The 144,179-nt window shown below is 41.2% G+C and overlaps 3 protein-coding genes and 1 pseudogene across 4 annotated transcripts in view; 1 reads left to right on the top strand and 3 right to left on the bottom strand.

Moving 5' to 3' along the window:
* Pgm5 (phosphoglucomutase 5) overlaps positions 1 to 48,445 on the bottom strand; it is a 167,183-nt gene extending 118,738 nt beyond the window's left edge. Inside the window, exons 1-6 of the mRNA XM_087908023.1 lie at positions 48,136 to 48,445; positions 26,787 to 26,949; positions 23,069 to 23,215; positions 18,116 to 18,241; positions 16,497 to 16,687; positions 15,786 to 15,940 (exon numbers count right to left, since the gene is read on the bottom strand). Coding sequence (XP_087764149.1) covers positions 15,786 to 15,940; positions 16,497 to 16,687; positions 18,116 to 18,241; positions 23,069 to 23,215; positions 26,787 to 26,949; positions 48,136 to 48,396 — 1,043 coding nt within the window. The 5' untranslated portion in view covers positions 48,397 to 48,445. The remainder of the gene's footprint in view (positions 1 to 15,785; positions 15,941 to 16,496; positions 16,688 to 18,115; positions 18,242 to 23,068; positions 23,216 to 26,786; positions 26,950 to 48,135) is intronic.
* A 32,988-nt stretch (positions 48,446 to 81,433) lies between these two features.
* LOC148121351 (forkhead box protein D4-like) lies at positions 81,434 to 83,475 on the bottom strand. The gene has a single exon (XM_087907581.1). It carries the CDS (start codon positions 83,312 to 83,314, stop codon positions 81,980 to 81,982), a length of 1,335 nt encoding a protein of 444 aa, XP_087763707.1. The 5' UTR covers positions 83,315 to 83,475; the 3' UTR covers positions 81,434 to 81,979.
* Positions 83,476 to 89,513: 6,038 nt separating this feature from the next.
* Positions 89,514 to 90,498, top strand: LOC148121350 (oligosaccharyltransferase complex subunit OSTC pseudogene; annotated as a pseudogene).
* Positions 90,499 to 92,157: 1,659 nt separating this feature from the next.
* Positions 92,158 to 137,024, bottom strand: LOC125403423 (zinc-regulated GTPase metalloprotein activator 1). Of its 2 annotated transcripts, none has more exons than XM_048438735.3 (15): positions 136,785 to 137,024; positions 133,548 to 133,634; positions 128,906 to 129,002; positions 126,636 to 126,727; positions 121,805 to 121,864; positions 120,658 to 120,695; positions 116,152 to 116,198; positions 114,347 to 114,433; positions 111,698 to 111,742; positions 105,956 to 106,012; positions 102,645 to 102,693; positions 95,320 to 95,388; positions 95,153 to 95,218; positions 93,546 to 93,675; positions 92,158 to 93,229 (listed from the first exon to the last, which is right to left on the bottom strand). In XM_048438735.3, the coding sequence occupies exons 1-15, from the start codon at positions 136,930 to 136,932 to the stop codon at positions 93,120 to 93,122; spliced, it is 1,182 nt and encodes a 393-aa protein (XP_048294692.3). In that variant the 5' UTR covers positions 136,933 to 137,024; the 3' UTR covers positions 92,158 to 93,119. The 2 variants fall into 2 exon arrangements, with proteins under 2 accessions (XP_048294692.3, XP_048294693.3); XM_048438736.3 differs by lacking the exon at positions 136,785 to 137,024 and adding an exon at positions 136,679 to 136,736.
* Positions 137,025 to 144,179: the final 7,155 nt, after the last annotated feature.

Below are 144,179 nucleotides of genomic sequence, written 5' to 3'. Positions count from 1 at the left end.
CCCATGTGAAGCAACTTATTTATTTCTGAAAGAAGGAATTTATCCCTTTATCCTTTGGACTCTGAGTTACTACATTCTAACAGCCTGAAATCTCTTCTCCGCAAGATATTCCTCCTCGTTCCTCCCTCTTCTTCCCATCATTATCTTTATTATTTATTAGTACTGCCAACATCATAGCTTATGTCCTCCTCTGGAGTCCTTTAAGGGGAACCTCTAAGCGAAAACCAGCTATTTTTTTTATCTCCACCAACCACACTTTTCTACAAAGAATGTTGAAGGCACTGTTGAAAGCTACAGCAGAGACTGCCCTGTGCCCCCTCTGACGATCTCCCCCACTTTCATCACAAGAACATCCAACTTCGGCTGTGCACACGTGAACACTCAGTATGATGACTACGTTTCTCAACCCCAAAAGTTCTCAGCCCTGGACTCTGATCATGTGTGTCTGTCCATGTCTGTGAGCCATCTGAAAAGTTGTGTATCCTTGGCCCTTCTTTATCCTCCCCTGTTCCTAAGACATGAATATGGTACTCGCAGTTTCTACTGCCTTGAGCCCTGAGAAGGAAGAAGTGGTGCGGGGCGGGGGGGGGGGGGCTGGCAGAGGTAGCACAGCTATTTCCCCTGGCAGAGTTTAAGTGTAGCTTAATTGTTGAACTGTGTCCCTTGAGGGCCCATGTAGTGAAAAGCCTGGATACCAAGATGGTAGAACCATTGGGATGTGGGGCCTAGTAGTGGGTATTTGGGCTATTCAGGGTACACTCATAAAAGGGGTATAGGTTCCCATGTGTCTCTGTCTTTCCAACAATCCGCCTGCCAAGATTAAGCACTTTGACACACACACCTCTGCCATGATGTGACTACCACCAGAAGAATTTTCAGCAGGACTCAAACCATGCTATACCCTTGAACCCTCAAAACTATGATTCAAACAAACCTTTTCTTTTCCTAACATTAGATGCCTCAGGGATTTTGTTGTAGCAATAATTCAGTGACTTTAACTTAGTCATGTCCAGTCAGAGCTCCAATCCAGCCTGTGCCCCCCAAAATGTCAGTAGATGAGAGGTTTCTCTAGAAATCGCTAAGACCTTGTCTAACTTACCCATTATCTTCAAGTTTCTAGTGCTTCTGGCCCCACTTGACTTGATAAGATGCCCTTAAAGAATTTCTGTATGAGAGGCTGAATACTGCCTCTTCCATATCCCAAGTCTGTCTGTAAGGCATCAGGAGACTCAACTGTGGCTTCGCATAGAAAGGGGTAAAGTTACTATAAAGTCAGAAAGCAAACACTAGCATAGCCATAAATTGAGGGTGACTGCTGTTTGGAAATTACAGAGCAACAAAGAAATCCATTCTCCCAAATCTCTCTGTGAACAAGTTTATCGCAAAACAGTTCATTATGGTGTTCCTTGTATTTTATTTTTGTAGTTTTTGGCTGAACTACTGACCAGATTAGGAAATGGGCAAATGCTTACAACATGTACACAGTTCACATATGTTTTAGTGGGATGTCTGTAAGATACAGTCAAAACCTATCATCACAATTAATGGGAGAGATAAATGTTCAGGGGATTTAATGGATTTTGGCCGGCATACAGACAGACACAGATGTGTCTTAAAAGAAAAACAAAACAACAACAAAAATCCTCCCACCAACCAAATTTTCCAAAGAGCTAGGCTTGTGGCGTCCAACATATCTCTATGAGAGTACCTAATAGAGGGAACAAAGAACACAGAATTTTTCATTTGTCCTAACTTTATACAATGTTAATTAAAAGATGGATCAAAAGGCAATAGACCAAGTCCTGGGTCACTAACTAAAAGCTTGATGTTCATACAAAGAAGACCTAAAGAAAATCAGCAATCATTAATTGGCAGGTAAGCAGAAAACCTGTTGATAGGTGACGCTCACACGGCAGTCTTCCTAAAGCCTTGCTGTGTTGTGTTGTGTACAGAGCTCACAGCAAGGAGCCTCATAGTCTACATGGAAGACAAAGAGGCCACCAAGCCACTGGCCTTTAAAGGTTAAATCCTGATGTGGGATTCCCCTCTGTATGTTGTGAATATCATTGGTTAATAAAGGAACTGCTTTGGGCCTATAGCAAGCTATAGGGGAACAGAGGCAGGCAGGGAAAACTAAACTGAAGGCTGGGAGAAGGAAGACGGAGTCAGAGAGAAGCCATGGAGCCCCACCAGAGACAGACTCCGGTTGGAATCTTGCTGGTAAGAGAAAGCTATGTGGCAATTCACAGATTACTAGAAATGGGTTAAATTAAGATGTAAGAGTTAGCCAATAAGGCCAGGCGGTGGTGGTGCACACCTTTAATCCCAGCACTCAGGAGGCAGAGGCAGGCAGATCTCTATGAGTTCGAGTTTAGCCTGATCTACAAGAGCTAGTTCCAGGACAGGCTCCAAAGCTACAGAGAAACCCTGTCTTGAAAAACAAACAAAAAAGAAAGAAAGAAAGAAAGAAAACAGAAAATAAAGAAAAAAGAGTTAGCCAATAAGAAGTTAGAGCTAATGGGTCAAGCAGTGTTTTACATAATATAGTTTCTGTGTGGTTATTTTGGTTCTGGGCAGCCAGGACGAACAAGCAGCCTCCTCCTACAAAATCTTAAATATGAGTTGTATTTTTATTTTATTTTATTTTTTATCTTTCTCAAGACAGGGTTTCTATTTGTAACTGACTGTCCTGGAACTCACTCTGCAGACCAGGCTGGCCTCGAACTCACAGAGCTCTGCCTGCCTCTGCTTCTCAAATGCTGGGATGAAAGAAGTGCACCACCACAGCCCAGACTGTGAGCTGTGTTTTGATGTGTTCGAACACTTGCCCTCCAGCTGATGGAACTGTTTGAGCAGGTTGTGACACACAGAGCTGATGGAGACTCCCCAGAGGACGTGGGTCGCTGGGGTGAGTGTTGAGGTTCTACTGCCCAGTCATGCTCCCTGTTCTCACCCTGCTGCCTGACCACAGCTATGCCTGACCTCCTGGGCCCCTGCTGTGATGGAATGACCCCCTGGAACTGTAAGCTCGGATAAACCCTGCTTCCTGTCAGTATTTGTTCATAGCAATGAGAAAAGTAACTAACACAATATGGAGCTGAGACCCATCACACCACTAGTCTACCATGCCTCAGCTCGATGCCTGTAAAACATCTGAGAGAAACCGCCCACCTTCCCTGAGCTCCTACCGTGGACAATGCTGCTCTACGCAAGTCCGTGTATTTCCCCATCTTCTACTCATGAAGGAGAGTGCTTTCACCATCCTCATTTAGGGAAGTCGAGCAGAAGAATCAGGTATCCCAGGCCAAGCATCGGAGTCAGAGTTCAAACCCAGGTAGTCCATACACAGATTCCAGGGTAGCACAAAGGAGATCACACCCCAGTTTCTGCAGAAGCCTAAATACCAGGGCAGCTCTGCTCAAATTGTGTTGCCTTCCCCCTCCCTCTTCTGGCCCCTAGAGAAGATCTTTAAAGACAAAGGGTGCCTTGTCCTCCTGATTTCAGAACACTTTCCTTGTCTGTTCTTGAGTTTCAGACAGACAGCCCTTAGCCCTCTCTGAATCTGGTCAAACTGAGGAAGAGAGAGTGTAGAGGGAAAGATCAGAGCCAGAAGTAATATGCTGAACCAAGCAGTGGGTCAGGAACCCAAGAAAGGCTCAAATGGTTTTGCTTGTTTGATTGTTTGTTTTGAAAAATGAAAAAAAAAATGAAGGTAGGTAAGGAAAGAAGGATGAAACAGAGTAAAGGAAATAATGGAGAGATGGAAGAAGGAGGGAGAGGAAAGGGTAAGAGAGGAAGAAAGGGGTCAAGGTGGTACAGATAGGAGAGGACAAGGACGGTGTGACCATGAATCTGTAAAGGCTATGAACAAAACAAAAGACCAAAGACCAGAGGCAAAAAAACAACAAAAAACAAAGTCATGAGCAAGCACTACCATTCTCAGTGACTAGCATAGTAGATGATTCGCAGGGGCAAAATAAAAGGAAGTAAAGGAAGGGGACTCTGAATTCCCTTCTGAAACTGTACTCCTATACACTTACATACTTCACAGCCCAAAGCAGCTGCAATTACTGCTTTCGGCGAGCAAAAAGAAGAAAGGCATCCACTAGTCACCATTTGGTCTGAGAAGGGACGACTCTCATCCTGACCCTATTTACGGAGGGGAGAAGCATAAGGCTGTCCACCCATCCCACTGGCTAAGGCCCTGGTGAAAACTCCAACCAGGGTCAGGACTCAAGGAAATGTGCTCTGTTTCTTTGTCTCTCAGCCTCCTAAGCAGAGCGCTGCAGGGTATGCGGTTTAGAAATCCTGCAGGCATTTGTTATAACAACCATGCACTAGAGAGACAGAAGAAGGAGCCTGAAGATGTGAGTGACACCCTCCAAGGGAGAGCAGAAAGGGGAATAATCGGGTCAGTGAGTTTCTGGGTCAAGGTTCACCTGAGGTTAACCTGTGCTTTGGTGGGCCAAGCACTGCTTAACTATTTAGGTCCCGTTTCATCTAGTTTCTCTCCTGTTCTGTGCAAAGACCATGACAGATACCATCTGAGTCGTGGATAGAGATCTTGCTGTCTCAAATGCAGGTCTGAACTCACCAAAGGGTTGTCCTCAGTGCGGGGATAGAAACCACTGATGGAATTGAACTTATGGACAGGAGACTCTAAAAGAATCCATAAATCCAAATGACACAGTCACACCTCAGGTAGACACCAAATCTGAGACGCGATGAAGGATGCTCAGGCCTGGCCTCCACCCTCACCTGTGCAGAGTTAGACAGGCAGAGATGCCTAGCATCGTTTTTATTAAAGGCACGGGTATCTGACACGCAACTGCTTGCATGTTCCCTACCTGAAGAAACTCACCACGCTTAATCAATGCCACTATGTTTTGGGTCACCAGTGTTGTTTGTCTTGGATTTAAAACTCTCAGAAAGAAGAAATCTTATCTGCTTACCCTACTTGCAATGAAGGCAACCTGGCAAAGCCGCTGAAACCAGATCAACACCCTCAGCACAGCCGCTCACGCTGATATTGCAGCTGGGGTTTGGGTGTCCGTTCAAACTTTACCTTGAACTCCTGTCAATGTTTTCCTGGAAGTCTCAAGTTAAAGCCAGGAGCAGCTTCCTCTCAGGCTTGACTAACAAGAGGGGCACGCTCATAAAACAAAAGAACAAAAACCAGAATCAAACTTAAAAGGCATTTTGTGTTAAAATTATTTATGCGTATCTGGGGTCACCCACCACCATTTGGGCAATATGTCTCTCCTGCCACCATGGTCTCCAGGCAACCAACACAGTGACATCCATTCATATTCCAGGCAGAGCTTTGGTTGTTCCCAACAGCAGGAACAAAGAAACAACAAGAGGCAGACAATCTGATGGTTGCAGCCTTGATGGCATTTTTGTAATATGACCTTAGACAAGTTATGCAACCTCTTGGCGTCATATATTTTCTATAAATGCCACGTCCGCACTACAGCCTGCTCCGAATATTTCTGGGGGTTGTGTGACAGATGGCACACTTACACTAGAGCTCGCTGGAGATAAAAATGCAACCATTCAGGGAGCTTCTGAATCCCCCTGCGTGCCTCCCTCACATCACATTCCCCTCTCAAGTAAAACCAACATTTAGCAAGCATTGGAGCCCTGTGACAAACCAGCTTACCCTGATCCTGGGAGGTTAGCACTTACAAGTCATTAATTTTTTGTTGTTAGTTAAAGTTACAAAAAGCATTTCAAAATAGAAGCACATGCAAAAATCACAACACTCTCATGTCCTGGAAAATGCAGAGGGCCTGAGATGGCTTCCTCACTCTCTTTTATGTAAAAGCAATTCTACACGTCAGTGCATGCATCAGAGTTACACAGCACTCTCGGGATTCTCTGTATCTTTTTTGTGGTCAATAAATTTGACAACTGATCTTCAAATCTTAAAAACTTCTAGGCCTAAATAAAAGGAAAGTCTTTGTCAAAGAAGACCAGATAGCTCAGAACACATACATGTTTTGATGTGACACCAAGAGAAAAAAATCCAGAGGTCTCTCCTGTCTCCTGACTCCAACCAACATTTTCAGAAGGTCTCCATATGAAATCCCCCATAATTATAAGGGGAGACACCCACAGGGAGATGGTTCCTGATGCTGGTCATAGAGGAAGGATCCATAGAAATACTCTCTTCAATTTTACATAAGTGGGTTTGATTCTTTTGTTGTTCTTCTTAAAGTATTATTTAAAATACTCCCCCTTTTATTTTAATAGTGTGTGGGTTGTATAAACGTTGTATAACTGCCACCATTATCAAGACACCAAGCATCCTGATCTGCCCGGTTACCTCATTGCTCATCACAATAAGCAACAGGATTGCTTTCTAAACCATGAAGCCGTCTCTCCAGCCCTTAGATTGCTTTCCACAATAGACAAATACTTTAAGTCATGAAGATTGAAAAGAGATTATTGAAGCAAGCACCCCCTCCCACAAACCATAATAAAGCTACAAATAACGGCATACCCCTGATTTACTGGCAATCTCTGAAACCCTGCTTTAGTCTTAAACCCAGTCAATATCATGATGATGCTAAGGGGAGTCACTCGATATGGCTAAATCTGTCGGTGGTCAATATGATTTGCCAAAGGCTAAGGAGACCGAATCAGTAAAAGGGCTGAAGATGGGGTGTCCAAAACCCCATCTTTACTGATCTCAGTGCCCATCCAGGACAGGATCAGGAATGACAAAGAAACCTCAAGAACACAGCAGACCAGAGAGAGGAGACTTCAAAAGTCATTCATCTTTCCATTCCCATGGAAAGGAAGGGACTACAAATTTTGGAACACAGATCGCCTGATGGCCAGTCAACAGCAACAGTGGTTTTCTGACAATCTCATGGAGCAGAAACCCAAGTCGACTCTTAAGACTTGAAGGAAAGATGGTTTACCCAATGTCTTCGAAGTCAGGAACCTTCTTTCAGAAATATTTGCTTACTCCTCTTCCCGTAGCCACATACACAAACGCCCTCCACTAAACCACGGTCCCTCCTGATACCTACATGCAGAAATACTGGATATCAGGTACAAAACACCTCAGCATCCTTCTCAGGAGGCAAACACAAAATCCACACAGGAGAGGGTGTTTGACCTTCTCTAAACCAGCAGTTCTCAGCCCATGGGTTGCAACCCCTTTGGGGAGGTCAAACAACCCTTTCATAGGGGTCACACCGCAGATATTTAAATTATGATCCATAACAGTACCAAAATTCCAGTTATAAAGTAGCAAGGAAAATAATTCTATGGTTGGGGGTCACTGCAATATGAGGAACTGTGTTCAAGGATCGCAGCATTAGGAAGGCTGAGGACCACTGCTCTAAATATCCTAGTAGTGAGCTCACCACTCCTCTCATTTACCAAGCCATGCAGCCGACCATCCTGAGCTGAAGTCCGGCTTGGGGCAGATTTGAATTATTAACTAGAAAGTGACTGTGTCATCTCCTCTCACATGACGTCACACATGACATGGGCTTCAGTTCTCACCTGCCATTATTAAATGCCAACTAATGAACATGAAAACCACAAATCAAGCACAGTTTATTACACCCAGATAGGGTCCTCAGGCATCCCTCACTTTCTTCTTATCACTTGGGCTATATTTCCTCATATCCGAGTAGTAGCATCACTAAATTTATGTTGGTACAAAAGTCAAAAGAGGCCTCTTGGCAGAGCGCAGAAATCTTTCAGAATTGTGTGTATCAATGCGTGGTGTTCTGCAAACCACTTTTCCAAAATATTAAGTACCAAAAAGTGAAGAAATGTCACTCATTTGTTTAATAAGTATATACCAAAAACATGTACTGTGCCAATTTATGAAGGAAAAAATACAGTGTTTGTAGTTCCAGTTACTACAGCGACGTAAAATCCATGAAGTTAAGTCTCCTACTTTGCTATAAGGCGGAGGGATTACGACACTAAAGATTCGCGGCGAAGGGAAAGCTAGACTCCAGACTTAAAAGGAAAAGAACGAGCTAAGCAACAGGCAAAGACAGCACACTTCGCGCAGGGAAGCCCCTGGAAGGGCACCGAAGAGGCCATGGACGAGCGCAACTGTAAGCAGCCCATGTGTAGAAGGCTGAAGATGTCATAACAGGGTGTGGGTGGGATCCCCTTATAAAGGCACGAGAGGCCGCCAGTCCATTTTCAGAAAGGAGAGAGGTGTGATTTTGTGCTTTAGGACAAGGTCCTTGGGAGAATCCAGACTAGGATGAAGAGGAGCAGGAGATCAGTTTATCCATTATCTCAGTAGCAGAAGGAAGAAGGCGCTTGGGAACCAGAAGCAATAAAGGCAAGACTGGAAAGGAGAGACTGAGTCAGAAACACAACGGGACACTCAGGCTTACCACTGTGGTCTGCGGTGGAGCAGCCAATTAGAGAAAACACAAATATTGGATTTGTTTAAGTGATAAGAAATAAGCCCTGCAGGCTAGACCAGCACTTTGCCCAGCATGTGCAAGGCCCTATGCTTGAGCACCGGCACCAAAAATTAATTTATGTAAGAAACCAATTCTTAAAAAAGGAAAGGTTTTCTCAATGGACCAATTATGAAAAGATGGGTATGACCAACTTCTCTGTCTGAGTCTGAGGTCCCCCAAAGGAGAGAAACTGGAAGTATTGGAGCAAGTTGAAAGATCCAGAAGGGCTGGTGTGCCGGTTGCCCTGATGATACTTTGGTTGCCCCCTCCCATTCCTTGATCCCCACTTCACTTAGTGTCCTGCTCTCCTTCCTAAGAGGAACCCCCAGTTCCCTTCTGGGTTAATCAATAGGAGGCACCAGCAGGAGACTGGGGGTCAGAGGGCAAAGATCCTTATCTCTCCCTCCCTGGAGTTCAGCCCCCCTCTGACAGCTGGCTCTACAGCTCCAGAGCCCAAGTGGAGGTTTCACTGATCCTTGCTTGCCCTTGACCCCCCCCCCCCAGTCCTAAGGGATCCTCATTGCTACTCACATTGGCCTCCTTGTTCTTTTCTGGACTTGGGAGGTTTCCTTAACTTCATTTATATCTCCCAAGACTATTAGATTCTTTGGTAAGCCTCTTGTTTTTTAGGTGAAATTTTAATAATGTGTATGCAAATATGTTTGTATGGGGGTATAGGCATGTGAGTGGAGGGCAAAAGAAGGCATCAGATTCCCTGGAGCTCGAGCTATAGGCAGTTGAGAACTGACCAATGTGGTTGCTGAACCCGGGGATCTCCACAAGAGCATCTCATTTGAGAGCACTGTCTCTTTCTTTCCTTCATCCTGAGGGACGAGAAGCGTTTCACGGCAATCTATGATAAAGGCTTTCTCAAATTTTCTCTCTGCTGTCTCAGTACAGAAGACAAAGCCATATTTATCTGCCGAGGCAAAATGCTTCCATCATTCTGATGCAAAGGCAACGTATGGCAGCTGAGCGATCAGGCCCTAACTCTTCCCTGTGCTTCTCCTTGCCGTGTACATCATGACTGACGCAGGAGATGAAGGAGCACAGAGCTGTGGATGTGACAGGGGTCAAGGTCACCATACATCAGTAGAAACTTGCATACTTGCAGGATTAACACTGTCTGAATTCCAGGAACCAGCTGAGCATGATCAAGATAAGCTACAGTCCGTATTTTAGACTGGGGGTTGGCAGCAAACCACGGTAAACCACAGCCTCGGGGGTAAGTGGTTTCATATGCATTGTATGGGACTTCTCATCCTAGCCTGCAGCCAGGCCTGCGCTGAATGCGTCTGATGGCCCACAACCTATCGGTGACCTCAGAGAGTCTTTCTGTAACAACCCTCTCTAAGCAAGACGGCCCCTCCTCACCAAGTTTTGAGTGTACCAATTTCACATCCCAATACCTTATATTACAATTTGTGGTCTATGTTTTCGCTTTACATGTTATTTTCCGCGTTTCCTGTTAGATAGTGAGTTCTGCCAGAGGAGGGGACCACATCTAGGGCATAGAAAGTGCTTAGGAAACATTCTCTAGTGATACTAAATACACAGGTGGCACCCAAAGTAAAGAAAAGGTTGAAGGGCGCTAATGGGTCACTAGCCCGTATGGACATTTGTGGCCTTGTTTGTAGTCAAAACATGGTTCTCATAGCTGGGTCCTCTGGATGCCTTCAAGGAGAATTCCACTCTAGTGAGTAGAGCTTGAGGCTGCATGTTTGACTTGCTTTATACAGCCTTCGGCACAGTCCCAAGCACAGATGGGAGCTTCATAAATATTACTGAGTGATGATGACACCAAGAATTATTTAATACCTCCATGTGGGTGGAGACGGACCTTGGGCCACAAATATATTTTGAATGTGCGTTGCTTCTCAAGTCATCTGTACCAGAGTGTTTTCAACAACGTAACTCATCTGTGCCACAAATCAGACACATTGAGATGACAGAGTTCCCAAAGAATGCCACTTTCCAAACGGAAACTTTAATATTCAGGAGTAAATGCAATCTTCGCTTTGGTGACACTGTGAGAATAGAAATCAGGGACAACAAAAGTCTCTTTTGGGGAAGCACCAGTTTTATCTGTGAATGGTGAAAATTTGGATAATTCCTCAGTTCCAGAGATGCCCACCCATTCTGAAGTACCGGGAGTTATGTAGGCCTTCGGATAAAGTTCAAGCATTCAACTGTTACCCTGGCATTTGTGGATACAATCCCACAGTTCTGTTCATTTAAAATAATATTAATAAGTCATTTGAGAAACCACAAGAAGACAGACTTTTGAACTGCATTTGTTCGCCGGGAAGAAAGAGGCGTATAAAGTGTCCATCACGGGGATCCAGAGGGAGCGACCCAGCAGATCAAATACCCAAAACAAATCAGCACGTCAGAGCCTCACGGAATTCTGAATCCCAACCAGCAAGCATGAATAATCCTTTGAAACGGTCCCTCACATATCAGAACAGGCCCTTTGTGCATCCCTAGGCAAGGCCTCTGGTTTCTGACTGAAGGGAGGTTTTCTTGGTAAAGTGGATGAAGGGCAATCAAGAGCTACTGGGACATTTCCACAAGAAAAGAGGACAAACGGTTTCCGTTGTCAGAATGAAACTTCCCACTCCTGGCCATGGCTACCTCACAGGAGAGCTGGGCAATGTTTTTAGGGATATTGGCTGGGTCTCTCTGGATCCCTGAGAAGCTGCAACAGTAACCTGCATCAAAAGACACGGGGTCAAATCCTGCCAGTTTCTGGTTAGCTGTGGGACCCAGTACAAGGCTCTTAACTTTCCTGGTGACTGGATAATATGAAGAGAGGAATAACTGGCACAATTTCCTCCAAAACTATTGCCAATTTAAGTAAGCTATATAAAAATTCTGCCTAAATTATAAAATCAGGTTTAAGTAGAATCCTGTAACATCAAATAAGTTGCATAGTGCCCAGGATCCTTTCCTTGGCCACCTGTGCCATATGACATTCACATGTACACATAAATAAAAATAAAAAATAATAAAATTCTTTAAAAAAATTATTCCACGTACAACAGGATCAAAATATGGAAACAAACAAATTTAATAAAAACCATGAAACATCTGCATGAAAAATCAAGTTTGTATGGAAGAGAAATCACAGGAAACCTATTTAGAAATTCATCCACATATTAGAAGATCCAACATTATTAAAATGTAATCCTCCTCAAATGGCTTCATAGATTCAACAGGATCGCAATCAAGGTCCCAAACGGTTCTGGTGTGAACTGACACATCAATTCTAAAATGTATGCAGTAATGGAAAAAGCCTAGTAAATATTATGCATTAGCTAGACAAAGAATGAAAATTATTGGATGGTTGAAATCAGTGTAGCATCTATGTAAAAGTCAGTAAAATAGATGGAATAGGATAAAGAGTCCAGGTAGATCTACATATACATATGATCAGTCGAATTTTAACAAAGAAATCAATCCTATTCAGTGGAAAGAAAAAATTCCTCCAATACTTAGAGGCGGGGCCACAGAATATGGAGGAAAATGATCCTCTTTGTTACCCCACAGTACACATTAAAATGAACTAGAAATGGAAAGCACAAATGTAAATGCTAGGACTGTAGTTATCCACAGGAAAAACACAGGGGAAATATCTTTCTGCTCTAAAGAATGTTGTGCCGCAATTTCCTCCGAGAACCATCCATCTTGGAGGGAATCTCATTAAGGTCAGGAAGTAAGTCAGGCAGTGGTGGCACACGTCTTTAATCCCAGCCCTTTGGAGACAGAGGCAGGGGGGATCTTTGTGAGTTTGAGGCCTGCCTGGCCCAAGGAAGTAAACAACTGAAGGGCTTCAGGAAGCCCCTGAAACTGGCCAGGTACACTAGGGTCCTCTTTCCCCACACATATCTAAGCTGTAAGGACTGTTGAGAGACTGAGATAAGGCGGACCCCTTGGGTGAAGCTCATACCAGTGAGCTACCCGAAGAGGCTCAGACCATCTCAGGAGCTGGAAAGGACACTCGCCAACCTTTCGAGCTGCTGCAGGCTGTGCAGTGCTCCAGAGCTCCAACTCTGATGAGCTGTCACCCATGCTGAAGGGAGGGTTTGGTGATGCAACCGTCTTGGAGGCACTTCTGCTCCTGGGAGGAACCCCTTTCCCCAAATTCCTTTAAGCAACACCAAGAAAACTTGGTTCACCAAGTTGGAATTTGCTGGTATCCTTCAGTTCCTTATCTGGGGTGAGTAGATGCTGGCTCGTGTCTCCCAGGAAGAGTATCACACAACAAGAGTAAACAAATATTCCTCATAGACGTCAAAAGCATTTATAGTAACAATATAATTAGTGAAGCATAAGAAAAAAATTAGCGAACTGGATTTCATAAAAATTTAGAAGCTTTGCCCATCCAAAAACACTAATTAGAAAATGAAAAGTGGATACAATTCAGTCAGTAAAGCACTTGCCTTGGATTTAATTCCCAAAATCCAGATTAGATAGCCGGGTATGGTGGCAGACTGGTGATCCCAGCCCCGGGGAGGCAGAGACACACAGATCCCTCAACCATGTGATGATTTCCAGGCCAGTGAGAGACCCTATCTCATAACTGAAATGTGACCAACATCTGAGGAATGATATGTGCGGTTGACTCCCAGCCTCCATATGCCCACGCACGTGAGCGTGCACACACACACACACACACACACACACACACACACACACACACAGAGCGGAGACAAGCTACAGGCAGGGAAAAAATAGGCAATACTATATTTGACAAAAGTCTGATCCAACAAATATGAGAAAAAAAATCAGTAACAAAAACCATAGTAACCCTACTGTAAGTACATGCAAACACCCTTTCATGAATATATAATGAAAGAACGTAACAAGTAGCTGAGAAGTATATGATATAATTCAAAATCATCAATTATTGGATGGTGAAAATTTAAACTATGATAAAATGGTATCTAGCACACAATAGCATGTCTTAAGTTAAAAGTCTATCCCGACCCCCAAATATTGGTGAGGATATGAAGCAACCACAAACTCCCACGCTGCTGAGAAACATGTAAGAGAGAAAACAGTTTGTGTGCTTTCTGGATGTACAGCTACCCTAAAATCAACATTTATTCTTAGACATTTACCCAGGAGTAATTGAAATGTGTCAACAACAAAACCTTTAAATAGCTTCCAGCTACAGAGAGCCCAGATGTCTATCAATGAGAAACTGGAAAAAACAAAGGTGAGAGCCTCACTTATTAATAATACACTGCATGACAGGGAGAGACGTGCCTCTGGCATAGGCAACGATAAGGATAAATCAAAAACAAGGAGGATGACACGGCAGAGGATCCCACTGTGTCTAGTTGAAACAGGCAGGCCTCGATGGTGATATAAATTACGGCAAGGCTGTAGAGACCGGAAGAGCTGGGGAAATGGGGGGAGCTATGGGAATAACCCACACCTTTATTCGAGTGTTGGTTAAGCGCATGCTTACACTCTCAAAACTCATTGATTTAAACTCTCAAATGTATAAACTTCACAGTATACAACTTTTACTTTAGGAATGATTGAACAAATAACACCACAAGAAAATAATCTGGAAGGTGGAATTCTATAGGACAACTGACCAGATCTCTCTAAAGTCACTGCCAAAGGGCAAAGGTTTTGCTAGATAAAGAAAGACCACAGGACATAACCAGACCTGATGGATGGGATGGGATTTTTTTTTAGCATATTATTCTTTTAGTGTCTTTTTTAAAATTGATTTTTATTGAGCTCTACATTTTTCTCTGCTCCCCTTCCTGCCTCTCCCCTCCCCCTTCAACCCTCGGACAAGGTCCCCATGCTCCCAATTTACTCAGGAGATCTTGTCTTTTTCTACTTCCCATGTAGATTAGATCTATGTAAGTCTCTCTTAGTGTCCTCATTGTTGTCTAAGTTCTCTGGGATTGTGGTTTATAGGCTGCTTTTCTTTGCTTTATGTTTTAAAACCACCTATGAGTGAGTACATGAGATAATTTTCATGGGATGTGGTCTTACTGCAGGAAAACAAACCTTCAAAATGTTTTTGGGGATGTTCAAGGAGAATCTAAATATAAAGTTGGTTTCAAATGATTAAGAAAAACTTTAATAAAAGAAAATTAAAGATTAGAAATTGATAAGAAAAAAAGCACAGTAGTGCGGACTTTCTAGTCTTTTCAGTACTATGTATCATTCACAGATATTGTGTATATTGTCTTACACATTTTAATTATATCTGTACAATACATACACAGAACAAGACTCGGGACAGTTAAAAATCCACCTATCGCCACGGGTAACTCTGAGAATGGTATGCCACTTCTGTCTTCTCATTTGTCAGTGTTTCTAACTTCTCCAGTGCACATGCTCTACTCCCTTAATACTGAAAACATCGGATGCAGGAACAAGAATGTAGCTCACTGGCAGAGTGCATCTAGCATGTCCGAGGCTCTGGGTTTGAGCAAATCCAGGTCCCACTAACAAGGGCCTCCAGAGTGGGCCTCCTGTTGGGTGCTCTCTGCCCACCGTCTCTTCGTTCTTACAACCTGTGATGTAGCATCCCTGCTTCTACTCACTTATGAACGTGAAAGCCGAGTCTTGTATATAATATGATCTGACCTCAAGATCCATGCTTTTTTCATTTTACTCATATATTCCCTCAGGTTGGGGAAGACTACACAGTTATGAGCTATTCACTATGTTTCAATTAAATGCATATGGATGAACAAAACAAGATTAAATGATACAAGCCAACAACAAAGAAACCCATAGAAGAGGATTCTACTTATGTGACTTTTGGAACAAGTAAGTGCCTATGATGGCAGGAAGCGTGACCTTGATAGGGGAGTTCAGCCAATCACATTCTGTTTGTGGGGCGTGTCGCCTTTAGGCTAAAGCTTGCCTATAAACCTGGCAAGTGCGCTTCTGCTAGCTCTCTCGCCTGGCTCCTGCGCCCGGACGGATCGTTTGGATTCTGGTGTAAGCTGGTGTAAGTCTTACTTCTGTTTATTAAAGATGTATATTTTGTATTAAGATAGTCTGGGGACTTTTCATTACCGATCGCCCTGCGGCATCATGACCTCATCCATACCTCCCCACAATCTATGTAAGGATGGCACTGTTAGCATCCCCATATTACAGATAAGAAAAGACATAGAAATCAAACAAGAAAGAAGAATCCAGCTCCGGCCACCTGCTTCTCACACTGCTGCACCACACCATATCCCTAAGTCCCCAGGCTGTCACCCTGCTTGCAGTGGAGCAGGGAGAATGAGTGCCAGCTACCAACAAAGGTCCATCACACGGTGTCACAGTAGCATCTTTGCTTACCTGTCCAGAGCCATGCTGGTTGGCATACTCCTCCCGAACCCTCGAACCCCGATCTGACGGAAATACGGAATGCAAGAGAGGTTGGCGGCGATGACAGCAAGGGAGTCCGAGGGACTCACAAAGAAGCCATTTTGGCCAAGAATCATATAACGGTCCTGTGGGAAGGAATGTGTGAAAATTAATAGGGAGAAGCATCTGTTCTTCATACCCAGTTCCCATCACCAGCGCAAGCCACTTTCCTGCTGTTTAAACAACCTAAAACAATTTGATAGACCAAAAGATGCATGGGAACCCATATAAATTCCTTAGGGGCCCAGAGTCCTGGTAGAGCTGAAATGTGTTCCACCTGCCGAGATGTGGGCACAGCTACTCCATGCCTCTGTGGCCTCCACAGCCTTAGCCCCTCTCCTCCCCCACATAGACTGGAGAACTGTAGCAACTGATGAATAGCTGCCTCTTTCGTATGAGGCTTTCAACAAAGCTAGCAATGAACGGAAACTGATTGCCTGACTATTTTTTTAAAGAAATAATTTCTCAAGAACATACATCAATCTGAAACTGAGAAAAGCTAAGGCTGGTTCGTGGTGCTCTCTAGCCCTGAACAGCAGAGCAGAGACACGTCCCACGCACGTGCACTCCAGACTCTCTGGCCTCTGGTACGTCTTCCATCACATGGGGAGCAGGTCGCAGACTGGGAGCCCTCCCCCTTACCCCATCAGCATCAAATGCAGCTCCAAATCCATACTCTCCTCCTTTCATGGCTTCCAGGAGGGTGGTTGCATATGTCAGGTTTGGGTCTGGGTGCTGCCCTCCGAAGTCTTCCAGTGGGACACAGTTTATAGCCGAGTTGGCTGGGGCCCCCAGTTCATCACACAGAACTTTTCTCACATAGGGTCCCATAACTACAAAAAGATAGAAGAGAATGTAAAATCACCTGGGGGGAGTGCTCTTCCCTAGGTATTTTCTTCTGGTTAGAAAAAGACAAAAATAACTCACTTAATAGCCCGGAAGAAGAAAAGAAATTATACTGTCATTTTTTAGGACACAACATAGAATAATAATCCTATCAATTATCACGTATTGAGCATCTACCACGTGTCAGGGACTCTGTTAAGCAGAGAAAGGATGTCAATCATCCAACGAGGTGAATTTTTTTTCCTTGTGGTTTTCTAAAACACTGCCTTACGGATATCAACTCTATAATAATGATTTATTACCTGCTGGTTTTCATGTAGTAAGCACTTCAACTGAGTATATCAAAAGCACTAAGGGGCACAGGTAATTCTCTCTGCACAACTGTTGTAGCATTGCCAAGTTAAGTGTCAAAATCTCAGAAGCTTCATAGAAAACAGAGGACCCCTTGCAAAACAACGAATGCAATGCAGTAAGAGCCATTGTGTGGACCAGGGGACCTAGCATTGAACCCTAATGTTAAGAACTGAAAGGATCTGATTAAATTAAAGAGGGTGAGGTGTCCGAGTCTTACATTCCTGGGCCTTTATCTAATAGTGAGACAAGCCAAATCTGCAGATGAGTGAAGAGGTGAGACAAAAGGGGGAGCTATCTAGTGGGGCTCCACGACTTAGAAAAGCAATACCTAAAGTGAGACTTCCTAGAGAAAGCAGTCTTTTGAGTAGGGCTTGAAGGAAGAATACGGACTTGAAAGGGATGGTAGACAAACCATGATACATCAAGATAGCGGGATACTGCTCAGCGGAAACAAAGAGCAAGAAGAGCCACACGCACCATGAGCATCATTTTAAAGAACAGTGCTGAATGCAATGTGAAGCAAAAGACTCCGGAATTTATTCTCCCGTTAATATCCCCTTCTAGAAAAGGCAAAACAAGGAAAGTAGAAGAAAGATAACTGGCTGCCAGGGGCTGCTGAGAGCGATAGAGAGTTGACCATAGAAGTTCAGTAAGATGCCCATAGTCTTCAAAAAATGAACAATTAATAAAAAGTTGTGTGTTTGTGCTATTCAAAACAAGGCAATGAATACTTTTAAAATTCACTAGAGGAACTAAAAAAGGTTGACACTGGAAAGTAGGGTATTGACTGCAGAAAGGCGTTGGGCACCCATGTTTTTCATAATTTATTCAGTTGTTTGAATTACAGAAGATAACATTTTAAAGTCAATAAATAGGTAGTCTGAATCTATTCCACACTCACATGGTACAGTCCCAAATCTACTTGTTCAATTTTTGTTTTCATTTACATCAAAAGAAAGTAACTGGAGTCCTGAAATTTTCTAGAACATTCCACATAACTGGACACATAGCGGTCTCCTTAATCGTTCTCTGCCTCTGCTCTCAGAAAGGCACAAGCTCACCTCCATGCATGGCATCAACTCGGATCTTCAGCTGGCTAGGCCCAGTCAGCAAACTCTTGATGGCATTAAAGTCAAAGATGGTCCGAAGCAGGTTGAGATAGATGTCAACGGGGTCCACGATCTCCACTGAGGCCGGGAAGAAGGGAGGGAATGTCAGTGAGCCTATCTGGAAATCATCTTTCGGGGCACGAAAAATTTACTACCCTAAGGGTGCAAAATGCTGATCCAAATCCCATCTAACTGTGTGCTACGTGGGCAGGGAAGAGTCCATTTACAAACAAAGACTCAAATCACAGCACAGCCAAAGTGTGACATACTCCAGATAAGTAATGGTACAAAGACTATTCTCCTTTCTTCTTGCAAGGGAAAATTAACCACTAGAAGAATTTAGGATACAAATATGGTCATCCCTGGCCACACCTCCCCAGCGCCTTCCTCCCCCAGCTGCACATACACCATTGCTAACAAGCATCCCACATGTGAGGTGGTCTTTCCTGTGAGTTTACCCAAGAATGACTCAGCTGGTGGGAAACACATAAAGAAGCTGTGGCCTCAGCTGTGGCCCTCATTTTCCAAGTGCTGTTATACACACTGGATCCAAGCACAGAGCTGGTGATGTGGGGTGAATTCTGACTTTGCAGAAACCCTCTCTCACACCCAGCTCACGACCTAACTTCCAGGGGAATGTCAAACACCTGCCGCTCCACAGGAAACACAATAGCTCTCCAGTGTGTTACTGGGAATCCCCCCGCAAACCTTTTTATTTAATTAGTGAAACCCATTACACAGAACTTGGCACCGCTTTCAAAGATCTACCTGGACATAGTTAGTGCTCAGAAAGTACTCTTCCTAGGAAAAGTAAATACTTGAGTTTGGGGGAATTAAACTTTTGTCTAGAAGAAAAATCTTTTTAGATTTGTAGCTACATCTCTTTATCTCTTTTTGTGTCTGTGCTCACACACGTGTGCCTGAGTATGGGGGGAGTGTACACACACATTTGGTTGGGTATGTGCACGAATGCAGGTAGCCGCAGATGCCAGAGGCATTGGATCCCTTGAAGCTGGAGTTATGGATAGTTATGAACTGCCTGGCTGCTGGGAACTAAACTTGGTTCTCTGGGAGAATAGCAGATGCTCATAGCTAGTAAGCCATTTTTCCAGCTAACTATAATTAAATTTTTAAAGTTATACATCTATTACCTTTCAATGTCTATGGAGCTGAAATACTTAGGCCTACATTAAAGATGTTATCAATGAATAATTTTTCAGTACATCCAGGTTCAATATTTAATATGTGATATAAATTACTCTTTATCTGTCTATAAAAGCATATCTCAAAATATTTCCCTTAATTTAACTTCATTTAAATTATATATTTAATTTATATATAACATATTATATATAAATATAATATATATATATTAAATATATTAAATATATTTAATTTATATTCATTTAAAGGAAATGAATATTTCCCTTCATTTAAACTGAAATATGAATATCCACTCAAATTTAATTACTTTTTAAGGAGCACAGACTATATTTAATCATCCTCTGAAACGAGGAGAATATTAATTCAGAAAATAATTAAAAACCACTGTCTGTAAACTATACATCTGAAAATGCTTGATATTTTGCTTCAAATGCTTCAGACATTTTACTTACTCTATAACATAAGATATTTTTGGAAATTTCGTTCTGGTTTTTCAACTCTTGAAAGATTTACCTAAAGATATTTGATAGTCACAAGGGACAGTTCAAGGAAGCAAGGCATTCAGAAAAATCACATACTCTTATTATCAATACATGCTTTTGGCACCACTAGATGAGACACCAAGGACAATTTGATTTCAATTAATTCAGGCTTTGCTCATCACGTAAAACAGTAAGAATATAGCACATAAATTACCTCAAAGGATTATCTCCAAATTACTTTGGGGGAAACAGAGGAACATCCACCTACTTCTAGACATTCCCCAGCGCTTTACAGAAACCACCCAAGGAACAATGTGGCTGCAGTAATGAGTTCCCCAAAGACTCAAGTCTCAGAAAGTATAAAATCATAAATATACCCTAAACAATTAAAATGCATATGACTTCTTCCTGATGTTAATGTTTGATAGTTCTCATCTCTCTTATGGCCTTAGTCTTTTTAATCATATATAGTCAGACATATTTACATTATGTTGTTAGATATAACATAATTGTAATTACCTAGAAAATCCATGAGTACATTTTTTTATATGTGCATCTCTAACTAGATCAATAAAAATACACTTTTCAGTCAGGTGGTAGTAGTGCACACCTTTATTCCAGCACTTGGGAGGTAGAGGCAGGTAGAGGCCAGCCTGGTTTATAGATTGAGTTCCAGGACTACCAGAGCTACATAGAGAAATCCTGTCTTGAAAAAAGAAAAAGGTAGACACTTTTCACTGGTGCAATAGTGGCATGGAGGTTACAGTGATAACCAATTGCTTTTGCATTGGATTTGAGGTCTGCTCTGTAGGACAGAATTAATATCTGATACTATAAACCTAGTCAAAATTCATAATCTAGGAGATCATAGGCTCTAGGGGGAAATATACTACTGTTATCTTGCTAAATTGAAATGCTACCAACTGCCAAATATTTATATTTATATTTATACCCACAGATTAGTGCTGCTTTCAATGTTGTCTCCAGAAGCTTCTTCTGCAGTGAAAAATAGTTAATGTAAAACTCATAACTGGTACAATTGCTGATAAGTAATTATTGAGTGCTCAACCCTAAATAGGACATTTTTATCAGTCCTCTTCCCTCTCAAGGTACAGAGGAGGGAACATAGAGAATATAAGAGCTAGAGGATGTGGAAGAGAGCTGTTGAATACTGTCTTCTATGTATAGCATTGCCATTGTACTTAAGTGTCGCCAGAGGTTTCTGCCTCAACCAGTCCTACAGCCATTCAGTCCCAAAGAAACATATAGAGGCCTACACTAATTATAAACTGGTTGGCCTATTAGTTAAGGCTTATTATTAACTAACTCTTACATCTTAAATTAACCCATAATTCTTGTCTGTGTTAGCCACATAGCTTAGTACCTTTTCAGTAACGAATTCTCATCTTGCTTCCTTTGTATCTGGGTGACAATTGTCTTTCCTCTTCCCCAGAATTCCCCTATTCTGGTCACTGTGCCTATACTTCCTGCCTGACTGCTGGTCAATCAGTGTTTTATTAAAAAAAATACAAATGACAAATCTTTACAGGGCACAAGACCTGTACATTGTACATTTACAGGGTACATTGTCCCACAGTACTTAAGAATTCACTGCATCTATAGTTACTCATGCAAGATCAAAGAAACAAGATCAATCAACAGGGAAGCATAAAGTAGCCTCAGTGGATGAAAAATAAACAAGACCAACAAAACAATACCAAAAGAGAAGAGAACATAAAGACCAAAGGAGGGCAGATATGTTGGGGCAAAGGGTGAAACATGTGGGAGTGCTTGGAGGTGTTACGATCAAGATAAATTGTTTACATGTGTGAAAATATTGAAGAATAAATAAATGATACTATATTTTTTAAAGTGGGCACTGTTTTCTTCTAGTGACTATTACATGACTTTCAGTAAATTCTCCCTATCTGAACAAATGATCAACTCAAAACTCTCCCAGAAAGTCTTGGTATCAGTAGCCCAGTGCTATTACCACCACCCAGTCTATCTTAAGGTTTCTATGACTTTAAAAATCATGTGCCTCGGTTGGGAGGGTAAATCCAGAAGAACTGATGAGGAGGAGGATGGGGTGGATGAATATGATCAAAGTGCATTGTATGGATTATATGCATTGTATTAATTCTTAAAGAATTAATAATATTATATTTTTAAAAATCGCATGCTAATGACAGTTCATCTTTTCAGTCTAGTTGAATTTTTGGAAGATGAGGACACCACTGCGACACAAACTGCGCCCAATCTTGTAGAGGCCCTAGAAGGACAACATATGGTGGCTTTATTGTTTCCTACATGCCTTCTATACAATTTTAACTGATACAAGGGTAAGGTCAGCATATTCATGGCGTGAATGTTGCTACAGTATTCATAATGAATGGGTAAAACAACAAATTGTGCTCTTAGTTCTTCAAAAGTTTCACTCATTCTGGTTGTCTTTCTTTCTTTCCTTCCTTCCTTCCATCCCTCCCTCCCTCCCTTCTTTCTCCTTTCTTTCTTTCTTCCTTTCTTTCTTTCTTTCTTTCTTTCTCAGACAAGGTCTCTCTCTGCAGCCTTGGCTGGTTTCCAACTTATGACCATGATCCTGCTTCCTTAGTCTCCCAAGTTCTGTGGTTATATTGTGTGCCACTGTGCCAGGCTTGGGTATTTAATTCTTGAACCACTTACTAAATACATTTGACAATTATTGAATTTCTTTTCAAAATCTCTGGACACAGTGCTTGGTATAGAGCAGGTAGTCAACCATGATGTGTATAGTTAAGCAGAACTGCATGACTTTGGTCTGGCAAAGAAACTCCAACCTTCCACGGGAAGTTTAATGACCCGCTGACTTTTTAGCTCTTAACTTAAAGTTTCCCACATTTTCACCTTAATTGCTTAGAACTTATTCAAAGACAAGTTTGGCAATCCACAGTCTATTCCTCCTATACTATGATGGAGTCAGCTACAAACCCTTTCCTATGTGGAAAACGATACGGTTTGGATAGTGGCTTTTAAAAGTATCAAAATGTAAAGACAGATTTCTCCAGTCTCTTTCCTCATTGCATCTACTTTCTAACCACTCACCAAGGCCTCTCTCAGATGACTAATTCAGTATTTTCACCAGAATCCTTCCTACAGAAACCACTGATCACCAACAAGGACTGCCCCAGCTTCATGCACTCCTAGACTCCATCATATGCGCCCCTCCTGGAAAGCTGCCCCACGCATTGAATTTTTCTGACGTCTTCAAACTATCCATTACCTCTGAATGGTTTGAACTTGTTTTCCAGGTCAAACTCTTGTCTTCCTAGTCGAGACAAGTCGATTCGAAGGTCAGGACATATGGCATATTCCTCAATTGTTTTGCTGATCTGGTAGATTTTGTCTGAGACAACATCTGGCGCAGGACCTAAAATGTGACATCCAAAGTGTGCTTATTTTAAAGCCCTCGGAATCTCAATCAGAGAAACATTATCGGCCTCCTACACCAGAGAGAAGAGACTCATCTGGTCTCTACACAATGAACAAAGACCCACAGCTCAATTAGACCAGGTATTTCCTAGGTTATATTCATTCACCATGGAGGATACTTGATCAGCCCTGCCTGTTTGTTTTAATCTCCTTCTAAGCAATGACACATATAGTCTAAAAAGAGTTTTGCACCTGCTGGGGATACCCGGTTATGTAATCAGCTTTCTTCGGGCTGTGACACACAAACAGGACATGCCTTCCACAGGCGTGAAGACTTCCAGATCTCAGCCACTGCTCCCCAAGTGCACCTGAAAAGAATCATTTCTGCCTCTCACAATTGTCTCATTCACATGTGAGCTTTTCCAGAGAAGTCAATTGTTTTCTCCAGCACAACTAAGCTTGAAAATGAGGGGTAACTAAAAATACTTGATTTATTTCCTCAGAAGGTCAAGTTGGCAACCGTGGTAGAGAAAGATTTTAAAATGAGTTGGCTATGAAATCAGTTGTTGGTTTCCTCCTCTTTTAAAACACATGTATCTTCACACAAGGCTTCATTGGGTTTTGTTTGATATTGGAGAATGTTAGGGGTTGAATAAATAAATATACTGAATAGTCTTAAATATAAAAGTCAGCTAGGTAGTTTTGAGTGTGCATCATAGCTGATGACTACATTATAACTCCCTACTGGACAGAGATTGTATCTAGATTCATCTCATTTCCTGCTCCATAGGACTATACTATCTAATACAATGACCAGTCACCATATTTAGCAACTGAGTACCGGAACTATCACTAGTCAAGCTGAAATTATAAATTGCTACAATTGTAAAGTGTATATCAAAATTTTAAGTTAGTACAAACAACCATATAACAGGTGATATTAACATTTTACATTTATATATTGAAATATTTGAATATAATATGTTAAATAAATTATATTACCTAGACATTCTCTTTTGCATTTTTAATACAGCTATTAAAAAATTTTAAATAATATATATGGCTGATAATACATTTGTATTGAACAAAGTTACCTTCTTAGAATAAGAAACAATAACTATAAGAAGGAATGGCAATAGCCCCACTCCAGCAGGTAGGGCAGAAGGCAGCCTCATTGGTTACTTCAACCGCTATCTTGCATGGGATGAGTGAAAATCGCAAACAAATACACAGAAGGGCTTGGGAGATGAATCAATCAGTAATGTTCTTTCCTTACAATCATGAAGACCTGAGCTTGGATCCTCAGCAATCACATAAAGTAAAAAGGCAGGCACGGCAATTTATGCCTATAACCCTAGTGCTGGGGACAAGGATAGAAAAATAGAATTCTAGGAGCTCACTGGCACGCTAGTTTAGCCAATCAGTGAACTCCTAGTTCAGTAAGAGAGATCTTGTCTCAAAAGACAAGGTGGACAATGACAGAGGAAGTCACCTGATGTTAACCTCTGGTCTTCACATATACGTATAACTACACACACATTCATATGTAGGTACAGACATACACACACACACACACACACACACACAAGGAAATGCAAATCCTTTTTCTTTTGTCATGTAAAAAATGCTTTTAAATTATTTTTTTTTATTATTTTTAATTGTGTGTGCATGGTGTGTGTGTGTGTGTGTGTGTGTGTGTGTGTGTGTGTGTGTGTGTGTGTGTGTAGGTATATTCACATGAGTGCAAGTGTCCACAGAGGCCAGGGGTATTGGATCCACTGGAGCTGGAGTTACAGGCAATTGTGAATCATGTGACATGTGTGCTGGAAATCAGACTTGGATCCTGTCTCAAAGTGGGGAGGGGGGAAGAGATGGGGAACTTAGGTCATTTAGTTAGTTTTCGTTTGTCTTTTAAATAAATTTTATTATGTATATTTAAGGTTTTCAACATGACTTTTGTGGGAGATATATATATATATATATATATATATATATATATATATATATCTTCCAGAAATATCTTCTGTCCCTTCCTTTTCATATTTTCATAAAGCTTCAAAGAGTCAATTACAGGCAACAAGGAGGTGGCTCTATTCTGTACTCATTCACTCTACATATTTTAATTGAAGATATCAATTTATTTACATTCTAGGGCATTACTCATAAGCACCACCCCCCCACATTTAGAGCTAGCTGACTGCTCTCTGATTGTTTCCTAGGCTATTTGTTATTGTCTTCCACTTTTTGTGTCTACTTTTGTGACTTGGTGATTTTCTATACTATTAAGTTTTGATTACTTCCTGAGGTATAGACCTGAGGTATAGACATGTTCTAGCTTTTCCTTGTAATGTGTGTGTGTGTGTGTTTAACATTTAACATGACTTGTTTAGGAATAGTTTATTCTTTAAATAATGTGCAAAATGGCTACATGGAAAGAAAAATAATAAATTCTTCTTTGCAATGTAGCTTATGCTCCCATATGCAAATATGTTTGATATTCTAGATTAAAAGAGACTGAAGAGTCTTAGCAAACAAATGTACAGTTCTGAGATGCATCTTTTTTTAATGAAATAGCTGTAAATAACATTTTGATAGTCACTGCGAGGAAAGGCAGCTGGAGATTAGATTTCAAATGGTGTTATAGGATTAGTGCTACTTTTGTTAGGTATGTGTGATGACTAATCTTTATTGCCTACTCAACTGGATTTGGAGTCAATTAGGAGACACACCTATTGAGGTGGTTTCCACAGAGGTTTAATTGAGGAGGGAAGGTTCACCCCGAGTGTGGGTGGCACCATTCTGTGGGCTGAGGCTTCACAATGGAGGCACCAGCTTTTCCTCCCTTCCCCCCACGTTTTCTCTTCCCACATTAGCAGCCTTGCTACACCTTCCCTTCCATGATAGACTGTATCCCCTCAAACTGTGAGCCAAAACCAACCCTTGCATCCTTCCTCAAGTTGCTTCACATCAGGAGTTCATCACAAGAAAAGCAAATAGCCCAACATGTTACTCTAGTTGTGTGGAAATGTGTCTTTTCTTTTAAGAAATGAACACAAAAGTATTTAGGTACAGAATGTCTTCATGCTGAATTTTGCCTTAAAATACCTCAGGGGTTAAAATGATTACTGAAATGAGGAAAGCCCAGCAATGGGTACCTGGAGTCCATTTATTACTCTCCCTACTTTTTGGCACATTCTGTTTTTAAAGGAGTTCATCTCACCGCTCACCAGGACTCCAGAGTGTACATTTCTATAAATTTAAAAATAATTTAAATAACTCTATGTATGTAGTGAGAAAAAATATATATATATGTATATTCTAACTTTAAAATCCAGAGTCCTCCTGTATCGGTTAAGAATCAGTCTTTCACCTAGCTGACACACACAGGAGATCCATAGATAGCCCTGAGCATCCAAGAGACCATGTGTTACTTCCTTGGGAGCACATCGCCTTGGGTCCCTCACTGAATTTTTCTGAGCTGATTTCTCTCCACTTTGCCTACTTACCATCATAGAGTATAATAATACATGAGGAAAGAAATCAGGTAAGGCATATTCAGAGCCACATACCTCCATTAGCAACATTAAACTTCACTCCAAACTCTCCCCCTGGTCCTCCAGGACAGTGGCTGGCCGTGAGGATGATTCCACCAGCTGCCTTGATCTTCCTGATAATGCAGGAGACTGCGGGTGTTGACAAGATGCCATTCTGCCCAATAATCAGCCGTCCAATCTAAACCATCCGGGAAAAACAAATCAGCCCAAGGTTCATGGAAGTAAAGGCATTTCAACCAAGCTCTTTTAAGGGGTAACCAATCTCCTATGTAAATGAATTGAGCAGGTTTTATGTTAGGAAAGTTGAATAAAAGGAATTCCAGCATTGTCTGTCCTACCCAAAGTCTCCTAGTACGTTTGAGCTGCTGATACCTAGTTGTCCACTAGTAACCAATAAGTACTTAAGGACCACTGATCTCTGGTGGTTTGAAATATCTACTTTTGATGACCCACAGGTTTGCTAAGCCCACATAAATTCTCAGTTTGTTTCTGACTCAGGAACTATAATGGTGAAGGTGTTAGAAAGGACAAAGAAAAAGAAAAGGACTGCTTCCTACTTCTCTCGCCTTTCCTGTGTGATACTTGAATCTTGATTGCCACATTGATGTGATTTAGAGTTACCATGGAAACAAATCTCCAGGTATTTCTTGAGGGATGATCTAAATGAGGCTAGCTGAGGGAGGAAGCCCTGCCTTAAATGTCTACACCATTTTATGGGCTGTGGGAGGAAGCCCTGTCTTAAATGTCTGCACCATTCTATGGGCTGTGGTCTTGTACCAGATGAAAAGATGAGGAGCAGCATACATAACTCTCTGCTTCCTGTTTGCACACGCAGTGTGACCAGTCACAACCCACTCTTGAGGCCACGCCTTTGGGTTCTTCTCAAATGTGTGAGAGAGACACCATGATAGCCCTATGAAAGGCAGTATTCACAGTCCCTACCTTGAATTGTTTTCTATTTATCCTGAAAACATTTCCTGTCTCATATAGTATCACCTAATAGTTTCCATATTATTTATCTGCCCACTGTGTATAACCCCCAAGAACTACTTATTTCACTGTTTTTAAATAACATAGAACAAACCTGCCAGACAGTAACTGTGTCGCAAATATCTGTGAATAGCAGTCAATATCTGTGAATTTGCTAGCATTGAAACTAATGAATAAAATACCAGGAGAGATGGCTCAAAGGTTCAGAGCACTGACAATTCTTCCAGAGGACCTGGGTTCAACTCCCAGCACTCACATGGTGACTCACAACTGTAGCATGTAGGGCCGGCTTGTTGGGGTTTCTGTCCCACCCGGTACCCCACAGCCGGCATATCCCAAAGAAAATCACACGGAGGACTCCATAAGATTATAAACTGATTGGCCCATTAGGTCAGGTTACTTATTAGCTCTTATAACTTATGTTACCCCATTATCCTTATCTACTTTAGCCACACGGCTCAGTACCTTTCTCAGCTGGGCAAGTTACATGCTGCCTCTTTGGTGGTCTGCGCAGGAATGGCAGAGGAAGCTTCCTGCTTTCCAGAATTCTCCTGTTCTCATTGCATCACCTCTACTTCCTGTCTGGTTTTCCTGCCTATACTTCCTGCCTGGCCAATCAGCGTTTTATTAAAATACATGATTGACAGAATACAGATAATTCTTCCACACCACACAACCATCTATAATGAGACTTGGTGCCCTCTTCTGACATGCAGGCAGAACACTGTATACATACATAAAGAAAGAAAGAAAAGAAAAATACATTGGGAAAGGGGAAGATGGCAGATGATACCCATGAGGGTAATGGTTACCTTTGTCAACTTGACACAATCTAGAACCACCTAGAAAGTCTCAATAAGATGTTGATTATACTGAATTGACCTATGGGCATCCCTGTGGGGGAACTGTCTTAATTACCAGATAAGGGAAGGCCTAGCCCACTGTGGGCAGCACCATTCCCTAGGCAAGATCCTGAACTGTGTAAGACAGGAGAAACCAAGGTGAGAAGAATCAAGCAAGCATGTATGTATTCATTTCTCTCTGTTCTTGACTGTGGGTAAGATGTGACTATCTGTTTAAAGTGTCTGGCTTGACTTCCTTACAATGATGGGTTGTCGCTGGAACTGTACATGGCTTTTGTTGGGGTATTTTATCACAGTCACAGAAAAGAAACTAGGACACACAGACAGCTAGACTGCAGTGGAGGGGAGGGGTGGCAGGGATACTTGGACATAAGCTATCCTAATAGAAGAATGGAAGAAGAAAAACTAATCTAAGTAGCAAAGATAGGAAACTTAGGAAAGCAGAGGAGGTGCAAAAATCCAGGGTGCACTCTAAAGGACTCAGCCTCAGCTGTGAACGCTCTCCTCCCAGCGCTAGTCAGGGCAACAGCAGGGTTTGAAGCACAGTTTCAGACAAGGTGTGAATCCCATATTTTCAGCAATAGAACATTTAAGAGCACTGAGGACAGGTGATAAAAGCCACATCAAAGGCAGTTGCACTGGCAGAGGATGCTGGGAAATCTTCTCTTCCCAACACTGGACCAGAGCAGTGGCAAGAAGTCATTATGAAGGTAATGGGAAAGGGTACAGATAATCAAAATATATTAAAACTTGTATATAAATGCCATAATTAAATATGTTAAATCTATTCATTATTCATAAATGAGATAATAAATAATATTTATTAAACAATACTAATCAACTTTGAAATGAAAATTAAAAGACTCCCACTGTGCATACTCACTCTGGGAATTCAGGGAAACATAGGATATTTGAAGGAATCTTATACACTAAGGAGACAGACAAACATGTCCATGAGGCCCCAGGAAAGAATAGACCATAGTAGAGCAGTAAGTGAATAAGGACCAGGAACATACTAGATACTGCCAAAACAACAAGAATTTAATTCACTGCGTAATGATGAATGGAACAAGTCACAATTGCAAAATGATATAAACGAAACATTGACATAACCAATTCTATAACACAAGGATAAATAATATTTGACGTAATAGTACAGACTGACCTCAATACAGTTATGGGGGTGACTTTAATGTCACTCTCACCAGCTGACAGGGCACCCAGACCGCCAAGAAACAGCCAAGTTAAATAACTCTGATGAGGTCAAAAGGGCTTAATAGACATCTACAGACTATTCTACCCAAATACTGCAGCACGTACATTCTTCTCAGCAAGCCATGGAGACTTCTCCAGAAAAGACCATATTTTAGAACACAAATATCAACAAATATAAGAAATCTGAAGTAATTTCTTCTACCTAATCACAATGTCATACACTAGGTATCAAAAGTAAGAGATCATAGAATGTACAAGCCCATGGAGATCAAATGACATGGTACTGAATGATGAACAGGTCCTCAAGAAAATTATGAGCAGATTTTTAAAATTCTTAAAACCAAAGAACACAACATACCAGAGTATATGGTGTATGATATAAAGGAAGTTTAGAGCTATAAATATCTACTTTTTAAAAAAATTAATAAAAAGATCAGAAAATAAACAAAAATATCTTAATGATGAACTCCAATGTCCTAGAAAAATAGAAACAGGACAAAATAAGTAGATGAAAAGAAATCCTAAGATAACAGTAGAAAATAAATGATTAACAGACTATACAAAGAATCAAAGAAACAAAGAGTTGATTCTCTGATGAGATAAATATGGTTGCTAAACTCCTAAGTAAACTGAGACAGACAGACAGACCAACAGAGACAGAAACAAAGAAAAAGCCCAAATTAAATCTTAGGAACATGCACACCAAGAAAGAAATCAGTAATTCAATCCATTTTACGAGAGCTTCAGAAAACTGAGTTAAGCTCAGTGGTGGTGCACGCCTTTAGTTCCGGCGCTTGGGGGGCAGAGGCAGGCGGATTGGCCTGTGAGTTTGAGGCCAGCCTGGTCTACAGAGCAAATGCCAGGACAGGCTCCAAAGCTACACAAAGAAACCGTGTCTCGAAAAACAAAAATAAAAACCCTAAGTTAAAAGGCTAGGAGTAAACTACCTACTGAGGAAAGGAAAGATTGTTATGATGAAAATTTTAAAGCACTGAAAAGGTAATTTGAGGAAGTCACCATTGATAAGCGGCAGTGGCTGTTATTAAAATCTATTTAACGCAGTCTCCACTGAAGTTCCAATGACATTCTTCGCAGAAATAGGAAGGTACTCCTAAAATTCATGTGGAAACACAAGGAACCACAAACAGCCTTAAAAAAAAAAAGAAGAATGCTCGAGGTATCGCCACACCCAACTTCATGTTACATGAACCACAGAACCACAGGAACAAAAATAGCAGGGAACTGGTACAAAAATTGCCACATGCTCGAAAGAACAAATGGAAGACCCAGGCATATACCTCCACATGGTACAGCCTCCTGAGTTTTGACAAAAGTCTCAATAAATAGCGCTGGGGAAAGTGGGTATCAATGTATGCAGAAACAAGAAACTAGATCCCTACCTCTCACCCTGGAAGGAGACTGACAGGACATGGGGAGGGGAGATGTGGGGGACAATAAGGTCAAAGTGCACAATATACTTGAGAGAAACTGTCTTTGTGAAACCAGGACTGTGTACAATGACTAAAAACCAACACGAGAGGGAGGGAGAGAATGGGAGAGAAGCAGGAAGAATAGGGGAAAGACATTGAGTAGGGAGGAGAGCAGAGGATGAAGACCAGGTTAGAAGCTATCCGGGTCTATTTCAGCTAAAGGTTTCCTAAACTGGGCAGAGACTGTGGAAATAGAGAGTTGCCCAGTTTGTGAAAGGTTTCTAATGGACAGAACATGCAATCGGGATGAAGTATGGAAGGGAGATGCTGTGGCAGTTAGTCTCCACACAGCCTCCAGGGGGGCTTGTTTCTGACAATGGTGCCTCTGTTCTGTTCCCAAACAGTGCCAATGAAGACGATCAATACAATCCCACCAGCTACTTCCACAGTGGGACTGAGAATGATGCCAGCACTCTTGGCTTGCTCTCTTGGACTGCTGATTCGTGAAGCCTCTGGCAGTGCTGTGTTCTGAAGACTTCAAGGCCCCTGCAGAGAGGCCTCTGTGCAGAGAAACCACTGCCTTCCATCAGCAACCCGCACCACGTGGCAGCCTCCAGAGTAAGTCACTTGCAGGAGATCCTCAGGCCTCTACTGAGTCTTCATATGACAAAACTCCTACCAGTACCTGACAACAACCTCATGAGAATCCCCAGGCAGAGTGATACGCCTCCTGTCTGACCAAAGCCAAAGAGAGTGAATCCATACTATTATATAAGCCAGCAGGTTATGCTCAGTTTTTAATCAGTAAGTAAGACTTTGGCTCTGCAGAGGCAGGAAGGAATAATGCCTGGTTTTCTACTATTAATAACTCAATGCACAGTAGTATTACTGACCATGACAGGGAGGACAGAGGATGGTAGAGGCATCTCATTATTATTCGGGGCCACAACAAAGCATCTTCCATACACTCCCACTAAAATTCTCACTGTCGTTCAACTCACGGGAATGACATTATCTACTATGACATTACTGATTACCTGCCATGAAGCAAGCAGTGTGCAAACAGGGACACACACAACCGCTACCCTCCAAGATATCTGTAAAGTGCTAATGATGTCCATTCGTAACTGTCTGTCATCCCCATAGCTTGGACGTATTTTGAAAGAAGTAAGTTTTTAACTGGTCGACCGAAGGCTGAGGTAGAGCTCAGTGACCGAGCATTTGCTGAGTATGCCTCATGAAGTCGTGGAGTTCATCCCTGACACAATTAAGCTAACTAGTTAATGAATAAGTTAATAAAACTGGAAAAGGTATAATCATGTAGATATGTCTTGTGGTACATTTATTTTAAAACAAAAATTTGAAAACAATCTTATCCAGCAGTGAAGAACCAATTAGACAAAATAATGCAAAAAAATTACAGAATACTACTTAGCTATATAAAAGTAATGAGTTCTTAATTGCCCAGATGTGGCAAACATAGTTAGCAGCCCTCCAAAGTTCAGTAGAGGGCCACAGGAGAGTCACAGACACTAGAAGTGAGCTTCTGTTCTAGTTAGGTTTCTGCTGCTGGGATAAAGCTGTGACCAAAACCAACCTAAGGGGAAAAGGGGTTATCTCAGCTTACAACTAGGAACTTTCCTTCACTGAAGGAAGTCAGGGCAGGAACTCAAGGCAGGAACCTGGAGTCAGGAGCTGAAATGGAGGCCTTGGAGAAATGGTGCTTACTGGCTGTTCCTCTTTATTATATGACTCATGCCCACCCGACAAAGGGATGGCACTGCCCTTAGTAGGCTGGGCCCTACTACATCAATTAGCAATAAGGGGAAAGTCTCCGCCGATACCTCCACAGGCCAATCCGAGGGAGGCAATTCTTCTGTTGACATTCTCTCTTCCTAGGAGAGCCTAGCTTGTGTCAAGGTGACCAAAACTACTCAGTACAATAATCAAGGTGTGAGGGCCCATTCTATGAGTCCCCAACAGACTCTTTCCCTATCCACTCCTGTCTTAGTCCAAGAACTCATGAGGAAAGTGACCACACTGGTAAAGATGTATGGATGAGCTCAGAAACCTGAGTTTCTGTTCAGCTAGCTTGACCCGCCCTCCTCTCCTGCCGACTGTCCCATCTGCCAACGGTAAAGATCAACCCCAAGCTCAATACGTCTGCATTCCCCTGAGGTGGTCATCCAGACAGTGGACTCACTCATCCGGGGCAGTTCCAGGATGGAAGGTCAGCATATTACACTAACATGGACACACAGAGGGGAAGACACCCAGAGAGAAGGTGAAGACAGAGGCCAAGATGACCATGGCTGAGCAATGTGGCCACAAGCCCAGAAAGCCAAGGAATGCCACCACCAGAAGCTAGAAGAGCCACGGAACAGATCCTTCCAGAGAGTCTCCAGGGAGCCCGGCCCTGCCAAGGCCTTCGTTTCAACTTCTGGGCTCCAGATCTGTGAGAAAATGAACTGCTGTTGTTTTAAGCTAAGTGGGTTCATTTGTTATGGTAGACTTAACAAATTAGTGCAAAATCCGCAAACTAATATAAAACCAGTACCCTTCCCTACGGGCTGCCACAACGAACTGCCAACAGCCAAGTGGCTAAAACAAGAACATGTTGGCTTCTTGTAGCTCTGAAGACCTGAAGTACACGACCAAGGGGCCAGCAAGACCACCCATCCTCAGATGGCCCCGGGAGAGAGGCCTCCAGCACCGCTCTGGTTTCTCATAGCTACCCATTACTCTGGTCTCGGCCCTCCCATCTTCTCCTCCTCTGCATGTCTCTAGTATTCTCTTTTCTGATAACCTGCCCTTTCCCAGTTAACCCAAGACAAACATCGTCAGAAAAGCCAGTGTTCAACATCTAGCAGTTGTTAAGATGAAGGCACGTCTGAGACTTACCGAGTTAAAGGAAGGCACCCAATTTGAAACTACATATGAATCTTGTGCCCTGGCCTAGTACTGTTTCTATTGCTACGATAAAACACCAATGAACAAAAGCAACTTGTGAATGGGTGGGTAAAATGTTTATGTCAGCTTATGAGTCAGGGCAGGGACTCAAGGAAGGGTCCTGGAGTCAGGAGCTGAAGCAAATGCTTTACAAGCTGTTCCTCTTCACTCGTTCCACTGCCTTTGCTACACAGCCCAGGCCCACGGCACTGCTGTTAGAAGGCTGGGCCCTCCTACATCAATTAGCAACCAGGGAAATGTCTCCACAGATGCAGGAGCTGAAGCAGAAGCCATGGAGGAACATGGCTTACTAGCTGTTTCCCCATGACTTGTTCATCCTGCTTTCTTACACCTCCCAGGACCACCTGCCCAGAGCTGCTACCGCCCACAGTGGGGTGGGCCCTCTCAGCTGTGCCCACAGGTAAATAGGGTGAAGGCAACTACTCCACTGAGGTCCCACTTTCCAGCTACATCTGACTTATGTCAAGTTGGGAGTGGAAAACAAAACAGGACCAGGACATACCATTGAATCCCTCTGAGCTTAAAGCCAAAGAAACGTGAGGCCTTTTAAAGACCTCTTTTCAAGTTAGACATGACCCAATTAAATACAAATGTCTTTCCCAAACCCTGCACTTCTTAAAAGTGATGTTTTTCTAGAAGATTCTCTTTTAATCTATTGTTTCACTTTCTGGGAAAGTCCTAAAACTACCATCCTCTGCCAATGGAGCAGACAGTTGTCTTGCAAAAAAAACATGGCCTGCTTACCTAACTGGCTTTGATTTTGAGTACAGCCCTGAAGGACATCTGCCTTGTGTTTCTGGGGTATGCTGGTATTCTGAAGTCCTTGCCATAAACCTCCCGCTACACGGCTTTGGCTGGATCTAAGGGTGACCCCCACCCAGTCCTGCAGAACCAGACCCCACAGGAGGGTCGTTATTGCCACTACAAAATACTTCAGCTCCAGCTCAGAAAGAAGGTGAGACAACCCCTAGTTCCCTGACACTTCACAGCACAGAAGGAAGCCAGGCAGAGGCAATCCCGCGCAAGAGAGACATTATCACACAGGTCTCTGCAGATATGTAAGTAGGGCACGTGTCTTCCCAGATTCAGAGCTACGTAGGGAGATGAGTCAACTGGCTCGCAGTCAGCTGGAACTTTAAACGCTGGAGCAAAGGGACATCGTGAGGGATCCTAATGCTGCTCCGAGTTTGTTCTCCTAACAACACCAAGGCCCCCCATCAACCCTTAAGTCTCACCTGCTTGTATCGGTATTGTCTTCACCCAAGAAGGTACATGGCTAGTACTGAGGGAAATAAAATGCCCCTCAACTGGTCCCAGACCAGGTGGAAACAGTACCCAAAGGCTTTTTCCTCACCATTTCCGTTCCTTTACATCATGTTTATACTAACTTATTATTTTATTCATATTTTCCTTTTCTTTCAGAATGCTAACTGTCCTTTTAAATTAGATTTAGTGTGAGTTCATTTTCTAATTAGTTCCAATTGAAGTCCTTGAGAGCAGAGATGTACAATTTCCACACTGAGGCTGAAATCTGAGAGTACATACAGAACCTCAATGCCAATCGAGTTCTCCAGTAACATAACACTAATAAGAGCACATAGGTCTCACGTGCGAACTCTTTCAAGCCAAATGCCCCGCTGCAACTCCCTTTTAGCTTTTAGTAAGTCATTTATTAAAGGGGAAAGGAAAGGTAAGTAGGACATCCCTCAGTGTCTCCCACAACCTGGGTCACGGCCCTAAAACGCAAATCACATCACTTTAATGGGATCACATCCCAGAATGAATCAAAGAAAGTAGAGAGAACAATAGACAAACACTTCCTCATGGTCCACAGAGTGTTCTACAGGACCACACGGATGTCACCATGTCCACCCATTAAGTGTTATAACTAGTAATACATAAAATATCTGTTTCCTGTCCTCTTTGTTCACACGTACACACACACACACACACACACACACACACACACACACACACACAAAGCCCAAAGCCAAGCTGCCATGAAAATGAACACTAAGCCTTCAGATTTTAAGTCCCAGCTGTCAAGAGAGATGCCAATCCTTAAGGAGTGCTATGCGGGTAAGGAGATGGATGGCTTAGTGGAATTTAGAGAAATAACAGACCCGGGGCCAGGCATGGATGTGGTTACCCAAACATCAAGGGACTTCTCCATTTGCACATGGCTAATTGTCAGCTATGTGCTTTCTTACATGGGGACCAGATGGGAACAACCGGATACATCTCCAGCTTCCTGGACCCTTGGAAGGCATTATATACACTCCGGAGCTGGAAGGAGAAACGAGGGTGCATCTGAAGCAAACCAGCACGGGTTTCTCGTGCAATTCCCCGTGTCTGAGCATGTGAAGAAGGTTCAAAGGCATATAGAAGTCTGGCCCCAGTTACGTTGTTCAATCAGCCCATTATGAAAATCTCCCTGAAATGGGAAATCTAATTGTCTTCAGCTGCAAAATGGAGTAAAACCTGGAAGTTGTGCCCCTCCCCGCAATCAGGTTATTAAGTTCTTGGAGAACGCTCTGCAACCTTGTCCTTGAACCTGACTCAGAAACTGCTAACATTCTGTGAGGTATCATCACCCCAGTACACCAAGGGTAAAACCTGCCGATGTCCGCTGCGTCTCCCTGAGGGAAGAAGGCGGAAGGGAGTCAGCAAGCCGTCCAAGCTGGTACCCAACTGAAAATTCTATTAACACAGATCTTGCTCCCTGCCTCTGTGTCTTTGGCCCCTCTGCACCTCGGTTTTGTTATCTAAAAGATCTAAACGATTACATGATGAGAGCCTAGAAGGCAAAACAGCAAAGCTCCAGGTCACGGTGCCCAGTACCCAGCAATCCTTGGGCACATCCCACCGCCCTTCTCTAGCTGGTAATGCTTCTTAACGATGGATGAAGGTGTCAGCGTCACCAGGCGCTAACTTGAAATCTTTTTCTCCTATGTTTACTTTTGTCAAACATTTATAAAGTACATAATAACAAAATAAAAATCATATGTAATCCTTCCACCTACAACGACTGTCAACATTTCCAGGCACAGCCTTGGTCTGTGGGTTTCAGTTGTCTTCACACATTGTTACAAAAGAGATTGTTGTGTGGCCTACATTATTCACTTAGTCTGTCCTCTCTGTCTCTCTCTCTCTCTCTCTCTCTCTCTCTCTCTCTCTCTCTCGTGTGTGTGTGTGTGTGTGTGTGTAAGCTTACAGCTTATAAAATAGTTGGTTTTCATATGCCTTTATCAAACGTCCTTAGTGTTAATCATCCTTCCCCATCTGTTCTTTCCTTCACCCCCCACTCACTGAATTCCACCCATCACTCCCTTTTCCCCCTTCATGCCACCACGTCCTGAAAATCTTTCCCCCATTCCCCTACTCTACAAATACTCCAAGTGAACCCCTCAAATCTAAAGCCTTGGAGCTAGGACATACCTATGTCCTAGAGAGGACATAGGAGAGGACATGCACCATGTGTCCTTCTGGGCAAGTCTAGCTTTCTATCTTTTTATGACACTGAAGAAGTTTCTCAACATAATTTTAAAAGATGTATAATCTTCCATTTTTTAAATGAACTTTTATTGACTGGTGAATATCAAAGTGTTTTACCTCAAGTTTCTATTTGTAAAATGGTTACATGTTTGAAGACTGAAACCATCTCAAGGTGTAACTTAAACTGGATATTATTGGCCAATAATTACAAAGCACTTCAGTCCACAGAATGTGTCTATAGCTAGCTAGTGTCTTTTAAGCCACCAAACCTGCCCACTAAGAAGCTGCCAAAGTCTATGGGAGGGAATGACAGCCCTACATCAGCCAACTCTTCTTATATTGTCCCGTCTAAGCGTCTCACTGCCCCGTCCACTTGCATGTACCAGACTGGGCTGCTTGTTCATCACTGACATTGAGCTCAGCTCCAAAGTCATCCTCGTGAGAGAGAGAGGCCTGTCTAGACCCATCAGATTCATACATCTTACAGTCTTGCTCTCACTCCATCACCAGGTCTACTGAATGTTCTAGAAACACAGATCAGTAGGAAGATTTGGGTATGTCGTCAAACATTTCTGACATTTGGAATCTTATTCTACCCTCTGTGATAGTGTTTTTTGTCAACTTAACTCTAGAAATATTTGGAGAGGGCTCACCTCAGGGGGAGGAGAGATTGTCTTATTTACAATAAGACTCATCTTAATTGTGGATCAGGTCATTCCTTGGGCAGGGAATCCTGGCCTGTATAAAGCAGAGGGAGAGACACTCTATCTTGCATGCGTTCAGCCCTGTCTGTTGCCTGATTTGAAACTCAGTGTGACCAGATACGTCAAGCTCCTGCCATGACTTCCCTGCCGGGACGGACTGCACCTTGACCTCTGAGATACAATGAACCCTTTCTCCTTTAAACTGTTTCAATCATTGCTGCTTATACAGCAACAGAAAAAAGAAATAAAGACTCCTCTTAAACATACTCAAGGGAAAAATACAGCTCTGGAGGGGTGGGTAAGGAGAATGGGGTCCCGGGCATATGCTACAGAACACACACACACACACACACACACACACACATACACACGTATCCACACCCACCAGTTGGGCAGCTTTTACATGAAGGATTGTATGTAAGATTTTAAAAATCTCTTTAAACTTACATATTTTCTCTGAGTAGTTATCACAATCAATTTTAAAATTCATTTTTGCGTGTTTTTAAGTGACTCTTCTCAGACCAATTTCTGCCTGACTGGAAATAATAACTGCCCATTTTTCTAAGCGGCCCCACCCTCTATCCTATGTTCCAGTGAACTGGTGAACTAAAGACCTCTGCAGTCAGATTTACAACTCAGTAGGATTAAACAGTTTGCTATTATTTATGACAGCCATTCTAGGCCTTCCGTGTCTGCATCTGTCACTGTACATTTGTGAGATCCTCCCAAAAAAAGAATAGCATGCCTCCTAACCAAACACTGAGCAAAGCTGCAGGCACAGGCGCCTGACAAGCATCCTAACCAAGGGCCCGAAAGTGAGGCGAGCTTCCACAGCTGCGGATTTTCAGACTCCTGGCCGATTAGTGAGATTAGCGTGGAGTCTCCCAGCTTCTGCTGGGCCTGTTCCTCCCAATGAGCTCTCACATGACCTAGCCCGTTAGGTCAGGAAATCTTCGTGAAATGAGTAGATTAAGGGCTGGCTTCAGGAAAGGGTAGTGGGGTAAGCCTGGAGGCCAGGCTTGGTGTCTCCTCAAAGACTGAGGAGCAGAAAGGTTAAATACGGGAAAACATGGTGTTGCCCCAACTAGCTCCCTTCAGGAGACAACACGCAGACTGTCCCAGGAAAAATCCTTTGGGTTGAGTCACTCTGTGGGACCAACTGCCACCACCTCAAGGGCCATTCGGAGGAGTGCATGTGTGTGCAGGCACAGCTGGGAAGGGAGGGGATGGGGTCTTCAGCAGTTGCCCCCCAGCTTGCCGGCAGCATGGAGAAATGCCAAAAGTCAAGAGGAAGACATGGGAAGCAGCTGTTAGTCTAACAGTTAGTCACCAGACTAACACGAGCCTCTGGTTAGAAAAGCCAGGGTTAACAAATGAACACACTCTGCTTCCTTCTCATCCAACAAAGTGTTTCTGTAATAATTGTGTCATACGAGTATGCAAAAATAATTCTTAATAATTCATTACATTAAGCCGCTGAGCAACCTAGAAAACATGGAGGCAAGTCTCACTGCTCTCTCCGTGGTTATAAACCAACCCCAAGGCTGTGGGGTTTCCCCTGACCACGCAGGTTGTAAGCAACAACACTATAGGTAAACTTCAGAGCTTTCCCTGGTTTTATTTTGTTTATTAAATGCTACTTGTTGGTGGTGATATGTTAGTTTGTGTGTGTGTGTGTGTGTGTTTGTTTGGCTGGTTAGTTGGTTACTGAGCTAGAGGGCAGCTTGTATTGCCCAGGTTGGCCCTGTAAGTTTATACAATCCTCTAGCCCAACTTCCATGTACCTGGTTATTAATGTCTTTAATTATGAAATCAATGAATACGCGTATGTATAACTGTTTTAATTAGAAAAGTATGTAAAGTAGGAAGGAAAGGGGTTCTCCTCCCGCCCCACCACAGACACACAAAGATGTGCCCAGTGTAACCTTGGAAGTTAAGTCCTATTTGCTGACCTTGTATACAAAAAGTGGGATCACACATTCCCAGGGAATACTTTTCCAGCTAGCAAACTGTCATTCACATCTTTCTCAGACCATGTTCCCACTTCCTCCATGTTCAGATTTTAATAGTACCGTTGTGTAACCGTGTCGTAAGTGCCTCTTCTCCGCTATGGGTACAGATGGTTTTATGATGTCCCCTTAGCAGAATGCTACAGTGGGCATTCTGGAATACAGGCTTGCACATTTATACTAAAACATCTACGGAACTCATTCATAGATTACCATACTCCTGGGTTGTTGTATAAAGGTTGTTGTAGTTAAGATACATACTGAGAAACCGACAGACCAAAATGTTGCATCTATTAACAATATGTAATATAACATAGTATAATATAGCATATGTGATGTAACAAATGTAATGTGACATATAATATTTATCATCAACAATATGTAATATAAACATGATGATTTTCCCATAGCCACACCAACTCTTGAGTATTTTCAATTTTTTGACATACTAATTATTTTTATTTAGACTCATCTAGTTACCATGAGGTTGTTTATCTTTTTGTGTGTTTTGTTGGTGACAATTTTTGTTTTAAATTGTTTGGGTTATCTTCTTGATTTGGAAGGGTGTATTCTGTATTGAAGATATGAACGGTTAGTTTTAAAACTCTCCTCTCAGTATTTTTTGAGATCTTTTATTGGATAAACTAAACCCTGTACCTCTGATTTCAGTTGTTCCCTCCACCACTATGGAAATCCTAAATATAAAACTAGATAGCACTAGCTAGAAACCAGGAATCTTATTAAAGGAAAACAATAGAAAGGCAATAGCTTAATGTTTATACAAAATGCTTCTCAGTAAAGACTTGGAAAGGGAAAAGTCAAAAACTTCCATGGTTCCAGACCAAGGAAAAGATCTTCCCTGACGGTTGATTGTCCCTGAATTATTTTCTCTTCATACGAATACAGACATTGCTCCAAAAGTTGGTGTCACTAAAACCATACAAGGTATATGATATTTAACGACTCAGAAAATGGGGAATCTTCACTTTTAAAAGTCGTGTGCATATTACAGATAGGCTTTCATTCGTAACTAGCATGGCGAAATCAGATGAGAGGATTGAAAATGCCCCTTTGGCTGTGTGAACACATACTGGCCAGTCTTGAATGTTTTAGATCTACTTACAAGGCTAGCATTGCATGCCTGACCTTGAAGCCCTAGCTCTCTTCATTGCTATATTCCTGGGATAATCAGATCCATTTTCTCCTGTGTATTATTCCCAAGTAATCTTGCTAAAAATTCTACTCAAGCCTTATTTATATTGCTGTTCTCTAACAACAGGCGGGACCCTAAAATGCCAACTACGATCGATGGATTCAATACCTGTGTTTGGGCTGCTCCAAAAGTTGACCCTAAATTCTGGTCCTCAAGTCTTTGAAGACAGTGACACACTTCCAGAGTTCACAGAGGGTCTATCCAAGCAGACTTTTCGTCAAAAATGATTCCTTGGGCAAGTTTTACACATAATGCTACGGATGCGTGTCTGCCTTTTCAATAAACATCATCCTATTTAGTCACAAGATTTAGCACAGCAGCTTAGTTCAAGATGCCATCTGGGCCTCTGGACACATTAACCAAAGCTTAAAATAACCTCCCAGCAGCTGGGAGAGCCCAGCTGTTCTCAAGACTCTCCCACTCCTTCAGCGTCCCCATAAAAAGTGAATGAAGACCAGAGGCTGAAAGTGTCCACCAAACACTGGTCACACAGGGAGATGGGGGCAGCCGCGGGCTCCTGAAGAGTGTTGTTGCTCCCAGGAAACTTGCCTGTTCTGTGCTCAGGTGTGGAGCTCCAGAAAAGACAGTGAGGCAAAGTGATCAAAAGCCTCTTCATGTTTCTCCTGAGTGTACCATGAGCCTGCTTTTCCTAATGTCCGAACTGTCCACCAGTTCTACAATAAACACCAGCTACAAATATGAAGCAATCACTCTTCCGCTAGAGGCAGGATCCTGGGCCACCCAACCCGTTTTCAGCTCTAATGCAGGGAAGAGGCCCCTAGGTGTTGAAGCACAGGGGAGAGTCTTGCTTCCTTCTTTGCATGCCCACCCACTACCAGCAGAGCCTACTTTGTTTCAACTTCTAGTCTGTGTTAGTCCTCTTGGGAACCATACCAAGATCCACTCCCCTGACAGTTGTAACACCAAAACAATTATGTTCTCATTTTCAGGAACAACCAGCTTTTCATGGACAATGGGGATCATGCAACTTGTGGGGGAGCACCTGTCTGGAGGACAGTCTCAAATCTCTAGCTGACCCAACTTTTCTCAGGTGACTGAAATTCCGCTTCCACCTCCAAAAGGTCTCGCTGGCATTGACCAAGGTTTGCAGCGTCATGAACATTCTTCACCCTTTGTTCATCATTGCTGGCCATCCTGTTGTCAGTACAGCCCATACTTCACCAGCAAATGGATTTCCTCTTGGCTACAATGTACAACAGAGCTGTTCAGCTTTTGTCAAGGGACCCACGGCAGGCTTTGTTCAGTACATATGGTTACATTATAATTATCTACATTCAGTTGGCCACAACAATACTTCTTTCTTTTTTGCTAAAACTGTTACAGTCTGAAGCTGAGATGTCTCCCAGAGGCACACATGCAGAGAGAATGAGCTGTGGGTTGATGGACTTTGGGAGAAATGTTCGAGTTCTGGGGTGTCCACCTTCTTGGGATTAAGCCCGTTAGCTGTGTAAAGGTGTGTTACTTACATTTATGCTGCGTTTGTTTAATTAGGAAATGATGGGCTGCATTTTTTTCACCTTGCCTGCCTATGGCATCTGATTGGTCTAATAAAGAACTGAATGGCCAATAGCTGGGCAGGAGAAAGGACAGGTGAAGTTGTTAGGCAGAGAGAATAAATAGGAGGAGAAACTTAGCATGAGAAAGGAAATGTGGGAGGAAGAAGGAGAGAGAGAATAAGATCAACACCTGGGGCAAGAAGCCAGGCAGTTACTGTCAGCCAGAGAGATATGAGAAGCAATGAAAGTTAACACATATAGAAAGAAAGTAAAAAGCCCTGGGGCAAAAGGTTGATAAAGTGAAACAGGGTAACTTAAGTTAGGGAAGCTAGCCAGAGACAAGCAGAAGCCAGACCGAGCCGAAAACTAACTTGTTCCAGTTGTCATGAAGTTCCATTGTGGATATGGGCTATTTCTTTAAATCCCTACTCCAAAGTTGGAGGTGTGAAAAGAAAGAAACAGAGTGTCTCCTTTCCAGGAGCAGAAACTAAGAAACCCAGTCCTGAGGACAACATCCAGTTCATAAAAGAATGCCCCCAAAGCTGGGGAGAGGACACAACGTAAGTGCTTGCGCTGCAAACATGAACACCTGAGCTCAACCCCAGTATCCCTGTGAAAATCCAGGAATGGATAAGGGGCTGAGGAATGGATAAGCAGGTAAAGGTATCTGCTGCCAAACCTGACATCTTGAATTCCATTGCCAGGACCCATATGGCAGCAGAGCACCAACTCCTAAAAGTGGTCCTCTGACCTAACACATGCGATGGCATACATCTCACACACACACACACACACACACACACACACACACTAACACTATTTTGAAACCGCCAACAAACTAGTTTAAGAGACGATCATTAGTGATCGTAAAGCCACTGGGTAAAGGCTGATAAGAAACCAAACACGCGCATAGTCTAAAGTTGAGCCCGCAGCTGACCAGAACTGAGGAAGGAACGATGTGAGGAAGGAACAGAAACAGTGACCACCGGGACTCCACAGTCCTTCGAATGCCACTAATGCTGAGACTATGCAGCTTGTACTTCACATGACGCATATAATTCAGAACCCGCTCCCCAAAGTGTTGATTGTTGCATTTGATGTGCTGCTGGGTTGGGGTGAGGGGTGAGAGTGAGGAGACTGAGTAAAACGACCAAAAGGTGACTCCACCTGTAGAGCATGGAAGAAGGAGCAGAGGAAAAATCTAGAGTTTGGAAAAATGAAGTCACTGAATTAACTATGGCTTTTCTTGCTTTACCAAGTGGACATCAAACTCATAATCCTCTTACCAGAGATGGTATCAGAGGCATGCATGGCCACACCAAGCTTTGAAATACTCTTATTAAAAAATAAATTAAAACTGAACCAACTGAGTTTGCAAAAGGGTTGGATGCTCATATCCCCAAAATTCATGCATCAAAAGCCTAAGCCCAAGGTGACAGTTGGAGGTAAGGCATCCAGGAAGGGTTTAGGTGGTGAGGATGGCATTTAGTGTCCTTAATAAAAGAGAGCTCAAGAAATAGCAAGGCCCTCCTACAACATAAAGCCACAGTAAGAAAGCACAATTCAGTGAGCCAGAAACTGGGCCCTCACCAGACACCAAGATAACCAGAGCCCTGACCTTGGACTTTCAGCCTCTTGAACTGCTTTAAATGAGTTTCTGTTGTGTACACACTACAGCTCATGGCATTTCATTACAGCAATGACCATGGACTAAGACAGGTCTTCAGAGCCAACTTCTAGTCAACACGAAAAGCAAGGGATAGAACAAAAAGTAACATGGCACCCTAAAAATACACTTGAAGAGCCCACAAGAAACAGTCTACAAAGCAACTGGTCTGAGTCTTTGGCAAATCAGTTTCATAGCCAGATGGGCAGACACACAGGCAAGCCGGAGACAGTATTTTATAGGTTAAAAATTGACCTAAGTTACCAAATGCAATGTTTATTCCTTGATTAGGAGAACTTGGTTTGAATAAATCTCCCATAAAAGAATTTCAAAACAACAGAATGAACTTAACCCAAGTGCAGAGTTATAACTATGTGGAAAGGGGTCCTTATTTTTTAAAAGATCCATACTGAAGATTCATACATACAAATGCTAGTTTTCTTAAGAAAATTTAAACATTGAAGCCAAAAAGAATGACACAAATATAACAAGGTCCTATGACTGTTGATAAATTCTGTCTTGACTTTTCTGAAAGCTGGAAATTTTCATAAATTTTAAAATTTTTTATTAAAGTTTATTTTTATATACATATGTGTATGTGTGCGGTGTGGATGTGTGAGAACACAGGCATGCACTATCCCAACCGTAATTTTTAATTTTTACACTTATTTATCATACATGTGTGTGCACACATGTACACACATATATCACAATTCACACGTGGAAGTCAGAGGACAATTTGCAGTAGTTTGTTCTCTTCTGCCACGTGAGTTCCAGTTATCAGAGGCAAGAACCTTTACCCGCTGAGCCATCTTTCTGACTCCACACTCATAATTTTATCCAAGAAATGTTCAAATCCCAAATTATACACTTACTAGTGTGAAATATGTCAGTTTGAAGCTTGATGAACTAGTAAAATATATCTAATATGTTCACCATTTAGGAATTGCATACTTCTGTTCTTCTCCAGCAAGTATATTACCAAATACCAAGTACAGGTTTTCTCAGAAAAGTTCCTAAGAAATGTAACTGTCTCAGTCAGTGTTCTATTGCTGTGAAGAGACACCCATGACTGTGGCAACTCTTATCAAAGAAAGTATTTAATTGGGGGCTTGCTTACAGTTTCAGAGGCTTAGTCCCTTGTCAGCATAGCGGGGAGCTTGGAGGTAATACAGGCAGACATGGTGCTGGAAAGTCGTGAGCATCAACATCCTAATCTACAGGCAGCAGAGAGAGAGAGACTGGACCTGACCTAGGCTTTTGAAACCTCAAATCCCACCCCAGTGACACACTTCCTCCAACAAGGCCACAACTTCTGATCCTTCTCAAACAATGCCACTTCCAGATGACGGAACATTCAAATACAGGAGCCTATGGGGACCATTCTTATTCAAACCACCACATTAACTTTTCAATCAGAACCAGACTTTTTCAGATGCAGGAATGACAGGCCACTTGATAATCAGATTTCCCCATTTGGCAAGAATAAATGCTGATCTCTGTTATTTTTTGTATCCTGTTTATGAATGTCCAGTCAGGAATCTGTTTAAAGGTTTTAGGACTCCAGGCTGGTCACCCTCTCAGCCTAACACAGCATGCAGGTTAGAAGACAAGTGAGTTCCCCAACCACATTCAACCACACAAGGACTTACAGTGCTTTTGATTTTCTACCCCTGCCAAGCTACATTTCTTCCAGAGTCAGCCATCTGACTATTCACTTCAGAACAAGTCTCCCAGAAGATGAGAAAAATGAAGAGGAGGCTGCTTTAAGTCAGTGCTTGAAATGCAAATCAACAACTCTCTTAACAAATATTCTGGCCCACAGTAAATACTGGATAGGCTTCTCCTACCCCCTGACAAACTAGAGCATGGAGGGGGGTGAATGCTGTCAGAGCTCTCTCGGGGCTCATTACCTCCCATCATTCCCAGGAATAACTTTGTCAGACAAGAGGGAAGGAGCATTTGTCAACCTCTCGCCAACCCCAGACTCCAGCCAAGATTCATCAATCGTAGGTGAAGAGCCAAAGACAAATGCCAGTCTGGAATTTATCTGGTCCCATTTCCCCAAAATGTTTTTTGGATATTAAACACACACACACACACACACACACACACACACACACACACACACAAAGCAACAACAACAACAAAAATCTCACAAAGCATCTTTTTCCTCCCTATTCCAAGGCTAAAATACTGAGAAGAGACAGTCACAGTAGAGAACCTGAAGCATGCTCATCTTTAAAGAAACAGTAGAAAGAATTGAGCGCACAGGGAGCTGTGGGATGGTCAGAATCCACACGTCAGGTAATTATCTAGTTTCACTTTTAAGGATGTTTAACTCTGTACATTTGCAAGGGATTCCACTCAAGGGAAAGTCTCACTGTTGTGAATCTGGTCGTGTTTAATCCGGGTCAGATAATATTTTAAAGCCATGTTTCCTATGGATAATTCAAAGGCCCCTAAAGTTTGGTAGTTCCAAGTTTTGGTAGCTGTATTTGAGGGTAAGGTGGAAAGAAGTGGGGAGAGCAGAGAGAATTTACCGGAATGTGCTTCTGTCTGTAGGATAAGAAAGAGGGAGCAGAAGGCAAGAAACTCAGTCTGTCAAATCAAGTTGCAGAAGAAACGGCAGAGATCTTGGGAGAAGGAAGAGAAAACGAAGGTGCCGATGAGTTGGAAGAGGCCTGCCTTGTCAAATGCCAAAAGTATCTTCCGAGAGAAGTTGGGAATTGCGATACTCTTTGGAGATATGTCTCCTGGGAACTGAGAGGCCAGGTTGCAATGCTCCCAAGCCATTCACCCCATTCCTGTACCAAAGTAGTCACTAAAGGACCACGGAGCTAAAGTAATTTGCCACCCTCAGGCAAATAGCTCACCAGTTCAACGTGCGTGCAGTTATTTGTTAAGTTTGACAGCTAAGATTTGGAAGAGGATCGTGGATGATGATGATGATGATAATAATAATAATAATAATGAAAACACCGGGGTGGGAAGTAATGTTGACAGACATGTCTATGAGGCAAGGAAGGCTACTAACTTGTTGGGAGAATACGGGAAACCCAGAGCTAGGATGGAGTGGAAAATGGGCGAGGAAGGAAATACAGAAGAAAGTGGAACAGGTGCGGGAGAAATCTAAGGTTCCAGCCCCAGGACTTTCAGAACAGCCCCCTTTAAGGCCAGTGTCCCAAGTGTGCCTAGTGGCTGCCAGTGCGCTGGTGTAGGAAGCTGAATAGAGCACTAGGGAGGTGGCCCGGGCGCGGGGACCGCAAAACGGGGCGTGAGAGTCACTCACCCCGTTGGCGGCAGCCATCTGCACCACGATCTCGGTGGCCGTCTTGCTGAAGTACCTGCCGTCGCTGCCCACCACCATAGTACAACCCTGGCGGTCGCGCAGGTCGATGGACGACAGCACACTTTGGATGAAGTTGGGCAGGTAGTTGCGCTGACCCTCGAAAAGCACCGTGGGTCGCCGCAGCCCGCCACCGCCGGTTGGCCGCTGGTCCTCGTAGGGTGCCGTGGGCACTGTCAGCACCGGGATGGGGCTCCCCTCCATGGCGCCGCTGGCCGGTCCTGCAGCGGCTGCGGGAGCCTCGGGGATCTGCCGCCCGCCCGGCCCCCACCGCCTAGACTCACTCCGGGCTCCGCCTCGCTCCCTCCCCGCCCCTCCCCGCCCTCCCACCGCTGCTCCCTGCGGGTCCCCTCAATGCCCCGGAATGGAGTCTGCCTCCACTTTCAGATAAAGTTTTCTGCGGCCCAGCTTCTTCCCAGAGGATCGCCCAGCTGTCCTCGGTTTCTTTCCCCAGCTGGCCTGACTTTCCTAGTGTCCCAAAAGCCAGCCACTGCGTCCCCAACTACACCTTCCAGCTGCTCCCGATCTAAGCACACCCTCTATAAGATAGCCTAAGACTGGAGTCCGGTCTAGCCCAGGTCCCCTCCTGCCGTTAGCCCTCTCTCCCCACACCCTGAGCGGCAGCTTAGCTCAAGCACCAGTTTCTCTCCCTAGTAAGGACAGAGCAGGAGGTGGGAGGGGGCTGAAACCTTTTGCCATCAGAACAGTCCTCGCCAAAAATAACCCTGGAAAGGAGAGCTGAGAATTGTTAGGCTCTGCCAGAGGTGAAACTGGAGGCTGGGCAGTGTGTGTGTGTGTGTGTGTGTGTGTGTGTGTGTGTGTGTGTGTGTTTCTGCGTGCGCCCGCACTCAGCAGAAACATTTGTTGTGGGGAATCACAACATGTCAGGCCCTTCAGTCCTCAGGACTTACCCCGGCAGCCACTTTTGTCGCTTTTCTTTTCGTTTCATTGTTGTAATTGAAACAAACACATTGCTTTCTTAGTCTTGTCTTGCTTGTCCTCCCTACACATCTGCTTAGGACCCGGCTCCCTCTGCACTGCATCTGTCCACACTATTGAACTTTTCTTTGGAAAAAAGCACCTCCAATCGGAGATTAAAGCGCATTTAATGTCATCCAGAAAGGATGGACAAAGCCAAGGGAAACAAACGCGAAGTGCAACCCTCTGTGCTGAGTATGTTTGCCCGAACCCTTTCCTTCCGCAGAACCTGGGGTGTTCTGCCTTCTCTCTATAAAATCTGCCTCAAATCCCAAACCAGGAAAATCCTCAGTATGGAGAGGAGTGAAGAACAAGGGAACTAAAAGGAGAAAAAAAGACTGATCCTGGCAACACAGCTGTAACCCCAGAGCCCAGGAGGTGGAGACAGAGTCAAAGCCAGCTTCGGTTACTGCTTTCCTTCCCAAAATATTAGCCACTTTTGGGGAGTACAACTGACGCGCTGCTGGGAGTGTATAGTGTTTGGTTTTAGTGGTGTAACTAAGAAGTGGTTCGCACACAACCTAAAGGCTGCACATCTGTCCCACCCCACCCCCAAGGCTAAAAACAACCGAAAGGGGTAGGGATGATGTTCACACCGGCCCACCTTATAGATGAGGGAAAAAAGAACCTTTTGTGAGGTCAAGGAAATGGCCAGCCCCAATTCTCCTAATGCCCCTCCTTGTCGCTAATGTTCTTGAACTGTGACGGAGCAGTCAGTGGAACTATCAACTGAAATCCACAAAGACCTCTCCACTTCTTCTTTTTTTTCCCATGAGATGGTTATTTATTTGGGGAATTTATAAAACAAGGTATTAAAAACATGCTCTTCTAAATAAACAAAGTAAAAGAGACAAATTATGGGCACCAAGATTACAGACTGTGGAAGAATGGATAAACAATAGATATATGTACATAAACAAAACATTTTTGTGAAAATACACACTTCAGATATGATAATATACATAAGTGACCACAAAAATTCTACCAGGGAACTCCTACAGCTGATAACCTTCAGTAATGTGGCAGGATATAAGATTAACTTAAAAAAAAATCAGTAGCCCTACTATCAGAGAAACACCACCCTTTACAATAGGCACAAATATTGTAAAATCTCTTGGAGTAACTCTAACCAAACAAAGGAAAGACCTGTATGACAAGAACTTTAAGTCTTTGAAGAAAGAAATTGAAGAAGATATCAGAAAATGGAAAGATCTCCCATGCTCTTAGATAGATAGGACCAACATAGAAAAGACACACTTCACACTAATAATCTTTCACCCTACATGCCTTTTTTAACCTTTTTCTCTTAATTTTCATTTAATGCTAACAGATTTATTGGACTATGAAATTATGTTCATTTGGGTTTTCTATGGTTAGAGTTATGTTAAAGCTTTGTGGTATATGTATGTATGTATGTATGGGTCCACTAATATTAAGGCACACATATTGAGGTCCAAGGACAACTGGATACATGTTTGCTAACTGCATCAACACATTTATGTACAAAGAACCTTCACAGACTTAAAGCAGTATTACCTTAAAAAATACCCCAAAGCAATGCTGAGAGGCATGGATGGTAAAGGTATGGGTGGCACTTGATGTTAAATCTGACATCCCTGAGTTCAGTTCCCAGAATCCTCATGGTGGAAGGAGAGAACTGATTCCTGCAAGTTGTCCTTTGATCTCTCCATTTCTGAAACAGTAAGGAACGGGGCCGTTATAGAGTAGGTGAAGAGGCAGGTCAAAGCACAGAAGCTTCACCTACTTGGGACTCGTGTGTTTTCTAAGATCCACTGCACCACATGTGAGAACAAGGAAAGGAAGCCAGGCTAGCTTTGTGAGTAGAGCTGGTGACACCTCCTCCCACCTAGGACCCATCAGGGACAAAACCTGATCTTATCCTCAAGGCTGGTTGTTCCTCTATGCTGAGCTCAGAGCCATTCTGCAAGGCGAGTCACAATGAGTGTGAGGCTCCCAGGCCTAGAGATGTCTCTCAGCCTCCTCTGAGTCCCCAGAGGTTAGCGCCACACAGAAGACCTGGCGTGAAACTGGAGCTCCTGGTGTCAGCTTTCTTCCTCAATATCCCTTTGCCATCAGACAGCACCAACCACATCTTCACACACAGCGGACAATAGTCAGCAAGACCTGCCTTTCCCCAGTGAGTGCTGACAGCCTCGCAGGTCCAGAGAGCCTGTCAGTGTGGTGGAGACATGGGAGGCTCTGCAGAAAAGAGCTTGCTTTAACTTCCAACTTTTGCTTAACCATGAGGTTCTTTTCTAAAACACCAGTGAGCAGATCAAAGGCAAGAGGGTTCCATGAGTTGCTTTACATCTCCACGTCCTTCCCAATTACATTGCTCTGATTTCTTTCTTTCTTTTTTTCTTTTCTGAAGCGTTAAGACATTAATCTTATCTGTATTCCAATTAAGAACTTGTCAAAGTATAGGAAACGTAACTGCCAGGTTAAAACCAGAATCTGGCTGTGGTTCTGCATGCCTATGATCGCAGATGAAGGCAGGAGAATAGGAGGCAGGGGTTCGCTCCTTGGTAATAACTGTTACTGTGTGTCCATGGCCCTGTTGTCTGCTAAGAGTGACTTTCTCCTGAAAATAGAGCCACCTTAAGAAGAAGCATACAGAAATGTGTGTGTGTATAGATGTGTGTGTGTGTACACATTTCTGTATGGGTATTTTGCCTCCACGTATATCTGTGTACCACTTGCATACCTGGTGCCAGCAGAGACCACAAAAACGTACCAGATCCCCTGGAACTGTGGTTACAAATGGTTGTAAGCTGCTATGTGGGTGCTGAGAATCAAACCCGGGTCCTCTGGAAAAGCAGACAGTGCTCTTAACCACTGAGCCATTTCTCTAGGCCCCTGGCATGCTTTAGTGTTCATTCAACACTTCTTTTGAACAAATGTTTCGTTTCTTTCGATGTTTTCTATTGTCTTATGTTTGGGTGACATGAAGAGATGTTTACACATGGTTGGATTTTATAAATCTTGTGATGTATTTGATATGATAATGATATAGTGAGTTATGATTTGTTATTATGTTTTTAAAATGACAATAGCAACAAAAACACCAAGACGTTTCTTATAATCTTCTTACAGGAAAGTTGATTCTTTGTTGATTGTTTTGATCATTTATTACCTTTCAAAAATATGTATTATAGCACCAGGCAGTGGTGGCGCACACCTTTTATCCCAGCACTCAGAAGGCAGAGGCAGGCAGATCTTTGTGAGTTCGAGGACAGCCTGGTCTACAGAGCAAGTTCCAGAACAACCAAGGTTATACAGTTAAACCCTATCTTGAAAAACAAAAAACAAACAAAACACCAACAACAAAAAACAAGTATCACAAAGAAAGACCCTAGGTTACCAGACAAATTCAGGAATTCCTAAGAATTCTCAGAAAGTGAGAGGCCCCATTAGTGAAGGTCTGAAGCCAAAGGGATAAGAAATAGTGAAACTGGGAACATCTTCTACAAACAGCTGGATTAACAAAGAAGCACGGTGAGTCGTTCTCACTAAGGACCACCCTGGTGAACGCTGAGCCATTCTAAGGACCACAGAAGCCACCTGTGCTGAGAGGATCTGAGAATCACAAAACATTATTCACTGTTGTTAAGAACGTTCTACAAGTGGTTGTAAGAATCAGTCTTGTGACAAAAAGTAACCACTTTTCTGAGAAACGACTCTCATTTTCTGAATTCAAAGGAAAGACCAACACTGCACAGTGAAATTCCAAGTCTTTGGAAGCTCTTGGGGAAGCCTGGCCGTGGCAGCACACACCTTTGACCCCGGCACTCGGGATATGGGGCAGGTAGATCTCCGTGAGCGAACAGTTTGAAGAACTGCAGACAGAGTTTTCCATCTAGACCGCCCAATCAGCTCTGTTCCACCAGCTGCTCCCTAAATAACCAAAGACATATTATTAATTATAAATGCTCAGCCAATAGCCTAGGCTTGTGTCCAGCCACCTCTTACAACTTAAATTAACACATTTCTATCAACCTATGTGCTGACCCAAGTCTTGTTTACCTCACCTATGAATTCCCATGTTGCTTTTTCCGTATCTAACTTGACTCTAGTGACTCTCTGACTCTGCCTTTTCTTCTCCCCAGCATTCTCTTTGCCCCAAAAGTCCTGCCTAGCTATCGGTCAACCAGCCTTTATTAAAAATGAGAGCGACACATCTTCATAGTGTACAGAAGGATTATTCCACGGCAGGGAACAGATTCCCTTGGATTAGAATATGAATTCTCTTGTGTATGAAGAATTTGATGAGACTATTTCTGAAATTTTAAAATCATCTTCCTCTGTGTTGTTGATGTTTCTTTCTGTCCAGGACAGTGTGGGAATCAATCTTTGTCCTTAGGAGGATGAAAGCCTCATCTCTTTATAAACAACTGAATTAAAATGAAACCATTTGCTTTACGCAGATCTTAATTTTCTCAACACACTTAATTAACACTAAAGGTTTTTCACATTGGGCCGAGAGCAGATAGAAGTGGGAAATCATACCTACAGTAATTTTCCTCATTGACTTCTTGTGTTGGGCTCTAAAGACTTATGAAAGCACTTAAATATTCTATGTATCTGTGGCTATCTCCAAAAACGACTGCTAGAGAATTTATTAAATAACACAAGTTTATTTATTTCATTGTGCATGTGTTGCATGCATGCATGCATGTGCCACAGCACACATGTGGAGGTCAGAGGACAACTTGCCGGAATCTAGTCACTCCTTCCACCATGTGTATTTGGAGATCAACTTTGGTGTCCAGGCTTAGCAACAAACGTCTTTACCTGCTAAACCGTCTTGCTAACCCCCCGAATTTCTTTTAATACTTTGGGCTGGTAGCTCATTATGTATATTTATTTAGAGACCATATACGAATCAGTAAAAATGCTTTTTCCATCATTAACACTAATTTTCTAATTTATGTTATTGTCCTTGATACCAGGCTAAAAGCTTAAACTGATGTCCACTCAAAACCAGAACTCTTTGATACAAAGACCAAGAATCATTATTATAGCAATGGGAAAGGTCTGTTAACCACTATTTTTTAGTAATACTAACCAAGCAATGGTAATGATCACAGTAGTAATCAGACTTCTTTTATAACAGTAAAAACAGCAAACCAGGCGCTGTGCAGGCTCTTTACATCAGGCTACCAACTCTAACCGGTAGGGAGCGCTGTGTGTACTTGGACGACGTAGAAACTGAGCCTCTGATGACCAGTTTGTTCAAGGCCACATGTTGCGGATGAAGAAATGAAGCCCAGAATGTAAGGACACTGAGCCAGGTGCGCCAGCGTTTTCAGGTATATGTGTGAAACTCACCTTTTTATTTCTTAGCACTCACCTTGTGACCTCACCATGAAGGGCTTGAGGAGGCTGTGAGTTCTATTGGAATCTCCCTAGACTATTTTATTTATTGGGAAAAAGAAGGCTTGGTGGAAGGTGGTAATTTAGATGTTGCTTGAAATATATATATATACAATGTTCCCCCAAAAAAGCGTTCAGGCAGGCTAGGAAAGGAATGCTGACTTCTTGGAGGACTGCCCTGTGGCATTTTCCGCTCACTTTTCTGCCTCCTCTTGCCCTGTGCTCTTGGCATTTCTCTGTCCTCAGAGTCAGTGCGTCAGCGGCATGTTTTTAGCGTTCCCTGGGTGTACAGAAGGGGCCAGTGACTCAGTGGGGAATATCTAACTCCTGTGGGTCAAACACATCTGGGTTTCCCTGAGCCAGGGGAGCGCCGAGGGCAGCATGGGAGAAAAGAATGTCAACTTCAAAACCTCACACGTTTATGTATTATGTATATATGTATGTATGCCCTCCCTACCCTAACCACAAACCCAATCCCTATCTGAGCTAGCTCATACCAGGGTCTCTCATATAAGCTTTGCTAGGAAAACCCTATCATAGAACTAGACCCCAAGGGTATCCCCCTTTCCCAGACACAGGATACCAGCTTTACTTTTTTTAACCTAAATATATTTAGTTTGCTTTAAAAAAAGAGTCAGGCTAGCTTTGTGGCTAAGGCTAGTAATTCCTCTCTCGTCCCCAGTGGGCAGGGGTGAACCCTAATTCTGATCTCAGGAGCTAATTACTCTTCTACATCCACCCTGGTTCCCAGCCACAGGGACCTCAACCTTCAACTCCACCTGTAAGTGGAGTCAGTGGAGGTAGGTCATCAAATCAAGAGCACCCTCTAAAGTGGCTACTGGGTGTTTCTTAATTCTCACAAACAGTAAGGCTCGTATTAATAAACAATAAGTCATTTTCCTTTGTCTCAACTGATTTTCCTCAAAATTCAGAATCCCAAATAAATTAAAATGCCAGGTAGGAACTCCTAAATAGTAACACTTTTCCTTTTGTTCTTTTAAAAAAGAAATGTGTTTTCCTTCTCCTCTCTAGTTCTTCTCTGTTCCCACGCAGTCTTCACCTGCTCAGGGGCCCAGTTCACAGACCTCCTCCGCAATATCCCCAGTTCATTGGGGAAGGCTCTGGTTAAGGTGACCCTGCTACGCCATCCTACATCCCTGACCATATGCAGGGGTAACTCAGGGAAGGATTCCTGGCTGAATTGGATTTTCTCACTGATCTCAGGAATTTGAAGATTGGGACCCAGGCATGCAGAAGCTGGGACCATTGTGGTTTATCCATGCCAACAATGAGGACAAGAGAATTAAATCTCAGCTAACTGCTTTTCAGGTCCCTGGAGCAGCCCCCAGCTGCCTTCCCTAGTCATGAAGTGTTGAAGCAATGTTCCGCTGAATCCCTCTGCAGTTCAAACCAGCAGGATTACCTTCTGTTGTTTTCAATCAAAAGAACCCTAGTCAATGTTCATTATTCCACCGCCCTGATTCCTTCCATTTTGCCTTACTGGCTTCTAAAAGTGGCATGTGAGACCATTTATGTAAATATGCAGAAACACACAAAAGAATACTCTGTATGGCTTCTCGAGCACACACGTGCAGTGTGGGTGGCAGTCACATAAAGTGTACCAAGAGTGTGGTTGCCATGGTTGCCTTGATGTAATGAGCATTCGTGTTCAAATTATGATGCCTTGCTGGGAAGAGGAAACATGGCCTAGAAAGAGGCATGGGGAGACCCACCAGTCACAGCACTGCCTACTTCTAGGGGACTGTGCAGCCTGGTTTAAGTTTGTTATCCCACATATTAATCAAAAGCACCCAAAGTATGCATGCATATACACACAGGTACTCATACTCTAAAAATAAAAAAGAGATGATATATTCCTAGACACTTAAAATCTACCAAGGGGACTGGAGTGGTGATTCAGCATTTAAGAGCACGGCCTGCTCTTCCAGAGGATGAGAGTTCAACTTCTAGCACCCATTTGGAAGGTTACCGCCATCTGTACCTACAGCTCCAGAGGATTGGATGCCTCCTGGATTGCTATATGCATATGGTGCAATAAGTAGAAGTGCAGGCAAAACACCCATACACATGAATTTTTTTTAATCTTAAAAAGAACTGACTGGGACTTAATTGTCAATAAATAACAAGTCTGAACAGACCAATAAATGGGTGAGGAGATCGATTAAGTAAAAGAATGCCCCCCACACACATCTAAGAAAAGAGCAGGACCTGAGAGTTTCATGATTAAATTCTACCAAAAATTTAAAGTAATATTTCTCAAACTTCTAAAAATAGCCCGGAGGCCAAATGAAGACACTCACAAGAAATGAAAATGACAGGACGGTATTATAGATAAATATAGACTGAAAAAAATTTCTAATCAAACACTCACAAATCAAGTTTAACAGTATGTAAAAAGAATCACTGCAATCAAGTGGGATTTATCCCTGGAATGCAAGGACAGCTTAACATATACAAAGCAATAAACTTGATATACCACATCAATAAAATGAAAGATGAAAATCATATGACCACTTTGACACATGAAGAAAAAGCATTTAGTATTCCCTTGTGATGAAAACTCTCAACAGATTAAGCATAAAAAAATATACCTCAACAAAAAAGAATTTAAAACACATAGTTAGCATCATAGTCAATGATGAAAAATTGGCAGTTTTCCCTCAGCTTGATTAAGACAAGGATGACTACTCCTGCCATTTTACTTAACAGACTACCTCACATGAGCAACTAGTGGAAAGGGGGAGAGGAAGGAAAGAAGGAAGTAAGAAAAGAAAGAGAGAAGAAAGGAGGGAAGGAAGGAAGGAAGGAAGGAAGGAAGGAAGGAAGGAAGGAAGGAAAGAAAGAAAGAGGGAAGGAGGGAGGAAGGAAGGAACAAAAAAAGGAGGGAGGGAAGAAAGAAGGAAGGAAAGAAGGAGGGAAGGAGGGAAGGAAGGAAGAAAAAAAGGAAGGAAGAAAAAAGGAGAGGAAGGAAGGAAGGAAGGAAGGAAGAAAGAAAGGAAGTAGAGGAAGGAAGGAAGAGAGGGAGGGAGGGAGGGAGGAAGGAAAGAAGGAAGGAAGGAAAGAAGGAAGAAAGAAAGGAAGGAAGGAAAAGAGGATCCATATGGGAAAAGTGAAATTGTCTCTATTGAGGGCATGGCTATTGTATGGGTGTTTTACTTGCATGTATGTCTGTGCACCACATTTGTGCAGTGCCCCAGGGGAGCCAGAAGAGGTATCAGACCCTCTAGGACTAGTGGTAAAGAGGGTTACAAACTGTCATGTGGGTGCCGGAAATTGAACTGGGGTTCTCTGGAAGAACAACCAGTGCTCTGAACCATCCCTATAACCTTAGTAGTGTCATGGTTTTGTTACACATAGAAAACATAAAAGAAGCTGTACACACACACACACACACACACACACACACACACACCATTAGAATTGATCAAATCAGTAAAATTACAGGCCATAAAATAAATACACGGGGGCTGGAGAGATGGCTCAGAGGTTAAGAGCACTGACTGCTCTTCCAGAGGTCCTGAGTTCAATTCCCAGCAACCACATGGTGATTCACAGCCATCTATAATGAGATCTGGTGCCCTCTTCTGGCATGCAAGCATACATGGAAGGAATGTTGTATATATAATAAATAAATAAATCTTAAAAACTAAAATCAATACACAAAACCTTCATGATAACGGCATTCAGCTGTTTTACACAACTGTCCCAGAGGTGGGAGGGATTCAGAGGAAACCTGTACATAATTCACTCAGGAACTACAAGCCAAACTGTGCCGGGGTCCGAACATGCTGTGTCACTCCCTGGAGTTCGTCTGGAGAGCCAACAGGGTGTTTATTCAAAACTTAAAAACTGACAGTCTGGAGGGGAAACAAGGGTGAGGCCTTACCTTAGAAAAGGCTGGTGATTAACTCAGAGCAGTATTCAATATCTGTTCCTGAGCCAACGACTTGTCTAATGACTTGAATATTCCATACACAACCAGAGAAATCTGTCACCAGTGGAGAAAATGTGCGGCTGTGCTGGGGCTCGGCTAGCCAACAAGAGAAGGTAATATTTTCAGTGCACATAAGGGTGGCTGTTTGTCTTGGCTTATGATTATGAAGTCCACAGCCTCTCAATAGTGTTGAAGTGCAAGACATACCCGCGGCTACCCCCATATTTCCCAAAGGATTTCAGCTGCATGAAGTTCTGCTGGAATCTGGTTTTCCAGAGAGGACTACCCCGAGACAGAAGGCACAGATCGGAGGCCTTCCTCCCAGAGAAGCTTCAGTGTAACTTGAAAAGTCTCACACCAGGGCCCTAATGGCTAACTCTGAGCCAGCAGGCCTCCCCGTAAGCAAGAGTCTTCACGCTCCCTCAGTTCTCTATGCGACCCACAGGTTGCTTGCTGAGAAATGGAAGCCTGCAGGGAGAGCAACGCTCCACCATCCTCTGGTGACATTTTCCTGTCCTTCCCCGAAACAGCTGCACATATCTTTCTCTTCTCTAGGGGTAACACATATCAAATTCTAATTGCTCAATCTCCTAATTTAAAAGTCTAATTCACCTCACTGGGATGTTGAGGAAGCCGAATATACGGGGTCACTTCCCCATAACGCCACACAAAAGCTACCGCGTCTTTATTCTGAAAAAAATAGTAGCACAAATATGGCTTCAAGAGGTGCCAGATCAGTTCAGTCCTCTCAGTAGTGCCACAGGATGTTGGCTGCGGGCACCAGGGGGAAGGGGAGGAAGTCTGTCAAGTTACATCGTCCCCTCTTCTCACCCCTCTGGGAAAGACAGTAATGACAAGCCCAATGTCACCGACTGCTTTGAAATAGCAGTGCAAAATTAAAGAGGGCCACATTTGAGCTGAGTTTTGTGCTGTGCTGTTTTGAGACGGGGTGTCACTGGAGTTCAGGCGATCGATTCTGCTTTAGCCTCCCAAGGGCTGGTACTGCTGCTATATGCCACTATGCCTGACAGAAATCCCAACTTCAAGAGTGGCATCCCTTCCCTCAGCAGTGAGCTCTGAGAGGTGCTGCATTTCTGTTGCCAACCCCACTGTCTTAGGGTTTTTGTCGCTGTGAAGAGACCTCATGACCACAGCAACTCTAATAAAGAAAATGTTTAATTGGGGTGGCTGGCTTACAGTTTCAGGGGTTCAGATTATTATCATCACGGCAGGAACACGGCAGCGTGCAAGCAGATGGTAGCTGAGAGTCCCACATCTTGCAGGCAACAGGAAGTCAGCTGAGATACTCAGCAGTATCCTGAACATAGGAAACCTCAAAGCCCACCCACACAGTAACAGGCTTCCTCCAAGGCCACACCCACCCCAACAAAGCCACACCTCCTAAAGGTGCCACTCCCTATGAGATTATGGGGCCAATTACATTCAAACTATCACACCCACCTAGAGCCAGGGTCCTGACATTCAACTGTCTTGTAGTATTCTGGAATTAAATGATAGTTAAATATATATATTAATATTTCATATATTTCATATATATTATATATGAAATATATATTATATATGAAATATTATAATATTTCATATATAATATATATTATAATATATAATATATAATATAAATATATATTATGTATATGAAATATATATTTAAAAAACAACAAATAAAAGAGCCTTCCAAAAGGCTGACAGCTTTAGGAAGAAGACCATGAGAAGAAGAAATAGATCATTTTGCTGACTGTAAAAGAAAAAGATGAACAACTACATGGAACTGTGAATGCATACATACATAATACACATATACATAGATGTGAATTCAAAATTAAATTAAAATTTAATTTAAATTTAATCTTAGTTTATGGCCATCATTGTGCATGTAACAGCCCATGATAGAGTCTCCTGATAACTCCTCAAGGCAAAAGCCAGGCCCCTCCTTCAAGCTTATTTTATATGTAAATAATCAGCCCAAACCGTGTGTTTTGTAGATCTCCTCATACTGTAGCAAGTCTTTCTCTGTCTCACCAGCCAGCTCCCAAATAACTACACAGACACTTGTTAATTATGAAAGCTTGGCCTTAGCTTAGTCTTGTCCCTCTGCTCTTATAACCTAAATTAACCATTTAAATTAATCTATGTTTTGTTCATAGTTCTTTACCTTTCTTTCATTCTGTATGTCCCACTCCCTCCATGTCTCATTGGTGTCTCCCTGAACCTCAATTATCTCCTCCTCCTACTTCTCCTGTCTGTGACCAGAAATCCCACCTATACCTCCTGCTTAGCCATCGACTTTTCACAGTAATACCTTTGCACACAGCGTACAAATATCCCACAACACCATTCTACCCCTTCACTATCCATCTATGCTTTTTATTGATACTATAGTTGGTTTTAATAAAAAGTAAAATACAATCATTAGATCAACCATAACGACTTATAAAAGCCAAAATGTAAACGCTATCTTTAGCTCTAAGGATTCCATACACAAATTAAAAATTTGGTACCTGTCAGTTGCTGCCACTGCTGCCTGGCACCCACAGACCCACCAACTTCAAACAGATCAACAACGTCACAGGTAGCTCTACATCATTCAGAAGGCTTTATTTGCTTTGCATCTGAGGGGGGCCTCACGCTTGAAACCCAGAAAAAGCACAGAAAGAATACAGAAAGTCTGTACTCGGTGTGGAGAGCATCGTGTGAAAAAGTGGATTCTGTCAATATCAGACCATTCCTCGGACATCACGCCAAGCAATGGAGAAAATGGTCAAACAGCGCCACCTAAAGCAGAAGGCAAGAAGTGCAACTGAGCTATATGCCCTCGAAAAGAAATCAGCTGGTACCCACGCATGCCCCTCGTCCCCAGTATCTGCAGACAGTGTGATGTCGACAGGAAGGCTGTGTGATTAGCTTGTCATCACTTGAGAGGAATACAGATTCTAGCATATATTAGGAAGGAAATATTACTCTACTAAACAATGGGAAGAAACTCCATGTTAAAAAAGTATTTTTTTTTCCCATTCAAGATTCCTGACATCTGAAATAACAGCCTAGAAAATTTTGCCTTACATCTGGAGTAATAAATGAAGCATTTCTTCTTTGTAATCAAGGTTCCCAACAAAACTCAACCCCAGTCTTTAGGCTGCCTCTTTTTATTCATAACTAGCTTCTTTTCAGGGTCTTTCGATTAAAGGGGAACATAACACAAAGACACAACTTTCTGGGCAGAATCTCTCCCGCAGGGGGCAGCACTGCCCTCGGCCTCCCCAGCTTCTCTTTGGACCCTTCATGGTTAGCACCTCTACCCTCTCTGCCGATGCAGCCTTGGCCAGGCGCCCTTCCTTTAAGCTGCCTGCCAAAGGATCTAAGCCAGCCAAAGTGGGCACATTCACGCAGTCACCTCAATACCCCGTCACTACCCCACCACACAAAATCAATAAAGAAATTTAGAAATTTTTTTATAGAAAAAGAAACAGCCTGTGTGTTTCCTCTTCTTAAAACTCACTCCTTATATCGCGGCACGGTCGATATCTGTACAAAGCCCTCTACTGCTCTATCTCACTTCCCCACACTGACCCATGGGCTACCTCTCCAATTCACTCCATCTATGTCCTCAAGTATGTCCACATCTCTGGAGACATGGAGAGGGCTGTTCACGTGGGGGTGGGGCCTTACATCACATAATGGCGCCACATAGTTACCGTCCCCGCTGCCTGTGGCCCTCCACCCCAACTGAGCCGTGCGGAAGTCCTTGGAGTCCGTCTGGCCCTCATGCTGAATAAGCTGCTTGTGTCTGACACCGGGTGCTGGGTCCCTCTTAGGACTGTGACTGAGTCCTTTCTGCTGTGTTTGGGCATCACCGGTATCTTTGAGAAGAAAAAGATGGGGTCCCTCCGTCTCTTCCTCCTCCTCCTCCTCCTCCTCATTCTCCTCCTATTCTCTCCCTCCTCATTCAGCACCCTGCTTTCTCTCCTCCTTTCGGATTTTGTTTTTACCATGGCGTTCTTACCAAAAGAACCGGGTCAGACTCCTCCAGGGAATCTCTCTAAGACCTGTTATTGCTTAGAAACATTTTGGCCCACGGAAGAGTAATTTTTAAAAAATACAGTTATCTCAGTCTCAGACTAGAGGAGGTTTCTTAACAAAATGGGGAAAACATAGCTCATTCCGTTATCAGAGAGCATGCTGGTCTTAATCCTTCTACACAGATGTGGGTAATAAATCAAAGCCACAGCCCACGAAGAGGGAGCTTGGCTCGCATAGTAATCCTTAATTGAAACGTATGCTGTTCGTACGCACATGAGATAAAAAAGAATGCATCGTCAAGCTTGTTACCCTGCCTTTCAAATGTTAAATGGCGTTTCTTTTGGTAAAAAGAACTCTGCTTCACCATATTAAATACAAGGTACCAAGAGACCACGTGTAAATGATGCCCTCCTTGGCTTAGGAGTTCTGGATGAGTTCGTCATAGATTTGCAGTAACAAAACATTGGAGCAATCAGCACCCACTAGGTGTTGCCAGGCTGCGTACTACATCACCAGGTAAGCTCTCCCGCTCTCCCGTTTAATCCTCAGAAGCCCGGAACATGGGTCCTCTCTGTTTCAGAGGCGAAAGCTTGAAACCGAGATAAAACAAAGGGGCAACCATAATCTCTTCAAGACCAGCCCATTCCCCACCCCAGACAGCGAAGGGGTTTGCATTACCACCCTCCTCCAGCTGTTTCCTCCCAAGCTCCAGTCCTCCCTTTTCTTCCCTTCCTAGCTGGTCTTCGGACAGCTGAAAGGCTCCATCTGCCATCACTCCTACTTTTCCCCCTCCTCCCTTCTCCCCTCAGCCCTCCCAGGGCAGTGAAATGGAAAACCATTTCCTCAGCCAGCTCCAGGTGGCAAAGGCTCTAGGCTCTGGACTGCCCCCTCCTCCCCTTCAGACACTCTCTGGAAACCTCTCAAAACTTCTCTGCAGCAAACACTCGCTCTTTTTCTTCCCTCCCAGGGATTGCTGGGTCGCTCGGCTGAGAAGAGCCCGCCATCTGCCTTGGCCTCTCCCTTAGCCTTAACCAGTGTCCTCTGAGCCCTCCAGCCCCAGAGTTCCACACATGGAGCTGATCCCCCTCCCACAGCATAGCACCCTAGCCCCCACTAGTGGGGTTATCACTGGTGCCCTCTAAGGACCCAGGCGCTGCCTGCTACATGACTGCCCTTAGTGACCATTGTTAGTGTGAGCAACTAACCTCAGGGTCTTTCTTTACAAAACATTCATCTATAGCATCCTTTCTCTGTGTATCATTCTCTTATTAAAAATATTTTATTGGCATGTTTTAATTACACATAGTATTAGGTTTCATTATATTTTCATGTATGGATATAATGTGTTTTGCCATGGTCATCTCCTGCTACTCTTGTCCCCCTCCAGCCCTCACGGTGCTGCTCCATCCTCTTCTCGACCATTCTACTTCCATGTCGTTTACTAATGACTCCGTGAGTTTCCTTAGGGTTGCCTGTAAGAATACAAGTGAGAGGTTATTTACAGTAGCATGGGCGCCTCACCAGTGGCTCAACACAGAAGAAAATGTCTCCTCCTCTCCACGACTCATTAGCTACATAGAAATCCCCAGGGATGGGTGGGGCCTCCTGAGCCCTTCCCACCTCCAGGACAAGTTGTTAGCAGGCCTAGTCTTATGCAGGTCTTGGGCAGATCATCAGAGAAGCTATCGTAGTCACTTTTCTGTTGCTGTGCAGACACCATGACCAAGGCAGTTAGCTCATAAAAGGGTTTATTAGGGTTCACAGTTCCAGATCAGTAGGGTGTGGGGAGCACGGCAGCAGGCAGGTGCTGGTACAGTAGCTGAGAGCTTACATCTTGTCCATAAACACTAGACAGATAGAGAACTCACTGGGAATGGGTGTCTGCTTTTGAAACCTCAAAACCCACCCCTAGTGACAAACCTCCTCCAGCAAGACACACCTCCTAATCCTTCCCAAACAGTCCCATCAATTATATGAACCTTACAGGGGCCATTCTCACCCATCCGCTCCAGATGCTGTGACTTCAAGAGTGAGACAGCCATAGCTTCTGCAGAGGTAAGCATCCAATATCACTCCTTGTCCATCTTCTGGTGCTTGCTTTCTTTCCGCCACTTCTTCGACAATGTTCCCACTCCAAGAAGAATCTTCTCTGGCAAAAACACACAATAACGCTAATATATGGGCACAAATGTGCTTATTTGCAAGCGAATCTTATGAAGATATGATACCCATTTAGCAAAATAGTTATAGCTTCCCCACTAGGGCCTATGACTTCCCTAGCCATGGGCTGTTGACCAGGTTTATAGTATAATGAGTTCCCTCCTGTGGTGCAGGCCTCAAACCCAATGTGAAAGCAGTTAGTCACCCTTATAACAGATACGCGGCTATTGCGCCAGTGTAGCTGAAAATCTTATCTCTGTCCCACCTGATCCCGCTGGAACAGTTTCTCTCCCACCAGCTGGTCCCTGCAACCACTTATAAAATAATCATTCAGAGGCTTAATATTGATTATAATTGTTTGCCCAATAGCTCAGGCTTATTACTGGCTAGCTCTTACATTTAAATTAACTCATTTCTATTAATGCATTGCCACGCAGCTTGTGCCTTACCAGTAATACTCTAGCATCTTACTCCTTTGGTGGCTGCTGCCATCTCTCTCGACACTGCCTTTCTTCACCCATATCTCTCTTGGATTTCCCACCTATATTCTGCCCTGCCATAGGCCAAATCAGCTTTATTCATCAACCAATAAAAGCAACACATATTCACATCATACAGAATGAAATCCCAGATCACACCAGTAAGTACATATTGCCTGGCCAGTTAGTAGGGTCCATAGCTGGGTCAGATTATTGATGAAAACTCTTCAGCAGTGACCTGCATTGCATCTTTCCCAGCACTATGAGTGCTGGCTAGAAGGGAAGAAACTTCCAGACCAGCTCCAACTTGAGCTCTCTGTGTCTTGCAACTGAAGTACATGATTTCTTCAGCAATGGATACTTACTATCTAGTTTCAGTGGGCAATTGTTGTAGTTTGAATGTAATTGACCTCCATAAGCTCACAGGGAGTGGTCCTATTAGGAGGCATAGCTTTCTTGGTGGAGGTACGGTCTTGTTGGAAGAAATGTGTCACTGTGGAAGTGGGCTTTGATGATAATGCACCCATTTTCCTACAAATTCTATCATTTCATTTTTTTCTTTATAAATAGATTTTCTTTATAAAAAACTATTTTCTAAATCAAATTCCTTTGTATGTATTGTAACATTTTCATTATCCATTCATTAATTGATGTGTATGTTGGCTGATTCCATCTCATTGCTACTGTGAAAAGGTATCTTGGTCTGTAATTCTTGATAGCTGCCCACAAAGAACAAACATTTCTTCCAGTCTGCCATTAGGCCCTGTTGTAGAAAGGAGAGGTCCCTTTGTTTGTCCTGGCCCCCCGGCTAGCTTACACCCAAAACAATCACACAGAAACTACATTCATTTAAACACTGCCTGGCCCATTAGCTCTAACTTCTTATTGGCTAATTTTTACATCTTAATTTAATCCATTTCTATTGATCTGTGTGTCGCCATATGACTGTGGCTTACCAGCAAGATTCTAACCAGTGTCTGTCTCAGGCAGGAGACCCATGGTGTCTGCCATTCTGCCCTTTTTCCCAGCATTCAGTTCTGTCTACTCCACCTACCTAAGTTTTGCCCTATCAAAAGGTCAAGGCAATTTCTTTATTCAACCAATAAAAGCAACACATAAACAGAAAAAACCTCCTCTGCCAAGGCCCCACACTATGCTTTATTCTTCTCTCATCCCGAAACACCCTGGAGCAAATCCTACAGTGTTTCTGTGTGGTTTAGTGTAGTAGTTACACATGCTGAACAAATTAGAAAAAAAGTTACATACCAATATTGTTGTTATTATTAGTGGGTTTATTTTGTATCTCTTGAGTATGACATCCTGCAACGGTGGCAAAAAGGGACAAGGCGGTCCCAAGAAAGCAAGGAAAGAAAACCCAGTTATCTTTCTTAATTAGTGCAAAGACAGCTCTATTAAAAAAATTAATTTTAGGGGACCAGGTGGGAGCAGGATAAAGTGGAGGGTATAGACACCCAGTTTATACAGAAAGCTGTTCATGGGCGCTTTCAAGGTGCCTTGGCAGATGAAGACACTTGCCGCCAAGCCTGATGACCTGAGCTGCAGGCCCAGGGCTTGCTTACATGTTGGAAAGAAAGAGTTAACTCCTGCCATTAGTCCTCTGGCCTACACACACACACACACACACACACATACACACACACACACACACACACACACACATACACACACACACACATACACACACACACACATACACACACACACACACACAAACACGCACACATACACGCACACACACACACACACACAATGTCATGCCTGCTAGGACACACACACACTCACATACATACACAGATAATAAATTCATGTCTTAAAACCCTTTGTACATGAGTTCTTAAAGTAGCATTAATTTTGGCATCAGTAATCGCTGTAGGTGAAAATCATAGGCACAAAGTGATTAGAGAACATCCAATCCATAATGATATTGTTGATAAAGCAAAAGCAAAAATCCATAACCAGCAAATAGGTGCATGGCCTTGAAGTTTGCAGGTGGATGAACAGATTATCCGGCAGTTGTCTACAGAATCATCTCCCTGTACACCCTTCACCTCCACACTTTCAGTGCGTTTGGGAATAAGCCCCAGGGTGTAGCTTCATCGCTGCACCCCAACGCCGGAATGGAACAGGAAACCAGGGGCCGGCTGGTGGCCCTCTTCAAGCCCATCCGCTGGCTTGGGTAGACTGAGAGAGGTCAATGAATAAGCATGACCTCAAGATGAAGGCTGTATTGTTTTTTATTGGTCCTTCTTTGTAGCATAGGTTATGTGTCCACTCTCCCTACCAATTCTGCTGTGACACACGTAAAAACCAGCGTCCTGACGTCCCCACAATGCTGAACATGTCACCACACCCTGATCTCCACTTCCCTCACTCTTCTTACAGAGCCAGACTGTTCGCCTCTAATTTTCTGCCTCTCTCTTTTCCCCTTACCCTCCTCCTACCACGCTAGTATCAGCACCTCTACCTGGGTCTCTGCGTTTCAGAATTTATGACCCCATCCCCTCTCCTTGTGTGATTTCTTATAGGATAGAGCTTGTTGAAGAAACAGAAGTTCACTGCTCACTCGCTCTCTCTGTGGTGTGTGTGTGTGTGTGTGTGTGTGTGTGTGTGTGTGTGTACGTACACGTGCCTGGATATGGTGGAGGGTGTGGGGTTTAAATTTAGAAATTCATGATTTTTATCATTTATACTTATCCTAATGATAATATGTACAGCAACTAACATGCCTGAAGACCCGGTAACTTTGTCCGCTTTGTGAATGGTGTTGTAAGACAGGGACCGGAGACCATTAAAGTTGAGTGTGTATGTACATGTGTGGGTGTGTTATGTGAGTGTATGAGTGTGTGCACGTTCCAGCATACGGGCATGTGAGTGCTGTGGTGTGCATGTAGAGATCAGAGGCAACCCTAAGGTGTCAGTCCTCGGTTTCCCACCTCGCTTGAAGAAAGGTGTCTTCGATACTGCACTGAGCCAGGATAACTAGACCATGAGCTCCCGGGTAATTTCCTGTCTCAGCTACCCTGCCAGGGGCACTGGGATTACAGCCATATCAGCTACCATGTCAGGCTTTTACCTGAGTTCTGCGGATGCAAACTCAGGCTGTCACTAGCCACTTCCCCAGCCTACGGGAAATTCAACCTGATGTTCTTCAAGCCTACCCTTCCAGCTGGGCCCTTCCCGACTCCACAGGGGACACGTGAACGACTGGATATGGTCTCAAAACTTCAGAGCTGTGATGTGTGACCCTTTTTCCACTACTCAAGCAAAACCATTAGGTACAAGGACTCTGATGAGAACGTGTCACCCTCAACAGCTTCGAAAGGAGAAGAAAGTGTTAAGAAAAGAATCAGATAAGGGCTGCAGAAACAACTCGGTCAGCAAAATGCTGGCCTTGAAAACACAAGGACCTGAATGTGATCCCCAGAATCCATGGAAGAAAAGGGATGCAGCTGAAAAATGGCTTGGTGGGTAAGAACAGCTGCTACGCACACATAGGGCCCAAGCTTGAATCCCCGGCACCATTAAAAATAGGACATGCCTGCATGTGTCCCTCACCTCAATATTGGGGAGTGGAGACAGGAGGATCGCAGCAGCTGACTCTCCAGCCAGCCTAGCTGAAGCAGCAAACTTTAATCTCGGTGAGAGAACTTGTCTTAAAGGTGTTGGAAAGCAACTTGTCTTAAGGTATAAGATGGAAAGCAATAGATGAAGACGTTTACGTCCTCCTCTGGTCTCCCACATATCCAGGTGAATGCCCCACACACCGAGAGAAAAAAGAGTGTGACGGAATGACGTACTTGTATTTGCAGCCTGGGGATGGCAGGGAAAGGAATACGGGGCTTCCCTCTGGCCTTCCAGAACAGTTTTTAGGTTGATGAAATGGTGCCCCCGAGGTGCCATCTGTCAGCTTGAGCAGGTTGCCCCCCTCCCGGTTCCCATGGTCAGAGCCCTTACCTAATCTTCTACCCACAGCCCATTCCCCAAGCTGTTGTTGCAACTGCTCGCCCGGACAACTGCTCTTGATTTACTTGCTGGCTGCCTTCGGCATTCCCAGAGCGGTGTGCCGTCACGATCCACCCCGCTAGACCACTGCTTCCTCCTTCCCCATCCACATCTGCACCTGCACACGTCCCTCCCTCTCCCTCCCTCTAGGTCCATGACTGACACACCCACCTGCACTCAGACCCCAGTCCCTTGGGAGCTGGCACCATCAACCACTCGCCTTCTGCCTCGACCCTTTGACCTCCCCCATCCCTAGGGCCCTTTAACATATCCAGCACAGAAAGATGCTCAAACTTCTTCCACCTTGAAAACAAAAGCTGCCTTTAACCCTTCAGTCTGTGATCATTCTTGCCCTTATTTGCCTCGCGTATCAGTTTGAACAGCGCCCCTGTGCATACAATCTATGTCTTTCCAAGAAACCCCTTTATTTGTAAATAGAGGCATTATGGATACAGGTAAGTATAAGCCCTTAATCTGCTGAGATTAATGCCATAAGAAAAGAGGCACAGACATGCACACAGGGAAAATTCCTTGATGGGGGCAGAGACGGAAGCAAAGCAGCAGCCATGATAGCTGAAGATGGCCATGGAGCAGCTTTCAGGTGGAGTGGTCCAAGGATGGAGTGACGGAAGCCTTCCCAGCCTGGCAAGCCACACTGGAAACCAAGAGACGTGCAATAGACCCTTCCTTGCAGCCTTCAGAGACTACATGGAGCTATCAACATTTTGGATTTCTAGCTTCCAGAACTATGAGACAATTGTTTTAAGCCACCCAGTTTCTGGTGCTTTGTTTTGGCATAGTCATGAAATGGATACGCCCCTTAGGTCCCATCAATCTTCCTCCTGGATCTAAGATTCCTTTACATATAAACTGCTGCAGCAAATCCAGCCTGCATTCTGTGTGGCCCTCTGAGTCACACTGTGTTTCTAAAGAGCTGCTTGCGAGTTCTCGTGGGTAGGCAAGGAGAACCGCCTCAAATGCAGGTGGCTCTCATCTCTTCTGTTTAGATGCAGACACCACCTGCACTAGGCAGGAGGAAGCAGTGTAAATGGTGCCCTCTAGTGGTACAATCCTGGTACAAGCCACAGGCAGGAATACTCGGCCCTTGGAATCAGCTTGTGGTCTGGGGTCTGAGACCTTCGACCCTAAGGACTTGACATTTCTCTAGTGTAGCAACCAGGGCTCTCATCTGACTCCATCCTATCCTATCCTATCCTATCCTATCCTATCCTATCCTATCCTATCCTATCCTATCCTATCCTATCCTATCCTATCCTATCCTATCCTATCCTATCCTATCCTATCCTATCCTATCCTATCCTATCCTATCCTATCCTAGAGAGCCTCCCTTGTCATCTCTCTCCTTCACCTCCCTTCTTCCTGCCTGGCTGCTCCAGAACGGCTCAGCTGAGTGAGAAAAGCCAGATGCTTTGCGGATTTCACAACCTGGCCTACTGATTGCGTAGGTATAGCTCTGACTTTCTTCTCCGTCTGCTAGTGCCACTTCTGTCCCCACCGCTCTGCTGTCTCTCCTGCCTCTTCATGCTCCCAGCTCAGTCCGCAAAACTAGAAGTCGATAAGAAAATCTCAGGTTCCAACACCAGGGCAGGCGGCAGCACAGGACAGTGTTTTCTACCTCTTCACTTCTGAGCCCTCGGGGTTCGCCGCCAGCCGCAGAAGGGCTGTATAGACCAGTCACAACCAGTTGTCTGGGCCAATTACCTTGCCTCTTGAGCACCAATCAGAGTTATTGAGGCTTACATTTTGGACCAACCACACAGCCACACAGCCCTCTAATGGACCTCAAGAAGAATCCCACTCTGGCAAAGGTGGAAATGTCCCCAGGGGCTTGTGATAAGCGGAGGTCTGATTTCAAGCAGCCCTGGCCAATGCGGGGCCCCAGGGCCCACGGCAAAGCAGCTACACGTAGTTTTGGCATAGTTATCTCAAGGCATCTGTGGTATACTCAAGACAGCTGGTCCCAGAACAAGGGTAGTTCAGCCAGCTGTTAGACAGAGAGCCCTTTTGCTCAAAAGAGCCAAGAGAGCAAGAAAGAGTCCAAATGCGAATTGAGTCAGTTTCTCCAACCTACACCATCTTTGCTTATTTACAGGGAAATGAACATTGGGAGGGCTTTCCACGGAGACGTAAAGTCATTGCCCAAACACTGACTTTAAGAGAATTTTTTAAAGGATTTCTTTTAATTGTGTATATGTGGTTGGGGGAGGTGCATGGCAGTGCCTGCCGAGGCCAGAAGAGGGCACTGGGTCCCCAGGACCTGCAGTTACAAGCAGTTGCGAGCTATGAACAGTGGAAGCCTGGACCCAAACTCAGCTTCTCTGCCAGCACAGTAACATTCTTAACCACTGAGCCATCTCTCTCCAGCCCCATTTAACAGATTCATCGCTGTCCAGTGCCCAGGGGGAGAGCCACTGGTCCTTTCTTAGCCCTCACGGATGTTCTTCTTCCTCATCTTTCTCAGTCTCTCTGCTTCTCCCAGATCTCAACTCCCAGCTCCCTCCTAAGTTTCAACGGTCCTCAGTTTATCCCTGCTTTTTCGTTCTATGGTGCTATGCTGTGATCTCATCTCACCATCGGCTCCCCTGCTAGCTACACCCCAGACTCCCAAAACCTGGTTCTGACCACCCCCACACTATCTTCCAGAATGTACCTAAAACTTGTTCCCATCTCAAGTACTGCATGGATGAAATGGGAGCAATGATCTAGAGCCACGCTGACTGTAAATACCACCATGCCGCCTAGACTCTGACAAAGAAGGATGCCAGACAGCAACACCTCAGCCACAGAGGCGCACACATGCACGCCCAGCTGGAACTTAATAGCAAAGAGTGACATCCGATGGAGCAGTGGACTCGGCCATGAAGACACGTCTGTAAACATCCACAACAACCTGTCCCCGGTGCACTGTGCTGTCCCCCAGCGTTTAGACATCACAGAGGCTGTCTGTGAGTGCATTTTCCAGTTCTTGCACAAATTTCTTTGGTGGCGAAGCTTAACCTGGAGCCAACTGGAGAGAGATTCTGGGGAACGTGGTGTTCTGGCTAGCTGTACTGAGATAATATGAAGTCATCAGAGAGAGAAAAGACTTGGAACTGGGAGAAATAGGAATAAAACAATATAAATAAAACACAGTAGAGCTCCCATCTGAGGCTCCAGCACCCTGGAGGAGAGTAACGCTGGGGTGGGGGCAGGAAGCTGTCTAATGAAATGTGAGCAAGGCTAGGAAGGGTGTGCAGGATTTGGCAGAGTTGGAATAGTTTGGCACTTGGTCCTGGAGGAGGGGGATTGGTATGGCAGTGCTGGGACCACCAGTGAGAGGACTTGGCTGACCAGAAACATAGTGAAAGGCTGTGCTGTGAAACACACATTGTTACTAAAAGTTAGGATGATGAACACTGTGCGTCCAGCTGCTTGAAGCAATGCAAGGAGGAGGCTGTGCCCCGAAACGGAGAGAGTAAAAATTAGCAGTCGGTTCTTCATCCTCTCGGGTTCCAAATATGTGGATTTGGCTCAAGATGGACAGAAATTACTCAGGATGAGAAGGGTGTGGACTATAATAACACATGGGATTCTTGTTGTTGTTGTTATTCCCTGAACAAAACAGTATATCAAACATTTATGGAAAAGCATACTATATTCAGTTTGATGCATATTCAGACACCATTTAAAGTATGTGGGAGGATATGCATAGTTTGTTGTATGACACCATTTCGTAGAAAGGTTTTGAGCGTGTGCAATCTGAGTAGCTTTTGAGAACCTAGAGCCAAGCATCACAGAGCTGTGTGTGTGTGTGTGTGTGTGTGTGTGTGTGTGTGTGTGTTTATGGTTCATGATAAATCCAATGGGATAGAGATTTTTGGTTTTGATTTTGGTTTTAAAACCTCTTGAGGAAATGGGAAATTAAAAAAAAAAAAAAGTCTGCCCTTTGGTCTAGATCCCCAACAAACCCAGGGAGCTATAGGACAGAAGAAAGGAGGGAGAGCGGTGGAGAGCAACAGGCAGCTGAGGATGCTCTATACTAGTGTCACCGGCTGGGAGGACAACAGTTCACCACCCACAGAAATGGGTGTTCAAGTCCCAGGATACCACAGGAGAAGGCACATTGGCAGCAGGCCCAATTAGCATAGGGTGGGGGGACAGAAAATGCCCATGTGGGAAGAACTGGTTGGCAGAATGAAAGGGAGCAAGGACATGAAGGACAGAAAGAGGTGGCAGCAGGGAGCAGGGACCATAATCTGCTTTTCTTCTCATTGTCTCACGCTCTTCAAACCTCATCTTGTCTCACAGTCCAGTTGCCTTTGAGCTGTACTGATCCCAGGTGTTCCATCTTCTAGAACTTTCTTTTTACACAACTATTCATTCAGGTCATAGATCACAGGTTTGTGATGAGCTCTATGCCAGGCACTAAGATACCAAGAGCCAAGATGGCGTTTCCCAGGGGGTGGCAGAGATCTGCAAACAGGTGCAGCAGTCGACTGTACTTGGGGGAAACTCTCTAGTCTCTCCCTGTCCCTTTAATTTATGTGCTCAGGGTAGTCACCCCTCTCTCCCCATCCATGCTTTCCTTATGACTCTAAAAAATAGGGTAAGAACTATTGGGGGCAGAATATAGGTTTCCAGGTAACTAAAGAGGGTTTGTTAGCTTTATTTGCATGATAGAGTCTGGGAAGTCCAACAATGTCTGTCTCACACTTGGAAAGGCAGAGAACCCTTTAGTTGCAACTTTTCTTTGGGCCTCCAACCAGCTCCCAAATAAGGGCATGGAGATTTATTATTGATTATAAATGTACACTAACAAATAAAGCTTGCCTAAAGATCAGAGGGCGGAGCTAGCCACTGGTTAACCATAGAGGTCTGGAGGTCTGTACAGATAGACAGGAAGTGATATGGCTGGGCAGAGAGAGGAATATAAGTCAGGAGGAGACAGGCGGTCAGCCTCTTTGCAGAGGCTTTCGCAGAGGTAGGAAGGAAGGAAGGAAGGAAGGAAGGAAGGAAGGAAGGAAGGAAGGAAGGAAGGAAGGAAAAAAGAAAGGAAGGAAGCTACAATGTGAAGACTGACCGGGAGGAGATCAGGCAAGCTTCTACCAGCAGTGAGACCCAAACCACGGTTATAATTATGAAGTCATTGCTTTCATTCCCGGAGCATCTGTACATGGCACCAACGTGAGCACGTCCCCACAGTGACGTCACAAGACCTAAACTATTGCTATTATATAACTCAGGAAATTAATGCTCAGAGAGGTTAAGTTGCTCGTCTCAGGTCCCAGAGAGACTGAAGAACAGGAGAGTTGGAGAAAACACAGTTTTCACACACTGATCCAATTCCTCTCAAGGGCCTAGCCTTGAAAATTGAACTAGTACCCAAGAAAACAGAGTCTAAGCTTGATTTCAACAGAAAAATGGTATATCTTTACAGTAAGCATCTAAATAACTTAATTTTAAATGTATACTCTATCCAGGATTAAGGATTCAAAACTATCGAATATGTTTATTTATTTATGAAATATATTTATTTGCACATATTTGTGATATATGATATGGCACTAACTGCCAAAGGTAGTGAATCAGAAAGTATAAGCAAATGAAACAACAGTCAGCATTATATGAAATTATATGAAATACCAGCTGCTTACCAAGTGCATCTAAAATGATTAGGAAATGAGAACTGTTAAACACTGAAGAGCTGGCATATGCCTTTAAACCCAGCACTCAGGAGGCAGGAGCAGGAAGATAGCTGAGCCTGGTCTACAGAGCAAGTTCCAGGAAAGCCAGGGCTGTTACACAGAGAAACCCTGTGTCTTAGCTCGGGATTCAGTTGCTTGAAGAGACCATAACCATGACAACTCTAATAAAGGAAAACATTTAATTGGGTGGCTTACAGTTTCATAAGTTTAGCCCATTATCATCATGGCAGGACATGGTGGCATGCATGCAGACATGGGGAAGGAGCTAAGAGTTAACAAGTCTTGATCAGCAGGCAACAGGAAGTGGACTGAGACACTGGACATGACTTGAGCATATATGAGACCTCAAAGCCCACCTCCACAGTGACACACTTTCTCCAACAAGGCCATACCTGCTTTAACAAAGCCACACCTCCTAATAACACCACTCTCAGTGAACTTATGGGGATAATTACATTCAAACTACCACACCCTGTCTTGAAAAAAATTAAAGTGAGATTTTTTTTCTTTTACATAACAAGCTAGCCTTTCCCATTTGCTCTAGGTGAATAATATTTTTTAAACAAAAATATCGGCCATTTGAACAATACTTATATCCAATTAAATTTAAGTTTTACATCACTCAAATGCACACTTGCCATTTTTACAAATGCAGTAGATTTCAATTAGTCAGCATATGCATTTTCAACAATGTGCCAGGGTTGTTTTGAAATAAATAAAACATGTTTTGATTCCTTCCTTCCCGGAGACTCTGTGGGCACTGAAACCTGTGCAAATACCTGAAAAATGTGTGTAAGTGAATCACAGAAGCCAGTGTCTACTGAAGAATGAAAATGGAAGTTTGATTTAGTTTGCAAACTCATTCATAAGAAGCGAAAGTAGTTAGCTACCTTCAGATTTTATTAAACTTGCTTCTTACATGCAAGTGACTGCTTTTCCGTGCAATCTGCTTTCTTTTTTATCCCAATTCTCTTTCATTTGGGGTTACTTGAAAATGAATCTTTCTACAAATCCAGAATTTGTGTACTTAACTTTTCATGACACTCACTGAGATTTTAGCTGAAGTATGAGGGCCGGCTTGTTGGGGTTTCTGTCCCACCCAGTACCCCAACAAGTCAGCAAGTCCCAAGGAAAATCACACAGAGTCTACATTAGGTTATAAACTGATTGGCCCTTAGCTCTGGCTACTTATTAGCTCTTATAACTTATGTTACCCCATTATCCTTATCTACATTAGCCACATGGGCTCAGTACCTTTCTCAGTGTGACAGCTTACATGTTGCCTCTTCAGTGGTCTGCGTAGGAATGCCAGAGGAACCTCCCTGCTTCCCAGAATTCTCCTGTTCTCATTGCATCACCTCCACTTCCTGTCTGGTTTTCCCGCCTATACTGCCTGCCTGGCCAATCAGTGTTTTATTAAAATATGATTGACAAAATACAGACAATTCTCCCACACCATTTAGCATTTACCCCCTACAGCACAACACAACATAAAATATAAATGTTAAAACAAAAAATGTAAAGAAATAAAGGTCTTTATTCTCACAAATAAAACTCAATTTAAATTGTAGATGATGTGTTTGATTAATACTTTTATTTGTCTGTAAATGCACCCCAAATGACAATCAATTTTTAAAAATATAAGAAACATTTAAGAAGAATTAACATAAGTTTTTCAAGCCCCATGCTTGGGAATATCCAGATGTCTTCAGAAGAGGCCAGGGAGTGTAGGTGTGAGCCTTTACTTCCAGGTCTCAGGAGGCACAACTCTGTGATTTCAAGACCAGCCTGGTCTACACAGAGTTCCAGGTTAGTCAGGGGCATGTAGGGAGACTGTAGGAGGAGTTTTTTTTTGTTTGTTTGTTTCATTTTGTTGTTGCTATTGTAAAGTCTGTAGGAACAGCATTGTCACTGGGTATATTTTGCCATGAAAATATCATCTATGAGCAGAAAAATCTGAAATGCTAGATGTCCAGTTACTTTCTCCAGCTGCTCCTAAGCCCCTGGGGGCAATGGAAGCTGGTGGGACAACCTACAAGAAAGCTAAGAGACTAACCAATCAGATGTTAGCACCTGGTCGTCACTGTTCAGATTAACCAATCAGATGTTAGCACCTGATCATCACTGTTCAGATTAACCAAACAGGCTTTTTTGTCCCATTTTGTGTTTTCCTCTATTTTGTTTAGCGTCTGTTTTTGTTTTGTGATGCAGGGTGTCACTACTGCACCTTGCCTGGCCTGGAACTTACAGAGTTCTTCCCCGCTGGAACTTACAGAGTTCTTCCCCTGGAACTTACAGAGTTCTTCCCCTGGAACTTACAGAGTTCTTCCCCGCTCTGCCTCCCTGATGTCTGCACCACCATAGTCTGCTCAAACTAACAGAATCTTTAAAGCTTTCTTTTGAGACAATTGAGGAGATTTAATATTACCTAGATAAATGGATGGTCAGTGGATTATTTTGGTGTGAGGATAATAATAAGGTTACATTGATGAAATTCTTGCCTTTTCAGAAATACTCAAAAAATATTTATGGAGGAAAGGACAGGATCTAAGAGGGGCGAGAACAATAAGATGGTAAAGATGAAGTGAGTTAGTTATGACAGAATTACTACAAATAATCACCGCAGAGGCGAGTTACAATGTTCTCTCTATGAAATGGAATAAATTAGCATTTGAAAAATGGCACACTACTCGGTGTGGTGGCATACACCTTTAATCCCAGCACTCAGGAATCAGAGGCAAGAGGATTTCTGTGAGTTTCAGGACGGCCTATTCTATACATCAAGTTCATGGACAGTCTGAACTACATAGTGAGAACCTGTCTCAAAAAAAAAAAGAGAGAGAGAAAGAAAGGAAGGAAGGAAAGAAGAGAGGGAGGAAAGGAGGGAGGGAGGGAAGGAGGGGAAAGGAAGATAGAAAAGAAAGAAAGAAAAAAGGACAAAGGCACAGATAGTAATAACAGTCACCATAACTTATACCTCATGGGAAAGAAGTACCGTCTTAAATAGACTCACAGCTATGCACAGAAAATGCATAGCTTTCGGCTTCCTTTAATCTCATTTTTTTTTAAAGCTGACTCGGGAACAGATATTGAGTCACTGTAAGGAAGTCAACTGTCCTAAAACTTTCTTAGTTACTGACTGCAGTAGACACGTGCCTGGACCCTATGGAAAAGGAGCTGGGGTTTACATCCCTTGTCCTGACCAGGTACCCTAAGGGAGCTTAGCAGAGGGAACCAAGGTGAAGGTGAATTTCACACTGTGGTCTCAAATGCTTGCTCTTTTCCTACTTGGAAGTTTTTCTTTCCTGGGAGGTCAAATTTGGTAGGATTAGCTGTCACCTGCAGGGATTTGTTTCAGTGCCTGGACATATGAAGTCAACCAAGCTTAACATTAGCAACTCAAACATTTCCGTGTAGATTGTAATCATATGTTGATGTCAGAAAATTTCCCTGAATATTCTCTGTAAATGCTGAACAGTCTCCCACAGGTCCCATTTTAGAAGACACCATTCATTTCAGCTCGCAGCCAGTCTTAACTCTGTTGAAGCCAGTGTTTGTCCCTCGTTTTTTGGTGCGGCTGTAGGCTGTCTACCATCTGTCACAGACCCAGAGGAGTATTGGTGCCTGAGTTCTGTGTCTAGAGATGAAAGCCTTTCAGGATCCTAAGCTAAGTTCAGTAGATATGCAGGGGCCCGCTGATTCCCAGTTTCAAACTTCTTCCTGGCACTTTTTAAAATCATTCTTTATCTTTTTTATTACTTTATAAATAATACCAATAAAAATTCTCATTTACTCCCCACTTCCCTCCCGCTCCCCCACACCCTCACCCCCCTCCAGTTCTAAGAGAGGGCAAGGCACTCTGTCCTGTGGAGAGTTCAACACACACACACACACACACACACACATACACACACACACACACACAGGCACCCCGTCCTGAGCAGCAAGTAGCAGGTGGGAGAGCAAATGACTTTGGGGACTGCTCCAAGGGCCCAAGACGGGAGGAGGTGACTCTGGGCATGTGGGTTGGATGTGGGGGGAACCTCTCCTTCTCCAGGGGGCCAGGTTCTTTGGAGGAACCAGAGCAAAAATCTTTCAGGAGGAACGAACTCCTTGACTTCTTTCCTGGTTCCTTCCTAGCTATTTTGGTTCTAGTGACCTGGTGGGCTCCTGGTCTTGACCTTGAGCCCCCCCTCCCCCCCCCCCCCCCACGGAAGGTCTGGGGCCCTGACGCTGCCTGTCTCCTTAGGAGGCTATTTCTCCTAGTTGAAAAAGTTCTCCTCTGCAAACGTGTGTTCTATGGTGAGTGTTTCTCGGTGAATATTAGAGGCACCACCGTGAGTTCAGTGCCTGGTGCACTAGGTGTAGGGGGCCGAGAGCAACCAGTGATATATTGCATTCATTCCTAGAAGGCAGAAACTCTGACAGTCGCCTCCAGCTCCCTGTGGCGGCTGGTGGGAATGGTCCGCACTTGATTCTGGACACATCCAGTCTGTAGCATGTAGGGACGGCTTGTTGGGGTTTCTGTCCCACCCGGTACCCCATAGCCGGCATATCCCAAACTAATAAGTAGCCTGACCTAATGGGCCAATCAGTTTATAATCTTATGGAGTCCTGTGTGTAATTTTCTTTGAGGCTTGCGGGCTGTGGGGTACTGGGTGGGACAGAAACCCCAACAAGCCAGCCCTCATGCTACACCAGTCAGTTCTGTCCCCAGAAGATTCTCCAACCTTCGCGGTCTCAGAAGCCACTTGGTTTTTAAAGCCCAGCCCAAGACGCCCACCGGTGCTACCTGTTAACCCAGAACCGACGGCTGAGGCTCCGCGTGGACCTGGAGGAGGCGGTGCGGTGACCAGACTGAGCACACTGCGTCCCAGCCACGCGCCCCGGAGTGTTCCAAGGATTTGGCGTTGTGGGGACGCCCGGTCTGTCGGAGTCGGCTGCTGGCGCGCGGGGCTTCTTGCGCGTTCGCGGGGTTCCTGCGGGTTCTCAGGAGCGGACACCACAGCAGCACGGTTCCCTCTGCCAACTGGCCGCTCGCGGTGCAAGTCGCACCCAGAGGAGGTCCGCGCTATCCCAGTCCTCAGGGCGCTCTGACCTAGTGGACCCCTGGGACGACCTTCATCACACCCGCAACCCCAGCAATGGTCTCAGTGCTAAGATTTCAATAGAGAAGCATTACAATTTAGGGACCGGCCTGGGCCAGGCTCTGGCGGCTCGTCCTCATGTTGGGCTGGGTTCGGGCGCTGAAGAAATGGGAATTCGGCGCGCTGGAGCCCAGCCAGGAATCATTCCTGTCCAGGGGTCGTCTACAACACGAGCGGGGTGTGGGGGGTGTGGGGGGATTGGGATTGAGAGGGGGCGTTGGGGACTGTGTTAACTGAATATCTGAAGGTGACCAGACTTAAGACATCTTTGCAAGAAAGAGTAAAACGGGACATCGGAGAAGTGGAAAGAAGAAGGACCCTTATCTTTTTGATCTGCTTCTAAACTCTCAGACTGCTGCTGGCCACCGAAGGTGTGGTATTTTGAGGACCGAGGGGCCGGGGACCGGAGGCCAAGTGGAGGAGAGCTGCCTGCTTGAATGCTCAAAACTACCAAGGTCTGAGTTTAGGAAGGTCCCACAAAGCACTCAAGTCGGAAAGGGTGGGTGAACTGTGGGAGTTCTGGGCTCCGGAGTGTCAGCAATGAGATGTGGACTTCCTTCCAAAGGATGGGGAGTACAGACGGTTTCCTTCACTCAGAGTCGCTTTCCCCCAAAGCCTCGAATTACAGAACCCACTTCCCATTGACCCAACCTCTAAAATCCCGCCTTTTCTGACAGTCGTAGGCCGTGGGCATCATCTTGTTTTCTTTGCACCCTGAAGCTGAATCACTGTTGCAAAGTCCTCTTGGAAATTGTTTTTCAAGGAAAGGGCCATGAAAACGCTAGTATTTTAAATATACCTGAGAGCCGTTTATTTTCCAAGAGTAGACGCTCTTTGTTTCAAATTGCTCTCCACTCATCCTTCTGTTTATCTCAGAAAACTAATCAACTTTAGAAAAATAGCGAATAAACTAGGCATAACGCTGCATGCTAGGAATTCTGGAGGCGGAAATAGGAAGATCGCTGGTTCCAGGCCACGAAGATCTACCCCACGGAAATTATCCAAGAAAAAAGAGAGAGAGAGAGAGAGAGAGAGAGAGAGAGAGAGAGAGAGAGAGAGAGAGAGAGAAGGAAGAAAGGATGGATGGGGGTGAGAGAGAATGGAGGTTGTATTAATTCCTCTATTTTCCTTCTAGAAGTTTCGTATCTATTAAAGTATTTTATAAGATAAATTTTCAACCACAAATATTTGGAATTTTTAAGACCCATACTTAAAATGTCATTCCTGGAATCTATAATGGATATAAAGCATTAAAACGAATTGTGAGTTAAGAATGTAATTTTCAAAGAAATTCCATTTATGAAAAGGAATAATGAGACATAATAGGAAACAAGCGATGTAGTATCCTGATTTAGTATTTTATTCAATCTACACGTCTAGGCTTAATTTTAACACTCCCCACTGGAATAGGGCTTGTCACATATACAAGAAATAAATGTTTCAGAATTATTCTATTTATATTACATACAGATTTGGGGGATCAGAGCGTGTATGCATTCTGCATTTGACTGGGGACCACTTGCAGTCCCTAGGGAATGAAGATGGGGTGTTTTCTGATGCCAGCTTTTCTGTTTTTTATTAACAACAAAACATCGCACTCACGTTCATAGTTCATAGGTCCCTGGGAAGTATGCAAATCGGAAACGCCATGGAAGCCACAACTGAAGAGGACAAGACAAGGCGAGACCTGAAGCTCCCAGATTTCCCTGCATTCGGGTCATCAAGAGAGCAGAACACAGAAGTAGTAATAGTTTGGAGGGACTTACTGCATGCTCCGCTGCTGGTTTTCCACGCACAAGTCTAGCAGGTGAGTGGTGTAAACCTAGACAGCGGAGTGGTTCCGCCCTACCTCTTGACTCCAGGTGTGTGCCAGGGTGAATCAGTCTGGAGGCTGAGCGTGGACATTGTTTAAAATGCAGGCAAGGTCCCCTCTCTGCCCGAAAGAGCGGCCAGAGGTGTCAGTCTGCAGTCCTCGGCGGCAGGTTGATGCTTCAGCAGCGCAGCAACGGCCGACAGGTGCCGGCCCAGCCTCGCGCCTTTACCTGGAGCGCAGCTCCTGGAACAGTGCTGCTGCTGCTGCTGCTGCTGCTCCTGCTGAGGCTGCGGCTGCAACATTGTCCGGGCGGCGGCGGACACTTGCAGCAAAGGGGAAACGGCTTGGGGGTGCAGCAGGCACGCTGGGTGCTGCAGCAGGTGGCAGTAGCTCCACGGAACCGAGGGCGGACTCTGCACAGCCCCAGTTCCTCCTCCTCTGACCCCCTGCATGATGCTCTCGATGGTGAACGAGGTACACCCTCGTCCGGGCCGAGATCTCGCGTCCTCGTCTCCGCTCCAAGGCTGGGAACCCAGTGCAGGTGACAGTGCGGGGATGGCACGGGGTGCGGCCGGGTCCGCATCTACGGCTTTTCTAGGCGCTTCGGCATAGGCGGGGGTGGAGAGTAGCAGGTAGCGGAGAGGATGCGGGTGCAGCGGCATGCCGGGGCGGCTCCCAGGCGAGGCGGTGGGACGGGTTCCGAGGCCGGGTTGCGGCGGGGCAGAGTAGCGGAGCAGGAGGCTTGGGTGGGAGACATGCAGGGTTGAGGGCACAGCGGGTGGAGTAAAGGGACAGTGCGGGTGGCCTCCCGGGGGCGGGTGGTGGCGCTTGAAGCGCTTCCTGCGCCGGAGGAAGCTACCATTGTCAAACATGTCCTGGGAGGCGGGGTCCAGGCTCCAGTAGTTGCCCTTGCCCGGGTGGCCCGGCTCGCGGGGGATCTTGACGAAGCAGTCGTTGAGCGACAGGTTGTGGCGGATGCTATTCTGCCAGGCGGGGAACTTGCGGCGGTAATAGGGAAAGCGACCGCTGATGAAGGCGCAGATGCCACTGAGTGTCAGGCGCTTGTGCGGGCTCTGCAGGATGGCCATGGTGATGAGCGCAATGTAGGAGTACGGGGGCTTGGCGGGCTGCGGACCGTCAGTGGCGGCGGTCGCGGCTGTCCGCGGCGCTCGGAACTTGCGGACGATCCCGGAGGAGTTGCTCAGGTCGCCGCGGTCCCCCGTGCTCCTCCGGGGAAGCGAGCGGGCCCCGGATCCCGGCAACTGTGGCTCCAGGCACATCTGGCTTATCTCCACCTTCTCTTCCTCATCCTCCGTCTGGTCTCCATCGTCCTCCTCTGCCAGCACGTCGATCTCAGCCTCATCCCGGTTGGAGCTTAGGGGACTGGGCTGCGGAGTGGAGCAAAGGCGCCCAGCTCTTGCCAAGTTCATGGAGGATGGGAGGGAGAGGAGGGATGGACGTGGTGGCAGCTCACCTGGTTTGGGGTGGGTGGGTTAACTGGGACGCGTCTGCCAAGAAGATGGAGGCCTCCTTAGTTAGACTTTCTTGTTCCTTCTGTTTCTTCTTTACAACACCGCGTGACAAGGTGCACTTAGTGTTCTAAGTTTCTCTGAGACGTATGCGGTGGACTCTTCGCTATATATCCCCCTTCCCGTTCCCGAGTGGGACTGCTTCCTCCTGACGCGGTCCAATGGTGAGGGTCCTCGGATCACCCTTCATACCCACCCACAACCAAGGAAAGATGCTCTTGGTTTAACCAGCCAGAGTGCTCTGGCGTTGTCTGGGCTCAGTTAATTTTGCTCTAAGACTGCACAAGTAAGCTTCAGGGAGGAAAATCTGAAACCCAAAGACCTGTCACCACATCGATATTCAGACCGACTGGCTCTGGCGCGGGAGAGGGTAAAGGAATGTATTTCAAACAGAATGGTTCACTGATTTAATGCTATATGCCCCGTTCAGGAGAAATGGCCCCTGGCCTCCACGCAAGTGTCTCCAAATGTTCTCCCTAACTCGATTTCCCAAAAGATGAAAATACCCTAGCATTAAGCTGTGGAAGTTCAGAGTGGATTTTAAAAGGTCAAAAACAACAAAAAAGATAATATTTCCTTAGTTTCTTTACAGTCCCAATTCACCAAGTTTTTAATATTTACCCAGAGAAACAAAGGTGCATACAAACAGATAAGCCTAGAAGAGACTTCTTCTGAAAGCAATATACTTGCACCCCAGTGACAGCTGATAATTTTCTTTTTTCCTAATAGTCTTGATCATCTACACTGAGTTCACCATTTAAATACTATTTTACCAAAGTAGTCCTATAACTAAAGGAATGCCCTCAGTGTATGGGTGTATTTGCCTACCTGCCAGTCCTTATCCCTACCTACGACCCCCAACATCCCTACGACCCCCAACATCCATCCAGAAACAGGACCGGCTTTTACTGTAGTAATAGAGCTTGAAACTTGAAACTAAACTGGGGAAGGGCTGGACTTCAGCATCCCTGCTACTAGATACAACTGAGACCATCCACAAGCATCCACACTGCAGGGCAGGACGGCAGCCCCAGGACCCTCCTGAAGGCTTTTGGAGTATCTAAACTTTTAGATTGTTTTCATGTAAATTAACCTAGCAACTAAAGTAGCAATGTGGTAGGATGTGTTTGTTAAGTAAATAGAGATTGAGGGTAAAATACACCACCATGGTGCATACGGGGGAATCCCTGGGGTGGAAACTAACAAAACACAGTATGAAAAGATGTTTCTCTTTTTGGAGAACAGCTCCCTTCCAAGCCTTTGAGTTAAGCTTTATGCTCTGTGGAGGTTTTTACCCTCCGAGCTCTCTATTTTGTGCAGCTTGAGGCAGAACAAACGAACAGATTTGGGCTTGACAGATTTGCTTTTGAATTCAAAACTGACCAAGGACTATTTGTGTGATTCTAAACTGCAGGAGGGCAGGGCAGGTGTCTCATTCAATCTGACTCGCCCAGAAGCTGCCCTCACTGCTGCTGGAGGAATGCAGTGCCCTCTTCCAGATTACCTGAGAGAAAGAGTATTGTTAGTTTTCCTAAAGTCAGCCTCTGTGGGGAATTGGGTTATTTACAAATGAAAGGGTGTAAGGATGTACTCAAAAACAAAACAAAACCCCCACAATCTGGGTGAATCTCAAATGTGACCCAAGAGTCAAAGCTGGGGCAATCTGTGCAGTCACAGCAGCTGGGTTATAACTCAATGTCTAAAATATGTTTGTGTGTCCACATTGCTAAAAATAAATGATTAAATAAATAAATCTCTCTTGCAGAATTTCTAATGACTTGCATAGCTTTTCAAGATGGAGCCTAATTCTCAGCTACTTTTATGTGTGAACTGCCCATGTGATTTTCTCCCAAAAAAGTACAGTAGAAAGAGGGAAGGGGTAGTCTTTCTTGTGGAGAAATCTAATCAAAACCTCAGTCAGGGGATGTCCAGTGGTCACGCCTGTGAGAGATTGTCTTGACTGGTCACTCACTGGGGCAGGGAGGTGGGCCTGGACTGTGTAAGAAAGCAAACGTAAGCATAAGCCAGCCAGCGTTGCTCCACCGTGGTTTCTGCTCCAAGCTTCTGCATGGACTTCCTGCCCTGACTTCACTCACTGATAGATTATTACCTGGAAGGTAAATTGAAATAAACCGCTTCCTCCCCTAAGTCACTTCTGGTCAATGATTTAACACAGCAAACTAGAACATCGTGCAAGGGACCTATAAACAGAAGGACCTAAAAACCCAAGTATCTGTCAGTTGATCATATAGAGTATGATGCAACCATACAATGGAATATTCTGTTCCATATTGTTCAGCAATACGGAAAGAAGTACTCCTACATATTCATCCAAGTGGGTCTCGAAGAAACATGCTTAGTTAAAGGAGTTTGAATACACAACTCTTCAGAGATTAGTGTAACAGACATGGGAAATACTTGCTAAGGGACATGGGTTTCTTTAGTTGTTAATTATAATGTTCTGCAATTAGCTATCAGTAATAGCTAACTGTGGACTGTTTACTTTAGTAAAGGTGTCAATTGTATGGGACTATGAATTGAATAAAACAAAGAGCTATAGCAATGAAAACTAAGTTGAATGTCCTGGGGAAAGTCCATTGTGGTTCCTCATTCTGAAGAACAAAACTAAAGACTCTCACTGCTCCACCTCATTGATGTTGCTTAAGCTTAGAGTCTTCCTTTCCTTTCCCTTTTCTTAGCTCCTAGACATTGGAAGTGATCCTAGGACAGTGGGCATCCAACAGAGCTTGGGGATCAACACCCCAGAACAACGGTGATCAACTCTTCAAAGATTAAACAACTTTGCTGTCATTGTTTTTTCTTCAGAACAAATACTAGTTTAAAAAAGTCTCATTCAGAGAAAACAACAGCATTTTAAGACAGACTTCAATGTTTTCAACATCATGCCCACAAATATAAGGCATTCTAAATATGGAAAAGTCCTTTCAAAGCAATCTAAATATACAATTCTTCCACCTAGACTGGTAAGCTAAAGGTAGGAATTACCCAGTTCACAGATCGCCACCAAGCCCTACTATCATTGAGTATTGGTCATCATTGCTTTAGAAACCTTTAGTTTGTTAATTACCTTCAATTTAGTCTAGGGATTAAAGACATAAATTTTTTATTTTTTGTTTAAATAATTTTTGGTGCTGGAGATTGAACCACATATGCTCTACTATGGAGCTATATCCTCAAACCCAAAAAGATTTTAAAATCTTTTTATATTTCGTATATATTACATATATTTTATATATTATAAATATCTACTTATATAAGTAGATATTAATATATTATATACTGTCATATAATATAAATATATAAATGTGTTATTTATTTTATTTATAGGTTGTATCATATCTAACCTATATTAATATATTACATAGTATTATATAACATTAAATATATAAAATATTTATAAGTCTTTCATAAATAAATAATTTATTTTATAAGTCTTAGGTAAACCATATCTAAACCTTGATCACCATTATCAGAATATCCTGCAAGTCTCCCATAGCAAAGAGTGGCCCACATTATTTTTATATGTAGGTATTTTTTAGTTTATTAAGAATTAATAAACACTACAGGAGTTCCAGGACAGGTTCCACAGTTTCAGAGACTCCCTGTCTCAACCCTCCCCCCAAAGAATTAATAAACAGCTTATTAAGAATAAAGCCCTCTCTTGCATAGACCTCAGAGCCTTTAGGAGAGGGGTGTGACAGACATCCCACTTATGGCTGAGCACTCCAAATTCTCTTTCTCTTTACGTGTTGTTCATCTAATTGTCTGTGTCAATTATCATCTACTGCAAGAAACTTCTCTGGTGAGGGTTGATAGATATACTATCTATGCATATAGCAAATGACACCAGGAGTTATTGTTATGTTTCTTTAGAATAGTAGTAGTAGTATGTTTTCCCCTAAGGCACAGGACCTCTCTAGTCTCAGGTTCTTGGTCTCATTAAAAGTATCAGGTATGGGTTCCAACTCATGAAATGGGCCTTGAATAAAAAAAACTGGTCCTCCAATAAAATTTGTGCCACTATTGCACTGGTCTGTCTTATAGGCAGGTCATTATAGCAATCAGGGTTCATAGTTGGGTGAAACTGACAACTCCCCTTCTTCGCTGGTAGCATGCACAGAACCTTCCAGCACTGTAAGTGCTAGCCAGTAGGGAGGGAAGCACCAGCTTGGTTTTTCTATGTTCTGTGTCCTCAGCAGTAGGGCCTTACCATCAGGTTGTGCAGAGTAACCAGAAGCATTTCCAATAGTCTGTGATGTTTGGGGATCTATAGGACCACTTCGGTGGACCACATTATTGATGCATTACAAAAAACAAACAAAAGCCCAACTCCTTAGAATAGCTAAAGCAAGGTACGAGTCTCCAGAAGGTACAGTTAAAAATAAGACTCTGATCACTGGGAAATCCTTCATTGTGGGAAAAATTAAAAGAAAAAAAAAAGCAGAACAATATACCAAGTAATAAAAATAATATGCAGTACAAAATAAAACGGTGATATGCTTGTTCCCTTAGATCAACAAACGCTGAAATACGGTTTTATTGTATTTAGGAAAATAGGGACTTTCATACATTAGTGAATGAAAGGGAAAGATAAAGATTTGGAAGGGCAATTAATCAGTATCTACTGAAAATTTAAATGTGCAAATCCTACACAGTAGTGACTTCCCACAGATACTCTAGAGAAACATTCATACAGAGGTGGCAGCTGCTTGACTTCACCTCTCAGCTCCCATGCTCTAGCTGCACCCAGTGTCTTTAGAGTAATCCGAGGACCCATGAGATGACCCAGGGAATAAAGCCAACGACCTGAGTGCCACACCAGGAACTCATGTGAAGGAGAAAGATGATCAATCCCATAAAGCTGTCCTCAGATCTTTACACGTGTGCCACAGTCATAGTTCCCACCCATCCAAATAGCCACTTTTTAAAGTATAATCTTGGCATAGTGACATGCCTTTAATTCCAGCACTTGGGGATAGAGTCAAGCATGCTTGAGGCCAGCATGATCTAAATAGCAAGTTTCAGCCCACCCTGGGCTATACAGTGAGACCCTACCTCAAAAAAAAAAATCCAAACGTTTATTTTTGCCCCACAAAGAACAGCAAACTTGGCCGTTCTGTATTATGCCCTTGCTTTTTAACATTCAGCCACCCTTGCCTCAAACCACACAGCTCCTATTCTCTTATTTATGTTCGCCTTTCCACCAGACAACATGGTTTGAGAACTTGGCTTTATTCATTGTGTGCCATTATTGCCCAAGCACAGATACCAAGCAAATTTGAGAGCATTTGAGAAACTGTTGAAGCATGAATGTATTCTATGTTGTACTCTGAATTTATATGAATCAGTTAAAGAACAAAGTTTATTTGGAGCGTCACAGAAATGTCATAAACTGCACTATCACATATGCTTTAATTAACACAGAAATGATAAATCTTCAGGCTATCTGTGTCAAGTTTTAAAAAAAAAGTACTTTAGACTATGACTCTGATTTCTGGAAAATTATTCACCTTGGAAACACAATGCATAAGCAAAAAGACTTCTGAGTGACCGGGATGGAAAGGGGGGGCCCATAGTTTTAAACCAGTGTATGTGTGCAATCCCTGTGCAGTGAGAAACACTTGAAGGCAAAGCACACACATGCGTCTTACAGAGATAGGCTGTTAAGCGCATCACCAGCTGGAGAGCACACTTGTTCTTGCACAGGACCTGATGTGGGCTCCCAGCACCCACATCCAGCAGCTATCAGGGATCCTGGACCTGGCAGCATGGGGCAGTGCACTCATAAATGTGCATTCCCACACACGATACACACATATACAAAAATAAAACTAAAAGTACATTTTTAAAAAGCATAGAGTACTATTTTATGCATTTTCCCCCACAAGATATACAAGCTACAAGTTTCTTTTCATGTTCCAGAACACGTATGTTTAAAAACTTATTTGCCAAGCAATATTATTATGGCGTTTAAAACATAATTTTTATAAATAAACTTAAAAGCCCAGACCTGCCTGAAATATTAGCTAGCTTTCTACTGAAAAACTCATTGTCATAAAATAAATGTATTTTCTAAAACATGAACTACGAGAAAGGATTTCAGAGACAAGTGAGTGCCAAGAAAAACTTTAAAAATGACAGTAATGCTAAGGAAGGCCAGGCTCTCCCTCACTGATAGGCCCGTAAGAAAACAACAGCAAAACCCAATCTGAGATCTTAATGAATTAGCCTCCCCTTTGCAGCCAGTATAACCATTCAGTGTTTGGGAGGCTGAGGCAGGAAGGTCAGGAGTTCCAGGTTTCTCTAGCTAACACGGTGAGACCCTTTCTCAAAAGTAATTAATTAAGCTAATTAATTAATTAAATTCTGGGGGTGGGTGATCCCTAAAGTCATTTTAATAGCATTCTTTAGTATTCAACTAATAGTCTGGGAAAGCTCTTCATGATATGCCACCTGTACAATCTGATCAGTTAATGCTGGCTTGGCTTTTAGTCAGAATAGGAGAAAACTGAGTTATTGCATGCGCGCACACACACACACACAAATCATTAACTATCAAAAGTTATCTGAGAGGTTGGAGGGCTTGCTAGACAATTAAGAACTCTTATTGTTAGGCTAGGGCCACAGCACTGACCCTGCCACCACCAACATGGAGACTCTACCCTCTACCAATTCTAGTTCTTCCTGCTCGAATGCCCCCACCTGAAGCTAAAGAAGCCATCTGGGCTGTACATGCCACTGGCCATGATGGTGTATGCCCTGGCGGGGTCTTTATTACAAGTCACAGGAAGAATAATCTATGATTTTATTACTGAGTCTCCAAAGACAGACTCAGTGTCTGATAAACACAGACACCAGAGGTCATTGAGTAAGCAGACAATATATTATGAAAGGACATAGGTGGCTTAGGTTAGGACCTGGATCTCAATGCACCAAATATTCCAAAGCTCAATAGGATTTTTCTTCTCTTAGTTGGCTATGTCTGTGACATGTTACATTTTTTCATGACTACTGTATTCATGAGAACGAAATTGCCAGATTATCTGGTGGGCAAATGCTTTTAAGGAATCAGTGGATCCTGAATTTATTCCTATTAACGAGGTTTTAGAGGCGGAACTATTTCCCTGTGCAATGTGGAAAAGAGTGAAGAGCACAGTAAAAACAGCACTGAATGACACCCTAGCGGGCTCATTAAGGTTCAGACTGGAACCCCTTGGTATCAGAGCTCCTTGCAGCACTTTTCCTGCTGATCTAGTCTGTACCAGCTACCATGGCATCCACTACACTAACAGCATTTTCTAAAACTATAATATTGAATAAAGTGATTGGTTTTTTTGTTTTACAACCCCTTTGTGATGGTTAATTTTGTTTGTCAACATGACTACATCTGAGTCAACTAAAACCCAAGCTGTTGGGTATGCCTGTGAAGGGTTTTTCTTGATTGGATCCTTTGAGATCAGAAGATTCATCCTAAATCTGGGCCACCTCTTCTCTTGGCAGTCCAAATAAAGGACACGGAAGAAGCTTTTGTTGTTTGCCAGCTTGGCCTCATTTTCTCTGGCAAGCTCATCTACCCTGATGCTGAGACATTCCTTTGCTGGTATTAGAACCGACTTCTTTGGGATCCCCAAAATATATTAAAGACCAACTGAGAATCCAGCCGTGTGGACTGAACGACTGCAGGATTCTTCCTATCAGGGGATAACCATTGTTGGCATTCTATCAGTTCTGTGCCTCTAGAGCAGTGGTTCTCAACCTGTGGATTGCAACCAAATGGAGAAGTCAAATGATTCTTGTACAGAGGTGGCTTATCAGATATCCTGTACACCAGATATTTACATTATGATTCATAACAGTAACAAAATTACAGTTACGGTTAGGGGTCACCACAACATGAGGAACTGTATTAAAGAATGGCACCGTTAGGAAGGTTGAGAACCACTGTTCTAGAGAACCTTAACTAACATACCCCTAGCCATTTTTTGGACAAGGTATTTCAGATTTTCAGAATTAATGTAAATTGAGAAGATTCTGAGGTCTGAGATGTTTGGGCAGCTGGTTAGTTCCTCCAGTGGTCCTTCACTTTTAAACAATCTGTGTGGTATTAAGCAATTCAGAAACATGCAAGAATGTTTCCTGGACAATAAGATGCATGAAAAGAGCATAAATAATTTTTTTCTAATTAGAAAAAAAATCTCTTACCATTCATGTACAGAAGACCTGAATTCAGTTGCCAGCGTGCACAGCAACGCACAACTGTATGTTACTCCAGTTTGAGGAGGTCTTGATGCTTTTTTTCAGGTCTCCACAGAACCAATACACATGTTCACATATGTGAACATACATATATATATAAATTCTAGAAATCTTTTTTTAAAGTTATCTGTAAGGCCAGCAAGATGGCTAAGCTACAGGTAAAAGCACATGCCATAAACCTTTGGTAACTAGAATTCAGACTTCTTTTGAGTTTATAATCCCAGCTCTGGCAAGTCCACAGTGAGCCGGGAGACAGGGAGTTGGCTGCAAGTTCCAAAGGCTGGTGTGCACAGCACAGTAACAGAAAGAAGTCTCAAAACAAGGTGGAGGGAGAGAACTGATTCAAAAGTTGTTCTCTGATCTACACGTGTTTATTTACGTGCGAGCGCGCGCACACACACACACACACACAGTTATCTGCAGTTATGGTACGACTACTTCTCGGATTATACAGAAAACTAACACAATTCAAAATAGGCAAGATAAATTTAATGCCAGCAATAAAGCTACAGTTTAACATTCCACAATTATAATCTTCTAAGCATAATACAGGGAGGGAACAAAGAGCCAAAGTATCATTACACTATCAGTACGGTTTGGCACTGATTCTAAGAGACAGTTTAATTTCTTCGACTCAGATTTTCTCCTCTTTAAGTCTTTAGGAACACTAGAGATTCAGTCCATTAAAAACATTAAAAACTACAGGGCTGGAGAGACGGCCCAATGGTTAATGCTGGCTGCTCTTCCAGAGGACCTTCCAGTCCCAGAGGATCCAGCGCCCTCTTCCGGACTCCTCAGGCAATAGGTGCACACGGTGCACAGACACACATGCAGGCAAAGCACCCATCCACATAACAAAAATAAAGGGTAAGCTGAGCTGTGGTGGCACACGTCTTTTACCTCAGCACTTGGGAGGAAGAGACAGGTAGACCTTTGTGAGTTCAAGGCTAACTTGGTCTACAGAGCAAGTTCCAGGACAGGGTCCAAAGCTACAGAGAAACCCTGTCTCAAAAAACAAACAAAACAAAACAAACAAAAAAAGATTAAATATTTTTAAAAATACAATGACAGCATTTGTTACTTTTGTTACTATCAATACAAGGAAAATTAAAATGTTAAAGTTTGCCACATTTTTACAAATATAAGGAAGCATAAGTTGTCAGTATTCATGCTTAAACTTGAAAGAAAATTCTGGAATTGTTGTGAAATATTGTCTCAAAATAACCGTTCAGAGGATATATTTTATTATATGAATATCAAATATTTTATAATGATTTACTAAAACCTCATGTATTTTATAAAATAAATACTATCATAAAGTACACTCCTAACTCCTAACAGAGGTAATGAAAGAATTCAGGATTGAAATGCATCCAGTAGGAAACTGATTCTTGTTTTTCTTATCAGTTCTTTTGGTAAGAAATGGCTTCTAGTGTGATGGACAAACTTGATCTTTGCCAGGTGCTGTCCTCTGCTCTTCTGTTTCTGCCACAGCAGTGAGGAAGAGTTCCTTAAGAACTTCCTTATCTAAATTCTTGCCTGAGAATAAAACAAAACAGTGATTACACGAGGCTTACTAAAACAACATCTTGATTTCCAGAGTGTTTAAATACACGGTGTTCTCAGTAACTGCATGATTCCTTCTACAGCTTTCTAGTTAAGCCTCAAATCCAAGTTAGCATTTGAAGTAACCACTTTTCTAAGTCATCTGAAGAACAAAGTTCTAGCAAAATCTTACATTATCTGTGATTCAGACAAATACACAAGCTTATTTAGTTAATACTGGTTCAATAGCACATTATATCTCCTACAAGCCTATCTCTGTGTATTTTTCTTTAGATATTTTGTTACTTACCAATAAAGACCAGTTGACTTCTTCTCTCAGCATCATCCTTCCAGCTTACAAGGCTCTCTTCCAGGTCATACAGTTCATGGATGCCTTGCACAATCATTTGCTGTGGTTTGTCTTTGATGGATACTAGTCCCTGCTCAAAGAACAATGATCACTCAGTTCTATCTCAAATTTGCAAGCAGAAATAATACAGCAAATTTGAAAATATTGTTTTTCAAAAGATAATCTCATAATAAAGGTAGGAATACCTGATTCAATTATTTGCTTATTTTAAGTTTTTAAAAGTTCTAATAATTTTGAGTATACTGACCTCCCCTCCCCAAGACAAGATTTTTCTGTGTCATTGTGGCTCTCCTGCAACTCCCTCTGTTGACCAAGCTGGCTTCAAACACAGAAATCTGCTTGTCTTTACCTCTTGAGTGCTGGGATTAAAGGCGTGCACCACCACACCTGTCTACTTCTTCTCTTTTCTGTTTTGTTGTCTTGCTTTATTGAGATAGGGAATTGCTCTGAAGCCCCAGGTGGCTTGAAACTCACTATGCAGGCCAGGCTGGCCTCGAACTTACAGAAATTCACTTTCCTGACTGTACATCATGCCTAACAATGATAACTTTTCTAATGTTAAAATTAGTATACTAGGATATTTTCAATGTTATTTATCACAACAAAAAACTGAAAGTGACCAAATCTGTTATTGCACCACATCACACTAACTTCTCTGCCTTAAAGGTCTCATACTTCTTTCACAAATGTAACAAGAAAATTTGAGAAATTAAGGTATTCTGTTGGTGAATCTGTTTTGGAAATGTATTATAATAAACTTAGGTAGTGATCAAATTGAAAGCTATTATATTCATCTGTAGCTCAATGTGGGGGTAGCAAGGTAGCTGACTCAGAGGGTAAACACACCTAAAACATGACAAATTGAGTCGGATTCCCAGAACCCACAGAAGGAGAGACCTGACTCCCACAAAGTTATCTTCTGATCTCCACCTGCACACTGTGTTATATGTTCATCCATTCAGACAAACAAACACAAACACACACATCCAAATGTCATGTAATATGAATGGCTTTCCAAACTGAACAAGAATTCCAGTGTTTTGTACCTCTGTATAAAATATGACAAATGTTTATAGTGTCTGCTAAATGCATCAAGTAATATAAGACTCGGCAGTGCAGAATTTTCAACATTACTTTTCTGTTAAATGAAGCTCTCTTGTAAAAATAAAGCATTTCTCTAAGTGACCAATCTGTGCAAAAAAGAACAGTTTTGACAGTGTCAAGCTTATAAGCCAGATAACCGCGGGAACACCTGGCAGAGGAGATCTGGCTAATGAGCCAAGGTACACAGGTTATTTGAGGTGCAGCACTAAATGAAGCTATGCAAATAACCATGATTTTGTTGTTGATGTTCTGTTTTGTTATTGTTGTTTTAACAGTGATTTCTAAAGCTCCTTTTCAGCAATGGAAATTATTAAAATGAAGGCAGACAAAGGTTATTTGTACTAAAAATAGTGTTTCTGTTTAAAACCAAGTATGGTTTTTACATAACAGCCAAGAAAAGGATTCTCTCTGCCAAGTCTGTGAGGGAAAACTGCATACTACACCTTCAGCCGTATGACCTCCATGCAGTGGCCGTCCTTGTTTTGTACGTTCTTTTCCCACAGGAGATTCTGTATTGGGCGACACAATTTCATAAGACCAACCACTGCAAATGCAACAACTATGCAACAAAACAGCTCATGAATCATTAATCAGTTAAAATTGCATTCACCTGGATAAATACATTTAGACACTCTTCCTTTGCACTTCCTGGTACTTCAAATGTGACTGTAATAATACTCTGCAAATCAAGAGAATAATCCGTAAGTTTTATTGAATCATCCACCTATTTTTAAAACTATAACCAATTTGAAAATGAAAAGAGAAAAGAGCTATACTTATGGAGCTTTAGCTGACTAATATTATTAATCATTATTTTCCTCTTTGGGAATTATCAATTCTACAAAGTAGATCAATAGTATTTAAAAACAGAAACAAACAAACAAAAACTCTTTCATGTAAGGAGGGTGCATACATTGTGTGCATTCTTCCAGGGTCATCGATGGCATCTTTTCCTTTGCTCATCACAGCAATCCTGGGAAGTGGGGACTATTTCACTTCATAAGTTGGGCAAATGAAGCTCAGAAGAATAAACTACCCTGATGCAGAAGCACCGCTCAAAACAAAGGTGTGATTCTGCTCTTAGAAAGAAAGGCATGTATGGTCCCTGAATGAGCCGGCACTGTGATGAGTGAAAGGAGTTATCAGCAAGGCTGGCAGCAGTGGCGTTTCTGGCTTAGGTCCTTGGAGCATAGCTTACAGAATTCAGATCTATGCTTCCTCCTGATCTCAAAAGATCTGTCTTCTCTAAAGAAGCTTAAAGTTTCCTCTAACTGGTTACATAATTAAAATTCAGACCTCCCTTTGACATCAACATAACACCAAACCTCCATCCCAACAATGGAAATACACAAAGCTAAGCACATTATTAAAGCAACACCCCCACCCTGGGCAGTGAGATTGCAAGTCAAGCTCAGAAATTTGTAAAAGGAAGACAGAGGCCGTGAGTCTGTGTAACATCTTAGAAATGCTCATCTCCCCAAGCATTTTAGAAGACCACTTAAAAGACTGCAGAAGAAAACATAAAAATGCCTGAGTTGTTTTCTTTAATTTTGTTTCATTGGTTTTGAAACAGGGTCTTGCTATGTATTTCAAATTTGCTTTGAACTCATAATCCCTGTTTCAAGCTTAGCATGCTGGGGCTTCAGGTGTGCATCAGCGTGCCCACCAGCTTCAGAATTGTTTTTTATGCAAACTTAGAGCTAAAAGCATTAAAGATCAGTGCAGGGCAATCAATATGCTAACACTTAATCCTCTGATATTGCCAATAAGCAAAACAGAATGCTTTCTTACTCAAACATCAGAAGTAAAGTCATTTTTAAAAAAGCATGTTGGACTTTAAAATGTAAGGCATATAAAAGCACTTCCCTTTATCTGTGGGACATACAATACACTAGTAATTGTCTGAAACTACAGGTAATACTGAGACACAAGCTAATGCCTTTTCAGTTTTAACTAAGCACTTACATGCTGTGGTTATAACTTCCAGGTTTAAATCCAACTGTAAAATTAGCACAAGTTTCTTTTTCTTCCTCCACAATGTCACAGATAGTAAATTAATTCTGAGCAGATATCTTACCAGTCTCAATATATGATTTCCCCCCTTTCTTATTAAATCACCTTTTCACATAAAGGAAGCACTCTACAGCTTCTCTTTGACACACTGTATTGTCAACATCATTAGTCTTGGTTTTGGGATGTGATTCTGAACACAAGGATCACATGAACATAAGCATTATGATATTGCTACAGTAGATCTGGCAACAGAGATGCCAACTCAGTGAGTGATGGTATCGAATTCAGCATGGATCCAGCAGACAATGGGATGATTCACACAACAATCAGGACACAGCAGAATGGTGAGATGATTCATAATGCTACTCAGAACAGAATGCAGTTTTACACTGATGAGTTATTTCTGGAATTTTTCCACTTAGTATTTTGGACTTCAGTTGGCTACATAGAATGGAAACCATAGAGTGTGAGGGCTCTACCCATATTTTGTTACAATAATTAAATCAAAAGCTAGAAATTATTTCAATGCTCACCTACAAGTAAGGTTTTTTAAAAGTGATATATACATACAATGGATTATTATTTGGTCTCAGGAAGGAAGAAAATCCTGCCATATAGTAAAATGTGAATTAACCTGGAGGATGCTATGCTAGATGAAATGAGCCAGCAGTAGAACAAATATTGTACACTCGCATTAAGTGGTTAAAATAGTTAAACTTACAGAAATCAGAAAATAAAATGGCAGCTACTCGGGGCTGTGAGGGCAGCACTGAGGAGCTGCTGTCCAGTGAGTCCATTTGAGTCCCACAAGACATAAAGCTCTGCTGTACAACACACACACCACAAACACTGCATACCTAGAATTTCTTTAGAAGACAGAGATCAACTTAAGGAGTTGTTGTTTTTGCTTTTTTTCCACAATACAAAGGACTTATTTTAAGATCTTAATAAACATATCCTACTTTAAAACTATTTGGGTTTTTCTGTTTAAAGTAATATTATGCATTTAAATTAAATGGTAATTTTTTCCTCATTAAAGAGATCACTCACTATAAGTGCCTAAAATCCTATATCTAGCTAAATTGTAAAAGCTCCCCAAATGAAGCACATGTCAGATTCAAAAGAAAATAATTTGTCTTCAAAAACATATAAGTGTATTTCATTCAAATTGAATAACTTAGCTTTATTACTAAGAATGTCTCAACATAGAACTCAGTACACTTGCTGCTTTATTGTCAGTTTAAGTCTTATATAAGCATTTTTTTTCTTTTGCAAGTTACTGATATGACTTTGTTCAGTTATTTATTGTTTTCTGAGACTGTCTCAAGTAACCTAGGCTGGTTTTGAACTGTTGATACTCCTCCATTTACCTCCCCAGAACTGGGAATACAGGTATTAGAGACAGGCAACACAACACCTTGCTATTACCTACTTATTTTAAAGGGGTATAATTAACTCCAGAAATAGGCACAAATGAGTCTTGAAATTAAGACAATACCTAATAGGGTTCAAGGTGGACGCCTCTACTTTGGAACTGTTGCTTTTCATACTAGTTAAAGTCTTTTCATATAAGGAAAACTCAAAGACGATGAAAGCTATAAATTGTGGTAAAAACTCAGAATTCAGAATTGCCTCTATAAATAAAACTAACCATAGGCTGTCACTTGGGCGTTCTCATTTATATTTCTATGCCAGCTCACCTTTTTAGGATTAAACAAGGAATAATGCAAAATTTAAAAAAGGTGAATTACAGTAAATACTTCTCAGGAATAAAACATCAATAACACACATATAGCCCATCCCAGGTATTACCACTCTCAGACTAGATTTTGAAATTTATTTCTGCTTTGAATCTAAAACTGTCTCTTCTCATGGCTAGTAACACAAAAGCAGAAAAATGAGGCAATAATTCAGAACAACTAAAGTCTAATAAAGAAATTCTCTAAAATAAAATTAACAGTAACTCTGATTTGTTGACTTGGCTTATTTTCCCAGTTAACTCACTAGATTATCAGTAAAATAACTTTTACACAATTTCTTTATCTGGAAAACCAAGCTCAGTAATGCAGTCAAATTCCTCTGTCTCCAACGCTCCAGCCCTTTACTGTTCTCTGCCTCTGTGGTATCTTCTGCCTCCAAATGCCCGTTTGAGCACGTGGCATTCTCACTCAAATCTCTGTCCTCCAGGTGCTCCTCTAGTTAGTCTACATTTCCCACCACTCCTCCTCTCTTACCAATCCATACACAGAGATCCCGTTTACCCCGCTTCTACTGCAGGTATTCGTTCCATGGTATAACATCTTCATGCTTGGTCTCTAGATCCCAAAGACAAGTCCTGCTTCTCAAACACTGACACACATCAGTGCGAGCCTTCTTTGCCTTACGCGTTATACCTCGATGCCTTAAAACAAATTTCCAGTTCCAGTCATCTAAAAAGACTTCTGCACTAAAAGCCTGCTTCTCTGGGACTATGTTCTCACTTTCCAACATCAGGACTGTCTTTCTCCTTCTGCTGTATCTACTAAAACAAACAAACCCGTCAATCAGTCAACAAAACCCTAACTAGTTCAAAATTCTCTTTAGTATTTAAGTCAAAATGGTAACTGTCCATTCTCTGACCAGAAGGTGCATACAGAACTTCTATACATTTTTAGATACACTTATTATATTGATCTGAGTGGATCTGTACACATGGACAAATGTGTGTGTGTACACAAATAATGTTGAATTACACATTAAAACCTGAATTGTTTACTTTATATGAAAAATACTCTTTCCTAAAGCTTTTGATGAGGTTGAGGTTAGATGTGACAGCTAACCTTCAGTTATTTGACTAGACTTAGAAACACGTGTTCTAAGTGTTTCTTAGAACAGCCCCAGTGTGGAGGGGCTGGAGAGCTGGATCCGTGCTTAAGAGCACTGGTTGTTGTTCCAAAAGACCTGGGCTCAATTCCTAGCACTGATGTGGCAGCTCAATACTTTCTGTGGCTCTAGTACCAGGGATCTGACACCTTCACACAGATAAACACGCAGACAAAACACCAATGCACAAAAATAAAAGTAAATTTTAAAAACTTATGGAAATAATTAAGCATATTTCCAGAAAGGTTTAAGTGGTGAAAGACCCACCCTGAATATGCCAGTACTTCTCCACAGGCGTCTTAAATGGAAGAAAAGAGATAGAACAACCTGAGCATCAGCATCCATCTCTCTGCATTTCCTGACTGCAGATGCAATGTGACCAGTTACTGCAGGCTCCCGCTGCCAAGACTTCCATACCTCAAACTGTAAGCCAAACCAATCCTTCCTTAAGTTGCCCAGGTCAGGTGTTTTGTTAAAGCAACAAGAAAAGTAACCAGTACAATATTCTAGATCAAAATGTAGCACTTTGGCATTTGAGAAACAAAAGCAGGAAAACCAGCTCACCCACTCTACCCACCCCCACCTTTTTCCCTTTTCTCTGAAACAGGCCATAAACATAGGACTGCTTTTCTGTGCTTTCCCTGTAACAGATCTTAAGATACTCATGTGAGAAGTACCAAGAAAAGAGCAACCTTATTTGTAGTGAATATGTGTTATTGACATACGCACAGCTATGTCAAGGTATAGCCTCAGGTTCCGATGAATGGCAAAGCCTTCTTTGGGGGACCAAGTGTAAGTGTTGACAGTATACGCAGAGAATATATACCACTAGCCAGATATTTATGGTCTCAAGTCTGCTTCCCTACAGAGATCATGCCTACCAAAATTAGCTAAACATGTCTCCTTGGTCATGCTATATACCATAAATTCTGTTCAACTCTATAAAATAAACCCTGTGCTTCTCACCTGCTGAAGTTTTTTCAGCCAAGAGCCCAGACCACCCAATCTCAGCTTTTCTGTGTTTCTTTCTGACTGTGTCTGTCTTTTCTTCATTCCCTCACTACCCCAGTAAGATTCAAATCCCTGGAGCAATGGATAGATACTTATATCTGAAGATAAAGTCACAAAGAAGATTCTAAACAAAGAAACTTTTGCTAAACTTTCCAATTTAGTATTGTTAGGCCATACCATCCCCCTGTCTTAGCTCTCTACAATTCTGTTTTTAACCAAACCTAACACAGAAACATTCAGGTTTAATCAATTCTTAATGATTTCATTCTGAAGGCTTCCTTATCATAAAAACTAACAAGTTAAAAATTGTATGCTTTCTTCTTGCTAATCTGTCTTGTGCTGAAGTCTTCAGCCCTGAACTTGTCAATGAGTGAAGAAGAGATGCAGTTCCTTCTCTATAACTCTGATCCATTAAACCAACAAAAAGGTTCATGCTTGAATCCTAGATCCCTTTCTCTGGAATATTCCTTTGCCCTATGTTTATGCATTTAAAGCAGGGCAGTATATCAGAAACTCACATTGGGTTTTAATGAAAACAGACATGCCCTATTTACTGGAGAAATGACGTAACGTCTGGGATTTGCTTTAACATGCTGTAGCAGGGGTCGTAAGTCTGTACAGGTTCTTTATGCCATTCTACTTTTATATATGTCTGAAATTTACTATTTAAAAATATACATTTCGAACTTCAGCAAAGGAATGTTGGGAAGATGGATGAATTAAAATTGGCAAAACGTTGATAACTTTTAAACTGATGTCTAAAGAGACCCATTTTGGTCTCCTTCCTTTTGCAAAGCACTGAAAATATTCATAATAAAAAGTTAAGCTATGATTAATATTCATGTTTCTAAGCCTCACTTCTGGAGGAACTATGGAGTATCTGAATTCAGACAGCAAGAAGGGAAGAAAGGTAGGAAGGCAAGATGCTCTGTAAGTGATTCTGAATCACATCACTGTTGGAGCATCTCAGCTTTCCATTCCCTAGACAAATATTCGCTGAGATGCTACTACATATCAAATCCTATGCTATGCAATGAACAATTATTTTCAAGGGGGAAGCGTTTCAAATCACATTGCATGATGTTACAAATACCATGATGGGGTGCATTCAGGACACCATGAACATAGAAACTGGCAATCATAAAGGTTCTTATGAAGACTCCATTTTCTTCATCTTTAAATCCCAGATTCCTAATGTAAGATCTTGAACCCAGAGAAGTTCAGTAATATGTGCTTAAACCTCATCCTAGGACAGCTACTTAATTTCCCCTAAAATTCCACTGCCAAGGACTTACTATTTCTCTCACTTACTCATTTTAGAGGTAATGAATGCCATATTCTCTGAGAACTATGCCATGCACATGATAGTACAGCCCCCTAGGAACATGAGCCAAAATGAAGACAAACGTACAACTGGCTGTGCTATCCTGGCCCCATGACAAGTGATAAAGACCTGAGAAGTCAGTCAGCTTCCAGACAGAGGAGCCAGGCACACAGTTCACAAGTCCTCTCGCTGCTTAAAAGGAAATCAAAAAGTTACCCTAAAGTTCTGCCCTCCAGGACTTGCTTAGGAGAAACATGGTTTAAAGAAAACATACTTACTTTGTTCCTAGCATCTTAAATATCACCCTCGGGAAACACACACACACACACAAAAACAAACAAACAAACAAACAAAACAACTAGAGTTCAAATTTACAGTGCTACTGAAAGTAAATTCAAGCCATCCTTTATTGTCCCCTAATCAATTAGTTAAATATAGTTTAAGCAGAAACCAGAAAGAATCTCCAGATTTCATTTAGGTAGAAATTCTCCTCAAAATAAGTTTAAATACAGAATTTTATAAAATATCAGGAAACACGAGGATTAGAATGTTTCTTAACACAGAACAAATTCTCATGCTAAACTAGACTACATACCGCCAAAGACATGTAAAACTATCAAAATGGCTAACCTAAGCTATAAATAGTATTTTAGAAAGAGAACTAACAAGAAGTATCCTAAGTAGAACCGACTCAGCTGAAGAAACACTTTAAATTTTAATTTTACCTGATCAAGGTGGGGTGCTGTTGGCATGTGCTGAAGCTTTTTCTGTAAACTAAGAACAACCAATTACAGATTCAAAGATCAGCATATTTCCAATTTAATATTATCCACTACTCAGAGACACAAGGCCAATTAAGGAACAAACATTTCATAATTAAATCTATCACAAAGTTCCAATTTACCAACTCTTCGTATATTCTAAATTTATACATATATGTAATATTTGTATACAACAATTGAGAGATCTAAGATATATGTAGAGAAAAGTTGACAGATCTAAGATATAAAAAAGTTTTAAATGCACACCCAATCACATCTTAAGTATGATTCAATGAAGGGAAAAACTAATATTTTAGCAATATTCTGTTGCTAAATATGTCAGTAGATTTCTTTATAATTCTAGTAGGTTAATTCAGTAATTTCAACAGGGTTGGGAACACAGGCATGGTCATTCTGTAGTTCTCCAAAATATGTTGGTAGCTTTAAAAAGAAATGTAAACTTTCCTTTGTTAAGGGTTTCCATTGGATATACATATACATTATTAAAAGACAAAAAGAATCCAACTACAAATTTCCTATACAATCAGTTACCAGTTAAGAAAAAAATGAAGCCAGGCATAGTGATGTACACTGTTAATCTAGCACTCAGGAGCCAGAGTTGGAAGCCAGCCTGGTCTACACAGTGAGTTTCAGGACAGTCAAGAGTTACACAGTGAGACCCTGACTTTAAAAAAAAAAAAAAAAAAAAAGGCAGTCAGAATCTTAAGAATGCTCTGCTCTGTTATGGCAAGAGCCAGAAGATTGCAGAACAAATTACTACCATAACAACTGGAGCACACATTTAGGCGGTGATGGTGACAGGGCAGAGGAAGGGGAGGGACTTACAGTCTTGCAGATGTTCTGTCTTGAAGCACAGTGAGGGGTGAATTAGTAACAGCAAGTCTAGGCTGTAGGAACCATTGTCAAAGGAATGACTCACACTGAGGGGGTCTTAGTAGGGAAAGTTTCAAATTAAATCCTTCCCAGCTGGTTGCTTAGGGCTGAATTCTCCTACTGAAACAGTTCAGCACAAAGAAAGCCATGCAAAGGTCTCATCTACAATTGGAAAGGTCTCATCGACAATTGGAGGACAACAATACATACACACTCCTTTTGGTATTGCTAAAATATTATAACTGCTCTTAATCAAAAGTCGAATGAGATCAGAAAATTGTAGGAAAATCACCTTTCAGTATTGCCAGATAGTGAGTACACACAACTTCACATCCAAGCAAAAATCAAAAAGATTAACAAGGAACCTTTAGGGTTAGTTCCTAGTAAGTCTCAGAATTGTCTGCCTTAATAAAAAGAAAAGATATCATACTCTAGTATAGCAGACAAGCATATACTACTAAAACCCAAAATTCATTATCAGAATCTTTTGTGTGAAAAATAGAATCACACAGAAAAAAAAAACAGAATCTTTTGTGTCAATGCAATTCCTAATGATTTTCATATCCCATATGCACTCATCATTAAGTATAAAACTCTTGAGTACTCAAAATGTACAGCAGGAAAATGGGCCAGGAAAAATTCACCCTCGGGTGCTCTGATCATACCATCTACACAGGAATGTATATAAATGAACATACATTCTAAGTGATTCACATGCACCAAACACTCCTATCTACCTACGGACTAGACCAAGAAAGCGAACACAGATTGATTCACAGCAGTAGTCATTTTCATTTGTTCCTGAGTTACTAAAGTCCAACACCAGAAGCAGTGAGTGAAAACAGCTCTTTACTAAAGACTTAACTTCGAGAATGGCTAATTCTAGCCCTTGATTTAAGAGATGAAAAATCTACCTCTTTGGATTTTAATTTAAAACATGAGGAAATAGTTGTCTTGCAAATTCCACACTTCTAGGCACTAAAGTAGTTTCACTTTTAAAAATCACAGTAAATGGGAATTAAAATTCTCTGTAAGACAAAGAGGTGCATTAAGACACCATGTCATATCCTCATGGGTTACTTCAGAAGCTGTTTCAAAGGGTGCACAACACTAAAGACACAGTGGACGGGATGCCTATCTGGAGCTCACAGGTACCGAGCCACTCACTATGCCTACTCATAAGAATGACAGCCTTACTAATTAAAAGTACTCAGAGAACATCCATTTTCATGATATTGAGTAGACACAAAAAGATATATAAGCATTGCTTACAAGAGCTAAAATGTGGAAACAAATGTTTATTTTTGGATGAACAAATAAATGTGTGCTCTTTGTGTATATGCATGTCTGTGTATATGTAAGTGCACTTTAAAAAGAGTCCATGCAGGCTTCTGCCCTTGGGTCTCTCTAATGAACTCTGATTTCATTTTTTTGTCTTGAATCACCAAGGGGAATTTTATAGTTTTGTTTTAACCTTCCAATGGTGAAATTGAACCCACACAAAAGGGGTGGGGGAAGTCCTGTCCTGTCATTGAAGGACAAAATAGCATAACCCACAGAAGCAGGCACTTGAATAGATTGGTTTCCAGGAAGGAAAGATAAGGACCTGCCATTCAACGAGTTTTACAAGTTTGTGTTATATATCATCATGCCTAAAGTTAACAATCCCATATTATAATTAAAAAAAAGTGCTATGAAAGATCTTATGTTATATATCCTTAGTTCAATTAGAAAAGTAAATAAATGAGTTGAATGCATTGGCACATGCCTCCAATTCCAGTACTCCAAAGGCAGAAGCAGGCAGATCTATGCAAGTTCAGGCCAGTTGGTCTGGTCTATATAGCAAATTCCAGGCCAGCCAAAGCTATGTAGCAAAATCCCGTCTCAAAACAAAATAAAACAACAAGAACAAAACACTGATGTCTAAGAATAAACTTTTTCCATCTCTTATTATAAAGATCCCTCCAAAAGGAGATAGAAAACTGATCTATTACTAAAGGGAAAGAAGTAGTCTATGAGAGCACCCAGTTAGATTTTTCTCTGTATTTTACAATTTTTTTTAGAGTGTTATAATGGGCAGCACAGAAATACTAGTGACTTCCAGGCTACATTACCATTTACATTATAATTATATAGAGCCAGCGTCCATGATCATAATTAGAAATGGTCTTTTGAGCCAACTGTGTTGGTGCACGTCTGTATCTTAGAAGTTGGGAGGCTAAGGCAGAGGATCACAAGGTTAAAGGCTTAAGCTACAAAGTAAGACTTTCTTTTTATTCAGAAAGTAAAAAAGCAAACTTGTATGTCTAAGAAATGGCATCTAAATAATGGGAAACAATAAAAAAGTTTACATAAAAATAACCAAAATATTAAAAACATACCTTATTCCAGAGAGACTATCATAGGCATGAAGATCTAATATATTTGAGAGATGAACTCTAAAAGGAAGAAAATGCATTTAAATAGTAGAAAATTTTCTAAAATACATCCAATTGATCAAGAATAAAATTTCAAATTGGGCAACAGTATTTAGGAGTTAGATAAAAGGAACAGAAACTCAAGAACATCGTTGGCTACAATAGTGAGTTCAAGGCTTGGGCTATATGAGTCCCTGTCTCAAAAAGAAAACTCTCTAAGGACTTTTTATCAAAATATGCAAGCATAGAAACTAATCAGCCTTGGGGGTTGCAGAGAGCTAAATGGTTAAAGCATTTGCTGCTCTTACAGAGGACCTAGGTTTGTATCTCAGCACCTTCTTGGTGGCTCAGAACTGCCTGGAACTCCAGTTTCAGGAGTTCTAATGCCCTCTTCAGACTTCCATGGGTATTAGGCACAAACATGGTACACATATATACATGCAGGCAAAACGATCAAACACACAAAATAAAAATAAATCTTTTTAAAAACTACATATTATACTTAGGGAGATACACTAAATGACAGAAAAGAAAAAAAGAGATATGGTAAAAAGAAGTCTACCTAAAATTTCTAAAAGTAGCTGAATGGTAAAGATCAGACAAAACAAACAAACAAACAACAACAAAAAAAACGTGCTACTGCTCCAAAAAAAGTTTCCTTTTCACTTTTGATTGTCCTTCAGTTATAACTCTATATGCTTTAAAATACTTTCAGAATTAAAAAATATCTAAATAACCTTTTCTAAGCAGCTATTACCCCAAATGTGAAATAAAAGTAACAAAGGGACAATAGTTTACACACATTTCAAAAGCCTTTGGGATTTTCCTAATTCTTTTACAACTTCTCTATGTTAAATAGGTAATACAAAAATACTAGGGCTGGAGAGAGTTAATATAAAAATATGAGGCTCAGCAGTTAAGGACACTGGCCGCTCTTCTAGAGGACATAGGTTCAATTACCAGCACCCACATGGCAGCTCACAACTATCCGTACCGCCGTTCTAGAGCATCCAACACCCTTACCCAAATATACATGCAGACGAAGCATCGATGTACATAAAATACAAAGCAAAGAAGACCAGTCTACAGTCCACAACCCCAGAGAACCTAGACAACAAAGACCTTAGAGAGACATACATGGATCTTCAAAGGAAGGTGAAAAAGACAGGATCTTCTGAGTAAATTGGGAGCGTGGGGGTAAGAGGAGAGGGTAGAAGAGGAGAGGAGTGGAGAAAAATGTATAGCTCAAAAAAAATTAAAAAAAGAAAGAAAAAACACTAATGTATATAAAATAAAAAGTAAATTATAAAAAAAATACTAGAACTCTAAAGCTGAGCATGGTGGTACACACCTTTAATCCCAGCATTTGGGAGGCAAAAGCATGTGTATCTCTGTGACTTTGAGGCCAGCCTGGCCTACATAATGAATTTTAGGACAGCTACATTGTGAGACTGTCTGGTGGGGGTTGGGGATGTTAGAACTCTGGGACTGGAAGAGCAGCACTTTGACAATGCATGTGTAAGGCTCTGGAATCAATCTTAGGTATCAACAAAATAAAAATATATAAATAAAACCAAAAGGAGTCAAACCACCAGGATGTGAATTAATATTAGCTCCCTCTGGAGCCACATGTTTGATTTTACTTGTTCAGAATGAGGGCTCAAGTAGAATGAAGCTTTCTAGTTCACAATGCTGTCAGAACAAATGTTTTCTCTGAAAATTATTGATGACTGAACCTTATTATGAATGCAGCAATCCAAATCACTAAGAATCAACCACAATCCACATTTGGTTTGGTTTAAATATATAGAAGTAAATTTGCAAAAATGGATGACTGATTTTCCGTTTTAACATAAGTACACGGAAGAGCAGAGAACAGTGACTTTATAATTAAACTAAAATGAAGGGAATATTTAAAAGAACACAAAACTACAATCAAAAGTACAATTACATTTCAACACTAGACTCAAGCTGCTTGTCAGACATTTCTACATGGAAAACAAAGTTCATTAGACACATTCAAGATGTTTGATTAAGCATACAAATGTAAGATAAAATACTTCCTTTAGTGCAGAACTGGCCAGCTGTGCAAACAACCACACACTCAGGACAGTGCACGACAAGGTTATGAAAGCTTATCTTGGCATAGACAAAATTCCCATCTTATTAAACAATAAATACCACTACTCTATGTTAACATACTACATCAATACTTCAAATATGGGACATGCTGGATCTGAGCCAGGAAAATGATCAGACAAGGAAGCAAATATTCTGAGAATGAAGAAATTTTTGAGTATCAATTTACACTAAGGGATCAAAATCCTAGCATTAAATATACTTCCTTTTCCATTAACAGTTAAATATTTATAAAGACAGGTTAAAACCACCCAAGATTATCATCTCCACTTCAGCAAATAGTTTCAAGGAAAGTTTGTATGTGCCAATTCTGTGAATATGCAGTTCTATGTAAAAAAAAAAAAAAACCTTCGAAATGCACCACTGCCCCACTGTGACAGTGTCCTTGAAAACACTATCATTTAGAGAATTCTGCTTTATAGCAGATCCTTTAGATACTTACTTCTAAGAATGAAAGGACCAACAACAGAATAATAATAAAGTATCAGAGTCTCAGCAAATTCTCAATGGTCAGTATAAGGGGATAAGGCATAAGCTTCCACACTTAAGTTTTATGAACTTTTCCCCAAACTAGCACTGCTTTGGAAAAGAAAGTCTACTCATTTAAAACATGTCTAGAAAAATTTTCATGGTGCTAAATCTGTTCATTTAATTTCTTCCTTCAGAAATAAAAGCATCAGATATTTTCCCAGACATTCAAACAGTAAGATCAAAAGACCACCATCATTTTAAATTAAATAGAAAAATAAATCAAAGGGAAAAGATCTTCAAAAGTTCATTCGTCTATTGTCTTTCACAGCCTGAAGCTGTGGGAAAACTTTAGGGACACTGCCTAAAGGCCACCTTTCCAAATTCAGCGAGTCTCTCCACAAGGTTCAGCTTATTTCCAAAAGCTTGGAGCTAAACTCTAGCACTAAGTTTCCAAATGTTCTCATTACTTTTTCTAAGCCCACACCCATCCCACTCCACCCAAGTTTTTCTAATCTTTCTGTATGCCCTAAACTTCAGTGGCCAGACCATAGAGAGTCCACCCCTCAAGAGTCTCTTACTTTTAAATCTTTCAGGGCCTCCTTCTTGCCACCAGGAGAAAAATCCTATGTATCATGGCATTCATGGTCTTTGTGGAAGATTGACATACCTTTCCTCTTAGCTACATGCAGCCATGTGTCCTAGTCATGCTAAAATATCATCCCTGAAATTCTGTACACCTGGAAAAAAAATCACCTGTACTGCAGGTGATCTGGAAAAAAAATCCATTCATGGTTTAAGACTCTAATCAAATCATTTTCCTAAACAAGTTTTCCTGACTCTTCATCAAGAAAATTTGGTCATTTCTCTGCCTTCATATTCTTACAGAACTCTGTGCGGTCAATATTTCTATTGTGACATAGTAAGAAGATATCTAAGGTGTTGTTTTTTGCTTGTTCATTTCTTAGTTTTTCCCAAATGACTGATCCACCCAGTGTCTTAAAAGTACTTTTGTCTTCTCTGTGGCTTAGTTCTTGAACCTACCCTAATGTGCCTGGAATCAATGGAAAGCTGAAATGGTTAACTTATTATTGACCAACTGCATTTTGATGTTCCTCTGTCCAATTCACTTGAATCTCTAAAAAATTTTGAAAAGTACAGAAAGATAAGAATGCATGCCTTCTATCTGCTCCTACTTCAGAAGTCTACACAGTCATCAGAACTTGGACTTGCTGGCCAATCCGCTTAAACACTAATAAGAAAGCACCATACATGATTTTGACTTCATTCCACAAAGTCAAGGTGAGCCTTTGCTTATGCATGCTTATAGCACTTTCACTTCTGCCGGCTTTTGTCAACCTCAAAATACTAATGGGATTAAAATGCTAAAACAAAACAAAACAAAACAAAACCCCAAAAAAACCCACTCCAATTATTTTGTAAGAATTAAATCTCTAGCTTCTAAATTGGGAAACCCAAGTTTTGTTTGTCTCAAGAAATTTGAGGGAAATACTTAATGTAAGATTCATGACCCAATAATAAGACTCCTATTTACAGCTGATCGTCATGGAAAAGGTCTCTAACTCAACTCCAGTGTTCCCAGAAAGGACAAAGTCTCAGATCCACTGCCAATAAGCAGATCATGAAGAGTGAGAAGATAAAGATTTTCTTCACTTGCACCCTCATCCTTAAGTAATAAACACTGCATGACTAATATTTTTATAAGGAAGCAAATTCTAAAAATACACGATGAATGAAGCCATTACATAATAAGCTAATTGAGAGGGAACTTTATTTAGAATACAGATCATCTCGAAGTGGAAATAAAGAAAATACGAACTGAATACATGCTGTCACAACAGAAACACAGTTACTGATAAGTATGATTTTTAAAGCTAATTTAAGGGTTATAGAAACGTCTGTCATTTATAAAGGAAAGAAAATCAGGGAGAAAACAAATACAGATTATGAATGGAAGAAAACATATGAGGAATGGCTCTGAGTTTGTGTTAGATTATCATATTTCTATAGTAGAGTAGAAAAATCTGGGAGCACATTTGCTTGCACAGTGCCCGTAGAGGGATCACACCAAAAGCATCTGTGGCTCCTGCAGATGCATACCAAATTCATTCTCCAGCTGCTCACATGCTCAGAGCAGCTGCTGCTATTACTGCCTCACACTTTTGTCACTCTGTCAGCACCTCTAATCTGTGCTATTGCAGTAAGTCACTCAGCTAAAGCTTCTTCTGCATTTGACAATAGCAGACTCTCAGCTAGAGGCTGGGTGGCACTAGGCTGCCAGCTGTGAATCTCAGAGGGGTCTACTGTCTACTAAGCCATTCTTGTCCCCAAAATTAGCGTAACAAAATACCCTTACACTGAAGTTTTCTGAAACCATGACAGCAGGCAATGGAAAACAGTTCAATCTACAAAAGTACAGTTCACAGAGGTTTTTTTTTAAAGAATACAACTATTTCAGAAGATTATACACATCTTTATGAACAGAACTACAAGAAGAAGCTATAGAAGATGTAAATAAAGGGATGCATTAAGAACTTAAACATTACAAAAATCCATGTATTCTTATTGCAGTTTTTTTGCAACACTAAGGTTTTAAAGTATTAAAAACCTATTTTAAGGCCTTAAGTTATAATTCTTGAATATACTTTTCCAGATTTATCATAGCTCTGTAGTTCTTAGCAAAAGTACTAACTAAATATGGCAAACTAATTGGTAAAAGAGCATTCAACTTTTAGGTCTTACTTTAATGCATCTATGTCTTTATTATATTATAATCAAGTTACTTATTAATTTTTAACAACTAAAGGCTGTTATTTGTTGTTGGTATTAGTAATAGATTTTTTTTTCCTTTTCTTCCTCTTTACTCAGGAAGCCCAGCCTATCCTTGAACTCCCTACAGTCAAGGATGACCTTGAACTTCTAGTCTCCTGCCTACACATCCAAAGTACTGAGTGTATAGGCATGTGCACTATGCATGGCTAATGCAGTGCTACAGTCAACACAGGGTCTTATGCATGTTAGGCAACAATCTTACAGCTGATATATACCTCCAGCCCTAGTAAAAACTTTAAAAAGTACCTTGATCTTTGAGTTTCTAAAACTTTTCCCAGTCCATTTATTGATCTGAAATAAAAAGCAAAAGGAAAGGGTTTTAAAAAGTAAATGGCAACTTTTTTTTTAAAAAAGCATACAAAATCAATTATTCCTAAAACAAAAAGAAAACAGATACAAATGTAACCAGAACTAGTAAAACTGAAAATGGAAAACCTGTATTTTTTTTAATGGTTTAGATTCTTTATCTTCAAACTACAAATCTAACACAATCTAGTTGTGCATTTAAGAAAACTTGTTACTCAAAGCCTACCACACAACTGGAAGGCTAGTTATGACCGTGAGTTACAAAAGGTTCCTCACTTTAGGAAAAGGGTAAGGATGTGGCTCAGTGTACAGTCCTTGCATAGCATGTAACTTGGCACAGTGTTTGCCTACATGCACAACTCCTAGGTGTGACCCCAGCACTGCCAAAATGAAAAGAAAGAAAGAAGATGATTCATAAGTAGCAGGGATTCCTAATGTTCTTGTATACTCAAAACTTTTGCATGACAGACAATTTTAACATATATACACTGGAGAAACAGTGAACACAAAACACCAAAACAAAGGAAAATGGTTTCCTTTGTATGTCACAAGATACTTTAATTCCTTTAAACACTGTGAACAACTATGCATTTTTATTGCATTAATTCTCTTTTCTATACAGACATATATCTAAAATATTCGCTGCTTGTTCAATATGTTCTTATGGGTAAGCCTTCTTGTGTACAGTGATTCTGAGGTAAGTTTCACTTCTAGACTACTTAACGAGAGTCTCAATCTTCTCTTCAAAGAAGCAAATCTTCATTGTAATAGCAGCTCAGGAAGCACTCACTAAGTGTCAGGCATGGTTCATCTGCAATTTCACAAGTCTCAGGTACTACTTAACGCAAACTTGTAAGATGGGTTTTATTCAAGTTTTGAAGATGATGTTTAAGAAGCTTAAATCAACCCCCATAAGAACAGTGAGAAAGACAACAAGGATGACAACCAAGGCAGACTTCAACTCCATATTCCTAAACACTATGCAATATTATCTGCTTTCTACAGAAAACATTACTTCTTATAGCAAAAACCTAAGAATATTATTATTAAAATAAGAGAAAAATAGAGGAAAAAAGTATGAATTTCTTTCTCTTGTAATCATAATCACTACAAATGACCTCTTAATGAGTTATATATTTCTGATTCAGTTTTATAGCATATATTATATAAACTAGTGGTACTACAGTCAACATGTAAGGTCAACAGAGATTTTATTAAATATGGTAGTGCTAGTCCATTATTTAAAAAAAAAACTCCACAGTCACTAAAAGCGGACATAAGGAAAGTCGCTAAAATATATGACCGTACCTAATTTAGGTCTTACAAAATAATTCAAGATACAGTTCCTGGACTTTACCTCATTTGAAAAGTCCACCATTGGTTTAAAAAAGAATGGGACTCTCTAAGATAGCCAGCAAAATGACTGTTATATTATTTATTAACAGCAGTATCATTCATAATATTCTATTTTGATTAGCCATACACATAGGCAATGTACACATAAAGCAATCCAGAAGACAAAGCACAGCTGACAAATAAGAAAACCATTAAATCAAGAAGGGTTCAAGTGGAAGTGAAAAATTTGAGCAAGGAAGACTTTGTTAAGGAATGGAAGGAAAAGAGAAAATAGACTCTACAGATGAAAATATATAGTATTATATATTATAAAGGAGGGGATGGACTCAGAAACTGGCAAATGAGAAAACATTATGAGTAGGTGATACCTGGCAAGACATATACATGAAAAAGTAAATTAACTCTCTTAGGGAGTTAAGGAGGTTTGACCTTAGGAAAGTGTCAAAGAACAGACAGGAAATGAAAACTTATAAAGGGAGTTGGTAGACCTAGAATATCAGCCTAGAAATTCCAAATTTTGCTTTGCAAGTGCTGGTGCATTATTTCACACATTCCTACTTATTTAACAGTCAATTAGTCAAGAACAATATACATGATTCCTTAATGATCCTTGAATCTTGTCTTATGCTCCTATAGAGCAATAATCAAAGTGAAAATATTTTACATATTAAAATTTAGATCTGAAGGCATTTAACATATATTTTTCACTGTTCTTTAAAAATGAATTTAGGTCTCCTTTTACATTTTATTTTATTAAGCTATACATTTTTCTCTGCTTTCCTCCCTGCCTCTCCCCTCCCCTTCAACCCTCTCCCATAGTCCCCATGCTGCCAATTTACTCAGGAGACCTTGTCTTTTTCTACTTTCCATGTAGATTACCATTTATGTATGTCTCTCTTAGGGTCCTTATCGTTGTCCAGGTTCTCTGGGATTGTGATTTGTAGGCTGGTTTTCTTTGCTTTATGTTTAAAAACCACTTTTTTTTTTTTTGTGAGTGAGTACATATGATAATGTACTTTCTGAGTCTGGGTTATCTCACTCAATATGATGTTTTCTAGCTCCATCATTTAGGCCTATTTTTAATTGACATATAAAAAAAGGGCCATAAAGATGGGGTGCCATGTGACATCTCAATACATGTACAGACTATAACACTTAGGTAAACAAATCTATCTCCTCCACCATTTTTTCTCTAGCTTTTACAATACAACAGTCAAGTGCTGTCTGCTGTACCTGAGAGTTGTTCTTAATTTGTTTAGCTCCTCTTCTGAAACCAAGTCTGTTTTATTGATAAGAATCATGTCTGCCAAAGCAACTTGCCTAAAACAGCAAAGAACAACTGTCAGAAGAAAAATGCTAAGAAATCACTAAAACATTTAGAAACAATATTTAAGTCAACATTTCAATTAAGAACTAGCTTGGCCTCAGTTTATTCCCAATCTACTCATTCCACAGAAGAATTTCATACATTACTATGTAAGCTCATCCAAAAGTTATTTGTTACTGGTTATATAAAGATAAGCCTCCAGAGTTTTTAATAAAGAATAATTTTCAGTTCATAGTGTGTGTGTATTAAAGAAAAGCAAAAAATTCAATTATCTATTATGATGGGAATAAGGATAACCTATTTGATAAAAATTGTAAAATTTACCATAATTGTCAAAGAAAGAGAAAAAGTTTACTTAACATTAAAAATTTTGCTTTATAATACTATATATCAAAAATATATCAAGATCTTGGGTAAATATCTTCTTCATCCCATGAATATTATTTTTGTAAAACAGACAGAAAAAAATCCCAGTTAAAAAATCCAACTGATAAAATGCTACATAACATACCAGATTATTTTCCTCAATTCTTCATGAAATTCTAATCACTGAACTACTAGTTTCTAAGTCTGTTATTAAGATATAAATCAAAGAACACAGCAAAATTGAAAAAAAAATAACTACAGACTATATATCACAATCCTGCTTCTATTTAAGTAATCTGCTGTGACTAAGACAGAATGTCTACATAGTCAAATACTAACAGTCACAGTCTTTAAATTGGAGACCTTCTATTTAATCTCTCATGGACTTTACAACTTTCTGATATTTTCTATCTGGCTTATGTATATTTTCTACAATAACCACTTTATGAGGAAAAAGTTACAATCATATTAAAATTAATTTTAATTTAAATCACAATTATACAACAACACAATATTTAGGAAGGGTTACAAAAGAATTCAATTATTAAATTCCAAGATAACAAAGAATCATTTGCTTACAGTCTATTTCCTGTGCTAGGATCATCTGTAGCAAATCCCAGGAGGCCTCGCTCTTAAGCCTAGCAGCATTATTTGGTTTCAAAACCTTCATCTCGTTAGTGAAAATATGCTTAAGGTAGGAAAACTAATTTAAATACTTGTAAGTCTACAGACAAAACAATTAAGGACATAAAAATACTTAAAAACTGTGTTAATGGCCAAGTCAAAAGTATTTCAGTATTTGTTCCTCTGTATTAAGTACAGTGAGGAAGTATGGAGTTTCTAAAGAGTTTCAATTTCAAAAAAATGGCATGAGAATAAAATGCTTATAATAAATGTTAAAAATCTTCTCAATTCAAGCTGGGCAGTGGTGGCACATGCCTTTAATCCCAGCACTCAGGAGGCAGAGCAGGCGGATCTCTGAGTTCGAGGTCAGCCTGGTCTACAAGAGCTAGTTCCAGGACAGGCTCCAAAGCTACAAGAGAAACCTTGTCTTGAAAAATCAAAAAAATAAGAAAAGAAAAGAATCTTTTAAGTTCATCAAAATCAACTACGTCCTATGCCCACCATTCACTTTATCCCACAATATAAACGGTTTAATTAAAATGCTGGTTATGAGTCCATGACTGGTAGACAGCAATGATGTGTGAGAGGAAGAGAAAGTGTTTGCCTTAATTATCTTCATATTTTTAAGTTCTTTTTTGTCTGTTGTTTAGTTTTTGTTTTATGTTACTGATCGTTTTCTTTCAAGCTGGTTATAATCAATATAAGCTTTAAATATGAATACCTAGTAGCTTCATTGACAAGGCCATCAGGTTTTTCTTCAGCTAAATGCTGAACAAAACAAACAAAATTTTAAAACAATTACTATAATACAATGCAGAAATCTAATGTCAACTCAAAAAAAGGATTTTACTTTAAAGCTATCTTTTTTGTCTTAATGAGACTTTAAGTTCCATTACTAAACATGAATGGTGAAAGACTTATCTAGTAAGTTACTATGAGGTACTTCTCACCTCCAGAAGCAGCCCCTCTCTCAACACTTTTACATCCTGAAGTCATCTATGCCATAAGGGTTCCCAGTGTTGTCTTCTAAAAAATCATGTTTTCAACCTCATCACCTTACCTCTCAACAGAGACTCCCTATCATAACAAAAAGCTGGCTACTGAGGATTAAAGACAACTAGACATTAACATTTTACATTCTAATCAAATTGTATAAAGTATTTAACTTTGGGCTGGAGAGATGGTATAGCCGTTAAAGGCTAGGCTCACAACCAAAACCAAATTATTTCATTTTAAAAACATATTAACTCATTAAGGTATCATGGCATGAGAAGTAAATATTTTCATTTTACATATATAAGAACTTAAATTTAATGTCCTCATCATCACAGAATACTGTTTTTACATACCACCACCAGATTATTTTTTAATTAAAAGCATACTTGATAGAAGTAAACACGATTTAAAATCTTTTCTCAAAAGCTTTTATGCCATGTACAACCAGTCTCACATAGAATGCTATTTAATAATTGCATAAGAGTATATATAGAATTATGTACAAATTACATCACATTTTGCCAGGCTAGTTTCACAATTCATGGGGAAGTCACTATTATAGCTTAGAATTTAAGACACACTGATGATTATTTAATAGACTTTGTTAAGAGGCAATCCTTTTTTCTTCTAAAGATCATAACCAAAGTCATGACAGAGACATAGTCATTTCATCTCTTAATACAGGCCCTGAAAAGTCTACCAATCCATAGTTAACTCTCCCATTTGTTGACACAGACACATAAACTCTGTTATCTGAAAAATGCTCCACAACATGCAGCAACACATCTCTTTGCACTAAGCAGTCAAAAATCATACATCTGCATCTAGATGATCCTTTCCAATAAAGTTTTATAAAAGTAAAAAATAAATGCACCTATCTCCAAAGGATTCCTCATCTCTGCTAGGGACTGCAGCTTTTATTTATATTTCAAAAAAGGCATTAATAATTTCAGTACTAATGAACCCAACAAATCAACATATTCAAAGAATAATCATTCAAACTCCCAATGACCTACCATGACAAACAAAATAAGGAGATGAGATAGTGGCCAATGGACACAAGTTCTGGTATCTCAGGAGAAGTAAATTCTAGGAATTTATTCTGGAAAGCTAATTTACAGCATGGTAACTAAAATTTGGACTATAGGACGGAACAATAGAAATTTCCCAAATGATCTAACCCTATATGCTAGCAAGAACTGGTAACTAAGTAAGTTGATGTACAAGATTAGTATCAGACTGTTTCACAATGTTCTTAGAACATATATACAGACAGATTAGGATAGCAAATTGCATACCTTAAATCTATCCAATGTTTATTTGTGGGTTATGGCTCAATACAGTTGGGGGACAAAAAAAAATCATTCAAATAAATTACTACCATAGTCACAACTTGAGCTATAGAAGTTCTTTCCCACAGAAATAAAAAAGCAGGAGGAAACAAAGAAAATAAATCAAAATGGTCTAAAAATTCATTAACTAAGAAAGAACTGAGCTGACCACAGCGGAAACAAATCCAATGTCAAAGATGTCAGACATCAGACAAAGAAAGGGGAGAGAAATAACAGCACTTTTTTATTTTATTTTCATCCTGTTAGTGAGGACAGGTTAGAGATCTAATGTGGGCTCAGCTTTGAAAACTTATTGCATAATGTCAGTCTGTTTATTTTTCTGCACTTTTCCAAGCCAAACTGATTTCTGACTGAATAGTTTCAATAGCCTGTGCAATACAACAGAAGACTCAGAAAGAAATCTCTTAGTTGACCTTTTACATGTAAACTTCATTCATTGATTCTATTGCATTAAATGCTGTCACATTTGTAGAACTGAAAAGAACAATGTCAGTGCCTAGATGTCAAGCCTTGAAAACAGAGAGCTGTCATTTTAAGTTGTCCAATTCTTTGCCCATGATTAAAAAATGAATATTTCAGATCAATGGGTGACAATCCCATTAGAGTGATAGCCTATGATATCAATTACCACTTCAGTTTCAATTTGGCTGGCTGGCCACAGGGTACCATTTCTCAGCTGTACTTGTGATGGGCTGGCTCTGTGAAGCATGACACCCTTAAATTGCTGCCCATTATCCAACTGTCATTACTTGTACTGCCTCAGAATTCTCTGAATCACAAACAGCTACTGAGGTCAAGCTTTGCAACCAGAGGAATTGGACAAGTTGGCAAATTCTTTATATAAAGGCAAAGTTATTTATCTGACATCTGACTTGGAAAATCTAAAGTTTCCATTATCCTGACAGTATGTCAGTTTTGTGTAGGTATATTGATTTAATAATTTAAGAGGTTTTATCAAGGTGGCAAGGGGTTAAACATATACTGTGTTTGCATTATTCAGAACACTGCTTTGTTTCAGGGTCTTTATCAGGCCAGTAAAGATTTTATTTAATTCCTCTCTATATACAACTAGATATAAAATCATTTCTATAAACATAAAACACTAGAGTTTGACTTTGGGTAAAGCATGTTAAATCTATAAAAAAAGCAAATGAAATGTCCTAGCTGCTATCTTATGTATTCCAAATTTGTGAATCAACTTAAAGAGGAAATTAATTCAAACATGCCTATAAAAATGTTCAAAATGAAGACTTTAAATTTTCTAGTGAGTTTTTGATTTTTACTATCTCCATTCACATTTTCTTGAAATATAATTTGAAAATAGCCATTACCCACACAAGGGTATATACTGTCCTTTTCCTAAGTCAGTCTGCTTCTCTCTCTTTTCCTCCCTCCCTCTAATTCTATATCTGAATGCCTGTAGTTAAATCTATGCTTATTTTTTTTTAACAAATTACAACTTTTCTTAAAGAAACCCACTGAGGTTGGTGACCCACAACTATAATCCCAGCATTCAGGAGATGTAGAAGAAAGACTATGGGTTTGAGGGCAGCCTGGGTTGCATACCAAGTTCAAGACTGCATAGGCTAAGCAGTAGGACCTACACACACACATACATACATACATACATACACACACACACACACACACACACACACACACACACACAAACATTAGAATTTTTCTGAATAAAACGGTAATATTTCTCAATATTAACTCAATTTTTCATTGAGTCCTATTCTATTCATAAGTTTAAAATGTAAACTCTAGAACAGGATTCAAATGTCTCAAATTAGGGTACTGAGAGTTGGGGGTATGAAGGGCCAGTAAAGTACTGGTAGCCATTTGGACAGACCTGATAAATTTTTTCACAACATAATTTCATTGAGGATTTGGAAGAAAGAACATAAAAATTAAGTTTAGATACATCAACGGGTAAAATACTCAATGAATGTTTAAACACTGATTTTTAACTCCCAAGAAACTGTGTGTTTTCTGAAACAGGTTCTCACTATAAAGCACTGGATGCCCTGAAACTCACTACGTGGATCACACTGTCCTCAGCCCACTGACATCAACTTGTCTCTACCTCCCAAGTTCTGAGACAAATGGTGGGCGCCACCATACCCAACCTCCATGAAATTACTACGTTGTTCCCAATCCATATGCTCAGATAGGTGTGGGGACAGGGGTTGGTAATAGGACAGAGGTAAACTTATTCTCCAATGCCTTTTGTAACATTTCTATTTTTTAAAAAATTTTCCTCAGTTCACTTGAAAATTGGTCATGTTATTTCATCTTATGCAGCAATAATAATACACTTAAAAAGCATTTGAGTGTATTTTTAAGTTGAGGCTAAAAAATACACTTAAAGATCTCAGCAGCTGGCAAAAGCATTCACAGCAGAGTATCATTTAATGAAGAATCTCTTCTTATTATGCACTAATTTTTATTTCTTCAAAATTAAATAAATCAGTATTTTGTTTAAAAAACTAATTATGGTTTGTGTTTGCAAATAGTTAACAAAAACTAAGAACTCATATATTTTATTAAGCTGATTTTTTTCTATAAAAAAGAAAAGCCAATAGTAGGAATGGATTCTAGTAAGAAGCAACACATATCCAAAGTTTATCCTGACTCTATAATCTTATTATAAAATATTATAGTAACTATAATTTTTATTACAACATGAAACCAGACTAAAATAAATACTAGGTTTAAAACCACATAATAATATAAACACACACAAAGTGTATATGTTACTTGAATTATTATTTTGAAAAAGGTTTTCTTAAGATAAGTTTAACAGAAACAGAAAATACAACTAACCCCTCCATTCCTACATTTGACAATTAGCAAGTTATATTTGCTCAACTTACTTTCAATCCATATTTTGAATCTACAACAGTTATGATACCTACAAAGAAATAACAAGGTAGTCAGTCTTTAAAGTTATCAGTTTTATGCAACTATACTTGAGAAGGAAAATTAAAATATCTTCAGTTCACAAATACCATTCAATAAAGTATTATTTCTCTTACCAATGTGGCAAATTAACTCAATCTCAGGAATATGCAAATATGTTTCAAATATATATTGAGTGACTAGCTCTGTTTCTAAGAAACTAGAAAAAAAATTTAAAAATTAAGTCAACAATAAAATAAAACTTCTTTGGTATTTAAAAGTTTAAAGTCCAAACTAAGACTTCAATAATCCATAATTATTCCATAATCATAGAGAAATAAGACAAATTACACGAGAGACAGGCTATTTTTATTTTCACAGTCAAAAAGAGGCTTTTCTAAATATTTAGAGTATTATTTAAAGAATCTGAGACATCTTAAGACATTGTATTCCTAAACTCTGTTAGTACCTAAATTCTCAAAAGATCAATTAGTTCAGCAATTTCTGAACATATATCAAATCGTTTTCAAAAATATAATAGGAGAATGTGATAATGTCTATGAAATTCAACAAGCTACATGCCTAATAAAACCCATCTTCAATGAGTCTTACCCAATAGTCCACATGGCTGGTTTAAAGATATATAAAGAAAGGAGAAACGACAGGGGAAAGTGACTAGAGTTGCTACAATAAGAAAATGGTACCAAGCTTACAAATTTATATAGACTGACAAGAGCTAAGTAGTGTATGTATGTGCACAGCATTCTGAATTCTTTAAATAAAAATGAAAGCAGGAATACGACCTTTCCATTGTCTTCCTGACTACCTACAAAGCTCTAGCATTACACTAAGTGTGTCATGGCAACAGAGGACACATGCAATCTACAGCGCATTCTGAAAGGAAAAGTCTCAGTAGAAGTCCTGGCAGAGTTGAGAGCAATCCCTAACAATCCAGTTTTATTACTGTCGAGGAATTTAGAATCCCAATGATCAAAAATTTGACTCATCAAAAATTAAACAAGTTTAAAAAGAACAATGATATAGGAATTAAAATTGCAATATAAACAAAATGAGTTCAAGCATAAAATAAATCTTACTTTAAAATAAACTACTTTAACTTACCATCAAGATAAATATCACTCCCTAACTCAGCATCAACCCAAAACATAGACGCCACTGCACCTGAAAGTATATAATATGATAATATTCATCAAATATAGTATTTCTTCAATTTGCAAAACACAATTTTATCAGTCCTATTTTTCACCAGTGGAAGCAGCTGCTAAACATACACACAAACTAAACCTACACTTCAATCTTTTTATGAGAATCACAGTGACAGGACTTTTCAAGACCTGCAGTCACCCCATTCCTCTCCCTTTTTCTACAAACAATAAATCTGGGCACTCATCAAACACTCTTCTATTGATGCCAAAATAATTTACCAATAAATATTGTGAAACAATTTGAACACAATAGCTGAGTATACACTGGACTTTTCTTATTTCCTGAATATAATTATTATACAGTTCACAAATAATAAATTTCTCCCAAGGAAAAACAAATAAAACACATTAATTCCAAAAATCACTTGCCCAGAATAAATTCACTTGTAATCTTTATAGAAGAAAAAGAACAAGAAAAATTACAAGTTCCTTGGTGGTACTCACTGCCATATATTTACTTAGTACTGGGCATAAAATTTGCATCTGAAGAAAAATTATTTCTAAGAAACAAATTAAAATTTGTTTTTGACAGGAACTGGTTTAACACAAAACCACACATTCTGATTAGTGTGCCGCAATACAAGAAAAGGAGACTGACAGCAAGGGAAAGCATCGCTGTCCCAGTTAGTGATGGTGCTGTCTAAAAGAATGAGCATAGGGGCAAACAAGGACAACTGAACTCATTCCACTGTCCAAAGCTGTCTACCTACTCTGACAAGATGTGGTCCCGCTAAGCATCACTCTGTGTCAACAGTGAAACACCTGTCAGCTGTTTACAGTGATTACTCATGCAAGACATAGCAAGGGCCACAAGATCTAATGGTTTCCTGATACCTATTGATTTTTTCCCAAAAACTTAATAGTTTTCCAATTTGACTGAAATAGGATTTGTGAGTAACAGGAGCAGAATCAATGTCTGTCCTCTTCAAGAAAATTACTTTACCATGACAATTATTTAGCTAAGAACTGGAGAGTGTCAGTCTCCTAAGCGAGAAACAACTGAATTGCCAATAAGAATTATTTCCACTTTCTTGGCTATAAACATGGTTTTAATTAATAAAGGTGAAAAAGAGTAAATTTACTGCATCATTATACCAAACAATAAGATACAAAAAAGTACTAATTTCTTTACTTAGTCAAATACATAGGTATGTTAGCATCACAGTTTTATAACTTTAAAACCTCACTGCTTTTTATTCAAATAAATGGCTTTATGTCTTACTTCTAATGAGGAGGAATTGTAATGTGCATTAATGATTCTATTCTTTTTTTTTTTTTTTTTTTTTTTTTTTGGTTTTTGGAGACAGGGTTTCTCTGTAGCTTTGGAGCCTGTCCTGGAACTGGCCCTTGTAGACCAGGCTGGCCTCAAACTCACAAAGATCCTCCACCTGCCTCTGCCTCCCAAGTGCTGGGATCAAAGGCGTGCGCCACCACCGCCTGGCCTACAGTTTTTATTCTAAACATCACTTGCATCTGATTCAATTTTTACAAGATGCTCAAAAAAGAATGATCTGAACTATAGATGTAGGTGCTTAGGAATAGCAAAGATGAGGGAATGGAGTAGGCGATTCTTCTCCCCAAAGAACATTAGGCAATGTCTGGAGATAATTTTAGTTGCTTCTAGGAATATGCTTCAGGTAGGCAGAACTAGGGATGCTGTTAAACATTCTACAATCTCAGGATAGTATCCCTCACAGAAGATAACTGGCCATCCAAAACATTTGTGTAAAGGCTGAGAAATTCTGAACTATATTGCAGAATCTTTCTTTAAAACCTGATAAAACAAATTTTCATGCAAGTATCAAAATTATATCAGAACAACCAAAAAACAAGTAAAGATCAGCTCCCTAACCAAAAATCTAGAAGTGTAATAGTCAAAGTTAGAAACAAAGTTCTATGTGAATGTAATGGTTTGAATAGGAATGGACCCTATGGGCTCACATATTTGAATGCTTTCTCATTAGGGAGTGGTGCTACTTGGCAACAATTAGGAGGTGTGGCCTTGTTGGAGGAAGTTATGTCACTAGGGATGGGCTTCGGGGTTTCAAATGCTCAAGTCAGGTCCAGTGTCACTCTCTTCCTGCTGCCCGCAGATGCAAATGTAGAATTCTCAGCTACCAAGTCTGCCTATGTGCTGCCATGCTCCCTGTAATGAGGATAATGGACTAAACCAGGGAGGCTGTGAGCAAGTCCTAACTAAATGTTTTCCTTTATGAGTTGTTGTGATCATGGTGTCTCTTCACAGAATTAGAACACTGGCTAAGACAGAACTACTGTGGCCTTTCCTAACTCAACTCCCACCCCCAAAAGAGGTTACAGAAGAATAGTTTACAAAATCCTAATACTAATCAGAAACATCTTCCCAAAAGACAAGATGTAGGACTAACTGGAAAGCAATAAGGGAGGGAATGTCAATGATAACAACAAATATTTAAAGACTAAAAAAAGTGTTAGTCACTTCTATGTCAGAAGTTGTTTTGTAAGACTAAGAGCAAAAGGAAGGAAGAGCTATGAGGTCTAATGATACCCCCACAGCAGCAAGGATTGATTATGTACTATTAGGTGAGTGTAGTAAACACAAGATATCCACACTGGATATTCGAGGCCAGAAGCTAATAGTCACTTTATCTCATCTGTCTGTCTGGTCACCCATTTCCATTAGCTTCCCTCTTTATGTGTCCCAATAATAATCAGCTTTCAAACTGGGGCTCAAAAATTTTGGAGGGGTAAGATAGTGAAGATATTAAAAGGAATTCCTCATCAATGCACACAGGTAAAAGACAGTCCTCTGACCTTCCCATACCAGACACAAAAGTACAACATGTGATTTCAGCAGAGGAAAAGAAATACAGATATTATTCTGCAAGGAAACAATTCAATAAAGCAAATAAAATTTGAAGTAGCTCTTTATAGCAAAAAACCTGAAAGCAATACAATACAAAAACAGGCTTGAAGACAAAAAGAGCAGAACAATAATCTGAGGCCTTGTATCACTATGTTTAGAATCAATTTAATAGCACCATTGTTTGGTCAATAAATTAATTTACAATAGTTAGAAACAGATAAGAAACGAGTATGAGGAGGATTATTGACACAAGGAAAGCATAAGATTATCAGAGTAAACGTGGATGCAAAAGATAAATCAGAACAATTAAAATAGGGGTTACAGTATAGCTTAGTGGTAGAGCACCTACCTAAAATGTGCAAGGTACTCAAAAACAGAAAGCTAGAAGCCAGAGAGATGGCTCAGCAGGCAAGGCTGCACCCTGCTGCTAATACAAGTATTAGCCCTAAACCTAATACTTGTGTTCCAGTCCCAGGACCCACATGGTGAAGAGAGAACTGACCAATATGGTGGAGAGAGGGCTGACTCCTGCAGACTGTCCTCTGAACTCCACACATGTACCACAGCACACACCTTCATATTCATTCTCACTTATTCATTTGCTCTCCCTCTCTCACCCCCTCAAGCCCCTTTCCTTGCAATCAAAAACATATAAACAAATCAACATAATTTAAAAAGGAAAATTAGACCAGTTAAAAGAACAAAATAAAATTCATTATGAAGAAAAGTGGTCTCATTAATATAGAACCAAATAATATGACAGAAAAAAAATTCACAATAATAAAAAGTGAAAATGTCCTTAAATAAAGTGTAGGAAAAAAAATAACTGAAAATAAAAACAAATTCCCACATTTTTATCAGATCACATCTGTTTGGGGCCTGACATCAGTAACTTTTGATATATTATACAAACATTAGGGTCTAATTATTTTTAAAAGTTTTTATGTGTATGAGTGCCTTGCACGATATACATGCTTTGGAGGGCAAATTGGCTAGAAGAGGGCACTGAATCCCCTAAAACTGGAGTTACAGACGGTTATGAGCTGTCCTGTGAGCTCTGGGACTAAACCTGGGTCCTCTGGAAGAACAACTCGTGCTCTTAATTGCCAAGCCATCTTTCCGACCCCCGGAGCCTAATCTTAATGACCAATGATGTCCTACCCAATCTCAAGAGCACCCATGTCAGGTAGCTCACAATCACCTGTAACTCCAGTTCCAAAGCATCCAACACCCACTTCTGGCTTCTTTGGGTAATTATACACATATGACACACACTCATATAAACACACACACACACACATAGATACACATAAAAATAAATCTTTATAAAAAAATAACTTATTCCTACCAATAACTCTAAATCAATTAATACAATTTTAAATTCTATTAACAGCTTAACCATCTCAAGAAGTACACTGACAACTCTTATGTGACACAAGCTAGAATTTCTCATCCTTTGAACGATGGCAAAAATTAAATGCAGAGAAAAGCGCTAGCGCTGCTGAAATGACTCAACAGGTAAAGCACTTGCCGTGCAGGAGTCAAGGCTAGACCCAAAACGTCCATACAGAAGCTGGGTGGGCATGGCCACCTACCTGCAACTCCATCATAGGGAAGTAAGTAAAGAGACTGAAGATAGGGAATTTCTGAAGCAAGCTGGATAGCCAAACCAGCAAAAGTGACAAGCTCAACTCTTTGCTCACTGAGAGACCCTGCATCATCAATACCTAAGGTAAAAAGCCCATTCACATTTGAATATGCATAATACATGGATGTGTACCACATAAACATATGCAAAAAAATAAAGTTTTAATCTCATTTTAACTATCTCTCTAAGGCATCAAAGAACTATATGCTGGTTACTAATAATATCATTTCTTACCAGGATCTGCTAGTCCAGTGGTCTCTAGGAGTATGTAATCAAATTTCCCCTTCTTCTGCATCAGATTCTCTATAGCTCTAAGGCCATTGTCCCTGAGAATACAAAAAATACAGTAATAACTGACTACCCAAACATTTTGAAATAGTCACAACACAACACAAAAATATTTTCAGATACACACAAATTTAACTCCTTAAGCTTCTAATAAAATGTCCAATATTTAACAATGACAAGAAGAAAACAAGTGCAAATATAGCAGAAATGATGTGTGTGTGAATTTTTTTATTAAAACTAAAGGCAAAGAGAATGTTATCTAACAAAAGTCAATATTTATCTTACAGATTTATAAAAGGAAACCAGTATAAATAATGATGAAGTTTATCGTTTAGAGTAGTTCAATATGAAATTAAAGGAACATTGTTGCTGCAAACCTTTTAACTCTAGTCTGAATTAGGGTATAGTGTAATTTCCTTAAAAAACAAAACAAAACAAAAAAACTCTCATTATGCAGTTCAACCTGACCTGGAACTGTCAATCTTCCTCTTCCACCTCCCAAATGCTGGGATTACAGGCTTTTATTACCTATTTTTTATTCTTAATACGAAAAGTTAAGGTAAATATCAATGTGGTGCCTTTTGGTTAAGAAAATATGTATAACTACTTCCTCTTTCCAGAAAATTGTGACTCGGTGTCAAACATCTACAATTGTAAATAACACAGGAGAACCTCATTATAATATAGAAAAATCAGAAGCACATGCAGTAATTATGATGATTTATCCAAGAGCTTATTTTATCAGAAAATTTATCCAAGTTGCTGTTTTATGTCAGGTACTCTTCTAGGACCAATGATAGCTTAGGAAACTAAAAAGACACTGCCCATGGAAACTTAAGTAGTAACCTAACCACTTAACATATTTAACATAAGGTTCTTTCCCGGTTTCTGTGTGTTTATATGTTAATACTCGGATCTGAACACAGAGCCACATATATGCTAAACAAGCAAGCTAGTAATGAGTTACATTCCCAATCCTCCTTTTACTTTTTATTTTGAGATAGGATATCATTAAGTTGCCCAGGCTAGTTTTGACTCACTTGGTAGCCCAGGCAGGCCTTGAATTTGGGATCCTCCTGCATCAGCCTCTCAAGTAGCTAGGATTACAAATCTGTATCACCAGGCTTGGCTGATTCTTCCCTTTCTTATGTGTTTGTGTGCGTAGGCATTGTGATGTGTATGTGCACATGTGCACATGAAGAGGACATGTTGGTGTTTTTCTCAATGGCTTCCCACCTTATTTTTTCTCATAGGGTCTCTCACCTAGACTGCCCGGCCAGGGAACTACAGGAATCTACCAGTCTCCCTGCCTACCCAGCACTGGGATTACAAACTCACACTGCCCTGCCTGGCTTTCCAGGTCAGTACTTGGGTCCTCAAGCTTGTGTAGGAAGCACTTTTTTCACAGACATTTCCCAGCCCATGGTTATTCTCTTTTATGACATTTATTTTTTACTTTAAAGAGACTTGAAGCAGCCGGCGAGATGGCTCAGAGGTTAAGAGCACCTAACACTCCTCTGCCAGAGGACCCAGGTTCGAGTCCCGTCTGGCTCTCCAATGACGTCAGTGATCGATAAATCGCTATCAAAAATTGGAAAAAAAAAAGTTTTAGGGAGGCAGGGAGGAGGTGGAAATTTTTAATAAATAAATAAATTTAAAAAAAAAGAGACTTGAACACTTAGGGGTTGGAGACATGGCTCAGTGGGTAAGAACAATTGTTAATCTTCCAGAACAGAGTTCAATTCACAGCATCCATATGGTGGCTCACAACTGTCTGTCACTCTAGTTTCAGGCATTCAGTACCCTCACTGGACTCTGTGGGCACCATGCATGAATATGGTACACAGGCATACATGCAGGCAAAACACCAATACACAGAAAATAATTTTTTTAAAGAAAAAAGGAGGTTGAATACTTGGAAATAAGACTAATGACATATTAAATTCAGAATAATCTTTTTCTACATGTGAAATAAGACTCTGAAATAATTTTTAAAAATTCAGTGAAAGAATAAGAACAACAAAACAAATAGAAATTAATAGCAAGAAACACTTTAAAAAAAGCACAACCTAATAAATATATATCCTGCCCAAAAATACAATGGCACAAGCTATGTAAGTAAATTCAGTTAAATTACACAGGAAAATCAAAACTGGAAATATAATCAACAGACATCTTAAACCAGCCAACAAGCACACAGTAAACCCACTCCTTACTTCACTGAACAGCAGAGACAACCATTTCTAAGTTCCAGCCACTCTTCATAGAGTTCTCCACCTTGACTGATGGATAAGGATTTCTCTACTGCACTCCCTAGAAACAGGAACAGGCAGTGTTTAGATTACATTCGCTAGCCAAGCAAAACCAGAAGGATGTTCAGAAACAAGAGTACATTCCAATGAAGAAACTATAGCTTAGAACATGTATTCTTTTATAACTCTAAATCAATCAATCAAACTTCAAATTCTATTAACAGATTAAAAGTTTCAAGAACTTATTGATGATTCTTCTGTGATATAAACAATAATCTCTCTTCTTTTGAACAATAAAAAGTAAACCTAAAGTCAGTGTTTAATTCTGTAAATATTTAAATTATGGTACTCTAGATGATTTTAACTTTTCTTTCTGTAAGCCTTAAACAGAGCCAGGCATTGCATACACCTATAATCCCAACACTCAGGAGCCTGAGGCTGAAGGATGCGATATTAAGACACATCTGGGCTCCAAAGGAATTTACAGATCAGCCTGGGCTACACAATGGGACTTTATCTCAAAATGTAAATAAACAATGGCTGAACAGATTGGCTAGTGGTTCAAAGCATTTGCTGCTCTTGCAGAGCACTGCAGTTCAGTTCTAGCACCCACACTGCACATCTGACAGTTGACAACTACTTCTAATTCCAGCTCCAGGGGATGTAAGGTCCATGTCTAGCCTCCAAAGGGCCTGCATACAACGCACACACACACACACACACACACAAAATAATTTTAAAAAGTTTAATGAACAGAGGCTGAAGAGATGGCTCAAAGCTTAAGAACACTTGCTGCTCTTGCAGAGGACCTAGAGAGTTGATTCTCAGCACCCACACGGCAGTTCACAACTGGCTATAATTTCAGTTCCAAGGTAGCCAACACCCTCTTCTCCAGTCATGAGGCATTCATGTGGCGTATAAACATACATGCAGGCAAAACACTTATACACATAAAATATTTGTAAAATATTAAATGATTTAAGCTTCTAAGAAGACAAATCCAAGATTAATAAACACATCTTCTTCCTCCTTCAGACTCTTACTTGTCTGATTCCATTTAATAGAGGAGCTACTCTGAAGACATTTTTCTTCTCATCCATTGTAAACTTTCTAATTATACTGATAGGCTTTTTAAATACTGGGTTTTGTAAATTCTTCAACCTCTTATGAGATTATTTTCCTTTTAATTCCTCACTAAATTGGTGGTTTCTGTTATAAGATTGCTTCTAAATATACTTTAAAACCCTATTTCATTCTAACAAAGGTTTTTAAGCCATTTAAAAAGTCATCTAAAAATTACCTTTTATTCAAATAAAAGGTCTCTTAGTAAGTTTTACCTGGGAAATAAGTACACATGGGATGTTTATCAAAAATAATAGGTTTAGATGTTTTACAAACAATGTACCTATAGTGATATTTTATGTTTTATTTTTTTTTAACTTTTTCTTATTTATTTATTTATTTATTATGTATACAATATTCTGTTTGTGTGTCTACCTGCAGGCCAGAAGAGGGCATCAGATCTAATTTCAGATGGTTGTGAGCCACCATGTGGTTGCTGGGAATTGAACTCAGGACGTTTGGAAGAGCAGGCAATGCTCTTAACCGCTGAGCCATCTCTCCAGCCCCCTTTATGTATGATTTAATAAATAAAGCTTGTCTGAAGAACAGAGGGCAAAACCAAGCCACTAGAGGACAGACAGGGGTGTCATTCCTGCCTTTAATACCATGATTTGGAAGACTGAGGCAGATGAATCTCTGTGAGTTCAAGGCCACCCTGGGCTACACAGGATTATCGCAGAAATAAGTCCAGGTTGTGGAGGCTCACACCTTTAATCTCGGTACTAGGAAATCACACGCCTTTAATCCCAGCACTAGAAGAGAATATAAAACGAAAGAAAACAGAGACTCAGGGCTCAGTCTGCAGTCGCCCAGCCTTGGTAGAGTTAAGACTTCTCTAGTGCCTGGCTGTTTTGCTTTTCTTATCGTCGGCTTGAACCCCAATATCTGTCTCTGGATTTCTATTATTTGTGTTACCAATGTCACAGAAAATTTTTAAATTAAAAAAAAAGATTTTCCTTTTACATTTATGCATTTTCTATTCATATTTTAGTTGGGTGATGATAGAGTTTCACATAATTCATCATCATCACTCATTAAGCCCCAGCAATGCTTAAGCACGCGTGGGGAGCCTGTTTATGGCGGTTCTCCAGTTGTTCCTATTCTGGGCAGTCCTAGATGCTTGTGTTATTGTCATACCCAAGGTTCCACAGTCTTCCTCTATGCTGTCTATCCTGCGTTTTTGGGCCTTCCTCTTTGCCTTCTCCCATGCACTCCTCCAAGCAGTGCTATCTTTGGGTACCTGCCATTACTCATTCTCATAACAAGGTCCGAAGTATCTCAAGCGCCATTGTCGTATCCTGTAGTTTACTTCCTTCTGTAGATGGAGATGCTGTTTCTTAATGTCCTCATTGCACATCCTGTCTCTTCATGAGACGCCTAGAATCCTCCTGAGACATGCCATCTCAAACACATTCAGCTCCTGTCTGAGGAGCGTTTCATTGTCCAGGTTTCAGAGATGTAAAGTAGGCAGCTCAAGACAAGGGTCTCATATACTTACAATTTTGTTGTTGTCATTATGTCTCTTGCTGACCAAACCTTTCCTAATGCCTGGAATGTAGCCCTCGCTATCACTACCCACCTCTTGACGTCTAAAATAGTTCTCTCCTCTGAGCTGAGGTTTCCTCCCAGAAGACAAAGTTGACTGTTTAAGGTTCTGATTCTTTATACAGTGCTAAAATCCCGTGCGCCCTTCCCATGTGTTGTATCTCAGTCTTCTCGATGTTTACTTTCATACCAAGGTTTTTACTTTCTTCCACCACTCTATTTACCATGGCCTGCAGCTCATTTGGAATTTTAGAAAGTAGTGCTGTATCATCGGTGAAATGCAACACACGGATTCAGAGCTAACAGGAGCACAACTGATCAGATCTTCACTTTGAGGCAATTGGCAGAAAAATACGAAGAATTCAGTAAAGACTTATATGTCTGTTATATCAACTTCAGGAGGCATTCGATAGCATTTGGAGGAAAGAACTTTGGGAAACAATGAGGTTCTACAGGTACCCAGAGAAAACCATAAGAATACTAGAAAATGCTTATAAAGTTATCTTTGCATTAGTCAAAGTCTATGGAGAACTAAGTGATGAGTTTAAGACAATCATAGGAGTATTACAGGGATGCGTCCTCTCACCACTACTCTTTAATATATTCTTGGAATTTATAAAAGCAACAGCCCTGGAGGATGAGGAGATAAGTGTGCAGATCAACAACTGACAGGTGTGTGAATCAATAACTTGCATTTCACCAATCATATAATACTAGGCTATATAAAACATTAAAAAGTACTGAGGATGTTGCAAAAAGCAAAACCATAAAAACTACACAAAATGAAGAAAAACAGTAAGAAATAATAAATAAAACCAGTGTACAAAGAACTACCTATTAATAAAAAGCTGGAAAAGGACTATTAGACTCTTCCAATTATTAATAGCTAAAAGCATAGTTCAGAAAGAGAGAGAGAGAAAGAACTTTCTTAGTATACAGAAAACCTTGCACCACAATCAGTCAGTCTCTTTAGATGTATTTTACTTACTATGTATGGGAGAAGGATTTGTGTTTGATGTGGGCGAACTGTATGTGAAGGTCAAACTTTTGGGAGTTGATTCTCGCCTGGCTGAGCCATAGTCTCTCTTTTTGCCTTTACCACCACACTGCACACTCCAGGCTAGCTCCCACTACACTGTATATTCCAGGCCAGCTCCCACTACATTGTATACTCCAGGCTAGCTCCCACTACATTGTATACTTGTGGAGGGCCGGACCACATTCTCCATTGCTTCAAGGAACAAAGGTAGAGATTGACCTCTGTGACCCCAAGGTGTGGCGGTACACGCCTTTAGTCCTGATGCCTGGGCGGCAGAGGCAGATTGACCTCTGTGACCTCAAGGCGTGGTAGTACACGCCTTTGGCCCCTATGCCTGGGAGGCAGAGACAGGCAGATCTCTGTGAGTTCAAGGTGATGTAGCACACGCCTTTAATCCCAGCGCATGTGCTTGGTAACTCTCTACTGCTGCGTCCCTGCCTACTCCCGAGGCATCATCTGGGATAATGGGCAGTGGACCAATCCAAGAGTGACACGTCAGAAGCGAGGACTGTTTCCTTTATAAGGGCTGGGTTCCCCTCATTCTGGGTCTCCGCCATGTAAACTTATGCTCTCCCTCTCAAGACGCATAAAGCTTTACTGCAGAAGAATCCTAAGTGTCCCGCGTCGTTCTTGCGGGCGAGACGGTAGCGCGGGACATATACTCCAGGCTAGCTCCCACTACATTGTATACTCCAGGCTAGCTCCCACCATGACACTGTATATTCCAGGCCAGCTCCCACTACACTGCACACTCCAGGCTAGCTTAATAAAAAGTAATCCTAATTTTCTGAAACTATTCATAGTGACCTCATATTATAATACCATCCAATCTAATTTTCACCAGTAGAATAGAGGGTCCCAAGTATTATTGCAACATGACAGTTACTGAACTTTACTTACCCTCTCCAAATTCATTTAAAATAACTGCTATTTTTCTATTATGTTGTTCTGTCAAAATGTAGTTCAGAAGTGTTGTCTTTCCAGCACCTATAAAATATATTAAAGCAACAAAACTCAAAAACTAAGTTTCAAGACATATCTATCAACAGAGGACTTTACAGGAGAGATTAGAACAATTTTTAAAAACTATCATAATATTCCTTATGTATATTTTGTAAATAATTACAAATAATCTTACAAGTTGAGTTAGTTTTCTAACTTAATATGATTAAAATATGCCTTCATCATAACTTATAATACAGCAATAATGGACATCTAAAATTTATACTTAATAAAAACTTAATGAATTACGGTTTCTAAGAAATGTCACTTCTAAAATAAAAAACTATGTAGATTTCTTACATCATATTCCCTTTCTCAAGTAAGAATACTTGGTTACTTCCCTAATCTTACTCAACCTGTTTCAATGTCCATGAACTAGCTATAAATTCAGGTTGACTGTAAAGCTACTTTTAGTATGCATAAGCAGTCTTTTACCATAAAACTGATTTTATAAAATGGGGTGCAGAGATAGTAAGCAGCAGACTATTCAGTCGATAAATTCATAAACTACACTCACTTTATCCAGCAGGTGGCACAATAAACCTAATTTGTTCATCTCAAGCAGAAGGAAAACATTAATCTTATGAACCCAAGATTCCAAATTTCATAATGGAATATTGTTTTTAAAAATCAGCAACACCTTAACTTCACAGCAGTGTAGTTTCATTATTGGAATGTATCATTCACTTTTCTGTAGGCAGACATTCTGACAGTCTCCAACGTTTGACTGTAGCAAGCAGCCATGCTAAAAAGCTCTACACAGAGTTTGCACAAACCTACTAAAACACATTTGCCAGTTTCCTAGGGTCTAGCTAGGAGAAAGTTAGGGAGTACCAGGGTACTAACAGTTTCAACATTTCATGTTATTTTCCTTTTAAGAGTTTTTGAAGAGGTGACAATTTATTCTTAAAATGCTTTGAGAAGCTCAACATAAATGGGTGGCATGTAAGGAGAGCCAGGTTTAAGAACACAGAACAATGAGGAAATTCTTAAAACAAGAGGCCCTGAACATAATTATGTACAGGCCAATGACAAAGTAGAAACCTATGAATGTAAGGTATTTCCTCCAAAGAATTATTAGAGCTTAATAATTAACCATGCTATGAAGAAAAAAAAATCAAGATATAATTGACATTCATTCAAAGTATCTACTGTGCACCAAATTTAAGGCTCTGCCTCCATGGATCTTAAAAATGTTAGTGGGGCAGGGTGGAGAACTTAGATATGAATTAGGAAGCTATTTTGTTGCAAGTTGATCATTCAACAGGAGACATACGAAAGACTCCAGAGGACCTAAGAGGGCTATTTAGCCAGAGCAGTTACAGGAAGAAATATTCCAAGGAGAACCTTTAACACAGCAGTTCCCAGTCTGAGAGTCACGACCCCTTTGGAAGTCAAAAGACCCTTCCACAGGGGTTGCCTAAGACCATTCTGCATTTCACAGATATTGACGATATGATTCACAACAGTACCAAAATTACAGCTGGAAACAGCAATGAAGTTCATTTTATTTGGGGGTCACCACAACACGACCAACTGTAGCAAAAGGATGTAGCATGAGGAAGGTTGAGAACCACTGCTTTAAAAAGATGAGTTCAATATGTTGGGCCATCTGACAGATGAATGAGGAAGGCAAGAACCAGATCAGAGGTTCTTGAACTCCTCCTTGGGGACCTGAACTTTCATCCAAGTGGGGCCACTAAAGGGTGTGACACAACCAAGCCAACACTTTGTAGAGATCACTATGGCTAGCATCAGCACATGGCTATCCTAAGGAGCAGGGAGACTCGGGACTACTGTAGTTAGGAGATAATATCAGTGCGGCAGGTGGCTGGGAATCTCAGAAGCAGGGTTTGAGGAGATACTAGCATATGGAGTGTGGGACATGTGAAGTCTGGAGCTGTCTGTAGGACATCAAAACAAACTATACAGAAATGAAAGGAGAGGGTGGAAGCTGGAGCAATCAGTCAGAAACTAAGAAGGAAATGTAGGAGACCTGGACAATAGTGTTCCCAAGTTTTCAAAAAGAAAACAGTAGCAAAGGAGGCACAAGGAGCCAACACCAAGGAGGTTGCTGGGGTTAGTCCTGACCCCCAGAGCTTCAGACCTTTGCCTGCATTGCTCCTTTCACCTAGCAGTAAACAAAGTGCAGAAAGGCCAAAGGGCAAGTGTGAAGTGTGCTCTTTGAACGAGGAATTCACTCGACTTGGATGAAGCAGCCTCAGAATCCAAAACATTATTCCCTTATAAAAATTAGGTCCAAGTAAAATCTTGAATATACTTGGCCTGACTGGATAAGGGGAAAAGCAACTGGTGGTGGGCAGCACCAGTGATTTCTTAGTCATCTGTGAGGTGTGCCAAGTACCAGCTTGTGCCCTGCAGCCCACAGGACTGAGAGCACTTTTTGGTCACTTACTTATTGAGGCCCTGTACCTGCACTATTTTAAAAGGCTATTTGTAAACGGTTTCAACAAAAAATAGGCACATCAACTGTCTTTCAGAAATATGCACCATGTTTACAAATCTGTGTTTTCGGGTAACCCCTGTGTGCCCCCAAAACCCCAGCTTAAGAAAGACTTCAAGGCAAAGATTTTATTCTTAGGCCATGCCCTACAAGGCTTTGCAAGCAACCCTGGAAAGGAGGGTGGGGGCAGTTTACAACAGTAAAAACTTCCCACTAATGGCTGGAAGATTTTGGTTCCTGTCAAGTGCAATCACCTGAGCTAAGCAAGGTGTGAGGCATTTTACATACAAGGCATCTTATTTTTTTTCTTCCATTTTTTTTCTTGATCGGGGCATCTTTTAATAACAATACACGGTTGGGTTTTGTTGTTGTTTTTCTCAGATGAGAAAACAAACTCGGGCGACTTTTATTATTTTTATTCTAAATTGACTATTTTCATTCTAAAATGAGGTGAAGGCGCTTCACAAGGAGAAGACAGAGAAGAAGACGCCACAAGGACAATAAGGTGAGTCTGGGTTTCAAAACCACCTTTGAAAAACGCGAGGAGAAAGAGACCCAGCCCTACCTCGAAGACATTCGTCCCCGGGCAGGAGGTCCGGGTGCCTGAGGAGACACGGCAGACCCCCTCAGAGAGCACAGTTCATGGCCTTTTCGGAGCGACTGTTAATTACCTAAATACCCGGTGATAATTGTGACTGGAATCTTAATGATGAAGTCAAGATTTTCCGCTTCTTGGTTGTTGGTCTCAATGGGGACCAATTCAGGACAATCCTCCGCGTACTCCTCTTCCGCCTCCACAGTTTTCATAGCCGGTAACATGCCACCGGCAGCACACCGCCCTCAGAGAAAAATCTGCCAGTCTCCCTCCTGCGACTGCATCCAGTCGGCGCGGAGCTGATTACGTCACTGCAACGCGACGCGTAGCCTTCTAGCCCCGCCCCTACGAGAACTAGACACGCCTTCCCGGGAAGGCACGCCCCTAAGCAGAGATGGGCACGCCCACCCACGCTGTGGGCACGCCCCACAAACGGCAGGACACACCCCCGGATGTGAGACAGGCTGTAGGGGCGTGTCCTCTGTGGGTGAGCCGAGCTGCAGTGTGCCGTTAGAACGCTAGGAGCTCTCTTCCTCCGAGCTGTGGAGGGCTACTGGTCTGTTGTTGCTAGGGCTGAGGCTAGACAGGTTAGGAATTGGAGCGGCTTCACCAAAGCAGTTCCCACAGGACAGATTTTCTCAAGTTGACATCTTTTTACTCTCAATAAGTCCATTTTTTTTTCATTCGCAAGGAAAAGAATGATTATGAAAAGTCATGCTATGAATTGTAACTTTTCTATCGGAAGGATAACTAGTGAAACTTTTTACAATTATAATTACATATTATAGCTATCTGATCTTTTACAATGTAATAACATTAGTTTTGTTTACTTTTGTTATTGTTATTTACTTAGACATCAGTTAAAGTAAATTCACTATTTTATTTTTGATTCATAATCTTATTAATCCAAGGAGAACAGTCCTTTGTATTTGTTTATTATGGACTCCTTGACAGTATCCTAACCCAAAAACATTAAATTGCACCTTTTCTATTCCAACCTAGAATCATAAATTTTATAACTAAATCATAATAACTAAAATCATGAATTTGCTTGGAATTGCTGGACATTTCTTTACATATTTGTTTTGTCCTTATACACATGGACATAATGTTTAATTTTGCTTGTTTTTCAACTTTATAAAAAGAGTACCGTACAATGTATATAGTCTCTTGGGAGTTGCTGTATTTCCAGCTGCACTACTGAATTTCCTGTCAATTGTTTTCAGGTGTTGCTGTTTTGTTTTATATTGAGACATTCATACATTTTCCCAACAATGTAAGAGACTGTATTGATCTAGTGCCAGTATTAGCAGACATTGATCCTGTACCAATTACATACAAAATAATAGCCCAATGTGACCACAGTTGCATTTTGTTGGTTTACAAACAATATTGAGCATCTTTTTTATGTGTTTTGGCCATATTTAATACTTGGCCTTAGGATGACACTTCAGGCCAGAAGCAATGCTGTGTCAAAATGAGCCTTTACTCAGAGTAAAAAGAGTTTGTTATAAAATCTTATTTTAACTAGCAAAGATGGGTTATATTTGTTTATGCTGCTGAGCAGAGTATTTAACTGTGTAAGGATGTGTTACTTTTGTTTATGTTGCATTTGTTTAATTATGAAAAGATGTGTTGCATTTGTTTCACCTTGTCTGTCTGAGGTACCTGATTGGTCTAATAAAAAGCTGAACAGCCAATAGCTAGACAGGAGAAAAGATAGGCAGGGCTGGCAGGCAGACAATAAATAGGATGAATCTAGGCTCAAGAGAGGAGACAGAAGAGCGAGAGGGAGACATGTGGTGATACTTTGTTTGTGCTCTGACAACTAAAGTTTGCTTAAAGATCAGAGAGTGAAGCTAGCCACTAGTTAACCGTAGAGGCCAGACAGTTTATCATTAAGACCAATTAGATTCGCTCTACAGAGATGCTTGGGGCCAGAAGGCAGCCAACCAGCCAGCCTTCAGTAAGCCAGACATAGAGACAGTGAGAAAGTTAAAAAAAAAAAAAAAGCCCCAAGGCAAAAGGTAGATAAAGAGAAACAGGTTAAATTAAAAAGAACTAGACAAAAAAACATGTCTAAGCTAGGTCAAGCATCCAAACTAATAATAAGTCTCAGTGTCATGATTTGGGAACTGGTTGGTGGTCCAAACAAAAAAGGCTGTATACAATAAGAGTTATATACATTGGGTGTTCAATGTACCTCAAACACCCACCAACTGAAAGACAAACAAAGTGGTATATCCACACAGGGAAAATTAATTGGCAACAACCAGGCACAAAGTACTGGTGGCCTGCTACCAGGAGAACAAATCTCAAAAACATGCTAAAAATAAAGCCATTCACAGAGACCGCACATTGTGTAAATTCATTTATATAGTATGTCCACAATAGGCAAATCGAGAGAGACAGAAAACAGACTAGTGGTTGCTAAGGAATGGGGGTTTTTCATTTCTGATAGGTACCATGTATTTTTATAGTAATAAAAATGGTCTGAACTTGATCATCATTATGGTAGAACAACTCTGGATTCACTGAAAACCATTGCATTGCACACATTAATTAATCAATTTTATCTCTTAACTATTTTTTTTTAGTTAAGGGCCATTATGTACTCAAATTTGGGGGAGTTGTTTGTTTTGTTTTTCACAGAGAATTGGTGACTTTGCCAGTTTAAAGTTCTGACCTCAGGTTCAAACAGAAAGCTTACAACTTGATAAAATTGTTCCTTTAGTCTTTTTGCATATTCCTCTCTAATAAAATAATTATCCATTTAATCTATGAATCTATTTTCTTCTCTCACTCTAGTAACTAAGCAGAATTCAGCGAGCACATTCCTGAAAAGTGAGGTTTTAATCTATTAAATCTTTAATCTATTAAATCTAGCCTCAGTTCTAGGTAGCTAGATCTGACTTTATCACTTCAATTACAACAAAAGGTTTACCATTTTTCAATGAATCTTTGTGGCTATTGTTTAATTTAAATGTCCTTTAAAGTAAGTAAAAGCAATTCCTGCAAATAATATGGTAGAATGTATCACAGTTTTTTATTTATCTTAAAATTCTATCAACACTTAGCTTTATTATTCTTATTTCATCTCAATAGATTTATGGTAAAACAACAATAACAACAATAATTACAATGTGTAGCATCCTTACTGTCTAATGAATATTTTATTAAGCATATTAAATACATTTAACTCTATGGTAAATACTACTTGTATGCCCACTTCATAGATGGGAAACTCAACTTAGGAAATGAATATTATGCTCAAGGTCATACTAATAGTAAGTGACAGTTCTGTGGCTCACTGTCTGGCCAGAAATTCCATGCTCAGCCAACCCAGGGATCTGCAAGCTTTAAAAACAACAAAACAAAACAAACAGGTAATAAACACTTTAAACTTATCAGACCCAAAAGCAAACACAGGGACAATGTGTAAGTATAATAAAGGAGAAGACATATTTCTATGTCTTTAAAACGTAAATTTCAGTTTATTTAAAATGTGCAAGACATTCATCACTTGTAGTCTACACAAAAGCAAGGGAGGCTATGGTTTATCAATTCCTGATCCAATAGGATGTAATATTTTCTTGCGCTGTGCTAAATAAAGTTTAGTGACAAGAGCTCACTATCTTAAATTTGAGTTATAAATCTCTCAGCATTTCAACAAACTCTTGCTCAGCAGTTTGTGCGTCACAATTACCATAAGCCTAGCAACATCCAGAAGAGGAAGAGGAGCTCAGAAGTAATGTAAATTATTACATTATTCCTGCCTGGCTGATGAGAGATCTAAGTTGGATAGTATGTGATCTTGTCACAGTAGGATTCCTACTAGTGAGGGGCAAAGCAGAGAAGCTCCCAGGGAGCCTAGATTCTAGCAGCTCAGCTTTGGGACAGTCACCCTGCTGTACCAAAGTCCTAGGGGATATTCCCTGTCAATCCCATTGCCTCATTTTCCTCCCTTGAATAGTTGCATCTGTCGCCAGGAGCGAAGATAAGCATTGTGACAATGTCTAAACCAGAGGGAAAATAATGCCATCTCCCCTTTCTTTTTTCTCTGTGTTTTGCAACTTCCTGCAAGGGCACACTCATGGCCAGCAATAGCTACTGGCTTAGAGAAAAGGAAACTGAGAGTTTCACAATCAGCCCACTTCTTCTTATTTAGCAAATAAATAGACAAAGTATTTTTATAGATATTTAATGTTTACCAGTTTGCTTAATGCATTTTTTGAGTGCACATGAACATGTTAGGAACATATCTGAAAGACCTCAGAATAATGGCAGCTATTCTTGCGACTGCTTTACTTAAGGTTGACTACTGGTATTCTGTACTTGATAATTTTGTGTTAAAATATGCAACCACTCTAAAGAAAAAAATCTCCTCACTAGAATATTGCAATTGGCTGGCAGATGAAGTATGTATATTTCCATATTTTAGAAGGTACGACCTTCAAAGGCTACTGGTAATACTTTTGAACTTTTTTATCTTGCAGTGGTTGAATAACACTTAGCTTACATGCCAGTCACTTATAAAGTCAGCTTCCAACTGGGTGTGATGATGCATGCCTTTAATCTCAGCACTAGCAAGGGAGGCAAAGGTAGGTGAATCTCTGTGAGTTCGAGGTCAGCGTGATTTACAGTAAAGTGAGTTCCAGGACAGGCTCCAAAGCTACATAGAGAAATCCTGTCTTGAAAAACCAAAAACCAAAAACCAAATGAACAAACAAACAAAACAACAACAACCAAAATCCAGCTCCCTACAAATTCAAAGGCAAACCAAAACATTGCTGAAAGCCTGCAGATAGACTGGGTGGAGTGGTGTTGCACTATTGTCTCTAAGATAGAGCACCAAGCAAGGAGCTACCTTGAGCAACACAACAAAAAGAAAGTGAAATCGTTTATGTTGTAATAGCTTAGGGAGCTAGCTTAAGCAATAGCTTAGCAAGAGAAATTTGAAGCTATCATTTGTGGCTTCAGATCTTACTTTCTAATATTTACAGATTTAAGGAAGTTTCCTTCAAACACGCAGGTGCTTGCTCACTACTTCTTCAATGTAAATTTAAAAAACATAGAAATGAATGAAGCCTCTCCACCTTTCTTCCTCACGCTCCGGTCCCTGAGCCCCACTTAACAAATACTGTGTGTGCAACCTGACTTAGAGACCCCGGTCTTCGGATTCCTCCAACTCCCTCTGTGTAAGTTCCCCACTGTCTTAGTTCCTCCAGGCTATTAGAACAGAACACGGATTAGGCAAACTTGTAGAAATTTACTTCACACAGTTATAGAGACCATGAAGTCCAAGAACAAGGCATGAACAGGTTTGTTGTTTTCTGTGCCCTCCAGAGGAGATAGGCGCTGTGTCCTCGACTGGCAAACAATCCAAAGCTCCCTTCCATATTTTGTTTTATGAGATCATCAATCCCCTCCATGAGGACAAACCTTGTCACTTACCCCTAAAGCCTTCACCTTTTTGGTTTTTTGTTTGTTTGTTTTTATTTTTTGAGATAGGGTTTCTCTGTAGCTTTGGAGCCTGTACTGGAACTAGTTCTTGTAGAGATCTGCCTGCCTCAGCCTCCGGAGTGCTGGGTTTGAAGGCGTGTACCACCACTGCCCAGCCAACCTTCGCCTCTTAATTCTATCACCTTGGTGATTAGAATTCAACAAACAAATTGAGGGGATGTATTCAGAACACAACAGTCACCAAAATATTACTGGAGAGATGAATTAATTTTTCCTTAAATTAGTTTACTTCCTTTTAATTTAACATTTCCTTCCAGTCCTTGCGCTTCAGTGTGGTATTGTTCCAAATTCGAAGCAAGATAGACTTTTCAAGTCTCTTCCTTCTCTCCACCTCATTACATCACCTTTCTTTAGGGAACTTCCTTCAAATTAGCAATTTCCAGCTTTCTTACTCTCCTACCTAGTAGCTGTACTGCTTTTGTGGTACAAAGAATGTCTACCCTAATTGGAAAGCTCCCAAATTAAGGACTCTATTACTTGACCTCCATTATTAACTTAAAAAAATAACTTTTGAGAATTTAATATATTGGGACACTGCATTTACATCATTTCAAGCCTTCCCTCTCCCTCTCCAACTCCTCCAGCATCTTCCCACCCTCTCTCAAATTCACGAACTCTTCTTCTATAATTACTATTGGGAGTGTATGTGTGCACGCATGCATGTGTGTGTGGCCATCATCTGCCTCATCCACAAATGAGGTCTTACCAAGCTCTTCCCCATCCGTGTCTCCTGGTGTGGTCACCATGCATATCTTGTGCAGGAAGAGATTCTCGGAGTACATCATCCTTGTCATCATATCTAGAAGACTCCTCACGGCAGGCATCCTGGTCCCATGGTTCTTACAATCTTTCCATCCCCTCTTCCATGATGTCCCCTGAGCCTCAGGTGTAGGGGGTTGTATTGTGTATGTATCATTTGGGACCACACAGCCAATTGTCACTTATTCTCTGGATTATTACAGTTGTGGATCTCTGTAGTAGCCACCATCTGCTGTGCAAAGAGGTTTCTTTGGTGATGGCTGAGATGCCCACTTCTCTGTGGACACAGTATTTAGTATACGGTACAGTTGGAAGCTAGCTGGTTTAGGAAAAAGGCATTAGTACGTTCTCTGCTAGGGTCTATGACATCTCCAGCTGTAGGTTCTTGGCTAGGTTTGCAGTACCAGGTATGAGCTCTGTCTTAGTTTGCTTCTATTGTGACAAACACCATGACCAAAAGCAACTTGGGGAGGACAGGTTATTTAGTTCAGCTTACAGCTTATAGTCTATGGTGAAGGAAAGTCGGGGCAGAAACTTAAGGGAGCAGGAATTAAAGCAGAGATGATGGAGGAATGCTGGCGCTGTAGCCCTCTTCATGGCTACCTCTGCCTGCCTTTTTAGACCACCTAGGACCATCTGCTCAAGGGTGACATCACCCCCAGTGTGCTGAACCCTCCATGTCAATCGTCAATTGAGAAAAGGCCTCCAGAGACATGCCTACAGGCCAGTGTGATAGCAAGGCATTTTCTCAGCAGAAGTTCCTTGTTTCCAGATGACCTTGAACTGCCAAAGTGACAAAAAACTAACCAGCCCAAGTAACCAGTCCTCCTATGGAACTAGCTTTAAGTCCAGCCAGACAGCTGTTATCCTCAAGATAAGAGAGTCACTGTTGCTCTATTGGAGATGTCTTGCCATCTTGCCAGGCCAGTCATTGTCGTGATTCCCAGGCACGTAGCATCTTCTGATCCTGAGAGCTCGCCTTGAGGGAGGAGGCTTCCAGATTAATTCCAGCTTGATTCCTCCTACTCCTGTGACTGAAGTGAGTGGTATCTTGAGCAATAGGGTCCTACTGTCAAGTTCTGTGATGTACCCAAAGACAATGGGGATAGCCTATCTTGTTTTGGGGTCCTAATCAGCAGCACAAAGGAAGATTTCCCTTATGTGGCACTTGGGTTTTTGTTAGTCTATA

Source organism: Myodes glareolus, chromosome 7, assembly GCF_982192425.1.
Source record: "Myodes glareolus chromosome 7, mMyoGla1.1, whole genome shotgun sequence".
NCBI lineage: Eukaryota > Metazoa > Chordata > Mammalia > Rodentia > Cricetidae > Myodes > Myodes glareolus.
Note: the sequence above shows the minus strand (reverse complement) of the source record. Positions and strands in the feature narration are given on the sequence as shown.

What these genes read in the sequence shown, in the direction of transcription:
- LOC125403423 (XM_048438735.3), bottom strand. Translation starts at nt 136,932, where the DNA reads ATGTTACCGGCTATGAAAACTGTGGAGGCGGAAGAGGAGTACGCGGAG. An exon ending in ATTCAAAATATGGATTGAAA is followed by an intron (nt 116,199 to 120,657) that starts GTAAGTTGAGCA and finishes TGTTTTGTTCAG; the next exon opens with CATTTAGCTGAAGAAAAACC. An exon ending in GATAGTCTCTCTGGAATAAG is followed by an intron (nt 102,694 to 105,955) that starts GTATGTTTTTAA and finishes GGTTGTTCTTAG; the next exon opens with TTTACAGAAAAAGCTTCAGC.
- LOC148121351 (XM_087907581.1), bottom strand. Translation starts at nt 83,314, where the DNA reads ATGAACTTGGCAAGAGCTGGGCGCCTTTGCTCCACTCCGCAGCCCAGT.